We start from the raw sequence: 134,983 nt of genomic DNA, 5'->3' as shown, positions 1-134,983 counted from the left end.
GCACTGTAAGCATTTTGAAAGATAATACTGACACGTGTGGTCTCGAAGATGTAGGCGCCTTGCAAGCGGCAAGGAATGATTTGCGATATACACACTTTCAAGCTTCGTCATATTCTCGATTGGATCGCATCTATGTATCAGTCGACATTATACAGCAAGCACATGGCTACCGTGTGCAGCCAGTTTTTTTCACTGATCACTGTCTTGTAACTATTAAAATTGGAAAGAAGGAAAAGACAAATTCGAAGTTCAATTGGAGGCTCTGGAAAATGAACAGAAAATTGCTAAAAGATGAACAGTTTGTTGCCACCGTAACCGAGCTTCTAAGTAGTCTGCATGAAAAAGACAACGGTCGAAGTGAGGCATGGGAGGTCTTCAAGGAGGAGGTTAAATTGGCCGCGATTGAAAGATCAAGCAACATTCAGTTTCAGCTTCGAGCCCGCGAAACGCAACTGCAAAAGGATCTGAAATACTTGTATAAAGTAGAGAGTGAAAACCCAGGTACTTGCTTTGAGGATATACAGTATATCAAGACGGAACTAAGCAAGACCTATCATGACAGGTATAGCGGGGCGGTTGTACGCTCCCGGTCAGAAAAGTTTCTTTTGGGGGAGCAGCCTACAAGCGAGCTTTGGCTGACGAAAAAAGGTATGCTTTGACCAAAGAAATTTATGAAATAGACTATAAAGGCGCAACAAGCAGTGATAAAAATGTGATTGAGGGTGCTTTTGTTGAATATTATGAGCATCTTCTTGGCAAAAGGCCCACGCCTAAAGGATTTTCCAAACTAAATGATTTTTTATCGCTAATGCCTCAACTAGACCAAGATGTAAAGAAATGGCTCGAAGGAGATATAACTGTAGGGGAAGTCGAGCAAGCAATTGACTCCTTAGCAAGGCAGAAAACACCTGGTCCTGATGGCATTTGCGCCGAGTTCTACCAAATGTTCAAGAAAGATATCTGTCCTTATCTGCTTTCCATTTCTCATAAGTCATATGAAAAACAGCAACTGCCGCGGTCATTTGCTGATGCCCACACCATTTTAATTCCAAAGTCAGACGACTCGATTAAAAGACGCAGTGTCACAGGCTACAGACCGATCACTTTAACAAACATTGACTATAAAATTTTTGCGAAAGTCCTCACACGTAGACTACAAAATGTTATTAGTAGTCTCATCGGTGAGCATCAAAGTTGCGGCATTAAAGGGCGCTCAATACAAACAAACATACACGTCGCGAGAAGCATATTAGAAACTTCAGAGGAGAACGGTCAAGTGGCTTTGATTCAGCTCGACTTTGAGAAAGCCTTTGATCGAGTACGACACGACGTCCTTGAAAGAATTTTATCGCATGTTAATGTCGGGCAGATTATTTTAAACGGGGTAATAATGGCATACAAAGGATGTGCTACTAGGCTTGTGGTCAATAATAATGTATCTAAAAGTATAGCGGTGGTAACATCAGTGCGACAAGGGTGTCCCTTGTCACCGCTATTGTTCTGTTTATATTTAGAGCCTTACTGCCTAAAAGTGCTAGCCAGTAAAAATATTCAAGGTTACACTTTAAACACGGCGGAAATCAAAATTTCAGCGTATGCTGACGACGTTGCCGTTTTTTGCACGGACAATTAAAGTGTAACCAACGCTGTAGAGCTTACAAAAATGTACTGTGAAGCGACCGGCGCTGCTGTAAACTGGGAAAAAAGCTGCGGGTTCTGGCATGGCAGTTGGGCCTCGAAGCCTCTTTCATTTGCAGGTTTTAGCTGGAGTAGTACACCATGTACTTATTTAGGAGTCCCTTTGCAGCACTGCAGGGTTAGCACACCATACTGGAATGAGGTGACGCAAGACTTAACGGCAAAAACGGACTCCTGGGCCAATCGTGATCTTTAAATATTTGCACGAGCCACTGTTTGTAATGTCTTTCTGGCAGCGAAACTATGGTATTTGCTGCAAATGCTTGCCTGCGGGAGAACTAACATCCAAAAATTTCACAGGGGTTTTGCGACTTTCGTCTGGAAATCGTGCTGGGAAAGAATGAGGAGAGACAACCTTTTTCGACGTGTCAAGTTTGGGGGTCTCGGGCTCACGCATCTTTTTGTGAGGCAACTTGTATCGCGCTTTATGTTTCTACGTGACCAGAATCACCCATTTCTCCGTGCCATAGTCCAGATGAAACTAGCAAACTCCCTCACCAGTGTCTTGGTCACAAGTGACTGCACAGAGCCCCGAAGTCTTTTTGGGTTTCTGAAGGAGGTCAAGGACGCCGCATTGTTTCTACAAACACGTTTTTCAATGGACTACCTGGGCACTGTCACGAAAAAGAAGCTAGCTCGCGACCTGGCTGAGTTACTTTTCCCCGCGCCCATGTATCGTTCTCTTTACAATCAGTGTCCTGGACAAGATGTTCTTTGCCGCGTAAAGAAAATGTGTATCCCGCCTGTCGTTAAGTCCTTTTTTTTAAACTACATAGTGAAACATTGCCTGTTAAGCCTTGGCTCCAGGAAAAAAATGAAAGCCGTTTACAACTCCCTGTGACACCGAATTAGAGCGCAGCTCTTGAGGAGGAGGACGGAAGGGTACTGGGGGGTGAAGTGACCTGGGGGGGGTCACGTGACCTTGGGGAGTCACGTGACCATGCCGATGATGTAATCAGTGACGTCACTGCTGACGTCATCAGTGACGATGACGATGCGGACTCCGATGACGTCATCAGCGATGATGACGATGACGATGCGGATGTAGGTGACGTCATCAGTGACGTCACTGATGACGTCATCTGTGATGATGACGATGACGATGCGGATGCCCCCCCCCCGAAGTCACGTGACACCCCAGGTCACGTGACCCCCGCCGAGGTCATGTGACCTCCCCGACGACGTCATCGTCACTGATGACGTCACCGGCATCCGCATCGTCATCGTCATCATCACTGATGACGTCATTAGTGACGTCACTGATGACCTCACCGGCATCCGCATCGTCATCGTCATCATCACTGATGACGTCACCGGCATTCGCATCGTCATCGTCATCATCACTGATGACGTCATCAGTGATGATGACGATGCGAATGCCGGTGACGTCATCGATGACGTCATCGGGGAGGTCACGTGACGTCGGCGGGGTTCACGTGACCCTGGGGTGGTCACGTGACCTGGGGGTGTCACGTGACTTCGGGGGGGTCACGTGACTTTGAGTGTCACGTGACTTTGGGGTGACCTTAGGGGTCACGTGACCTTGGGATGACCTTGGGGGCCACGTGACCTTGGGATGACCTTGGTGACGCCGACGCCGACGGCGACGGCGACGCCGACGCCGCTCAAGCTGGGAACGGGCCCCTAAGAGCTGCGCTCTAAAAGGAATTTTCGTACCACGGTCTGTCGATTGCTTGCTATGCAAAAAACCCGAGACTATTGAGCACGTCTTCATTGATTGTTGGGACGCGCTGTTTTTTTGGGATGTTATCCAAAGAACATTGAAAAAAGACCTATGTATCACGAGAGAAACGATTTGATTTCTACCAGTCGATGCGTGCGAAGCGGTTCCTTATGATATGTTCATGGTGCTCGGTTTATTTAGCATCTGGAAAACTCGCATGGAATTCCGGCATGCAGACCCTCATATTAAACCTGTGTATAGGCACTTTATTGATGTTACCCAAGTACAATCTGTGTACTGTCGGTCTGCAGACGCTGCGCCCTACTGGGCAAATCTGTATGATGCAATCAAAAATATGAAAGAATTTTAGTGGCCCACAAGCGCCTGGGTGATGTGTGTTTATTTTGACATCGCATTCTGTGCTACACTTGTGTTCAATAAAGAAAAAAAACAAAATCCTCGGTGGCTCCGAGCCAAATTGCCGGCCTACGGGTCCCCAGGTGGCGGGTTCGAAACCCGGAGTGTAACCGAGTTTTTGGTTGCGCGTCAAAAGATCCCCAGGTGGTCCAAAATTAATCCTCAGCCCTCCGCTGTAACGTGCAGATGCCCGTCGTTGGTTTGGCACGTAAATCTTCCAAATTTACTTTACTTATTTTGTTTTGCTTATCGGACTACTTTGGGCCCTTACCTGGCGTGATACCAAGACTTACAATGACACCGCCGCGTCAACGTGCTGGAATGTTTTACTTAGATCAAGAGTGTCGTTCCCGTTGCTCAATTTACTAAAAATTACTCAATCTCAACAAATGTCTCAAAAAAATCCCTTCGTATGATAGTTCTTGCTTTCCTTTCGCTTCAAAGTTTCAGAAAATATTTTCTGAATGCGAGAATCCTGAACTCATAGCTTTATCTTTGGCAGTTGTTCCTGCTGAGCGAGAGTTCGTGCTGCCAAGGTGCGTCCTTAAGCGAAGAGCTCGCGCTTAGAGCCAGTAGTGAAATCGCTGAACAGGTAATTAGCATGACAAAAAACTGGGAAGCAACAATAAAACGAAGCACAAGGCAAATTAAAACAGGCTAGCATAAGCTATACGCTGTTCAACGCTAAAAGGGCACTGAAAGGTCAAAATATTTTTTTTGTTTACCCCAAAGAATTGAAAACGATGCCTATTACCCTCAACATTCCAAACTTGGGAGCTCAGCCTTTGTGAAGTAAAAAAAGAAAGAAAAGAAAGCAGTTTATAATTCTCTGTAATGCGAAATTAGAGCGCAGCTCTTGAGGAGGAGGAGGGGAGGGTACGGAGGGGAGGGTATGCCCCTTCTCCTCATCCGTACACTCCCCTACCCCTCTCCTGCTCCCCTCCCATTTAGAAGTAAATTTAGCGAAAGCTTTGCAGCTAAATTTAGCGGGAAAATTTTCTCATTAAATTTAACGGGTTAAGTTTCCTCGCTAAATTTAGCGGGGAAACTGTGACGCCCCATAATGCGATGCGCGCGGTTACGCCGATGCCGACGGCGACGCCACTCAACCCGGAAACGGGCGCCCAAGAGCTGAGCTCTAAAACAGTTTCCCAAAGTCGAATTTGAACTTCCCGCGCGATCCGCGCGAGTGCAATGACGTCAAAGATCGAGTCGTCCTGCAACTTGAGTTTCACGCCTCCGAACCGTCCCGACCCGAAGTGTCGTGTTCGCCCGCGTCCCGCGACCAACCTTTCCCCCGTGCGTGCCGCCTATCGCTGTGAGCAGACGACGCTTCACTTTCGAGTTTGATGTTATTTTAGGGCTCTTTCAGCGGTCTCAAATTCTTTGAAACGGCGTGAGGTCCAAGAGAGCGCGTATTGGACTTTTGTGAACGACGTAAGAGGCCACGTCGCGCCGATTCTGCGTGAAAGCCTGCCTCGGCGGAGTTGCAACCGAAACTACGGTACAGACACAAAACACAGTTGTTTTGACCGTTTGGCGATTTCCTTTTCAAAGTCTGAGAGGTCGTTGGGCAACTAAAAAAAAAAAAAGAGAACTTCGTCCGATTCCCCGACTCAACAATCATCCTCACTGCTACATGTGTTTAGCGCCGCCATGTTTTCCGAGGGAGGATGAAAAGCCAGGAGGCGGCATCACTACAGACTCCAATTTTCGGTATTTCAAAAAGGAGGGCCGTAGTGCGTTCGCAATGGCGTTAAAAGACATACTTTACGAATGCCGTTGTTAAATATCATAGAAATGTCGCGTACAAGGTTTCTAAACTTTATAATCGATTACGTCACAAATAGAAAGAAGCGAGGGGGTGAGGAGCGATAGAGAAGAACGTCAAAAATAAAAAGGCGCGCGCGTGCGTTGGAAAATTTATTTTCGCGTTCTAGATTTTTTTTTCCCGTGTATATGACTATACTCCGTTTCACCTTATGTTGTACCGCAGTGAAGGCTAGAAGCGCAAGCTCATAGCGTTGGCAGCTTCCCTTAATGCACGAGAGATTGTGCCGCCGAGGCGTGCCTCAGAGCAAGGAGCTCGCGCTTGTAGCCTTTCCTGCGGTACACCCTAAGGTGAAATAGACTATACAACATTTATCGTTTTAGACAAAAAAACAACAAAAAAAAAAGCTTCCGCAGCGTTTAGAGCCCATTTAAGCTGAGACTGCAGCCAATGCCACCAGCGCGAGAGCACGAGGTCTCTGCTTTGAAGCGTTCTTCCGCAGAACGAGCTCTCGCGCTAGAAACGCACGTCTCGAAGCGAGGAGCGCGGGCTAGCTCGCGCTTAGAAGATCAGAGCATAGCCTCCTTTGTACTGACAAAGCCTGGCAGATCGCCACGAACGCGGCTGCCGAAAGTGAAAAGTAGAGCGGCAGAGAACGGATGAGAGGAACCGTTAGGGTGCCTGCATGTCTGTCTGTCTGAGGGTGAAGACATCCATTGTTGCCCTGAATGCCCAGCGCGTGACGCTCTCGCGCACTCGGTACGTGACTTGAGCGGTAAAATGGCGTCTATGCATTAGCCAAAGCTACGCGCTCGAGCTGAGTGACACCGGATGGCGCGCACTTCAAAATGCATGAAAAAACGATTGGGCGGTAAAATGGCTGAGATGTCACCACTCAAGCAAAAGCGCGCGTGTGTATGAAGGCACCCTAGGAGTCGTGTAACGGGGGCGCCCCGCTGCGGCGAGACGCCGAAACACACTTCTCCCAAGCGATGGAATGTCTCGTGCTCCTCGCGTCCCTCGCGCTACCGCTTCTTTCCTCGTCGGACTCGAAAACCATGTTTCGGGTCCTCGCCGCTGCAAAAGCTGTGCGCTGAATACCAGAAATGCCCAGATCCTCGCGCTCCAAATTTCCGACCGGGCACACTATGACTCCGTCATAGAACTGACAGGCTTTGTGAGTATAGCGGAGGCTACAATCAGAGCTACATTTTGAGCGGGAATGAATCGCCGACAAGAGATCATTATGGCAAATGCCATTTCTAGCTCTCGCAACGTGGGAACGGGGGCTCGCAGCCTGTTGCCTACTAACCGCGTGTTCAAGAACCCTGGACTGCTTGGAGTATGCAGAGCACCAAGGAACTGAAAAAAAAATGACAGCAGCGCTTGGGGGGCACGACTATCACCCAAGAAGGCCGCGTGTGAGTTTGCCAGAATCAAGGTGGAGAATAAAAATCGAGACGATTTGATTTAAATGGCACCAGTCCCCAAATAATTTCCAATATATTTTTTTTCTCACAGACTGTTTCTTATTTTACGCTTTCTATGGGTATTTTTTTATCTAAATCAAATAACCATCAAGCAATAATGATTCCAGAAGACTGAACATGAGCAAAAGGTAGTGATCTTTTGATCAAATCGGAACGTTGAGCTGCCTTTCTACCTTACACTACGTCAGTTTCGTGGCGTATTATTATGACCAATTTATAACGCGAAGCAAAACAAGAAAAGTAATGCCAGAATGCAAGCAAATGAAACCGTAAAAAATAATATTAAAGCGTTTTTACTAACTATGTGACATTACGCTGCTTTAGTTCTAGTACAGCTGGACATTCGTAAAAACAAAGATGTTGATTAAAGCGTAGATTAGACGAATTTTAACTCTTTCGTCCGCATGGTTTACAATAATCTAAAAAAATTCTCAGTCAGTCTGCCATGTTTAAACATACGTCTAATGATAGATATTTATATTTAGCTACAATGATCTGAAACAAATTATTCCCACCAATATTTTTAAAAAGAGACCTGATTTAAAACAATTAAATCTGATTTCAACCAAATAAAACTTAATTATTTTATGTTTCTTAATCGGGATTTTTTTTCCTCCCTGGCCAGAATTCATCATTATCATAAATCGCCGGTTCGGGAGGTTATGGTAGCGAACGCGCGCGAGCCTCCCGCTTGAAAGCCTGTCATGGCTAGAGCCATTACATGAGCTGCGCTTAGAGTATCGGCACTCTGTTCTCCTACATTGTTGTGGGCGCCGCCATTTCGGTTCGTATGCAGAGCAGACGCAACTGCCGATCGTCATGATTCAAAAGTGCGACTTCCTCAACATTAGATTCGGTGTTAGGAAGGTCATGTAATATTGCTTCGCTCTGTCGCGAACAGTTTAAACATTTCTAGAGGGCGAAAAAGCGTTTCCTGTGATTTCAGATAAAGCTTCAGATAATCGGCAACCATGGCTTTAAGACACAATATGGCCAAGTGTCGTTACTCTGAAGCGTAGCTTATTTAGTGGCACTAGTCATGGCATCAGTGCGCGGAAGAAGCGCTTGTGATGAAGTGGGAGACGTGCCCAAGCAGCATGCATCCATAGGCGTAGACTATTGGGGGGCATCGGGGTTCGTGCCCCCCCTGGTGACATCCGGGAGAGGGGGGGGGGGGGCAGAGCCCCCCCCCCCCCCCCCCCGGGTTATGATCCTTACCCTTACCGAGACGCTGTTTGCGCGCCATGTAACGAGCTTCTAGTAGTGGCATGTAAACAAAATAAAGCACACAGCGACGGCCACATGGCGATATACATACGCTGTAAAATGTACCCCCTAAAATAAACTACTGAGAATTGCCGGTGTAAAAAAATTGAGCGGAAAAGCATGCCCCACCCCCCTCCCCCCGGGAAAATGGAAAGTCTACGCCGCTGCATGCATCCATTCATAAACTGTCATCTATGGGACTGAACTACCTTCGTTAAAGCGCTCAGTCAGAAAAAAAAAAAAAAAAAGATCCTTCTACTCTCGACGCAAAGAGTGGGAGAAGGAAACTCTCCCAATCCTCGAACGTCTGGAATAAGTCGAAGGAGGGAGGTGGCTTCATCGCCGTCTTAGAAAAGGTTTGTGCACGAGTAGCCGGACACAAGCGCTAAGACCGTCAGCACGTACTGCTTCCAATGGTCGCAAACCAGCAGAGCGTGCGTGCCGGCAACTTCAAGCACTCCAACTGCGAACAACGTGGCTCGTATGAGCCGTGCCGGAACTAACGTAGAGTCACGTCGAAACTGTCATGCAATGTGGTGTCTTCGAATAATGTGCCATATATATCTTCGTGTGTGTGTGTGTGTGTGTTGTTTTATGGTTTATCTGTCCTCACCTTCGCGTATTTAAAAGAAAAAAAACCAAGGCAAAAAAATTATAATTCTTTTAAAAAAACAATATTTTAAAGCTTTATATGATTCAAAAGATATTTATTTTATTTTAATCAGGTTAATTTTATTTAAATCACTGTAGCTTAAAACTAGTGATTCTTAATCATCGGGTGTATTCTTAAACACGGTGGATGCATCGGTCAATCTGACCGATCATTGAAAACAATGCCGAAGAAAGAATTACTGCCGAATTTTAAGTACAGTTTAATTCGCAACTTTGTACTGAGAAAACCCACCATACAGTAAAAGACAAAAAAAAAAAGGAACACCTTGATATTTTTAGGTTAGTGAAGAAGCTTTATTTGCTTTTTCTTTAGTGTTCAAATTTTTTTTTTAAGACAGGGCATTAGTTTTCTAATTATTTCCTTTGTTTCGCATCCTTATTTACTTCCGATAGGGCGTCGCGTAGCTGTCGAACAAAGTGAAAGGTCGAAATCTCAACGTTCCGATTTGCTCAGAAGACCACTACATTCTGCTCGTGTTCAACCTGATAGAAATCTTTCTTGCTTGATCATCCTTCGAGTTAAATACAAAACAAATGCAAATAGAGAGCATCAAATAATAGACAAACGTTAAATAAAATAAATAATTTGGAGATTGTTTTTTTGGAAAAGGTTTGATTTAAATCATCGCAGTAAAACCGGTCTGATTTAAGACGCAATTTAAATCTTAATTTTTACTCATCACCCCGCGAAGAACTGCGTCGTCAAAAGTAGGCGACCTAAGTGCGATGTCTGGTGTACAAATCCCGGCGCGATGCTTCGGGAGAAAGAGTATATACGATTTTGAGAATGAGCTACTCTTCAATTGTTTTCTCAATGTGATAGGTAAGTAATCGCTGGTCATGCCCGTGTACTCTCAGTGTTCTATAAATCGGAAAAATACACCTGTAGTTTTCGAGGCCTGCTCATTTGTTTAGATGTGTTGCTCTGTATTTTGCACTGCGCTAATGCGGTATTCCGCTTATACCAAAAGTAAAATTAATAAATATCACAAGGTTGATCTTTAGGTTTTTTTTTTTTCAAACCATAAACAAAGCTAAGAAAATTGATCATAAAGTTTTTTGTTCTGTTTTTTTTTTTTTTCAAAACTAACGATATTGAGGCTTAAATACGGGCCATGATGTACACCATACAAACTTTTTTTCAGTTGTTTGCTGATAGCCGACTAACCTCAAACAAAACACACACACACAATCTTGTGCAGAAAATTTTTGTTCGTATTTTGTGTAAACATTTGTGTAGATAACTTGAGTAGAAAACATTGTAGAAGAATTTTTTGTGCTTTTTCCGAAGTACAGAAAAAAGAACTTTTTAAAATTTCTTGATAAAAACCGCCGAATTGGATGTTTCTGGGGACTCTCCACAACTTTATGATTAAAGCTTTTTTGTTCTAGATTGAATATTTCAGAAGTTATTTATTTAATCTCAATATTTAGTTAACTGGGCACTGTACGAAAATAGGCTGACTTGCTCCAAACAATGAACACACTTACTTTTTTTGGTATCGTCTGCCTGAAATACACCAAAATATTTTTAAAGCTTGGCTAAATTTACATGGAACACCCTATATTTCTAGAATTGTCGCAAAAAACATATATATTTTATAAGCAAAAATCAAAATGCAATTCTTCATGCCCGAGCGATTTGAGATAAAATCACAAAGTATATTCGTGTGCAGCTACAAAAACTCAATGCATAGTTTAAAAAAAAGTGACAGTCAGATGATTTTTTACAAACTGCCCTTCGACAAGATACCCTATTACAAGTTGACATATCCGACAAGATGTCCTTCGAGGAGTTACCTCTCGACGAGTTGGCCTTCTTTTGGTACGCTACTGCGCATGGCAAAGCGACTAAAATAAAAAAAAAATGAAAACACGAAGCGGCGCCCGTTGGCTGCAGTATCACAATTTTTTCCAAATCATATAACGCAATACATACAACGTTATATTTTTTTGTGTACATTTTTTAAATGTCTTGAAGCGAATGCATCGCGTGCAACATCTTTTGTGACGAGGTACAGTGATTAAGCGTGCAAAAAAAAAGCTCTTTGCAATTAATGTAATGAATGGTATGTTAATACTCGCTCGACATTGTGTATTGGCGACCGCGCCCGCATGTTCCGCAGAGCTGTTCTCATTACCGTATCCACGATGACAAGGAGGGGATAAGACGTCTACAGAGTAGAAGAGCGACAAAAGCCCAGTTTCGTTCCTGTCACACGTCCATAATCCAGACTGTTTCACACTCTAGGTTGTGTTTTTGACAAGCCGCTAGATGCGCAGGAGCACTGGAGCCCTCGGCGGGTGGAGATTTAGTGTCCGGTTGTATTTCAGATTCACGAACCGGGGTCTGCGGCGAGCCTGCGCTTCCAGGCGCCTGCTCTGACTTTTCGATAATGGCCGACCTCTTCCGTTGCCGCCGCTTGTAGCGTCCGGAGCGGGACACGGACATCTGGTTACCCGAACGCTCAAACCCCGGCGACACTGCGCGCTCGTCGTCGTCACCGGATTCAGAGTGCAGCACTGTTTCCGGCGAAGGCTCCGTGCGCTTGGAATCCAGGCGCCCCGCGCTGTTCCTCTCTTCTTTAGCTTGTCTGCACGTCCAGACTCTCCACAGGTTCATAGCGCAGTAGTCCCAGCAACAGAGAACGCAATCTGTATAGGTATGCAATCACTCTTCGAGTTGCACGTGGCGTCAAATCGACGGGCCTGTCGTTCCCGGCTCATGCTATAAAGGTGTCCACGTTCCGAGCGCTCGGAGAGAAAACGGACCAGTACGGGCGCTCACAAACCCTGGGGGAGACGTTCTGATGCCGGGCAAGACGTCGTGACCGTGGAAAGTCGGCCGTTCGTCTGGCTCCTTCACCTGCCATTTGCTTCACCGTCCGTGCACGGCTGTCGGCTCTGCTCGATCAGTTGTTGCACGCTGAACGAGACCGCGCACCTAGGGGCAGTCACTTTCCGTCGCATTCAGAAGCGCCGACGTCCAGCGTGTAGGATTCCCGCTGCAATGCGATTGGAAACGCGACTAAACGGGACCGGCGTTTTGAAAAGCGGGCGGCCCGGTCGACAGAGGACGCATCGCTGCGCTGTCCAGCACCGCGTCCAGCGCTCATTCAGGCGACCGGACACGGGCTCAGTTGTGGCCCGCCTTTCCGGCCGCCTTTCAAACGCGTCGGTCACCCTTTCGCCGCCAGGGAAATCGGCGGCTGCCGCGTCGTGCGCATTGTTGTTGGCAGTCGCGAATCGCGCTGTACATTCCTTTTTATTTGTCTCCGCTTTAGGAAATCACACAATACGAGCAGCGGTGGGCACGAAGGCGATGAATGAAAAAAAGCGGTTTTTGACGTCTCCGCATCAGTTGACTCATCGGGGCGTCACCTTTGGAGGACGCCTGGTCGGAGTAGGGAAGTATGACTAGATCCTGTTGTGCGTCGTAAAGGGACCCCCGGACTTAAACCCCATTCACACAATCATAAAGGTATACTTTTAACTAAGGTACCTCGATGATCGGCGGCGAATCGCGGTTCACAATCCTCCGCGCATGGTTCGTACTCGAGGTCTTGCAGGTTGCCGATTGCGAAGGGCCCCATGTTGAAGGTACAGGCTGCATGTATGAATAGGGTAGCGGAAAGAGCGTCTATGGCACAATGGATCGTGGGGAGGAGGGTTGCGCCAATCAAAGGGTAATACATAAAGAATACGCAAGGAATGCTCGATGATGAGGTATAGTCAAGCGCGCACCGTCATTGCATGGTACAGGTCGGGGCGAATCAAAAACACAAGGGCGCATCTAAAGGGCAAACAAACGCACAATGTGTGCAAGAAGGAGACGAACTTGCAAGCCGTATTATATCCAACACTACCCAGATTAATCGAAGGCCCTGGAATTTTGACGTCATCACGGCGAGAGGGAGAGAAGAGAGAGATTGGATAGGACGTCAGTGCTCGGCTCTGCCTCGTGTCCAATGAACGCTTTGAAGGGCGCTCGACACTGTGCCTAATAGCTGGATGGCCGCATTTGACTGTGATGACGTTCTATGGAGTAAGAGGGGTGTTCGGAGGCCTTCATTACTCTAGATGGTGTTGGAGCGCTTATGCTAGCCTTTGCAAAAATCTGTAGTTAAATTATATTGAACTTCTGTTGAAAATTTTCTGGAATCGTATTGAAACTTTTTTAAAAATCTTTTTGGGATTTCCCTGAGTTTATTTTGACAACCTAACTCCTAGTTAAAATTGGCCACTTAAATATTTTCAGAATTCCTTCTAGCATAATTTTATTTAAATTCTTTTTGACGGAACCACAGAATAACGTTAAAAAAGAGACACTCGACTTTTTTTTTAAATATACTGAATTGTGTTAGGAAATAGTGTGCCCGTGGTATTATACCCACACATATTCCACAAATACACATTAGAAACGATCACAAACACAAACAACATGAAGCACTCAACACCAGAATCACAGTCCCATTAACTGCACCAGAGCCTTACACAGCTTACATATCGAAGGTAATCATTTAGCCGGTGGCCACCTCAGCACTTAAGTTTCCAAGTGTGCGATCTCCTCCCCGGAAGTCTGTCAAGGGGAAAACGGTGTTTTGAAGTTCGCGGACTCTATATCTTACAAATGGTATTAGTACAAGTAATGATAATTCGGCGCAACCGCCTTAAACAAAATCCACAAAAAAAAACTCCTATACTCGGCGACAACTTTTCTTGGCAATGCAGTGGAGGGTACAGGCACGTGTTTTCTATCCAATTTTGAGCGCTGGATAAGGCTGTGCGTGGGCTATCGTCAACTTCCTCTGCATTGCCAAGAAAAGTTGTCGCCGAGTATAGAAGAAATGTTATCGCTTTTCACTCTTTACAAGCGAGAAAGAGGGGGGGGGGGGGGGGGGGGTTAGGTTGTCGCGTTTCAGGGGTCCGTCTGGACGTAATTCTACGCTGGGCACAGCGAACGTTTATGTTACGTCGGACATAACTTTAATTTTATTTTTGCTACATCGAACGTAACGCTAGACTCTGCCAAAAAAATTTTTTTTTTCCCACTTGACAGATGTCGAGTTGAAGCCATTCTTCAGTGTAAGTTAGGAGTGTTGTGTTATCAGAATGTCTTATTAAATAGAAAGTGGAAAGGGAATGGAAAAAGTCTTTTTTAATTTGCCTTTGACCTTTGATTTTAAAAAAAGAATACTAGATTAAAAGAAAAAGTAGTACAAAGCAACTTACGACAGGGGTCTGCCTCGGACCGGTCAGTTTGCTGAGAATAGATGTGAGCGAAATGGGGCGCACGTCGTTCGCGTAGTCCGGCTTCTTCCCTGGTTTGGGTATGGGGCACACCCAGGACACTTTTCACTTGTCCGGTATGTTTCCCTCGTCGTTGATCGATTTTTAGCCGGTTTCGTTTGCACGGAGTTGGTAATCCCGATGTTGAGGAATATGCTTCGCCCCCAGCTCGGCGATCGTTGTCATCCACCGGGCTTTGGTTTCTAGTTTAACGAACTGTGAGCAAAGGCCTAAAGCTCGCTCTCGAGGCGGAGCAACTACTCGGCTTTTAACACATCACTGATCATGCGCACCAAGAAACTGAGGGAGAGGAGGAGACGAGAGCGCGCGGGGGCGTCAGAACGCCGAGCTGTGGTTCGAATGATTAGTGGGTAGACCTGAAGCCAGCTGCATTTGTCTCCCCTTCAGTCGCCGAAGGCGTTCGAATGCGAGAGCTAAACGCCTGACGCCGGTGTTTTGCGTCCTAAAGCGTTCGATGAGTGCAGTGGAGGCAAAGGCTGCCCTCGTCTCCACTGCCATAGCCTCCCCTATACTCACAAAGCCTGGCAGTTCAACGAGGCAGCCATAGAGTGCCCGGTCGCAGATTTGGAGCGCCAAGATCTGGTAGCACAAAGCATCAAAGAGTCATTTCTCGGGGAACCTGGACGTCAGCGCACAGCTTTTGCAGCGGCGAGGAGCCGAAACACACTTGTTCGCCCGGGAGAAGCGTGTTTCGGCGTCTCGCCGCAGCGGGGCGCCAGTCACGTGGTTCTCCTCTCATCCGTTGTGTGCCGCTCCAGTTTTTCCGTTTCGGCGGTCGCTTCCCGTGGCGATCTGCCAGGCTTTGTCGGTATATAGGAGGCTATTCCATTGCACTCGTTGAACGCTTTCAAATCCCCGAGGCCATAAGCCGGACGCCGGCGTTCTGCGTTCTGACGCGTTCAACGGGTGCAGTGGAGACCAAGGTCTACCCACTAACCATTCGAACCAGAGCTCGGTGTTTTGGCATCTCCGCGCTCTCTCGTCTCCTCTTCTCCCTCAGTTTCTTGGTGCATAGTCTCGAGAAGCTGCGTGCGTGCAGAGGTGTTACTAATTCATGCAGTCGTCTTTTCATTTGTTTCATTACATTTAGCTTCTTTACCTTCTGACAATGTCAGAAGCTTGTTCGGTTCATCGTAAGAAGCTTCCGACAAAGATTCTGACAAGGAACGTGGGGGAAATAGACAGGAGACAATACTTGCGAAATTGAACTCGAATACAAACACAACAATGACATATAAAGACAACAAGAGGAATAGAGCAGCTTCTCGATCAAAAACGGTCGCGAGACAATTGTGGTATATATTGGAGTTTTTAAAACTGTACAAAATGGCGATAAATGTAAACAGCATAAACAGGATGGTAACCTTTCAGACTGTGGCGGAACGGAAAAAAGAAACAGCATGCAATAAACGCGCACAAGCTGAAAGGAAACCCCTAAAATATTTTTTTGTGTGTGTGTGAAGAGCAATAGATTAATGTCTCAAAACAACACCCGTTAAGTTTTTTTTCTTCTTTTTTGTTAGATATGTCACTCCGTGCTGCGTCACGCTGAAGATTTATTTTATTTAAAATCAGCTCGTTTGAGGTGATAAAAAAAACGAGGCTTAATTATTTTCCTTTTTTTTAAAATAAATAACGGGTTGGATGCTATAATATATTCTGAGCTCTGTGTCGTCCTTACAACTAACCGAGGGAAGCTCTCGATGGTCAAGTTTTGCGCAAAACAAAAGCACCGTTTTGTTTTGCTGCAAACTCGGGACTATTGTCCTCTCGATGGCTGCGTCGCATAGGTCGTGTTTTGGTTAACAACCTATGCATATGTAAGTAACTAAGGTTGATAAGTGGTTAACAAGTGGTTGATAAGTGGTTAACGTGTTTTGGTTAACAATCCACGCCAGCGAATTCACTGCGAAAGACGAGGACAAACGCCGTGATTGTGGTGCTTTCTTGACCACGCCTTCTGCGCTTAATTTACTGTCGTGCAATATTGTCTTACATGAAGAGCTACAACTTTTCTTTTGTTAGCGTGAGATAAACGAGAGCAGATTCATCATTCCTTCGCAGTGTTATCAAATCAACTGCACTCAGACTGGAAAGCTTTCCAGATGGTGCCGGCAAGTCTGGAGGACTCCCCGCAGTCACACTTATCGGAAAAAGAGCCGCGTAAGTACCTGGAATTTCTCTTCCCAGTTTCAATCGATTATTCTTCCCTCGGTACAAAGGAAACGACGCCCAGATCTCCTCTCCGATGATTTACCGAGTAGTACAACACTCTCAAGAAATAAGGGTGTAAAAGGGTGTATCGTTACACCCTTTGTCCCATATAATACACCCCCAAACTTCATTTCGACATATAGCGCCCTACAGTCGAACAGACGGCCCCAACGTTTACGAGGGGCTTGATAGCCGTGTGGTACAACTTATTGAAATAGCTAATGTACGTTTTACTGACTACAAAAAAAAAATAATCGGGGTTTGCTTGGCCCTACTGTAAAAACTCGGTGTTTTCTTTATGTGGTCTTTGATACGTACTTTAGCTATTTAAAATGTTGTACCACACGGCTATCAAGCCCCTCGTAAAATTTGGGGCCGTCTGTTTGACTATAGGGCTCAGTATGGTCGAAATGAAGTTTTGGGGTGTATTATATAAGACGAAAGGGTGTAAGGTTTTACACCCTTATATATATTTTTTGAGAGTGAAACGTATCCACGCTTTATAAGACATTTACTGACTTTGTTTTGAGCTTTTCTTTATACCAACACGTCACATTTCCCACGCGCCTAGACTCTAAAAGTGACAGCACGCTGGACCTGATCTCTGGCAATGGACGTTCCATTATGTCAACTATTTCCGCTCTCCTTGGTATCGGCGATCTCAAGGTAGTTGTTGGGAAAATAAAATGCACAAAAAAAGTAACCGTATCAAAAACGTAGAAAAATTGTATTTCTACGATCAAGGTAACTTCTCGGCGGTGGCAGACGAAGTCTTTGATTATTGCCCTTATTTTAAAGAATCCAGCTATCAGTTCGATGTAAAAACACTATGGGATATGTTAAAAAATAAACTGGAAGCTCGAATGGATATTCATATTCCCTGAAAAATTATAACCGGCAGATGACGAAATGACAAGCCATGGATGAATGGGGAATCTCGAACAATCATTGAGAAGAAAAGGCGTGTCTACGCTAAATATAGGCGAAATGAAAAGCAGAGCATCCCGGTCCGCTTAAAGGAACTAACAGCGCTTTTAAAAAGTAAAGCATCACACCCTCAAAATAAGTTTCTTGCTTCTCTTAATGTCAAGTTAAAACGTAAGCCGAAGGAAGTTTGGAAATGCGTAAGCAGCTCGAACGAAGTTGGGACAGGTATTCCATTCAGGACGGTTAGTAGTTGATAATGAAGCTAAGAAAGCAAGCCTCTTCAATAGCAATTTTGAATCCGTATTTTCGCCACCAATAGTGGGTGGCCTTCCTCCCAACCCCGCACGTCTAAACGACAGTATGTTGGATATTGAACTTTGTCAATATGGGATTCTTAATTTGCTAATTCAAGTCAATACACACAATACTACTGGGCCTGATGGCAAACCTTGCCGCATATTAAAAAAGTGTTCCGACTTTTTTTTTTGTTGTTTTATTTGAGAGTTTGTTTTCCTGTGGAAAACTGCCAAATGAATAGAAAACAATGCATAATACTCCTGCCCATAAAAGTGTAAAAAAATGTAGGGCAGAAAACTACAGGCCAATATCTCTGAACGAAAAAATAGTCAGAGTGCAGGCGAGCTGGTGTAAGTTGCCTCCTCTTTTTCTACCTTCTGTTGTGTACTCTTTTCTGCCCCAGTCTCAGGTTTACAATCATGTTCAATATCTCTTCTTTTTAGTGGTCGAAGTCTTTGGAACATGGAACATGCAATGCAACACTAATGCATTTTTGTATTCATTCATACCGCGCACTTCTGTAGAATGGAACCACCTTCCTCATGACATTGCCACCATTGATGACATGCATTTTTAAAGGTGCTCTATCTTACTTTTTTTTTTATATATGACTGTGCTTATTGTGCCTCTTGTTATTTCTTTGTATTCCCCACTCCCCTCTGTAATGTCTTCGGACCTTGAGGGTAAATAAATAAATAAATAAATAAATAATCTGCAGTCAGCTGATAAAGCATCTCGACAGAAACATCTTTTGTATTCTTTATCATCATGTGCCTTTCGAAATGGTTTATCGTGCGATACTCAGTTGGCGTACTGCTATCACAATATTTCTACTTCTTTCGATAAAGGAGTATAAGTAGACTGTGTTTTCTTAAACTTCCAAAAGAATTTTATTCGGTCCCACACAAACTGATTCTATGCAAGTTAAAGTTTTTGAATATCCCTGAAAATATTATCACTTGACTTACTGACTACCTGACTAATAGAAAACAGGCTACTGTAGTTAATGGAAAAACATCGTCGCACTTAGAAGGAACATTAGGTGTCCTGCAGGAATCGCTGCTAGGTCCGCTTTTACTTTTAATTCATATAAATGACATTTCGACAGAAATTAGGTGAAGTATTCGCCTTTATTCGGACGATTGTGTTTTATACAGCAGCATAAAGTCAGATTCAGACTGTCTCGTGTTGCAGGGAACTATTGATCGTTTATTGAGATGGTGCGAAATATAGAAAATGGAATTATATATTCCGAAATCTAATCAGGTAAAGTTCACCCAAAAGCGACAACCAGTTTCCTTTACTTATACGATTGACGACGTCCTACTACAAAGGATAGAGGAGGTAAAATATTTGGGCGTTCATTTTCCCCAAAATTGATCTTGGAGCGCGTATGTAGATTTCATAACGGTTAAAGCCAACAGCGTGGTAAATGTTTTTAAGGAGAAACTTTCGAGACTGTCCTTCTACTGTAAAAAAAGCACCCTGTCTTTTTCTAATGTGGGGCAGATTCTAGAATATGCCTGCGTGCTCTGGGACCTTAAAGAAAGCTACTTAGAACAAAAACAAAACAATTACAAGCAAAGCTTTAGTGCCCTTAAACGTCAATTAGACTGGGAACAATTAAACTCTAGAAGATGCCGTTTTCGCCTAACATTTTCACATATGATATACTATGATCAAACAGGACTGGATAAACCTAAATTCATCGAACCACCGCCCTTTGTATCACGCAGACTAGATCATTCTAAGAAACTTAGAGAGTTTTGAGGAAGGACCAATCTATTCAAATTTAAATTTTTCCCCAATACTATTAAACACTGGTACGAATTGCATGACAGTATTCTGATTCCGTCTACTGTTTTTTTAGATAAACTATTACGTAGGAATTAGGAGGAACAAAAGTAATTTTTTTCTGTTAATGGTTTTAGAGTGCTTGGCCTGCAACACTGTGTTTGGGTCTGCTCTGTTTTTTAAGGTCCCTGTAAATGTGGTGATTGATAAAATCAGCATAAAGTACAAGTATTGTTTTTTTTTAGTTTTCTGTGATATATATGTCTTTATAATTTCACCTGTACCAATTTTATTTTCTTGATGGTTTTATTTGAATACCAATGTAGAATCCATTTGTTAAAGTCTTAAAATTTTGTAGCACAATTCTGATCTGTGAACTTGCTTTCTCCCGTGTGATTTTAATCGAGTGCATTTATCGTACAAATGTACCCTCACGCTCCCCCCCCCCCCCCGCCCCCCCCCCCCCCCCCCTCTCCCCGCAGGGTGCACATGTGAAAGCAGGTGTTTGGTGAGTGGCGTCACCACGGACCCCGAGCTAGCGGGTTCGCCCGCTCACGTCTGGTTGAGCGTTGCTTTCCCGTGTCCTGGTAAAAGGGCATCTTGGTGGTTGAGCCAAGCCCGGGGTAGGTTTGAACCATTCGGGGCCCCTCGGGCGAGGCAATACACCACTTAGGCCTCTGCTTCTCGTAGACGAGTGTCCTGGCCTGGACCGATTGGGATGATTCAGACAGTCGCCTTTCTTCTCCTCTCCTGTCTTTAACTTCCTTCTTCTTCTCCTCTTCTTTCCTACTTCACCTTTCTTGGTGGCAAGGGCTACTAACCTTGGGTGGCTTCAGGACTCTCTCTTGATCCACACTTTGGTTATAGCACCCTGGTAGCGCTGGTAGAGTAACATACGCAGACAAGCCAGACCTGTTATGAGATGTTACCTATCCCCTTGTTGGACTGCGTAGTGGGTGGTGCGCTACAGATGCCGAAGTTTCTGCCCTTCATATGGGTTCCAAACAAAAAACATTCCTCGATCGGCCCCCGAAAAGGGTCCGCATCGAAGCATAAGACTCAATCAGGACGTCATCTGCCCTTGCTAGGTTTCCAAAGTTTTTGGTCCTTGACTCTAAAAGTGACAAACATCTCTTGAAACTGTCTCCTTTCCTTGTCGCAAAAGCCTTCGAAGGTGTTTTCGGTAAGGAATTCAAAGCCAAGAAAATGTCATCTGGATACCTACTTGTAGAAATCGAATCGACCCAGCAGTGTGCTGCACTCCTTGCTCTGAATGAATACTGTAGGCGACCATGAAGTCACGGTCACACCTTACCGCACCTTGAACTCCATCCAAGGCGTTATCTCCGAGGATGACCTTCTTGAGACCTCTGACAGTGAAATAGTTGAGGGCCTTTCTGACCAAGGACTACTTGTGTCGTGACGGCCAGGACCTAAAGATAAGCACATAGTTTTAACTCTCCAATCCACCACACTTCCCGACGCGATGAAGGCTGGGTACCTACCGGTACAGCAGGGTTCGGTCCTATGTGCCTAACTCTCGGAGATGTTTACACTGCCAGAGATTTGGCCACAGCTCTCAGAACTGCCGTGGTAAGGCCAGTTGTGCCATGTGGTAGAAATGACCATTCTACTGATTCTTGCTCCAATGAAGAACATTGTGAGAACTGTAGGGATACACAGCCCGCGTATTCCCGATCTTGCAAGACGTAAAAAGAAGAGAAAGAGGTACTTACCTTTTAGGTCAAAGAAAACATTTCCTACCCAGAAGCGTGCCGTCTTTTCGCGTTCTTCCGCAAGGGTGTCTATGCAAAGGTGGTGCAGCGGGGACCTGCACCACTGAAGGTTGCAGTGGCAGCCTAGACGTCCTTTCTAGACTATGGGAAGCCGCGACAGTCCCCACGCCCCATCTTAAGATTTAGCTTCCAGGGCGTGCAATCTCAGCTGCTCGGCCTACTGACCCTCCCAGCCAGAGCGCAAACATTCTCGCTCTTGCGGGACAACAGCCTCTGTCTTCTCATGAAGAGGGTACACAGGCTGCTTCCCAAGCTCAGGATGGGCCGGCGGCTACGGCAGCCGTCCCTCTTCCGCGATCTCCTTCCAGGGTGAAGGGTCGACACTTTCGCCCAAACTCCATGAATAGAGCATCATCGAATGAGCGGCTTGGCTCTGGTGTTGCACCTGCAGCGCCTAAGGGGCAGCAAAAGGTGAACTTGGGCGATGCCTACCCAGCACCTCCTCCGCCCCTTTGGCTGGGGCTGTTCGTGGAGAGGGCATGGTGCCCCGTTCCCGAAACCTACGTCTCACCAAGACGACATGGAGTACCAGACTCTTAAGTGTAAACGGAAGAACAAAAAACCTGCGATCCCCCAAAGTGACGTTGTTGATAATTATTGCCATGAGCGGCAGATTTGTGACTTTTTTATGCATTCTCTTTTAGTTTTACAGGCTTAGCAACGTTTTAATTTTTTTTTTTAGAGGAATTGCTGAGTTTCACTTTATGCAGTGGAACTGCCGCTGTCTTTTACGTAATATTGATGATGTAAATTTTCTTGTGGACGCTTTACGTCCTATTGCTTTCTTTTTACAAAAGACGCACCTCAATGATCATCATAAGTCAGTGTTGCGCCGCCATCACGTTTTTAGAAAAGATCGCCGTGCATCAAATTCATCTGGTGGGGTAGCTGTTGTTGTCCAGAATGGCGTTGCCTGCTTTCAGGTTCCTCTTACTACGCCTCTTGAGGCTGTGGTTGTAAGTCTTCTTTTGGACCGCTTTACACCGTTAATTGTTTATGTTTATATTCCGCCAAACGCTCCATTGCATCTTCACAATCTTCAACGACTGGTTACACAGCTTCCTCGGCCATTTTTACTTTTAGGAGATTTTAATGCTCACCACCCCTTGTGGGGTAGCGCTTGTCAGGACACACGTGGTGGGGTACTTGAGCGGTCTTTATTATCATCTGAGCTATGCCTTATGAATACGAGAAAGCCAGCCTTTCAACGAGTTGTGCAGCTCGCAACTCATTTACATCTATTGACCTTTCGATTCCATCCCCCTCACTGTTGTCTTTATTTACTTTGAAATTTTTAAGCAATTCCTTTGGGAGCGCCCACTTTCCAATCGTTGTAGAGAGTCAGGTTTCGATCCCAAGCCTCATGAAACGCAGTCCTCGTTGGAAACTGGAAAGGGCAGACTGGGATATTTTTAGTCTAAACTCGGAGCTCAAACCTTGCATGTTCTTGCCATTAACAGATCATGAAGCCACCACATACATTACAGGTCAGATCATAAATGCTGCCTTTCGCTACATCCCTCATATTTCCTGTCACATTGCCGAAAAATGCAAGCCATGGTGGAATAATGAACGTTCCCCCGCTAAGAAAAAACAGGATAAGGTTTGGGCTATATTTGGGAGAAATCCGACATCTGTGAATTTTATAGAGTTTTTGAGAAATAGGGCTCACGCTCGTCCAACCAGGAAGCTTCATGCTCTAAAAAAAAAGGGTGTAGCTTTTAACACCCCTTGTCACACATTTGACACCCCAAAACTTCGGTTCGACTTACATCGCGAAAACGTCGAACTGACATCACCAACGTTAATGAGAGGCTTGGTGACGTTGGGATATAACATATGAAACAGCTAAAGTACTTATCAAAGACTACAAAAGAAAATCACTGAGGTTTTGCAGTAGGGCCAAGAGAACCCCGATTATTTTTTTATTTTTTTTGCAGTGAGTCATACGCACATTAGATATTTTAATATGTTGTACAACTCGGCTATCAAGCCGCTCTTGAAAGTATGTACTTTCGGTTCAGCCTCAGTGCGCTGTACGTCGAACTGAAGTTTTGGGGTGTCAAATATGTGACAAGGAGTTTGAAAGCTACACCTTTTTTTTTCGAGGTGAAAGAGGAGGTATTGAAAAGGTTATCTGACCTCTACCAGCAGCTACGTCTCAGCAAATGAAGCGTGGGAACGAATTCGCGAAGTCGAAGGTAGATACAAAGCCTCGTTTTTCCTCAGTGGACTAGTTGTGTGACGAGGCTAATGTGTTAAGCGAACATTTTGCAGCCATTTCTAGCTCCTCCCATTACTCTTCGGCGTTTTTGAAGTTCAAGAGGTACGCGGAAGGAACTAAAGTCAGCTTGGCAGGAGGAGCCTCTGAATCCTACAATCAACCGTTTGCGATGGTTTAGCTCCAAATGTCTCTTAATGTCCGGAAGCACTTGTCCCCAGGACCTGACCGAGTACATTATAAGATGATCTGGCACTAGTCGAAGGAATCACTTGCTGCACTTCTCACTTACGCGATCTTTTTTATGTATAGAGTACACGGCAGATTGCTTCATTGCATAAAGGACTTCCTGTGTTAACGTACTTTCCATGTCAGGCTAAGCACATTATCTGATTTGTTTGTTCAAGAGAACGGTGGTCACCAGGGCGGAGTCCTGAGAGTCACCCTCTTCGCCGTAGAAAAATAATTCCCTCTGTCAGGTTATACCTTCTTCCGTATCGTACTCCCTATATGTGGATGATATTCAAATTTCTGTGCCATCGTGTTACATGCCTAGCTGTTAAAGGCAGCTACAGCTAACCATAAATAAAATGAATACATGGACGAATGAAAATGGTTTTAAGTTCTCTTCAGAAAAAAAAAAACAATGTGTCTCCCTTTAATAGTGACAGATGGGCCAGTTGGTACATTACTACTTTTTCACAAAATGCGCCGCAAGACAAGGACAGAGTAAGTGACACAACACGAAGCGCTTCGTGTTGTGTCACTTACTCTGTCCTTGTCTTGCGGCGCATTTTGTAAAAAAGTGTCTCTCTTTCTTTGTGGCGCAAGCTTTGGTTAGATCCGATTATCATTTTAAATGGAAATAACATTGCGGTTAGACCAGAACATAAGTTCCTTGGGGTGATTTTCGACCGCAAACTTAGCTTTGATCTCACCTCAAGTGGCCGAAGCAAAAGTGTATGAAGACGATGAACATCTTAAAGGTTATTTCTCAGAAGTCTTGAGGCTCCGATAAGAGGTGTCTGCTTCGTCTCTTCTTCTTCTCTTCTGCTTTTTTTGTACTCTTCAAAGTTCTTTCTCAGAAATCTTGAAGCTCCGATAAGAAGTGTCCGTATCTCCTCTACTCTTCTCTCGTACTGTCACGTCTTGATTATGGGGCTATTCTGTATGCATCTGCTCGGCCCTCTGCCTTGAAGATGCTTTTCGAATTGAAGGTGCCTTTCGAACATCTCCTATCCTAAGCTTGCATGTTGACTCTTATGAAATGTCACTCGAGAAAAGATGGCGGCTCCTAAGTCTAGTCTATGTTTACAAAGTTTTATCGGATTATAATCTTCCAGACCACAGTTATATTTGACAGTCTAGATTTTGTCGTACCTTCGACCATAAACCAACTGCTCCTCGACCTTCGAGTCTTCGTTTTGTTAGCCTTCATCTTTCCCTTGGCCTGCCTCGTGAAAATGTCTACCTCCTAGAAATTGCATGTCATACTGCCCCACGTGATATCAAGCCTATAGCTTGTGATAAGGATTTCACAAAATTTAATAAACATAACGTCTCCCCACTCGTTTTACAACAAAAATTTCCGGCACTGCAAGAAACGTACAAGGACTATCACCTATTTTACACTGATGGGGCCAAGTTCTCAATGTATGTAGGCTCTGCTGTTCATTCGAATTATTTTACACATCTGACACGGTTAAATAGTGTTGCCAGAATTTTTACTGCCGAGCTATGTAACGTGCTGTCAGCACCTGACTCTATTATCCGGAGCAAAGTGATGAAAGCTGCTCTTTTTGTAGACTCTCGGAGCGTTATTACTGCTACATGTTCACTTAATCCAACCAAAAAAGTTGACCCAACTTGTACGTGCTAAAGTTCAGCTGGGTCTCGGCGTGGGAAGGATATTAAGTTTTGTTGGATCCGGAGACATGTGGGCGTTGTAGGCCACGAGGCCGCAGATAGACTTGTCGCCTCCTCGCGTAACCTTTTGCCATCAGACGCCCGTACACCGTACCGAAACCTTACAATGCCCATACGGCCTGCACTTCTAAACCTGCGGCAGTCCGAGTGGGATTTTGCCGATAACAACAAGGGAGCTTCATGACATTAAGCCAGGCCTCGGTACCTGGGAAACCATCTATGGCCGGGATCGACCGTTTCTGTGGGGTTTTTCTGTGCCGCTTGAGGATCAGCCACATCTTCTTCACCCATCGATACCTGTTTGTTGGTGAGGAACCACCGGTGTGGGACCACTGTGTAGGCAATTTGCTCTACACATTTTCCTTTGCCCTGGTCTTCTACAGCAACACAAGTTCTTCTTTCCTGAGCTGCTCAAGTAGTGTATTCCTTTCGATCCTACCCTGTTCCTAGGGGTAGGATCTAGTACTTTCCTCTAGTACTTTCCTGGCGCAATATGGTCATTGTCGCTTTGCGCCATTAAATCCCAATCATTATCAACCCTAATATCAATTCCGTCTCTTAGCTTTTTTGGAAAATATGGGAATTTTACACAAACTATAGAGGGAATTATTCCTTGGTGAACATTTTCTAGTTGATTTTAGTTTATCTAGTTTGGTGCAGTATGGCCATCGGAGCTCTTGCGCCAAAAAACCCGCAAACAAGAACAACCCCCCCCCCCCCCCCCTCCCTGCAATAATGCCTCTTGGCGCTGCGGGGTAACATGTAATAAAGAAATAAATCAACATCCTGATAGAGTTAAAGAGAGTTGAGCTGAACCAGTGTTGTACGGAACGGCGTTCCTGGAACGCGTTCCTTTTAGGTGGAACGGAAGAACGCCGGCGTTCGATCTTGCGTCGGTGGAACTTGTACAAGAACTCGTTACATTTTTACGGAAAAAAAAAAAAAACGCGTCCCTTTTTTTTTTTTTTTTTTGTCCAGTGGTGGGGTAATTTTTGTTTTGTTTCTAAGGAGGAAACTCTAAAAATTCATAAGACAATATATTTACTAAGAGCAGGACCACAATAACTTTTTTCTTGCTTATTCTAGGGTTTATTTTGTGGGGTCCTTCCTCGGTAACAGTCGAGTGCAGGCGAGCTACAACAAAGAACGAGCGCGAAAGGTTCATTTCGAATGTGGCAGCTGTGTACATGCAAAAGACGAGCAGCGCGCGTTTACCCCACAGAGCTATTATAATGTACGCTAGAGGTTCAACTGGCGCTAGTGTCTATGCAATTTCCGGGATGCAAATTGAAGCAGACAGCAACCAGACTACTTTTGCGGTGCTCCTGTGCATTCCTATGGAAACGCCCGTGCATTTTGTATCTTCGCCGGAGAATCATATTGAACGCTTTTGTTATTTTGGTTTTTACGGAATAGTATTTACCTTTATTAACACTGTAAAAGTGTAATTGCATTAGTTAGCGCATTTTTCTTCATCAGTGAACGATGTTTAACTTCGCTATATATCAGGCCCAAACCTGTGTTTCGCAGCCGGTGTGTAAAAACAAGCGACGATTCTAAGCAAAATAACAATCGAAGGGAATATAGAATTTGTTCAAGGTTCCTCAGCATTCCGGCGACGCTTATATAATGCTGATATGTCAGTCCTAGGCACGTAATGACATGTTTACGGTTTTTTCCCTAGATTAATTGAAGATTTGAATCTGCTACCCGGTAACATACATTCCTTCATTACCTCCAGTCGAGTTTGTGTGTGCGGTTGGCAGTGAATGATCATATTTTACGGTATTTTATGTTTTTTTCTGTCTTATCTATTATTGAACTGTAATTCCCCCCTCCTTTCCTAATATAGTCCCGACGGGGCTGCAATATGAAAAAAATAAATGATAATAAAAATATGAAAATGACCCTGTCCTGCATCTTTACAAGCGGTTAAAAAACTCAAAACGTAAAGAATAAAGTACACGTGCTGTGAAAGGTGTCTCCCTTTATTATTTTTTATGCCGGGCTGCTTCTATCAGGTACGTCTTCTCAAAGATTTCGAGCGTATGGGTGATGTTTCGAACGTAGAACAAGCATCTTCGCATCAAGCAGATGGCATAAATCCGTACTTACTTATTGAAAATCGGACTATATTACGTGGCCTTAAATTTGTTTTTGATCGTGCATGCACAGGGAGTTATTGATCCAGTCTTACTACCTAGTTCTTGCCATCTTTCTTCGTTTTCCAGATTTCCTTCGTTCGTTTGGCACGTATATCCTCAGACTGAAAAGCGCTGACGTCGTGTTCGCGCGAAGTGTTTGACAGTGCACATAGATACATGTACGAAGCCGTTTTAGCGCCGTTTTAGTGCAATAAATTTTAAAGAAAAATCCCCGTAACTGACCAATTACCTTGTCTGCGTGACTGAGAAATGTTCCAAGCTACCTAATTATTCGGGATATTTGCTCTTATAATCTAGCGCAGGGAGAAAATCCCCTGGCTTTTCTCCCATAGAAATCCATTACCGGAGATCAATTTTCGACTGGTTGCTGTCTGCTTCAATTTGCGACAGCACACTGGCACCAGTTGAACCTCTAGCGTGCATTATAATAACTCTATGGTTATTGAATGATAACTACCACAATGAATGCCGACGCCCAAGTGTACTGTCCTTGGCCATGACTGTCAACAATGTTCGAACCTGTCCAAGACAAAGGCAATGGCAACATAACATACCAATGCTTGACTTGTGTATCGTCAAGCAAGATGATCGGATCCTCCAGGACATCTGCTGCCAACTTAAAGAAACATGTGCAGGTAAGGCTTATTTATATTTCTTTTATGCTCGGCAACTCTAGGGAGTTCTGCACTCTGTATCTAGGTTAATGGTTTGTTATTTTGCATTCATGTCACGTATCGTTTTCGCCAGTTTTAGCTTTTCAAACGAAGTGCGTTTTTAACGTTGCTCTTGCGGGAGTGGTGTTGCCTGGACTGTGTATACTTTCCTTTCACTTTTGAAGCGGCAGGTTCTTCTGAATAACGTCAGTTGTTACCGAATTAATTTACTTACTACCAAATCTACTCAAATATGGGGAATACGAAGCGTAGCAGAGAACATCCGTGCACCGAAAAGTTTGCACGAAATAACGAGATTAACATTTTGCTAAAATGAAGTGATATTGCCTTTGTCAATGGTTCAGAGGAAGTGTCTGATTGAAACTTGCTGATCCCGAGCGGTATTTATTTTATGAATAGTTAATTTCGCAGAAACCGGTACATTAATTTTTATTTTGTGCGGTGCGTCATTTTGACCGGTGTTCAATAATAAATAGCCTGTATAAGTAGAGCAGTCATCCTGTAACAACATTTCTTACTGTTCTTTCAAAGAGCTCATCTTCACAAGCTTGAGGAGTATGAAAACCCAATGAAAAGAAGAGGAGGGTGGGGGGTGGGGGGGGAGGGGGGGGAAGGGAGCGTCTCGGTGAGGAGACATCCTCAGCTAAAGAACCTCAAAAACAGCCGCACTTGTAGTTCTCAGGAAAGCAGCCTGTCTCTGAACAGAAGCTGGACCAACTCGTCACGACGTTCGTTGTGGAGGGCCTGCACGCATTCTCCATTGTCGAAGAAAATGCCCTTAAAGATCTTGTGAAATGTCTCGCACCAGGCAGGAAAACTCTCTCTCAGCGAATGTTTACCGCTGGCATTGACGCACGTTTTGAAGACATGATGCAGAATCTTTCGCTGGAATTGATCAGCATGGATCACGTCGCTGTTTCTGCCGACCTTTGGTCAACCTTTTATAGGTGCGTTTTATTTCATAGTGTATTATTATTGCAGCGAGTGTATGACGCATATAATCTGTTATTGATATGTTGTTACAGGAGCTTCATTGGCGTTGTCGCCTTGTTGTTGAATCCATGCACTACTGAGAGAAAAACAGCTGCGCTCGCACTCCGGCGTGTAGTCTTTCGCGCGACGTACGACAAGCTGGCGGAGGTACTGTCTTCGGTGTTTGAAGAGTACAACATCCAGGGCAAAGTAACCCTTGTGGTTACGGCCAATGGTTCGAACTTCGTAAAGACATTCAGGCGAATCTTTAAAAGCTGATCGCCTGATAATAGAAAGTTATGCTATTCCTTACTTTGTTTACATTGGTATTCGCATTTTAACTTCTTTTTTCTGTTTTACATTTCAGGGTCTTTGGCAAAAATGACACCAACGAAACAAGACGAAAGTGAGGCGCGACCATTAGAACTCACAAACATCCTTGACGCTTCTGATGAATTTGACTGTGTACATCCTCCGCATGTTAGGTGCGCTGTGCACACATCGAACTTGGTGGCGACCGCGGATGCCGCTGCTGCTGAGTTTGACGCCCAGTACCCTCGTATTGAGAAATCCGCGTTTAAAAAGTGCGCAGCGTTATGGAGCAAGCAGGGGCAATCGAACGTCGCAGCTGACTTAATCAAGAGCCATTGTTCAACGACTGAACACAAAATGGACCTCCCTCCACGACGCCAGGAAACACCTCCTCAAGTGGCACGAGAAAGGAAAGGACCTGGACCGGCTGCTCTGCAACCTTAAACGGCAGTTTTTGAATCGGCAAGCAGAGTACAAGCTTATGAAATAATACTGCAATGTAAGTGATGCATCTTTCATGGATCACTAAATTCTGAGGAATGTGCGTGATAAGGGAAGCATATCGCTGGTATTACAATTTGTTTTCATTTTGGTCACTTATTTTAAAATACACTTTAGTACCTCTGAAAATAGACGCTGAGGAACTTTACCTAGATATCAAGGGATCTGAATTAATTGCATCTTCTTCGACATCCATTTTGATCAAGGTCGTTGCGCAGATTAGAAACAAAGGTAACGTCAGCGTTCGCGTAGGACTCTTGTTTAGCAAGTGAATCACCTATCGAACTCGGATTTCCATCCGAACTTGCCAGAAACGTATAATCTGAGCCCCGTTCGCGACCGAGCTAGATGACGTAGAAACGCAGTGCCCGAGCCTTGCTGTTTAGGTGATGCTGCGCAAACATCCTAAAAACTTCTTTCTTTCTTCCTTTTTTTTTTGTGCCAGGCGTTTTTTTTTTTTTAGAATATGGTGTCAATACTAAACCCACAATAGCCATAAAGCATTGCGTTTCATAGAGCGTGTTACTTTTATTTGTCAATATGTGCCTTATATGTCCTAGAAATTCGGAAATATCGAAAGTGGTAGCACTCCTGAAAACTCGATCGTCGACTTGCGGTTTTACGGCCGAAAAAACCCTCTTCCGAGCAGAAAGTGTATTGTCTAGGTAGTTGGTCTCACTATACTGCATCTTTGCTAATGTTGGTATTTTATTAGCATTTTGTATATCTTCCTCAGTTGGGAAATAATACATTCCTCCACTATTCATCACAGAAAATGTAAGGAAGCCCCTCTCCTGTGCGCTGGACGTCCTTCAGCGACAGGAGTTCATAGGTTATCTGCTTCCTACCCTCGCCATCCTTGAAAAACGGAGCATGTACGAGGCCATGAAAGAACTTGCGTATTGCGGTCCCCTCGCAAATATGGCTCTCGCCGGCACTGAGAAGAGGTAAGCAAGACCAAAATTTGCGTTTCAAAATGTTTAATATCTAATTAATTGTCCGGAATTATAGGTTTGGACACCTGAAACGAAAAAGAGAGCTGGTGATCAGCAGTGACTTAATTCCAAGGTTCAACCTCTCACGCATTGAATATGGGTCTGTGCTTGACCAAGCTACAACTACCTCAAGACAGAGCTAGCTTCGGTGACCCCAACAGCCGTGACAGATGTTGCCGTCTCCTCAACACCAGAAGATTTCTTCTCATACGGAAAGCAAACCATTCAGCCCGAAGCAGAGGACGAATTGTCGCGGTACCTGCTGGTACCAGTCGACCACCCTCTGTCGAAGATGAGGAGCTTCGAGAGATTGCATCGCCTTTTTCTCAAGTACAACACGGCAGTATATACCTTCAAGTGCTTCGGTGGAAAGATTGTTTAGCGATGCCAACGAGAGAAAGAAATGACTTTATTTGAGTCAAATAAAGACCTTAGAAATGCTTCTCCGCTAAGCCGACAATAACCAGCTGATCGACGTGAGCCGCCGAGGTCAGCCACACCCGCCAGCGTGGAGGAGGGTTGGGGCAGTGGGTAGATCGGATGGCTGTGGGGCAAGAACGGGAGGTGCTCAAAGTTTGCGTAGGGATAGGGGCAATCTGGGCAGGGGGCATCTGATCTGAAATGATAGAGACAAAGTCGGGCGGGGGTAATGAGTATGTTAAACTGGATGGCTCTCAGTCTGTGTGTTTTTGTGAGGTAGTAGGCTGGGGGTTTGGTGTAGACAATGTCCGCATGGAGTGTCGGAGCTGTGCGTAGTGTTGTTTCAGGGTCTTCTTGTAGAAATGTGTCCCGTCCGCCGTGGGCGGGAAAGACCATGGGATTACCGGCGCCTGTATAAGAGTCTCGCAGGCAAGTTGATGAGCCAACTCATTACCAGCAATCCATGTGTGGCCTGGCACCCGCACCACCACGACCGAGGCAGGGGGAAAGTTGTGAAGGGGCGGAGGAGAGGTTGTGCGCCAATCCTCGGGAAGGCGGCACACGCGAATCGCTCGAATCGCTTCCATGGAATCAGTGCAAATGCGGTACCGGGGAGCAGGCGGAAGGGAGGTAAGTTCTTGAGTCGGTAAGCAGAAGATCACAAAAAAACATGCCTGAGGTGGTTGCTGCGAACGCGATAGAACAGCACACGACAAAACAGCACGCGTCAAAACAGCACAGTCAAAACAGCACGCGTCAAAGCAGCACCGCGTCAAAACAGCACAGCGACAAAACAGAACGCGTCAAAACAGCACGAGGCAAAACAACACGCGACAAAATAGCACGCGTCAGAACAGCGCAGTCAAAACAGCACGCGTCAAAGCAGCACCGCGTCAAAACAGCACTGCGACAAAACAGAACGCGTCAAAACAGCACGAGGCAAAACAGCACGCCGCAAAACAGCACGACGTCAAAAGAGCGGAGTGACAGAGGAGTACGCCGCCAAAACAGCACACCAACGAAACAGCACGCACGTAAACGTAGGCTGATTTTTTTTTTTTCTTTTTCGCTGTAGGACACATTATTAGCAGTACGCGGCTAAATGAAGCACTTGCGGCTAACGTTTTGAGCATAACATGTGCATTGACGTTACATTTTATTATTTACCGTTTAGAGGAGTTCATATTATTACCTTCACCTTTATAGACGCTTTCAGGCAGCTGTGCATGGGCGCCGCCATAACTGACTTTCGGTTTTTGTTTCCTCTTATTGCGTTCGTTTCACTTCATTTCCCCAGCAGGGCAGGTTATAGCCACTTTAGGTGCTATTCTGTCCTTCTCCCCAGCATAGGCCCTTGTGGAGGCTCGTGAACGCCCACTTTAGTGGCTCGGCATCTCGGTAAGACAAGAGAAGCTCTGCAATGGCGGCTCAATTTGGCGCGTGTTTAAAGCGTCTATATGTTATAACCTACTTCTAGGCCAACGCGCTGCCTACAAACATACAAACACACGAGGTGTGGGCACTGCGCGTGTGCAGGAACGCGTGAAGCATCTGCGCATACGCCCTGCTAATAGCACCGCAGCGGCGTGACGTCACGGCTGCGAGTGGGTGTATAGCTTTTCGTGCATCTTCAATAATAGAAAACCTTTCCCCCGCTAGCCAATTAAGCTAAATTTGCTGCGGTCTTTTAGAGCGCAGCTCTTAGGGGCCCGTTTCCGGCTTGAGCGCCGTCGGCGTCGGCGTAACCGCGAGGTCACGTGACCCCCCGTGACCCTCCCAGGTCACGTGACCCCCTGAGGTCACGTGACCCCCTGAAGTCACGTGACCCCCTAAGGTCACGTGACCCCCTCAGGTCACGTGTCCCCCCCTCAGGTCACGTGTCCCCCCTCAGGTCGCTTGACCCACCTCAGATAACGTAACCTCCTGAGGCCACGTGACCCCCTCAGGCCACGTGACCCCACTGGGGCCACGTGACCCCCCCGAGGTCACGTGACCCCCACAGGTCACGTGACCCCTCAGGCCACGTGACCCCCTGAAGTCACGTGACCCCCTAAAGTCACGTGACCCCCTCAGGTCACGTGTCCCCCTTCAGGTCACTTGACCCTCTTCAGATCACGTAACCCCCTGAGGCCACGTGACCCCTCAGGCCACGTGACCCCACTGAGGCCACATAACCCCCTGAGGTCATGTGACCCCCTGAGGTCACGTGACCCCCTTGGGGACACGTGACCCCCGAGTTCACGTGACCCCCCTGACGTCACGCGAGTCCCCTTAGGTCACGTGACCTCAAGGAGTCACCTATCCCTCAGTATGCTTCCATCTTCCTCCTCAAGAGCTGCGCTCTAACCGGCGTTACAGGGAATTGTAAACGACTTCCATATTTTAATGACGGATTGATTGTTAATCCGTTAACGTTTTATATCGATATATAAATACGGCACCTTATTTACCCAACGAAAAAATTAAGTTTAAAAAAAAATCATGAGCCCTTCCAGCCTGTGAAGGTGAATGACCAGCGAACCTGTTTTAGGACACGACACAGACGTGACACGGGATTTTGAACAAAGGTATACGAACACATTTATTGTCTCGACCAACGGTCATCGTGACGAAGGGTACCCACACACATGTCGAGGACTAACGCCGCCCCGAGGAGCCGGAGGATACTAGATGCACGCGACGGGACCGCCACTCGGCGGAAGGAAAAGAAACTAGGCACGCAAGAACTTGGAACGACGACAGAGAGAAGGCGGTGCGCTTTCCTCCTCCTTCCCGCTAATTTTTCCGCTAAATTCGTCGGGGAAATTTTTGCGATGAATTCGGCGGGAAAATTTTTCTGCTCGATTTGATGGGGAAATGTTTCTTCTAAATATGGCGGGGAAATTTTCCCCCTAAATTTGGCGGGAAAACGTTTCCGCTAAATTTGGCCGAGAAATGTTTCCGCTAAGTTTGGCGGGAAGATGTTCCCGCTAATTTTGGGAGGGGGATTTTTTCGCTAAATTTGGCGGGGAAGTTTTTCCGCTAAATTTAGGGGGGAGAATTGAGTTTTTGTTGACGCACACGAAAAATCCATGGAACCCTAGCTATAAACAGCTTCGCTGTAAAATGGGCCTTTTTTAGAGTCTGGTCACGATCGTGGCGCGCCCTCGCGGGAATCGCTCGAAACAGTTTTGGGGGCTCCGGGACCGTTGCTCCGTCGTCCGCGCCAGCGCCCGCGTGTCTCCCGCTCCGTGTGTTTACGTGTGTTCCCTCGTTCACTATTTCGTCTTTCTGAACGTGTTTTTCTGTCATCTATTGGTGTGCATATTTTATTCGAAATGACTGAGGACGAGCCTGGAGGACAAACGGAAGCTACTTTCTACGATATGGACGCTGTCGAAGCCGCTGTCTGTAGCCTGTCTTAGTTTAGCGTCTGATTTACACGCGCTCTCATGGAAATGATAGGTGAGGTGAAGGTATGCGATACAGTCGCGATCGTTGACAGCGTTGTGCTCGCGTTAGCGCCGGCTTCCATATCATGAATAACGTAATCCGGCCGTGAGACGGTCAAGTTCGTATAAATGCTTAGCAGACGCGCCAGATTACACCCGGAATTACCGACCTTCTGTTGTCTTACCGAGATATCAAGCCACTGAAGCGGGTTTTGACGAGCCTTTACAAAGGTCAATGTTGGGGAGAAGGACACAGTCGGATCTAAAATGGCAGTAACCTGTCCTGCTGTGGTAATGATGGAGCGAAGTGGTCAAAATAAGAGGAAACAAAAACTGAAGGTCGGTTATGGAGGCCCCCATACACAGCTGCTGCAAAGTGTCTGTATGAAGCAAGATACAGTTATGGGACTGTGACAGTCCATCGGTTCAGCATCGGCACCAAGGAAGACGGCAAAGATACTTGTAGGAAGGAACTCGACGGCACGAGAACAAACAGAACCTTCACCAAAGCTTGGAGCCGATCGCACTATCTCTTCCGATGATCGACTCTAAGCACTCCTCCGTGTTGTGTATACATACACTGCATCCGTGCGACCCTGTTTAGTCTCGGGCCAGCTGTTTCAGCCACACGCGCGTTCTATCGCCTGCTCAACAAACGATTGTATACTTGTCGCGAATGTCACCTCCTTATCGCTTTACATCGACTGTGTTGTATCACACATACCGTTTTTCGTTTGCTACTCGGTGGGCGACCCTGCGGCTCCCTTTAGATAAAACACGCCAGTCCCGGGAACGACACGGTGTGCGATATTCAGCTCCTTGAGTGTTCAGGCCGGGTGCTAATCCCCGACCGCAGACGACGAGCGATTGGCGCGCCAAGCTAATCACTGTCCTTGCGTTTCGATGTCGACGACCTGCGCTTCTTATCGCGGTGAGCATCAAACACACACCCCGACTCCCGTAAAGACGCTGACAAAAGGTGCACACGAAGATGCTCGCTGCAGCGTGCGATGCGGCGGTATGTGAAGGGTTCGATAAGTCCTTTTATCGACTCCCTCTCGTCATAAGAAGGCTGTACCAGGGCTCGCGGCTTATTGAAGGCGTTATCACATGCAATATACTAACGTAAGACAGTCTCACCTACGGACACCATCCGAGCGAATGCGGAAAGGCTGGAGCCTGGATTTTCCTTCTTGCTTCACGGAACAGAACTTTCCTTCGGTACGTATAAATCATTCTAATGTTTTCAATGCGCCGCCTAGAGCACACGGTGTATAGGGGGTATTCACTGGACGCCATATTTGAGGGCGATGTTTAGAGCGCATGGCCAGAACGAGCTCTCATTCATAGGCTGCTAAGACCAGCCATCTTGATGGTGCGGAATGCCAATTGCAGAAGAACTGAGAAAGCTCGCCGTCAGCGCGCGCTCAGCAGTCGGGAACACAGCTATGGCCACCAGCGAATACTCTCTATAGACCTTTCAAAAAAAAGAGCGTGCGGCCGTTGCCACTTTGAGTGTTCGTGCGTATGGCGCGTACTTTCACGGCCGTTCGATTATGACTCTTTGCTCGCTTTCCGAAATGACGAAAACGCGCGTGCTGTGCTGTGCAGATCGCACGCTGGACTGTGCCATTTCGTAAACATCGGAAAGGTCTATAAGCGCGCAACAGACGCACCCTCGACCCTGTACATTTTTGGGTTGCCCACAGACACAGGGTATGCAACCGCCAAGGGCATGGGCGAAAAGGTTTAGAGACGGACGTCGTGCGTGAGTTTGTTCCGAATGTTTATCTTCACCGTGTTACAGTTTCCGAAAATCTACGGTTGTCGGACTATCACTGCGTCGTCGACGGGTACACAGATAATTTTAATAATCATATACACGAACTCAATTCATTTTATTTGCTCCCATAATACAAAATGGGCGATGGGGGCAGGAGAAAAAGCTGCCGAATTGCAGCTTGACGAAGCCCCTGCCCCCTACAGGGAGATCGGTCAGCGGGATACAATTACATCATTTGAAACAAAACAAAAAAGAGCACTTATGCACCACCCCGAAAACTATGTTATTAGGAGGATAATATTTCACGCAATTTATTCTTATTTAAATTTTCGATGCAGACACCTTCTCTTTGAAAAAATTCAATGCTATTGGAAGTGTGTGCTGAATCATCTGAAGACCGTAATTAATACTTGGACGTGGTACTCTCAAGGTTCCGGCGCTGCGCATATCGTATGCAATATTTTTGTTAGTTAATTTGGAAATTTGCCGTAGTAGATGATAAGAAAATTTAAGTGATGCCATGTACATAGTTGCTAGCTTATATTTAAAATATTTTTTGATTTTCATTACTTTATGTTTAGAAAAAAGAGGTTCAGTATGTGCGCAATAAGACTCATTAGTTACGATGCGAATTGCTTTTTACTGCAGCAAAAACAATCTATTAACGTTAGTACTTGTCGTAGTTCCCCAAACTAGATGACAGTATGACATAAGATGATTAAATAATGCATTATAAATTAAAAGTTTTACACGAGCTGGTAATATATAGCGGTGCTTATATAGAATACCTACGATTTTGAACATGCAAGTCTCATAATATATATTCGTGAAAAATCACTCCTAATCTTTTAACACTAATTACAAACTTAACCTCCGAGGAATTCATCATTAATTTTTGTGGTGGCCTTACACACTGTACATTCCGGTTTGAAGGTAATTGCATTTGTTTTACTTTCATTAATTTTCAGAAAACTGGAGACAGTCCACCAACTAAGTTTTTCAAGGCATATATTTGCATCGGTAATTAAACTATTAATGACTTTTCCAGAAAAAACTCCTCTCTGTTACGTCACGGCGCGTTTGGTGGCGCGTCGGGCGCACTTCCAGTCTGGGGCTGTGGGCGGAAGTCACCATGCGGGACGTGCATTTCTGTGTTGTTTTGAAAGAAACCAGACAAAAACCTGCACTGTCGTCCAAACGCCGCGACGGGGGCTGTATTAAATGTGTCGGAAAAGGTTTGAAGGTAAATTTTCATGTGCCCGGTTCGTAAGAGAACGTGGATAGGTGCCGCGAAAAAGGGAAACCAGACTCCGTCGGACCACGACTGCTTGAGCGGGAAGCATTTGGGGTTGACTTCACGGATACTTGTGGTCGTCATATTTATTTTTGCTCCCAGATAAACGTGGGAAAACCGCAAAGTTATACGGGCCACCTGCGGACTATGTTCAGTGCGCGCGTCGTCAAGTTCAAATGGCCGCCTAATCGTTCGAACTCCCTGCAGGGGGCACCTGTGAAAGCAGGTGTTTGGAGAGTGGCGTCTCCACGGACCCCGAGCTCCGCAGGGGGCGCCTGCACCTTAGGTGCTAGGTGCTTGGTGAGTAGCGTCGCCACGGACCCTAGCCACGTGGGCCACCATACCCGCACGCAGGGGGCGCACCTACTTGAGTAGGTGCTTGGTGAGTGGCGTCACTACGAACCCCGAGCCATGTGGGTTCGCCCACCCACGTCTGGCTGTGCGTGGCTTAACCCGTGTCCGGGGAAAAGGGGATCCTGGTGGTTGAGCTGAGCCCGGGGTATGTTTGGACCCTTCGAAGCCCCCCGGACGAGGCAATACACCGCCTCGGCCCCTGCTTCTCGTAGACGGGAGTCCTGGCTTGGTGTAACCAGGATGTTTCAGTCAGTCGCCTCTTCTACCCTCTTCTTCCTTCTTCTACTTTTTCTTTCATCTCTTTCTGTTTTTTTCTACACTCTCTTCCTCCCTTTTTCACGTTCTTAGGCGGCAAGGGCCAACCTTGAGTGGAAACAGGCCCTGTCCCTGCAACCTCACTATGGTATAGTGCCCAGGCAGCACTGGTCGAGTAATTGTGTCAGCCAAGCATTTCTTGTTATGGCACATTACCTACCCACTTGTTGGACTCCATGGTAGGCGGTGCACCCGGGCACTGAACTTTCTTTCCCTTCTTTATGAGTCTGCAAAACAAATTCTTCTTTGATCGGGCTTCGAAAAGAGTCCGCACCGAAGCACGTACACTTGATGTTCCAGTAGTAGTTACTCCGCAGTATCCAAAGTTTTTGGTGATGCACTCAGAAACTGAGAAACCACTAAGTAAATTGTCCCCTTTTCTTGTCGCGAAAACTCTAGAGGGTGTTGTGGGAAAGACTTTTCAGGCTAAGAAGATGACATCAGGCGACCTCCTCGTAGAGGTTCACACAAAGATCCAGAGTGATGCACTACTAGCATTGAACTCAGTTTCCGATTGCAAAGTCACCGTAACCCCCTACCGCACACTAAATTCAGTACAAGGCGTAATTTCTGAAAATGACTTGTTAGTAACTCCAGAAATGAAAATTGTAGAAGGCCTCTCCAGCCAGGGTGTGATCGGCGCACGGCGCATCACATTTCGACGTGACGGCGTGGAACACAAAACGAAACACATCGCACTGACCTTTGCAATGACCGCCCTTCCACAAGCTGTCAAGGCAGGTTACCTGCATTGCCGCGTTCGGCCATACGTACCGAACCCGCTGCGCTGCTTCAAGTGCCAGCGGTTCGGCCACGGCTCGCGGAGCTGTCCCGGATCTGACACGTGTGCGAGGTGCTCTAGCAAAGACCATCTCGCAGATCACTGTGAGAACGATCCAAAGTGCACTAATTGCAAAGGGAAGCACGCTGCACACTCTCGGTCTTGTTCTCTCTGGAAGCAAAAAAAAAAATACTTACATTCAAGGTCCAAGAGAACATTCCATACCACGAGGCAAAGAAGCGTGTCTTGCTTGCCTAACGTGGTTCATATGCAGAGGCTGTGCACAGGGGACCTGCACGGCCGATGGTGTCCATGGGGACGCGGACATCAGCGGATGACGTGCGTGTCTCGTCGGGGTCCCCCTCCACCTCGGGAGTGGTGCGGCAAGCACCACCTCCGAGCTCTAAGAAAGATGTGGGCGTGCCCACACCCAGTAAGGAGCAGGGCTTGGCAACCCTTGCTCCTCCCACTGCCCTGTTCCCCAAAGGACGGGGCCTGGCACCCCCCCTTCTGGTACCCAGAGGAACCCTGGCCTGCCAACCAAGCCAGTGGCATCCAAGGGTCAGCCATTGGCGACAACCACCGACGAGCCAATGGATCAAAGTGGGATCACGTCTGACGAAGACAGGCCCACGTCGGGGTCGGAGTGTTCCCTTCCTGGCACTGGTGGATCCACCAGTGAGCTGACGGGTGCCCACTAAAAAGAAAAACACTCCTCGTATGAAGATTGATTTTAAGACCTGAAAATATATTTCTTGTTTGTATTTAGGCTTGCCTTCATTATTACCCTTTTACCTTTTCATACTTCACTCTTTTAAATTATGGCCTGCATTATGCAGTGGAAGTGCAGAGGTCTTTTCTGTAATTTAGATGACGTGAGGCTCTTGTTGCAGAAGCATGAACCTTCTGCATTTCCTGCAAAAAACTTACCTCAAACCTCCCAACAGAAATTTTCTTAGTTCATATCAAGTCTACAAGAAGGACCACGTGACTACCTCTGGCGCTTCCGGTGGAGTTGCTATTGTTGTAGACAGTGGCACTCCTGCCTGTGTGGTCCCCCTAGACACGCCTCTGGGGGCCGTTTAGGTGAGGTTGCTACAGCAACGCTTCATTACAATTTGCTCCATTTACATTCCCTCTTCATTTGCCCTGGAACTCGCCCAACTTGAAACTTTAGTTGATCAGCTACCTGAACCTTTTATTTTAATAGGTGATTTTAATGCACACAGCCCCGTCTGGGGCACTGTCCGAACTGACACTCAAGGTTCTGTTGTGGCGCGGTTTTTATCTGTCAGAGAAGTGTGTGTACTAAATACAAGAGAGCCAACATATTTTAGTTATGATATATCACTCTTTTTCATGCATTGACCTCACTATTTGTTCCACTGCACTTTTTACAGATTTTATTTGGAATGCATTGGATAACCCTTACGGAAGCGACCATTCTCCGGTGTATCTTACTCCCTTAGAAGTCCTGCCCAGGCTGCCTTGCCGTTCCCCCCGTTGGAAGATCTCTTTAGCATATTGGGACTTTTTTCAGTCAAATATTCCTTCTTCCATAGATCTTTCGCAAGCGACCTCCATGGACGAAGGAAATGATCTCATAACAACAGCAATAGTTGAGGCAGCCCGTCTGTTCATCCCACAGGCATCCGGCAAGCTTCCGAGACGTCCAAAATCATGGTGGGATAATGAGTGTAAAGAATCCCGAAGCCGCTAAAAACTGTTTTTGGGCAAGATTTAGGAGGTATCCTACTTCCAGAAACCTCTTAGCATTTAAGCAATTACGTGCAAAAGTCCGCTATATTAGGAAACGGGAAAAAAAGAGATTTTTTTGCTCGTATGCGTCTTCCATTAATAGTTTCACGCCAGCGAAGGTTTTCTGGGATAGAGTAGGTAGAATAAATGGCGACTACCATCCTTTCTCAATCCCCTTGCTGTTAGATGAGAAGGGAGAAACATTTTCATCATTATATGAACAAGCCAACGCACTGTGTAGGCACTTTGCACGAGTCCAAGTGGGAGAGAATTCCAATTCGTAGGTCAGAGGATTGCACTGAAGAATATAATTGTCCTTTTTCCCTTGTCGAGCTTCGTCGAGCTCTTGCTGCTGCAAAGCCTACATCCCCTGGGCTTGATGCAATTCACCCTAGCATGCTTTCTCATTTACCTGAAAAATTTCTAGTCATTCTCCTCCAGTTTTTTAACATCATCTAGGTAAAAGGGAAATTTCCTAGCACCTGGAAACATGCTATTGTCATCCCCATCTTAAAACAAGGAAAGGAAAGAAGTAAAGCCACGAGCTACATTCCAATTTCCCTTACTATGTAGCTGTTTAGGGAAGACTTTTGAGCGGCTGGTTAACGACAGGCTAATCTACATACTAGAAAAAAAGAATCTAGTAAGCAATTTCCAGTATGGTTTCCGCACTTCCAGGTCTACAGTTGACCATCTTGTACGTCTTGAGACGTAGGTCCGCAAGGAGCAATTTTGTCTGTCTGTATTTTTCGACCTTGAGAAAGCTTACGACACCGCCTGGCGTACGGCATACTCCAGGACCTTATCTCGATGGACATAAAAGGGAGAATGTTGAACTGCATTGCTGACTTTCTGCAGGATCGTAGCCTTCAGGTGTGCCCGGGAGCTACAATCTCCGACCCTTTCCCCCAGGAGAATAGCGTGCCGCAGGGATGTGTCTTAAGCGTCACTTTGTTCATTATAAAGATAAATTCTTTATCTCAAGTAATTCCGCCCACGATCTCTCATTCTCTTTACGTCGACGATGTCCATGTTTGTTTTTCTTCGTGTAACTTAGCTACCTGTGAGCGTCAAGTTCAACCTACGGTAAACAGGATGAGTAGGTGGGCTGACTAGAATGGCTTTCGGTTTTCTGCCGAGAAGACTGTGGCTGTTTGTTTCTCTCGGAAACGAGGAATGTCTCCCGAGCCATCATTGTATATTAAAGGTACACCCATTCCTGTTAAATCGGAGCATACGTTTTTAGGCCTCGTATTTGATAGTAAATTAACTTTTGGCCCTCATATAAAGGAACTAAGACTAAAATGTCAGCGGAAGTCAAATCTTCTTAAGGTCCTCGCACACCGTTCTTGGGGCTCCCACCGTGTCTGCCTTTTGCGAATCTACAGCGCCTGTGTTCGCTCAGTTTTGGATTATGGAAGCATTGTTTACGGTTCTGCCAAACCCTCTACACTTAAAATGTTAGACCCAATCCATCACCAGGGGATCCGACTGGCAACCGGAGCCTTTCCAACGTCCCCCGTGCCCAGCTTGTATGCCTAGTCAAATGAGTGGTCGCTTGATAAACGAAGGTTTTATCTTAGCACGCAGTACTTTTTTAAGACTCCATACTCTTCCCCAGCATCCAAATTTTTCTTTGATTGAAAGCATGAAATATGAGCAGGCCTTTCGAAACAAGCCATCCGTAACGCGTCCCTTTGCACTTCGTGTGAAGGATGCTGCAGCGACTTACAGTTTTGACATGTCCTGTTCTGTCATGGAAACTGAACAAAGACTTGCTCCTTGGGATGACCTAGCTATGCCTAGCTATAACATTCGACCTCTCTTTGACAAAATACCACAAGAAAGTGGCCGCCGCTAGTGTTATAAAAGAAGGATTTTTTTTAGATTGCTAGTCGTTAGGAGACGGACAAAAGTTTTTTTTACTGATGGGACGAAAGGTGCTGGTTATGCTGGCTGCGCTCCGGTTGGACAGTATTTCCAACGTGTTAGACGAATTAATGTCAATGCGTCTGTGCTTACTGCTGAGCTTCATTGACTCTTATTGATGATAGGCGAAATAATCAAACAAAAAGACAGATTATTTGTGATATTTACAGACTCGCTCAGTTCCCTCCTTGCCCTTAACTCTGCAACATCCTGGAAACATCCCCAGGTTTCTCTGCTTCGTGCTAAAGTAACAAACTCTATACAGCAAAACATCACTATTCAATTTTGCTGGGTTCCTAGCCATATAAGAATACACGGCAATGAGGAGGCCGACCGAGCTGGAGGTGCATATGTAAACAGGACCATTGAAATTCACACCCTCCCAGTTACAGACTATAGAACTACACTACGAAATAAAATAAAAGATTCCTGGCAAGTAGAATGGGACTCTGATCCTCACAATAAGCTACATAGAGTTAAACCTGTTTTAAGTGAATGGCGCAGCGCCAGACATCGGGAAAGGTTCTATGAGGTCATCTAATGTCGACGGAGGATAGGCCACACACACTTGACTCACCTTTTAAGAAACGACGACCCACCGATGTGCGACTACTGCTCAGAAACCCTAAGAGTGCTTCACATCCTTTTAGTATGCCCACAACTTAAAAATGAACGCCGCTCCTACTTTTCTATCCTTTTCAGAAAACAAATACCTTTCCACTTGGCACTCTCGCTTGGAGACGAGCCTGTTACTACGTACACACCAGTTTTCTAGCTTTTCAGAAAACATTAATATTTTACATCGACTTTAAACTACAATATTTTTAAGTGATATTTGATATTTTGATCCACTGCAATTATAAACCTTTGGTCTTGTGATATTTACTCACCCTGTGTTTGGCGCACTGTGGCTAGTGTTGCTGCTGCGCCAGAAAACTCCAAATTCATCATAATCGTCCGAACTGTCGTCTGATCTTTCAAACGACAGCGGCATAAACCAAACGTTGGTCCGGTCATTGCGATAAGAAGTAAGTCGACTTTTAAGTTTGAAGGTTGGTTGGGGTAAGTAGGCTTGGTGTACACAGTAGATACAAGGAGACCTTGATCATTGTTACCAGTGGCCATCAACGACTTGTTACGCCAGATTCACTTGGTGCGATTTTGCTTGTGATTTTCAGTATCGACGTTGACCATCTCAGCTACGGTTCACGCTTTTGCAGCCCCAGCGATGTCGCGACTGAAAATTGCGAGCGGAATCTCAGCATGAGAATCGGGCTTTAGCGTCCATTTTACGGCGTCCACGTGGAATGAATCGCCGCATGTAACATTATTCACGCGAAGTTTTGCGGTGTAACGATCCCGGGTAATTTCGCTGAGGCCGCTCAAGTAGTCAGACATTGCCAGGAAGACGAAGAATCAACAATTTCAACGCGAAAAGAGCACGGGGACACACACGGCCGCCGACAACATCGCATTTGAATGGTTCGTTTATGGGCGACGGTGATCTTCTTGCCCACACTCCATCGCGCATGCGCGGCGCCGGTGGCGTCACTAAAGGCGCTCCGGTTTGTTTGTAAACATGATTTTGTCCATGAACAATCGCGGAAAGTGTGCGATAAGCACGAGTAGCTGCAGCGCAAGTGTGGCTTCAATGTTTCTGAGCTTCACATGTTCCCCAAGGATTCTTATTTACGAAGTTAGTCGATTGCGAACGTGAATCGCGAGGGCCTTAGAGTCATCGTCAGATTTATGCTCAAGACTACTTGGTCTAAGGTAAGCGGACTGCACAGTTCCGACCCGGTGGCGGTACAACTGTCAAATGCCAAGAGCGTACCTGCATAGACTGCATGAAACTGCTCACAGGTTCCTTTGTTGTGGAAACTCAATCAAACATCCCACCGTCTTCGTCCTCATTCTTTCGCGGAGGCAAGGTAGCATTGAAGCAAGGTGATGGCCTGTGATTAGCCACCTCGATGTAACCGGCCAAAATCCAGCTAAGTTAATGTAGCCCACAATAGCCAAGTTTAGCCAAGCTCCCCCCATACCCACGTTGCCTACCCAGATAGCTGTACTGCCACAAACAGCCGATATTTCAAGGTTTAAGCCGCTAGACGGCGTCGTCGGCACCGCAATTACCAAGATGGTGGCGCCCTTAACGGAAGGTTATAGACCCTATAGACCTTTCTCGCATAACCTCATACCAGCGCGCAACTGACGTACCCTCGACCCGATGCATTTTTATATTGCCCGCTGACACAGGGCATGCAACCGCCAAGGGAATGGTCAAAAAGGCTTAGAAACGGACGTCGTGCGTCATTTAGTTCCGAGCGCTTCTTTTTTAGCGTGTTACAATTTCCCAAAATCTACAGTTGTCTGGTTATCACTGCGTCGTCGCCGTGTGCACAAATAATTTTAATGAGCAGAAAAACAATCGCGGGAAATGTGCGATTAGCACAAGAAGCGGCAGCGGGAGTGTGACTGCATGCAATGTTATTGAGCTTCACACGTTCCCCAAGGATCCTCTTTTTTCGTGTCGATTGCGAGTGGAAATCGTGAGGGCTGTGTCAGACTCATCTTCACATTTATGCTCACCCAGGGATCCTGGTTCTGGAACTCAGGGATCCTAGATTCGAGCCCCACCCCTGCCCGTTTTGATCGGATGTGCATCGTACCGGCGTGCGGTCGTGTATCACTACTGCGTGATGCACGTTAAAAACTCCAGGATAGCAGTCGTACTGCACTGGCAAAATTGCTCATCTACAGTGTAAACCAGCGCGGCCCCATCCTGGCAAACCGACCTTACGCTGTATACATCACTAAACATCCAATTTGACTTTTGACTTTTGACTGCTTCGTCTACGGCAAGAGGACCGATTCAAAGCCGGTTCAGGTGCTCCGATTACGTTATCACTGCAAGGTATGCTATTTCTCCATGGCAACGTCTACGTGCCACCACTCAGGATGCAGCTACCAAGTGCCGAGTTTACCTGCATATACTACATTAAACTTCGTTTTGGAAGCACAGTCAAAACACCCCACCGTCGTCGTCCTCGTTCTTTCGAGGAGGCTATAGGTGATCGGCTGCCCACGAACTACTGTAATCCTGATTTGTCCACAAAAGACTGTGCCAGCGCACAACTTGTAGTACAGCCCGCGGCCGCTGCGTTTCGTCAAGCTATGACTTCGCGGCGCTACACAAAGGTTGTTTTGTTTCATATGGTGTCCGCATATCAAACGAAGGCACCAAAGGCGCGCGCCACGGCTTTATCTGGTCCTGACCTGCTCTCCTCGCGGGCATCGCGGCATTTCGTCAGGCTCGTCAGTCTCGTCAGTCAGTGGGTCCGTGACAGATTCGGCGCCGGCTGGCAGCACAGCGGCTGTTCATCGGTGATCCGTGAACGCACCTTATTACGGTGATGGCACTAGAGCGGAGCTAAAAACGCCTTTGCGCTTCCGTGCCTGAGAAACGCGCTCTTTCGATTCAAGCAAACATAAACGTGATACGTACTGTTAAGGCCGGTTTACACAGTTGCGTTTGACTGCGTTGCGGCAGCGAGACACCAGGACATCCTTGCTGCTTATATCGCGTGCCAAGATGATTCCTTGAATTGGATTCCACGCTTCATACGAAGCACAGGTGTGCCGGTGACTCGCTTTCGGTTCTTGCCGCAACGCAGTCAAACGAACTCAAACGCAAGTGTCTGAACCGGCCTTTACAGTGCTTCTACGTGCTACTGCAGCCTGCTGGTGCTACGCTATGGTATACGATCGTAGGTGTTCCCGACCAATAGGTGTCACCAGTCGCGCGCCGTGCGGACCGTGCGCTAGACATGCCGTGAACCGCATCTGTGTAGCAGAAGAGCTTTTGCCGAGCGCCCTCGACGGCAAAGCGAGGCACTTCATCGGCGACAGCGGTTCTCATCGGGAGCCATTTTGTGGGCAGGTCGGGATTACAGTAGGCCGTGTGCCTGTCCTTAGCCAGCTCGATTCAACCGGTCAAGTTCTGGCAAAGTTATTGTAGCCCACCATAGCCGGCGCCCCCAACTGCAGTTGGAAACGAAGCAGTTCTTTTCTATCCTTATAGCATGGGTTCTTTTCCTTCGGGTTAAGGCTCACCTTCATGCACAATGGTGGCACCTGTGATCGACACAGCACCAAAGAAAACACGAGGCCAGCCACTGGTCACACACCACCACCACACAACGCCACGAAAAAGGTGAGCACGCTACGCCGCCAACACCTTGGCCGCCGAGGAGGGACCCCATACCGCAGCGCCCTCCGCGGCGGCGCTCAACAAACTACTCCTAGTTCGAGGCTAGCTCCGAACACGATCTGTTCGCTCGCTCCCCGCGGGAAGGGTGGCGAGTGGCATCACCTAAATGTGTTTCTTCCACCGTGCAATTTGGTCACGTTGCCCACTAGAGTGACTGCAGATACGGCGACTTCGCTTGTCTGTGTTACGAATATAGAAAAAAAAAACATCGTTTCAGACGTTTTCATTTAGCATATTAGCGACCATCTCTCCAGTTATTGATTGTGCTCTAATTCTAAAGGAAAACAAAAAAACATAAACGAATAATACTCTTATAGGGCAATAAATACGGAGTCATTAGCAAATTTTTCTAGTCTTATCGAAAGAGCGGACTGGAATGCTGTGTACTCAAAGGAGAGTGCAGATGTAGCCTTTTCATTGTTCTTGGAAAAGTTCAAAAAGTATTATTAAAAGGTTTTTCTATTTAAACAATAAACCTCAGGAAAAAATCAAACAAAACCATGGGTCACTTCTGATCTGTATAAAAAAAAATAAAAAATAAGGGATAAAACAAAATGTATCATGCGTTCATCCAGAGTTGAAATATAAACCTACTTCATAAATTTAAAAAGAAAAAAAAAACTGAACTTAGAGTTAAAAAGTCAAGCGCATGTGTTATTTGAGTAAATTTTCAAGGGAAGGATATGGGAAACGATAAATGACATGTCGAATAGAAAGAAAAAAGACAGCCTTGTCGAATAATTTTTGTTGGAAGACGAGATTATAACAGGGAAAGAAGCCACGGATATGATGGCCCAACACTTCGTTGATGTGGGCAAGTACACACTAGAACATGTAAACCGAAGTGGCGAAAACAGGTGTATAAAAGGCATTATCGGTTCTATAATGTTGGTCCCGGTGTAACCACCAGAAATTTATGAAATTATAAAAATATAAAAAAACGAGACGGCAGCCGGTGATGATGAAATTAAGACCCAACCTATTAAATATGTGGCGTCTCCAATATGTTCACTTCTTTCTAACTTAGAAAATAAAATGGTACAAAGCGGAATTTTTACAAATTAACTTAAAATAGCCAGAGTTCATCCTGTGTATAAAAGAGGAAGTGAAAAAAAAAGCATACACCATTATAGACCGATTTCTGTTTTATCGGCAAATTTTCTTTACTATTAAAAAGGATAGGCTGGAAAGTTTTTTTAAATAAATACAAAGTAATAACGCCTTCTCCATATGGCTTCCAAAAACAAAAGTCTACGGAGCAAGCTCTTCTAACCATCAAAGACAAATTAATTGCAAACATTAAAAGTAAATTATACACTCATGGGATTTTTTTTTACTTAAAAATGCATTCGATGTTGTGCAGCACGAAATATTCTTACATAAAGTTGATAAATACGGCATTCGTGGAATAGCACAAAAATTAGTAAAAAGATATTTGACCGAACAATATCAGTATGTAACTATCAACAAAATATCTTCTTCGTACTTAAATTACAGCTTGGTGTTTCCCAGGGATCACTTTAGGCCCCTTATTGTTTTTAATTTAATATATAAATGATCTTATCAAAATATCAGACCCCCCGGAAGTAGTTGTATATGTTGATAATTCCACCATATCCTTTAGTGGTAGCAGAAAACAAAATATTGAACAAGCAGCAAACTCTAATCTATTAAAACTGTCTCAGTGACTAAAAGAAAATAGATTGCAACTAAACTAAAACAAAAAAAATAGATAATTTTTAAACAAGTAAGTAAACAAGATGCAGATAGCACCTCTATAAAATTTGAAGGCACTGAACTAGAGCAAGTATGTGAGCAAATATTTCTCGGTATTTGGTTCAGTGAAGAACTGTCATGGAGTAGTCATGTCACCAAACTAAAAGGTGGCACACTGTATAAAATCAAGGATTGTATCTTAAGTTCGCCGGCTAAAAATATATATCTCTCGTTATTTCTTTCAAAACCAATAAGCTACGCAATTTAGGTTGAGGGAACGACAACTTTCTCAAATGATAATAAATTATTAGTACTTTTTAAAAAATAATTACGCGTGATCGAGGCCTACAAAGGGGATTTTATGAATCTGCGTACTGGACCTCTGTTTTTTTTTAAACTCGACGTGCTTAAGGCAATTCAATTTTATTACTTTAAACTACTTCAATTAATCCGCAGGAATAAAACCTACTCAACGCCCGAAAGTGAACTAGCACCAGTGTACAATATTCGACGATCTATACGTAAAGTACCTACGATAAGAACGATTCGCGGACGACATTCTTTAGCTAAATTCAGACAGCAACAATTTTAAATCATGAAAAACTCGAATTAGTTTTTGATGTACCAACATTCAAGTTTAAACGAGATTGTAAAACAAATCTTTCTTCAAGTGTTCTCCCATCGTGATAGCACATGTTCACCTTTTAAAAAAAAAAAAAAATTGGGTTGTGTGTATGTTTATATAGCCTACAGAACTTGGTCTGCCTTAACGGGCGTCGAGTGTCTGAGCTGTAGATGAGAAATTTAGCAAGTGCAGTACAACCGCTAGCCTGGAGTCTTTAACGTGCATCACGCAGTAGTGATACACGACCGCACGCCGGTATGATGCTCATCCAGATCGAAACGGGATTGAACCCAGGTTGTTGGGTTCTGCAGCGCGAGCTTTGGCTCCACGGGTTTCGAGCTGGTGTGCGTTAACCGGCCACCGATCCCCCTTCACCTTTTATATGCACATGATTAGAGTTTATATACACCGTTATTGCGCAAAAGAGTGTAATTGTATTCTTTCTCATTTTAGCGAAATGCATTGTACAATTTTTTGACCACCGACCTCAGTATAAACTTCCGCATAATTCTCGCGTTTTAGACTATTGAACTATTCCGTGACAATTGATAACATTGTATATTTTTAGCGTGTCTAGGTTATTGATATCTGATTGTGAATTATCTAGGTTGTTATTATTTGTGATTCGATTTGGCTATTGAACCTATTTGAAATCTCTGTATGTTGTGTTTCTATATTTGTCATTTTTCCTTTGAGACTTTTATCTGTATGACCATTTCTGTGTCATACCAGAGGGCAAGGCTAGAGCCACTGAATGAGCTGCGCTTAGAGTATCGGAACTCCATTCCCCTACATTGCTGTGGGCGCTGCCATTTTGGTTCGTATGCAGAGCGGACGCAACTGCCGATCGTCATGATCCAAAAGTGCGACTTCCTCAGCATTAGATTCGGTGTTAGGAGGTTCATGTAATATTGCTTTGCACTGTCACGAACTGTTTAAACATTTCTAGAGGGCGGAAAAGCGTTTCTCGTGATTTCAAATAAAGGTTCAGATAACTGGCAACCATGATTGTAAGCCACAATATGGCCAAGTGTCGTTACTCTGAAGCGTAGCTTATTTAGTGGCACTAGGTAAGTCCTTGTAAAGCACTTGCGTCTTTTGCCTTAGGCCCCCTCTGCGGAACAAGCATCCGAAGACACAAATAAAAGAGAAATAGTAACGTAATATACAGAAATTTCAACATTTCCGCGATTTTCCTCAAGCCTTACACGATCAATTTAAAGCGCTATACACGTTTATCAAAAGCGGCACGCGCAACGCAGGTTGAACATCTGAGTATGACGTCAAAATCAGCATTTTTCTTCCGGGTTTTCTCGCGTCTATTGTTACGTTCAAATTAAATGTTCGCGATATTCAAAGTCACGGGACAAAACCACGCATTAATTCCACCTCTAACTCGTTTTCTCTTATAAATCAAAAACCTCTCTAGCTTTTTCTTTTAAAGGAGTACGAAAACAAAATGACGAGACCGCGAGCTCTTTACCCCTCACTTCGACAGCGAGAAGCACAGTGCGTATCGCGCTCGCGACGTCAATAGCTCCTGCACTGCCAATGGTATTGTAGTTACGAGCGTCGCCGCTTGGTGGCGTTAACGCGTGACAATGTCGCCTATAGTAGTCATATCTGAGGACAGTACGCTCTATGGCCTATACATAGCTTGCCCGTTACGTCCTTCGCGGCCATGCCGGTATTTTACGTGCTACGAGCGGTCAGTTCGCCGTGTTAGTTTCACACCGCCGCTCGACGGAACCAGTAACTGTACTCCGTTCACCCTTACGCTGAGCCAGAGCCGTATATAAAGAGAGTGTAGCCATTTATTGGGAAGTATAGGGCGCAAATGAGGAGGCACCATTGATCGAAAGCGGGCTGGGCGTGTTCCAGGGCGTCTTTACAAAGTCGAATGTGGCCAACCAGAAGCAGGAAATTATATCCTGGTGGTGGTCGCGAGAAACGAAATAATAAGTGCGTCGGAGTAACTCAAGATGACTGAAAATAAGGTACACAAGATGTTTCAATCACGGTCATCCAAAATCATGGTGGAAGAGTGCGACTATCGGAACGATCGACATAATCCGTACGCCAGGCGCCAAAGGCCGGGAATCTGCCGTCCGAGCGGTCACACTCTGTCCGAGCAAAACAGAGCTCAAGCGGCACATTCGTTTCTTACATCTTTTTGCATGATCGTAATCGAAACATCACGTGCACAATGTTTTCAACCATGAAGAGTTACTATTTTTAATTCTTACGCTCTTATTAAGACTGTTTCTCGCTACCACCGCTAGGGGATTCTTATCGGCTCCTGGTCGGCCAAGAGAGCATGCCAAGCCCTCTATCTGCGTCTGGTGCACGCCCTGGCTCTTCCCGCTCCTGCCATTGACCAAATTCTCTATATACACGACACTGGCTGAGACTGGAAGCTCCGCCCTCACCGCGAGCTTTCTGCCCTTGCTAACACAAGTGTGAACGCGCAGGCAGGCGCAACCAAAGCATTGCGGAAGCCAGCGAGCTCGCGCTGAAGGCGGAGCTTCTAGTCTCAGCTTAAGGGTGAACGGAGCATAGAAAAAACCGTCCGTACCTAGCAATGGCGACACCTGCAGGCCATACATATAAGAAATTCATCGGGTGCCATATTTGAGTGCGTTGTTCACAGCGCATCCCCAGAAAGGGGGGGTGGCATGGTTGGCCTGGCAGAGGTCCTCGTATCCTCAGATCAAGCTCCTACCTAACGTCTGCGAAGAACGGCGATCTCTAAGGTGTGGAATGCACGTTGTGGAAGTACTGTGGAAGATAACATATAGAACGTAGTAGACTCGTTAGCGTTCTCCGCCAAGTCACATTCAGGACTAGGTAAACTCCACGACAGAGCCATACTGCCGCGAACTGGCTCTGCGTTTTAGAGGCCGATGACGTGGCGGCATTCTAACTGAGCTTCACAGACCGTCAGTAGGCGCAATCTTGAAATATGTTTATTCATTTTAATATTAGTTTTCTTGATTTTTCTACCGGCAGCCCAGAAACAATAGTCTAGACTAGTGTTTCTGGGCTGCCGCCAAGACATAGTCCATATACAAACAGAGAAATAAGAGCAACAATTTCGTTTCCGTACCCCTTTAATATATATTTATACAAAACATATATTGTTGTCGGACGCGTTGTTTTTGTTGCGCTTTAAACTGCTTTAGTATAATGTTGAGCTCTATGGTCCCCAGTTTTAGCAACTGGTCGCTGCTGACTGCCGATTTTCTAAATAATTTTCCATAGTTCGTTTAATTCACAGACGTAGCATGTTGAGGCCGGAGTATGCTTCGTTTATTTATGGGTCCGGGTGAACTAGTCCGTGTCAAAATAATCCTGGGCTGAATGCGTTTCTACACGGTGCGCAGTTGTTGCAGCTGATCAGAAGACAGTTTCCACTACAGGTTGCAGGCGGTGTGACACAATACGGAGCTATGATGGCGACGAAGGTATTACAGCGGTATGGAAAACAAAACACAGGGCCAGCACGCTCAAATTAAAATCACTCAATTTTATTTAAAGAGACACTGAAGCGAATTGTCAATATAAAAATGACGGTGAACATTTGTTTGTGAGAAATTTCCAGAGATTTTGCTATAGCTATACTATTGAGACTGGCTTCAGAGCTTCAGAAACCGATGAAGCAAGTCCAACAACTCTGTCTACCGGTGGCGACGTCGCTTAGAAGTGAAAAGGGGATGGCAACGGCAATGACGCCGCAGTTCATTAAGATTGAAAATGAAGAAAGAATTTGGGCGCAATACTCTTCGAGGCAAACACGCACCTGCAGCTTTGAAAAGGGCTTTGACCGCGGGCACAGACACGGTGAAAGCACTCGATGACCGGCGCTCCCTGCTGACGCCAGGACGGTCTACATCACCCAGACAGTATAAACGTCTATTTGAATAGAGCGAGGACAACCAGCGCTCTGTTCCGGCTTGCTACGCAGTAAAAAAAAAATAATATAGGTGTATATAGAAATGTTTCAGATATAAAAAATGTAGACAGAGGTAGAGTATATAAAAAGAATAAACAAAAACAACAAACGCGCACGTTTATATATACAGGCACTGATAGGAGTGTTACATTGACATGTGTCATCTCTAGAAGGGTATGTACTTGGGCTAGTTGCTGATTCATTGTATAAGATAAAAACGCTCAACAAAGGACGGACATGTTGAAGGACGACGAACATCACAGAGAACAAAACAAGTGTCATCTCGCTTTGCAGCGCCCTGCTCTGCACTAAAGCCGCTGTCCCACTGCTCATACATCAGACAAATGACGGATTGCAAAACACGAGTCACCGCAATATTCGTAATTCGAATGTCACGTGCCAAATGTTCCCCTTGAACTCATGGCCATGCGGCATTCGAAGCTCATACCTGGGAGTGATTCGCGTCCGAATCTGTGTGCAGACTGTCTTTTGTGTGCGACCCGGCTTTAGGTGTTCGTTGAAGATGTGTCGTCTTTAGGAAGTGTAAAAGCCGGTTCTCAGATGCAGCGAAGCGCTGATGTAGCGCTGCTCACGTGCCGTCAGCAACTTATTGTCTGCCATGAGCAACAGTTTTGACGGTGCGATACAAAGCTGGTGAACGCTCCCGTCAGCAAGCGCCTAGCGCGAGGTCAGCGCTATGCTTGTAGCGCTGCGCTGCATCTGTGAACAGGCCTTTAAAGAGCTTTTGTGGCCTTGTAATCATCTTTGGAGAAGACTAATGTGCAAACAGAGCTTTCAAGCCCGCTTGGTCAACTTCTTTTCTCTTTGTCCGGGTCTTCGGCGCGGTCCTTTCCATGTACTTCCTGCAGTACCAGAGCATATGTGGGCTGCCCAAGTATAGGGTATACCCCCGCACTCTTAGAAAAAAGGGTACGGATAGTCCTCCCTTACGGGAGGAACGGTCTTGTAACCTATGTTCCTTTAGAAAGGGAGAAACCTTCGTCCCTGAAGCAGGGGAGCAAAGTTCCACCGTCGCTTGCATCTCAATATGGCGGCCCCGAATCGAGAAAATCGAGCCCAATAAGGCTTAACGAGGACGCTACGTCTCTTGTACGGGACGAGAGCAGCAGCAAATAAAAGCGTAACACCAGCTTTCCGCAAACTGTGTTTATTTCCGAAGCCAGACTCCCCCCACAGGTACAGACACCTGCGTTTCGAAAGCAGTTACTCAGTCTTCTCGTCGACAGCACTGCGATGTTAAACGGAGACAACCGATACGTAGTTACTTCGCGCACTTAGCGTCTTACCTTTGGTGTTCCTCGAGTCACAATTCCTTCGTCAACCGCACATCACGGAGAAGGGCAAACTCACTCCGCGAAACCAGAAGTCGCTCTCGAAAGAACGAACTCGAAGCCGCTGTTTATCGCGTAGCCGCGTAGCGTGATAGAAGGTTAAATCGCTAGCCACCAGATGGCGGGGTCAAGCAGAGTAATTGCAAGTAGCTAGGCTAGGTGGCGCTAGGTACCGCCCAATTCATGTTCTACAAAAAATAATTTGCTTCTCTCAGGCCACTACTGTGCTTGAGGACCCTCTACTATACACACATGACACCCATACACTTATTACAAGCATCAGGTGAACATACATTAAGCACATGCACTGCACACACAAATTTCAATTCAACGGAACACCACACTAACCCGAACACTACACCCGTGCTCTGCGTTTCCGTCTTTTATACTGGTCGTTTTGAACGTGCGGAACTTTTCGGTGACTCCCTAAGCAATAAAAAATATTCCCAGCATGTTGATTTTTTCCCTGCAATGTCATACCTCTGAGAGTATTTTGAATGGCTCAGGGGTTGAATCTCTTATTAAAAAGTAAACGCTCAATCATGCCGTAATTATTTGAAAGCCAATAAATCAAGCCGCTCCAATGCGGTTCGAAGTCATGAGTTTGTTTCCCCACACGGCAAGTCGTGGCTTGTATTTCTATTTGTTTTTCTATTTGTGCTGTTCGCGCGAAGCTGCAATTGCCGTTTGAATTAATCTCTGTAGAGTGGATATTCAGTCAGCTGGAAGTGATGCTTCACGGACTGAGAAATTGCTTTTCGATCAACTTGAATGCAGTCAAAGCCGCGACTTGCGGCAGGTGTTAAGTGTACGGAACTACGCCGTGGCGAGCCCGAAAACTTCTAGCGCTCATCCCAGCGCGCCACGGAGGGCAGTTTCTCCAGCAACCGTAGTATAATTAAACAGCAAAATAAAGGGTAGCTTTTTTTTCGATTTTACCTACTATTGTTTTTAATGCCGAAATTCCATACTGTAAATATACGCACTTTACGTCACGCTTTCGTACTGTTCAGTCCTTGCCCCTGAGCGCAATCGCTGTCGGGGACGAGACAATTCCGACAGTCACATTGGCCACTGTACGGTAGGAGCTTCTACTGTTCAGACCAGCGTTCCAACATGACTATCCGCACGTTGATCGATTGCACGTAATCCCTCAAGTGGTATTAAACTTTTTAATGTAAAGCGGAATGTCAACCTGCGACACCCCGCCCCCTCCGATCACAACCCGACCAGCGGCATTAATGCCCAACAGTTTACGATCTCATCTTCTTGTTACACCACTGATACGCGAACACATGGTCACATCGGCGATAATTCCAGTCTTCTGTTCACAACCCAACACTGTCATCACGATGTTGCAGCTATGTTGCTGACACGCACAAACACAAAACCACGTTGAACGCCGGTTGCACTCGGCATCGGAAAACAGAACCGAACTCAGGGGGGAAGGCACCCAGGCAGCCGGCAGCAAAGCCTGCCTGTCTTGGACGCAGTTCCTGCAGTTTCCATAACGTCGAAAACGTCGACACAGTTCCGCGTGCTTTCGCTACTGTAGTCTGTAGTGCTGCAACCTGCAGTGGCTGTAGTTCCGTCGTTCCGTGCCGCGCGAGTCACGCAATCCGGAGACGGCCATCCCCCAGTGTACGCGGCGCTGCTGGCACTGCTCTGAACCATCTGAACTTCGCTGTTTCTAGCGGCTTCGTTTGCTCGTTTGATAAAATTAGTGATAAAAACGTCAATGCAACCGAAATGTTCTGGACGTTTAAACTAGAAGATGGAATTACAGGCGGCCTTCGCTGCCGCTGAAGCTCAATCAACTCAACAGCTATTTATTAAGCAACGCGCGCGACCTGCTCGAAAAACGAAACCGAAAGACGATGAGTCGGGAGGGCGAAAGCTTTCTCCCGTCTGCCTGGAGAAGGAGAAAAACATTTCGTTCCTCCCCTTTTCTCGTGTCCGCTTGGGGGCGCGTCGGTAGAAGGGAGGAAGGCGCGCCGTTGCTACTTTTTTCCTCCATTTTTTCTTAGAGTGCGGGGCAACCCAGGTGGGCTGCCCAAGCGGGCACCACTTGGGCCCGACTTGCGAAACCGACGTGGGACCACGTCAGCCCCCGTTTTAAACCCCACTTTGAGCTACTTGGGTACTTCGAAAAAGTGACTCCGATCCGTACTCGAGAACCGAACTAAAGGCGATCGCAACGCCGCCATTTCTCCCGCAGCGACCACTCCGGGAACTGCATCGCCGCACGTATTGGTTCAGGTCGAGTCGCGCAAAGGCCAATGACGCAATCTTGCAGTGCCATTTCGCTGTAGCTATATGAATAAACTTTCATGTTTCGAGTCATCGCTAAAAGGCGGCGCTGTTATCGTATCCAGTTTAAAGCCCCTTCGTGTTTTAAAAGAAGCAAAAGGTACGTCGATGCACGAGGCACGTGCAACGTGCAGCCCTGGGGAATATCATGGCGACACAGCGAACCACTCAGCAAGATTTCAAAAGCCATGTCCTTCCCAGAAGTGGGGCGCGGCACGGGTATCGAGCATTTCCATAACACTATATGGCGCCACTTTTCCTGGAATAGAGGGGCTTTAATCCAGTTTGGTCTCGGTGGACACGATTGGTCCGGGTTTCAAGGGCGAGTTTCCGAACTGAGGGATTTAGTAACGTTGCAGATAAATTAATGGGAATGAATGGAAATCAGATTAAACCTTTACGTGCGGCGGGGGAATTCGGCTCTTGATCCTTCTCGCGTTGGAAAAAAAAAAGAACACGTTGATAGCAAAAAAAGTTGAAATTCTCCTCAGCTTTATTTTTTGACGGTCTCAAATAAAAGTACTGCCGAGGCTGGGGCACGGGGTCGCATGAGACGTGATAGAGAGACAGAGTACTTCGTCGGATTTGGTGTATTTATTTGGGTGCTTTTCAATATTTATAGGGAAACACCCAACAACCTACGCCAAACTAGCATTAAAACGAAAAGTAGCAACGCGGATTGAAACGCTTAGAACTCCATGGTTACCATGGTGTTCCGAGCGCCTCTAAATTTTGAGGGGCAATCCAATCAAAAGGCAACACACAGAACGCGCACGAAACGAACGTTAACGAGACAGCCAAGCGCGTGTCGCAATTGGTTCAAGTCACGGGGGGTGGGGGGGAAACGAAATCACGGGGACGCGTTGAGGGAGAAAACAAACGCACGAGTTGCGCAAGGAGCAAACGAACTTGCAGGCCGTATAGACCGTTCCCGAAATTTAGTCTGGCCACTTTGATAACTGTCATCATCTATGTGCACATAATATATATATATATGCAAATATACCCTTTCCCAAATTTAGTGCCATCTAGTGGCTGAAATAGCCTGACAACAGTCGAGCGCGGCTCATAGATTGCACACGAGAACTGCGTGAGCACTCGACGTCGGTTCGTAACCACCAATGCGTCGGCGGAGACTTGGGTAGTTTACTCGTGTCCAGGCACTGCGGTGATGAGAATAGGCGAACTCTAGCAATGCCTAGAGCTCAGGTCGCGTCTTCTACTTTGCCAACCCCCAGCTCGCGGGTATGACTAACGTTGGCGGCATAGGATAGGCACCAGGCCACGTGGCCGCTTGTTCTGGCTCCGAGTTGAGAGGATGAACGATGCTTATATTTCTCGAAGTTTTTCGGCGACTGCCGTTGCCTAGAAAGAATGACTAAGGCAAGTTTATTCAGTTATCAACGTTAGGGAGTGATCCTAAGTAGTATTTACCGAAAGTAAAAAATATCGCTTCATGTCTCCTTTAATTTATTTTTGAAACGCTTGAAAGTTGAAGCTAACAAAAAAAAAAAAAAAGGATTTTTATTTTCTTGGAGTTTGAGGCCCCGTAGAACAATATTGAACGCAAAATATAAAAATGTAATCCCGCGAATCTGTTAAGCCTTTCAATATCTTTCGAATACAACCACTCCGACGCCATTAGGTTAAGTAGTTCTGAGAATAAGGACCAAAATTTTGTCATCGGAAATGCAAGGGCCCTTCTGGTGTGCCTCCTCTCAGCGCCCATCGTTCCTGCGTGATAATTATGTGACTAACAATATGCCAGCCTATCTCAAACGTAACTTGTATCTTGCTCCTTTGGCATTAAAACTATTTTTCTATAACACACTAGTGCGGCCTAAAATCTATAGTATCCAGCCTCAATCCAGGGATTTCTTTAGTAATTATATCATTGACTCGCATGAAACTGTTCAGAGCAGGTCCGCGCATTGCGAGTGGCATACATCGATGAAAAATACTTCACTACCTCAAAGTCTTGCCCATCGTTGCACAACATATATACCCGGTCATAACACTTACGGCCATATTCCCCAGCTCAAAGCGCAGCCGAGAATCCCGCCATCGTTTGTTTCAGCACGCTTTGATGATCGTCACGAAAACGGTGCCCCGTTCTGCTGCTCTGATACATTTTATGCGTCATTCGGTACTAAAACTGTGAATGACAGGAATCGTTTACCTGTACTGCCATCGTCAATTGTTGATTGCCCTGTTTTCTACACAACTAGTGCTACCTTCCAGTTCCCTACTGTTTGAGTAATGTGTATGTTGTTCCTATTGTTTTTCTCTTTCATCACCCCCCCCCCCCCCCCTCCCCCACCCCTCCCCTGAGTCCCGACAATGCTTTTGGGTTCTGAGGCCTGTAAAATAAATAAATGTATACATAAAATAGCGAAAGAACCAAATAAGTAAATGCAATACTAGGAAAAATAAGTAAATAAATGAGTTCTTATGAGTATAAACAGATGAGTAATAAATATAGATAAATAAATAAAATAATAAATGAATAAATAAATAAAAATAAATGAATAAATAACAATTGGTCGCGAAATTACCTTCAAAGTCCTATTACTGCATGAAATACATTATAGAGACTTGATGAAGGACTCTGCGTGTCACGTGACGTATATTTTTCCTCCAAATTTAGCGGGCAAACTGAATGGTCGTTTAGGTCACGTGACGTCAAGTCACGTGACGTCGATTTCCCCCGCTACATTTAGCGGGGAAACTAGACTGGTGTCTAGGTCACGAGTCGTAAATTTCCACGCTAAATTTAGCGGGTGACTCAGTTGTTGTATACGTACGTCACGTGACGTCAGTTGCCCGCTAAATTTAGCAGGGAATCTGAAGGGATGTTTTGGTCGCAAGACGTGAATTTTCCCGCTAAACTTAGCGGGGAAACTGAGTTGACGTACATAGGTCACCTGTCGTCAATATTCCCAGTGTGTATAGGTCACGAGAAGCCATGTGACATCACGTGGCGCCACTTTCTCCGCTAAATTTAGCGGAAAATGCACGGACAGACAGACGGAGGGACGGACACAATTTTGGGATTGGGTGTAGCGTTATTAAGCATTTCACGCAAATAAATAAATACATTCACTTCAAGGTTTAGACTAGTTTTGCATTCTTGTCATTTGCCCGGCATCTCACCGCAGATGAGAATAATTGGCCTTGCGATCTATACTGGAACACAGACTTATATTTCTTTGAAATAAAATCAGCGACGCATCTAATCAAAAAGAATCGAACCATGCAAACTCTGTAGATCCACACTATAACGTCCTCAAATAGTAGCCATGAAAACCGCTTCAATTCAGCTAACATACACTTCAGACATTTGCTTCAATTTTAAACGTTTCTTGATCTGAACGATGATACAGAAAAAAATAAGATATAGTAAACAACAGTAAGCGACGGCTGCTTGCAGTAAGATCACGACGTGTTTTTTTATTTTTTTTTATTTTGTAAACTTGGTTCAGATGACTGCAGACGCTTGAAGCAGCGCAATGTGTTGTTCTTGTCATGTTTGTATCTACGTGCGCTAAAGGAATGTTTCTACGTAAATCTAGGACCATAAGACAGCAAGCAGTTCAAAGCCCTTTCTTGAGGTAGACATTTTTTTTAATTTTTGTATTGTTTGTTGTAGCTGGCAAAACAGTATTACCACGGACCTTTCAAGGTATTCGTCGAACAAATTTTTGCCTTGAAAATATATTGTTTGGATACAATTTGGTAGTACTTCTATATAAATGTGCTCTAAAGTTGCTGATCTTTTTTTTTTATTCTTTTTATTTTTTGTCAGTGAAATAAAGTTACGAACCTTACAGCTTCAGTTGTCATTGACAAGTTCAATATTGAATAAAAGCTGTATAAACCAGAAAGTTCTGCGAGCGATACTTGTGGTTAACGCACCTTGCCTCTTTTGACAAACGAGATACACTTATACTACGTATCAGTGGAATTATTCCAGGGGTGGTCTTATAGCTGAACGGTTCTATAACCTCCAGCAACCTGCCAAGTAGAAGCAAAACAGGAAAATATTGAGTGTTCCTTCTGATACGATGTAAAGTGGCTACGCTTTTACCATGTTTGAGATCAACGCCTATTAAAATTGTATTAGACTTTATTAAGTGACCAGTGTATAATACAAATATAACGAATAACGCACCTGATCATGAAAGATGCCGTGTAACGTGTACATTCAGAAGCTCTATAGGGTGCGTAATGCCCCACACGATACACGGAACCCCGATAATTGGCCCTTTCTTGTAACCAGCTTATTCAAAGAAAAGAGAGGTCGGTATCATTATCCAACGGGTAAAACAGTGGTTGATGCTGATTCAAGAAGGAATATTGAGCGATGTTTTCGATTCTATAGTGTATATAAGTTCAGGGACTTCTGAGAGTGCGAAAACAAATGAGATGGCCGATTTGCTCTCAATTTCACTATTTGGGAGTTTCAATTCACGCGTTAGTTCGATAAAATTGAACGAGAGAAAAACACGTTATATCGAGATATAATCTGTTTTTCTCGAAATGGTCACACACACGCACATATAAGAAAAAAGATAGCCAACAAAGTAGCGCGCCTTTGTTACGTAAAAATGCTTTCAGCCCCGAGAGCTCCCCCTTCAGGCCACTTCCGCCGACCGCCACTTTCGATATTTGAAAGAGTTTAAGGTGAGATATACGGCGGCGAGATAACCCGTAAAAACACTTGGATGTGGGCTCGAACAAACAGCTTGGAGGACAAGCCAACAAACAAACACGCTTCCTTCCTTCCAGCGGAGTTGCTCGGAGAAGGTTCGAGGCGGCCGTTATCGGTGTGAGAATGCGCCGGCGGAGTCTCGGCACCCCCCGCAGCAGACGGCAAAACACTCCATCCAGTTAATGGAACGCCGTGCGACGCTAACCTCCGGCACGCGAGCGGATGCACGCCTGGTGCGGACAACAGGCAAGGGCGTCGACGAGTGTCCTCCAGAGATTGAGAGGCCGATCGCTGTTTGTTCGGCTATAGGCGGAGTTTACGAGTTGGCGCTGGATATCTGTGGGCATTTAAGTGTCTGCTGTTTTCAGTCGGTCCCTGAGCTGACGAAGTTCGAGGAACGAAAGCTTCATAATAACGATCTCATTCCACAGTTTTGGAAGCTAATTTGTGAATTCTGCACGTCGACGGACTTGTAACAGTAATATAATTGACTTTGTTTCAATCAGTGTAGCCATTAAGGAGCAGAGGTATGCCGTCTTAGTGGAAGTGAAGCAAACTCCCTTTGCCGCTGATTGAAGCGCGATACCGCTCGTCATTCGCATTGGTTAAAACATCACGAGGAAGCAGATGATTGGTCTTCAAAGTGCATAGCTGGCAGTATAATATTCTCGTATACGAGCAGGGACTTCTACAATGCGGTATTCTAGGACGTTTCTCGCACGTTACAGCTCCCCAATAACTTGCGTAGGTATACAGGTTGTTCTCGGAATCCTCCCCAACTGTTTCTCAGAGGAGCCTACCGGCAGCCTCGAGCCGTAGGACAGCCGGTGCTTTGCTAATAGCCTCTTTGTGAAACGCTGGTTGCCAGGTTTTCCCTTTCAACATCGACCAACCTTTTTATTTGGTGGCATTTATAGTTGCATCTTATTTTTCTTAACGTAACCGCGAACCGGAACCGTGCTCGTAAAGGCCCGTTTACACTCTTGCGACCGAGTTGGACCGAGAGAGACCAGACCGGTTTTTAAGCCTCTTGCGATCTCTTACGGCCAGCTCCGCTGCATCGCATCCGGTCCTGAGAAGTCGCAAAAGGCTTAAAAACCGGTCTGGTTTCTCTCGGTCGGAGTCGGTCGCAAAAGTGTGAACGGGCCTTAACTCTCCCTCATTGTATACATTTTTTTTTTATTTTTACGTTTTAACCTGGATGTTTAATCGTAGGAAGAATATAGCGTATCTGTATATTTATTTTTGCAGAAACGAAAAATTAAGCTTAATCAATTCACGTATTAACGACACCCTTTGATTTCATTATCGCATTGCTTTAGATATTTCTGTAGACCATAGTACGTACATCTGCATGCGGGTATTCCTGACATGAAACTGGCACATGAACTTTAGAAAATAAGTCTGCGGATCTCATGGAGTGTCGCATTGTAAGCACTGAAGGATGTAATACGTTCCACGCTGCACGCTTGAAAGGTAGCACAGTGCTTGTGTGACTTTTTGAATTTTTTTAAGCACAATGAAGATTGGCGATCCACAATCCCGCACGGTTCTTGATTAAAATGTCGTGCAAGTTCGTCTGCTTTGTGCGCACCTCGTGCGTTTGTTTACTCCCAAATACGTCCGCATGCCTTTGTTTTCCCCCAACCACAATCAATGAAGAGTGATATTCGATCCCCGCAATGCCGTCGAGTACAATATTGCATCGAGAGAGAGATAATGGATGTTGTAGTTGGGAGAGAAATTTCAATCAGAAAATGTAGCATTTTTACGACTATCCGCTTTTTGTCAACGCTTCCCCTCGTGAAATAATATCCATCTGTCATTTGTTTCTAACGTGCATCGAAATAGCGGTTGTATTATGAACACCGTCAGTTCTTGCTATACCGCTTTCAATATAGCGATAGTGAAGCCATCTTTCGAGTCTTGTTGCAATCATTGCATCGCAAAAGCAGACCTTTCGCGAAATTACCCAAGCACCAAGGAGCAAGCTGTGAATGTAGTTAGGCGCCCTGCTCGTGATGTCGTCTGCATAAGAAATCGCCCTAGAGCAAAAATTTAAAAAACAAATTACTCTTTGTACGTGCCTTCTTCAAAACCTTATTATTATGTTTTGAGATAAGGCGAGCAGGTGCAGCACGTGTACTCCGAAATTTTTCTTGGCGCTCGATTAATAAAAAGAAAGGGCGAAGAAAACGGCTTTATTCAACTCTGAAAGAGCATGCACACTTTGAGACATGGGGCGTGTCTCCGAACAATGCACTCGGGTAAAGCGCGGTTCACACACTTGCAATTGTGTAGGACCGAGAGAGACAATACCGGTTCTTAAGCATCTTCCGACGGCGTAGGACAGAATGCGCTGCCGCGGAGCGGGTCCTTCGCCGTCGCAAGAGGCTTAAAAACCGGTATTGTCTATCTCGGTGCTTCACGGTTTCGAGTGTGTGAACGGCGCTGAAGCCAATCTCTGAAGGTTTCTGGAGGCTGAATAATGAGGCTCGAAATATCTTTAGTCATAAGAAAACAAACACTGAGCATTGTGTTTCGTGTGCTTCCATCAGTGCTGCAGCGTACATTGTTTCGTGTCTAAAGGTAGCCTCGTCAATGGCAGAGCTCCCCGAGTAAATTGCAGCGATTGGCCGTCCTAAGTGCTTTACGGGAAAGTAGACGCACCAGACATTTTAGAGTGCGCCAAATCATCGTCGCGCAGAGCCGTAGTTTGGATATCTGCTAACAAAGACATTTGATGCTGTCGAAGGAGCCTTCACTACGACTATAAAACGGGACCCACATACAAATGGGCCGGCCCCACATTTCTGCCCCGACCCGCAGCTTGGCAGCCGCTCGTCCAAATCTCGGTTCTATCACGACGAGCTCCCTGGGCGCGCTCGGCACAGAACTCGCGTTGGGCTCGATGGTCGAGGATCTTTTAGCACCCGGCACGTTCGCAGCGGCCGACGACGATTTCGCGCCGGTCGCATCTATTGCCGGGGAGTCGCTATTTCGGGAGCTCAAAACAGACGTAAAAAAAGAAACGACGATGTAAACAATGAGCGACATGCCGAGGCGCTTTCAGCGCGCAATCAGTCCGAGAAGCAGGCAGCACTGCCGTGAGAACGCCAGCAAGTGTTGTTGCCTTGCACCGCAGTGCAGCGGCGCTGATGAGAAGCGCCCGCGGCGTCGGCGGAGGCACGGCGCGTCACATTTATGAGCCGCCACGGAGACGCGAGAGAGCCTCCCATGGGACCGAGATAAAAGATGCGGCGACGTCACCAGGTGCTTCGGCTCCGTGACGTAGCAGCTTATATAACGGACGACTGCCGGAACTGGACCCCAGTGAACGTGCCCCTGGGGACACTGTGCGCAGGAACGGCACTGACAGACGCCGCCGACGTGGATCGACGCCGCCAATCTCGGAGACGTGACACTTCGCCGCTCGGACTTGCGTCGCGGGACCGTCGACCATGTCTGCCCACGGGTTTCCGTGGACCCTCTTACTCTTCCTGGCTGTCGTTGGAGAGGTGGCCATTACCAGGTAATTGTCCGAGCAACCCCGTCATAGCTTTTCTTTTTTTTCTTTTTTTTTTTGTGTGCTTTGGGAGTATTTAGCACGTCTTCCCTCACAACTTGACGCCACCTCAGGACCACGACACCAGACGCCCAGCGGTCATTTGCCAACCGACTACTGACCACGAGGTTGAACAGTAACCGTGCAGTTAGAGCGGCTACCCCTACAAATAGCCGAATTAAATAATTAAAAAAAAGGAATCTGGTGTAATTCCCTGCTTTCACTAACTCTGTAACGCCATTGTGATATTAACCCGAGGCTCGATAAAAGAAAGAAAACGCATACAGTGACACTTGACCGCTCGAACTTTGCAGTGCATAACTGTCGACCATGTCTGCAACACAGGGTTTCATGGGCCGCCTTAGTCTAACGCTTTGCCTTGGGGTCTTGAGCTAAGGGATCTTTAACTTAATTGTTTAACCCTGGAGTGTGAGAAAACAGAAGGACAAGGCAACACGAATCTCTTTCTGAAGATTCGTGTTCTCTTGTCCTTTTGTTTCCCCACTCTCTAGGGTTAAGGAATGTCAGTTCTTAACCAGCTTGTCTGCCCCCATCCTTGCATTAACTTCATATAACTTCATCTCATGATTCTGCGCTCCAACGAAATTGAGCGCACAAATATAGCTCGCAGAAATAACAAAGCTGATTTACCAGATTCACTCAACTAAGCCGGGGTTTCCCTTTTTGTTTATATTTATTTTTATTTCGTTCTATTTTCGCCTGTCCATAAATTTAACAACGCGCGAGTCTCTTACGTTATGCCGTCTCGAGTATAATATTGAAAAAAATGTAAACACAGCGTCACACGTCCATTGACAAATCATGAATGCAGTAAAAAAAAAACATGAAAAAACAGTAACGTGAAAAAAACAAGCATCGCAAAGGAAGGCCCCAGCTGAAAGGTCGACGTCCCGATGAACGTTCGTCGTGTTAAAAAGAAGGTGCAGCCAACCCATGTACACACGGCGCACTTCACTTGAGCCGTTGTTTCCTCGGAAGGTACGAGCATGCAAGCGAAACGTCCACTTTGGTGGATGTTTTGACTCGCCTGAGGTTGTCAACCCTAACAAAAGACGCTACTCAAACGGGTCTTTTAATTTTATTTCTTTTTTTTTCCACATTTTTATTATTCATCTTACAAAACAACATTGCTGGTTAAGGCACGGGCGCGAACGCGTCGCATTTCGCAGTGTCTTCCGCGCAAGCTCTCGCAGAAGCAAAGCATTCCGTGTATCTACGCCGTACGTAGGCACTTGTCAGACACGTGTAAAGCCTGCATCAGACAGTTGCGTTTGACTGCGTTTGAGTGCGTTTGACTGCGTTGCGTCGAGAACCGAAAGCGAGTCACCGGCTCATCTGTGCTTCGTATAAAGCGTGGACACCAATTCAAAGAATTATCTTGTCACGCGATATAAGCAGCAGGGATGTCCTGGTTTCTCGCAGCCGCAACGCAGTCAGACGCACTCAAACGCAAGTGTCTGAACCGGCCTTTAGTGTCAAGTTAGCATGAACTGCTACAAAGGCTACTAGCGCGACCTCGTTGCTTCGAATGCTTTTGACCATGTCAAGACTGCGCTAACGCTCGTGCAGCGTGAGCAACGAACGGATCTCAGCTCGGGCTCCTTGCCTTTGCGGCAGTAGAAATTTTGACAAAATGGATCGCAATAACACTATGAAGGTACTGGAAGTTCGCGCTTCTGACGGCAGGTTTTATTGTATGTCACTTGGTCCTAACTTGGTCATATATTGGCGCGTACTTTGCCACCTTTACTAAAGGTTATTTTTGCCTCGAGAGATATTCACCTCGCAGGACTTTGTTCTCCTACTTTTCGGAGCATGACGGGCTCGTCCTTCGATCGCAAAAATGTAATGCTAATTTTCTTTTTCCTTACTGTTTTATATACATATAAATCGGAGCTTTAATCTTATTCAAATTCAAATTTTGTTTTTGAATACGTTCATAAATTTTTGTCCAAACTTAAGAAACATGCCCGGCAAAGCTCTATGATAGGGTTTAAGTACATAGTTATAGTAGATTGTTTTCGAAGGCCCGCAACTGCGGGCACGCGCTTTCAGAGTGTGCATCAAGTGTCAGCGCGAGTTTCCGCTACCAATAGCGTTTCGCGAAAACACGATCTTTCAAAACTATCGTACGCTGCGGAGAGCGTGTTCGCCGGGCGCGTGCTCCATACACATGCTTCGAGGTGAGGGGGGCACGAGCTCCCTCTAGCAAAGCAAAGCTCTAGCGTACGGTCTATTAAAAGCCCCTATTTATTCAGTTTCTAATTACCGACACTCACCTAAAAACGGCTCGAGGGATTTATTTGTTCTGCTCATAATTTCGCGCGCCCAGCCCTTCGGGCAAAAAACGTTGCACCATAAAGACCTATTTGTACAAACGTTAGTCGCACGACAGACGAATGTCACGATGCCGCTGACCCCCCTTTGATCTTACGCGAGAACCATGGCTTCCTTCATCGCAAGCGACCTCCGAAAGTATCTCCCCCCAATATTTAGGATACTCAGGCTCTTGAACAATAGAAGATGGCCACATGGCGCAATAGCGATAGGTGAAAGTCAAAGCCAACAATCGGTTTGAAGGATATTAAATCCTGACGACTCCAATATACTCGTCTAACATTAATCCTGACACTGGATCAAATTTAGATCCGTATCCTGAAGAGCCATGCAGTGCATAGATTTTTCGCTTCATGATTTCATGATACATAGAAAGAAACAATTTCTCGCTTATTAAGCGTCTTTAGAATGGAATATGTTCTCGGCCAATAATACCAATCCGGCTATTTTCATGGGTAAACGTATAAGCACGAATTCTTAAGCCCCGTGATTAAGCGCTTCCACCCAGTGGAAACGATGGTGTCCATACACTGAGCATTTGAGATTGCTTCGTTTGGTTCTTCAGGGTTTGACACCAAATGTAATCACCTGAGAGGAAGCAAGCTCTGGTGCCGTGTAATTGACAGCGAGGAACGTAAACGTTGCGATCCACCAGGCTGCTACGAGATGTTACGAGCATCGACATTTTGTAGGAAATATCAAAATCGCACGAGTCTCCCAGGCAGACGTCACTCGGCGAAAGCGTGGCTCGAGCCCGCTTATGGAGCCCGAGTTCTGTAGGACGTCCGCCATTGAGGGACACGGCCCGTGTTTCGAAAGGCGTGCGCAATGCACCGTTCGTGAGAGATTAGCCATCCTTGCCTCGCGACTGGATTTCGGAGTCCGAGGCTCGGCAGTGAAACCTGACAAAGGCGAAAGGGATTGCCGCCGAGAGAACTAATACACCGCGCTGGCTGACGAGATAACAGAGATGGTCTAGTCGTGACAGCATCTCCAGCCCCGTTCCCTCGCCGGTATCCGGGATCGGGGAAAAGAGAAAGAAACAGGCACACATCGCTTTCTCGCTGCTTCGCGTCGTTCAATATTTTGCGAGAGATGGCCTTTACGTCGCCTCTGGGCATCGCGTCGTTGTACGCAACCCCATGGCCGGGTCTCGGCAGCGGATCTTTAGATTTCATGTTTAACCCCAAAGCGAGCCTTTTTTTTTTTTTTTTTTTGTCCTCGCCTGCGTAAGAAACGGAGAGCTTAGGATCGCTTCGCGATTGGTGCTTTGGTCTAAGGCCGCAGTCTGATTGGCTAAGGAGTGAGAATGAGATGCACGGGGCTCAGCGGCCATCTCGTGGAGAGCCGGTCGCGATACGCATTTTGAACCAGATTCAACGACCGAACCTCCAGAAACCGGAGGAATAGAATCAAACTTCTCATCTGCTATTAAAGTGAAACCAATTTGAACTCCTAATTGCTTTCTCGTAATTACTGTATTGCTGCCCGCTCTAAAAGAAAAAAAAAAAAAAACTCTTTTATAAAGTTGGTTTTCTTTTTTTTTTTTTTTTTTTTTGCTCGATTAGTTTTTTTTTTTTTAGCTGAAAAAGGCGGGGGGGGGGGGGGGGGGGCAGGCTTTTACCGGAAGGTCGCCTCATGGGCTCGCGCAGTAAAGTGTTAAGAAATAATGAAAAGGTGGCCCGAGTGATGTAATCCCACACAAACACTCGATTTCAAATCGGTGCTTGTTTTGTTGAGATATATGGACGCCGAAACGAGAGACAAGTGGCCCTCTATTTGACGCGTCCGCGATCACGGTTTGTTTCCTGTCGCTTTAATAGCCCCTAACGAGAGCCAAACAGGGAATGGTTGTTGTCTCGGCTGTTCCAGGTGCGATTAATTATGCTTCCTGATTTTGAAGAGCCCGCGCGTATTGACGTTGTAGTGAATTAGGAAAAAAACGCATTCCAGGGGTTGCGTTTCTTTTCACCTATATGGGCTTTTGATGAATGAAAGTGTACGCTCCTCAATGATTCTAATTTCCTCGGTAGAGAGACTGGGAAATGTATAGTCATAAACCTTACGCTTGTTTCTATGACACTGTGATTAAAAACTGGAGTCTACATAACCTTGTTTTGAACTCTCAGTACATAACGCTTGTGTCTAAAATGTTGGATGTTGGTATCTCTAGAGTTGGTAGTAGGTGTTGGTTGGGCATGGTTGGATTTGGTGGTTTTTGTTACCGACCTCGCCCTTTTGCCCCTCCCTCATTTCAGAGATATCGCCATTTACCTTAAAACTCACCGTGCCTCCATATTTTCGTGACGGTTAGGGCTCTTATTTGTTTCACCATTTTTACGAGTTCTATTGGTCGGAGCATGTGGAGGGCTCGGACGTTTACTGAAGTTTTCCCTACTCACTCGGGTCCTTAGAGTCGAAAGGGAACTTTTCCTCTCTAAGGATTGTTTCAATCAAACGTATTGCTATAAAAAAAAAAAAAAAATCTCAATACAGGCATGTAAAACAAAAAAAAAAGAAAAAAAGAAGACTTCATTCACAATAACGAAACACTGAAACCTTAGCGAATCGTTTTCTGCGGAAACCGCATTTAAGGAAAGGGCAGGAAAAATACGCTCTACCAAAAACAGAAGTGCTGAAAGAAATTCCTGGTTTGCAATTGGCGACGCGTCTTTATTGAAAGTATCCTCGCAGAGCTGTCGACATCTTTACCAGATATACGTGCAGCACAACTTCGAAAACCCGATTAAACGAGCCCAATAATTAGAGCACCAGTGGCGCAACTCGTAACAATCAAGCGTTCGTTAGAAAGATCTGCCTGTCACTTTGGAAAGTAAGAAGCCAAGAGAGTATAAAAGCACCCCAATTACCCCTAAAACGGAGGTCACAAGAAAAAAAGGCTGTTCTCTTACACCCTTTGGTGCCAAATAAAACACCCCAAAACTTCAGTTCGACGTACAGCGCACTGACGTTGTGAACCGATGGTACCAACTTTCACGAGCGGCCTGATATCCCAGTTGTAGAACTTATTAAAAGAGTCAATGCACGTGTGACTGACTGCAAAAAATCATCGGGGTTTTCTTGGCCCCACTGCAAAACATCAGTGCTATTTTTTTTTTTGTAGTTTTTGATATTAACTTTAGCTACTTATTAAGTTATATATCGCACCGTTATCAAGCCCCTCGTAAAAGTTGGGGCCGTCTGTTCGATCGACGTTAGTGTGCTGTACGTTGAACTGAAGTTTCGGGGTGTATTATGTGTAACACAAAATGTAAAACCACACCGTTTTTGGTTGGTTTTTTTTTTTTTTTTTTTTTTTTTAGAGTATACATCATACAAAAGACAGCCTTCAAACATAAGTCACAACACCATCCGTGGTTCGAATGCCGCGTGCCAAATGTTCCTCTTTGAACTCATTGCCTCGCGGCATTCAAAGCACGGATCTTGTGGTGACTCGCGTTCGAATCTGTATGCAGACTGTCTTTGTATGATGTACGAGCAGTGTTAGCCGGGCTTTACAAGAGCCACAAGAGCCAGTTCTGGGCTTTCACCTTTCTTGCCAGGTACCCTAGTCCTGCAGTGCAAACACCGTCGAGGACTACATGCTCGTGCTTGTAGCTCCAACTTCAAGCACAGATAAAGGGAACAAACATGTTTGTACCGTTCCAATCAGTGTTTGCACACTCACGGTCCAACACGCACATGTTTGTTGCTTCAGAAAGCGAGCGAAGCAGGCGTCACACTCACAAATTATGGAAATGACACAGACCAAAAGCACGTCTTAAGTTGCGTTTTTTTTTTTTTCGTAAAGGGCAAGCGAACTAGAAGCCGCAAAAGCAAGTAACACGTTTTTTTAGCAAGTTTGCCGAGCACACGTGCTCGTGCAGCGAAAGTGCCGTTCAAGGCGACATGAAGTATAATAGATATGTTGTACTGGCTCGTGCTCCTCTGCGGCCAAAGCGTTCTACTACGATCTCTCGACTGCGGATCGTCACCGACACGGGACTCTTGCTTTATCTTCAACATTCGAGGCTTGTCAAAAACATACTTAATAAATACAAAAAATAGAACATGTTTTCAATCACTTGAGGTTGGCAGAAAAACGTTGCGGACAATTTTATTTTTTTATTTTTTTAATAATTAGGTTTTTCCAAGAACAAAAATCACTCGAATCATGCATAAAGAAAAACTATATTTCTAAGCCTTCCATCAGTCGTGAAACCATACAAAAAATTTTAAATTTTCTTTAGCGTCTTTTTGGAAGTGTGTTGAACGTCGAACATGAGGGGTAAGTGTGAATGAGTCATATACCTTACACCGTAGGAGGAATCCACATTCCGAGGGCCAGCCTAAAGGAACCTTAGGTCCCTTTGCCATCGGCGAATCAGGCCACGCTCGGAGGACAGCGAACTTCTTCGTCGACGACCATAAAATTTGCTTCCTCCATCTGGAGGCAGCTTTAGGATCGTGTCAATGGAATACGGTGGTACAGACAGGAGTGTGTCCCCAGTTAGAAGCTCCTCTGGTAGTAGTCCAGGGGCCCTAATGTGCATGACGGGGCCAAGGAATTGGGACATCGCCACCTGCTGATATTGGTCAGCTGTGCGATGGCGATGTCCTCGAGGCATGTAGATTAGGGCCACAAGTGGCTCTGCGGACGTCCTCACGATCGTTCTAGGAATGTCCCACGGACGTTCACGTGAAATCTCTACGGCCGGGGAATCGCGGATACGCACTTCCCCCTCTATTCAATTCAACGCTGTTTTCTTCTTTTTTTTCTTTCGTGCTTACCAACATTTCAAAAGTCTTTTCGGTAAAGCACCACGCAACACACATACACATGATAAAATGTATACAACTGCCTAAATTCATAGACGTGCCTAAATTCATACTCATATTTAAATTCACACGTGCTTAAATTTCGTTGTTGTTTTTTTACACGACAGAATTGTGCAAAAAATATCAAAACCGGCGACCTTCGTATTTAAAACATGTCATATTCGCGAGCAAAGCGTTTTCAAAATCTGAAGTAATCGAAAAAGTAGCAATTACTTTTTTCAAGTAACAGTCACTTACGTTTCGTCTCAAGTAATCAAGTAATCTGATTGAATACGTTTTAACTAAGACTAACAGTAATTATTTCATTTCATTTATTATGTCTCTCAGGGCCCGAAGACATTACAGAGAGCAGTGGGGCATAGTAAATAGAACAAAGCAAATAACAACGAAAAGGCAAAAAATGGACAAAATAACTACTAAACATCACTTAACACGTTAGTAATGGCACTGGACATGGAATCAAACAAATTATAATGAAAAGGCCCAAAATACAAAAAAAAATTACTACTGAACATCATGTAACAGATTAGTAATGGCAATCTTAAATTTATCTGAGGCAGTGATTGTGACAATGGCTGCGGGAAGGCGGTTCCAGTCAATCGAGGTTTGAAGCTAAAAAGAGGCATTAAAGGTAGATGTGCTGCAATCAGGGATCTCAACTTTTAATTGATGATCGGTGCGTGATGATATGTAAAATGGTTCAGAAAATAGTGCTTGGCGGAGAGTAGGGTTAGAGTGATATATCTTATGGAACAAGCATAGACGGGATATCTTTCGACGAAGAGAAAGAGTGGGCAAGGATAGAGATGCTTTCATTAAAGTGGTGCTAGCTGTACGATGATAGTTAGAAAGTATAAAACGGACAGAGCGGCTTTGAATTTATTCTACGGCATATGCAGGGGTGATACCAGGGTTCCAGATTGAGGCGGCATATTCAAGTTTAGGGCGAATTAAGGTTTTATAAATTAGAAGCTTTAATGAAAGAGGGGCAAGGAAAACGTTTATTTTGATGTATCCTAATAATTGATTAGCGTTTTTCGTGGCATAGTCAACATGAATATTCCAGGAAAGATCATTTGAAATGTGAACACCGAGGTATTTATAGGAGGACACAGGAAGGAGGGTAGAGCTATTGATGGAGTAGGAAGGGCAAACGTTAATTTGACGAGAGACACACATAGATTTACATTTCGAGATATTAAGTTCCATAAGCCAGTTTTTGCACCATTGGGTTACATTGTTAATATTAGTCTGAAGAGCAGAAATGTCGGAGTCGTTAAGGATTTCTTTGTAAATAACACAGTTGTAAATAACACAGTCGTCAGCAAGAAGGCTAATAGAAGAGGAGACACGGGTGGGGAGATCATTAATATAAATAAGAAATAATAGTGAACCAAGCACAGAACCTTGTGGCACACCGGAGTTGACAGGCGAGTATGGAGAATTAGTTCCGTTGACGTGGACAAACTGAAGACGGTTTGTCAGAAAGGCGCCTTGCCAAGCGAGAATGTATGGGCAGATGTTAAGGCTACTAAGTTTATGGAGAAGAAGGGCGTGAGGAACTTTGTCAAAAGCTTTGGAAAATCAAGGAATGTGCAGTCAGTTCTGGAACCCTGGTCAAGTGTGACATAGGGATTATGAGTAAAGGTAAGAAGTTGGGTTTCGCATGAGTAAAACTTCCGAAAACCATTTAAGGAAAGCGTTAGAATCCAGAAAGTTAGCAAGTTGAGAGTAGAGTACGTGTTCAAGAATTTTGCATGGTATACTCGTTATGGAAATGGGATGATAGTTAGATGGATTTTGTTTATCGCCACCTTTGTGTACAGGAACCACCTTCCCCATCGTCCAATCCAATGGCGAGACACCATGTTGAAGTGACTGAGAAAAATCTTGGACAGGATAATGCTAAATGTATTTTAGTGTTTTTCAAAAATTTTGTGTTAATGTTATCAGTACCTACCGCAGAAGACATTTTTAGGTTATCAATAGTCTTAGCGATTCCTTCACTATCTACAACAGGATACATAGGCAAAAAATCACAGGCGGTAAATACAGGGAAAGAACTAACTGGAATAGAGAAAGATTTAGTAAACACTTCGCTTAAAACGAAAGAACACTGATCATTGGATAATTCATCTCCATCAGCATCCCTAAGCGTTATATTGGAAGAAAAAGAGGGATTAATAACCGTAAATAATAGTCTATTACTTCTTTCTTGAAAAATGTGTGCGAGACCATCCACGACTATGATATCATAACCCAGTGATCATGCTAAAAGTTAATACTGGGTGTCCCAAGGAGCGTAGGCTCTTCAAATCGACCGCGAAATTCGGTTACGGCTTTGTGCAGCATTGCCCACAGTTGGTGCTTTTTTTTTTCTTTCTTTTTTTTGTAAGATTTGCAAAGAGCGAGCTTACCTGAGGAAGAAGTAAATAAAGAAGAAGGCTTAGCTCCTACGGAAACGCAGCGAAGCCACTGGTCTTTAAACAAAACGGCGCCGCTTCGCCAACTGACGCCAACGAACGAGCACACGGCTCCGAGAGCCGGCGTCTTTAGCAGACAATCTTCTCGGACTTAAAAGCGGCGCGAGCTTTTCTGATATCAGTTGCGAACGCATTATTTTATCATCCTTACTAATCAAACATATTGAATGGACACATAATCAAATAAAAAAATTTTTTTTTTTTTTTTTTTTTTTTTGGGGGGGGGGGGGGGGTATTTACGTTGTCTGTTTTGCAGTTCCTTCTTATTACCGCGCCTGTTTTTGTTTCTGCGACTGTCGCCGCCTGCGGAACGCACGCCGTTTTTGAGTCGAAACGATCGCCTGCTAAAGACGCCGGCTCTCGGCGCCGTATGCTGGTTCGTTGGCGGCAGCTGGCGTCGCGACCGCTTGCGCCATCTCTTGACTCGCGTGCGAAACGGCGCCGTACTGTTTGAAGACCGGTGAGGTGGCTTCGCTGCGTTTCTATAGAAGCTAAGTCTTTTTATTTCTTTACTTTTTCCTCGGGTAAATTTTCTCTTTGCGAATTTTACAAAAAAAAAGCACCATCTGTGGGCAAGGCTGCACAAAATCGTAGCGCGATAGGTTAAGAAACCGAATTTTGCGGTCGATTTAAAGAGCCTGGCCGCTCCTTGGAACACCCAGTATATAATTTAGAAGAAAAGTTTTAATACATTTTCGGCCGCTTCGGAACGGCGGGGCATAGATGCGTACATCGGTGATCTCATCGATGGTCCCGATGGGTCCATGTTGCTGGTGACGCTTTAATATACAAGAAGCAAGAAAATATCACTTTCAAACTCTTTATTTATTGCTTTTATAGCTTTAGTTTGTCCTTGATTGGTAGAAACACCGGCGTCGCCCATTGTATGAAAAAAAGTGAAGTTGACAAGCGCTCGAATGACTTCATGTCGTCGCGTCAAAACGAACACGCCCAATCGTCTGCTTTCTTTTTCCGATCTTCTGTAGCTCTCTTTTCTTTTTTTCTCCTACGACTACTTATGCCAGAGCCCAGGTTTTGCCGCGTTCTGCTCTCGTCGTTAGCCTCCTGGACCATGCATAGGGACTATACTCACAAAGTGTCAGTGGTAAAACGGACGGGCGCCTTTGCGAGGTTCCGGTGGTCATCGAAGTCTATTTTATGGATTCATTTTTTTTTTCTTTCTCAGCGATGATGTGCCGCTGCAAATGACATAAAATTCCTCAGTTATTTTGAGTTGTGCCTGAAAAAAATAATGAGTAGGGGTAGCTCTGGGTGGCCAATTCTTGAGCGGGCTCATGAACGTGAGTTTTTTCTCTGTCCGACAGGTACGGCGTGGATGCACTCATCGAAGCTCAGGACATCGTCTTCACGAACCTGACGGATAAGGCGGTGTACAACAAACGGGTCCGGCCCGCCTACTCCACCAGTAAGCACTTGCCCGCAATACTGGCCTATACTCTATTCTCTTCCACACGTATCCTGACAAGCAATGAACAGAAACCCAACCGTTAACCCTGAATATTCGATGACAGGTTCAAAACTCTCTTCAGCCATCTCCTGATGTCGTTAACAACAATCATCTCCTCTTTAAGGCCTATTATCGCCTCGATGGATGCCGAGCGTGGGACAGCGCCTTTGAAAAATAAAAAAAAATAAAAAACGGTCCCTTGCTTTAGAAGTTGTTATCGGCGGTCGTGAATCTGAAGCGTAGTTAATTACATACCCAATTAGAAGAAACGAGCCGTCTTTAAAAGCCTTTCAACAACTCGAAGAGCAGCTCAAACTGGCGCGCGTGCATCTCATGACGAAATGAGACACTCGAAGCGTTGTGCTCGCTCTCGTATCTTCGCTCACACGTATGGTGAAACAGATTGGAAGCGTAAAAGTATAGCAATGCGAGGCTCTTGCGAACGACCTAAGAAAGCTCCCCTACTAATTTCGGTGCATGCGCCGTATGCGTCAGCAGATTTGCAGCCTGTGGCAACGCGTGACACTCAAGGGAGAGGCTCCACACCCGACTTGCAAGAGAGCGTTACTCGCCACTCAGTTCGAACGCGCCACTTTCATGACGTCACAAAAAAAGAAGAGCCTGATTTTGTGGCGATTAGCGATCACGAAAACAAAAGCAAGCTCCGCTTAATTCGCAACTTTCAGCGATGGTGGTACCGTGGTGTGAGAATCCCGCTCCCTAACTTCTGGGTGATCGGCTTCACAGTAAAGGTGCTTGCTAAGAAAAGCCCGTGAGTCTGCTTTCCCGCACAACGCTTGGAGAGCCAATCAGCGCAACTTACGGAGGCAGTTCAGCGAATGACAATGCGGAAACATATGTTTAGACCAAAAAACGCAGTCAGAGTTGTGACATTAAGCAATGCAAGCGTGACGTTTTGCATTGCTTAATGTCATAACTCAGACTGCGTTTTTCGGTCTAAACATATGTTTCCGCATCGTCATTCGCTGAACTGCCTTCGTAAGTTGCGCTGATTGGCTCTCCAAGTGTTGTGCGGGAAAGTAGACGCACGGGATTTTTTTAGAGTGTAGTACAACTAGAATTACTTACGCGTCGCAGACCCCGCCTCGTACTGCTGTTCTACGACGATCATTCAGATAACAGCCATTTTGATAGGTCGTCTTCCCATAGGTTGTGCAAGTTGCGAATACGCAAAGCGCCTCGGTGAAACGGAGATTAAACGAAGCGGACCTTCTTTTTTTTTTTCGGAAAAAGAGGGAGGGGGCGCAACTCCCTCCCCCCTTCCCCCTTCCCCCTCCCCGAACCTTTGACTTGTACCACAGGGAAGGCTACGAGCGCGAGTTTTTTGCTCGAAGATGCACCCCGGCTGCATGAACTCTCGCGCAGCATGAGCCACTGTCAGAGCAACGTGCCCGGGCCTTCGCTGGACCGAGTGAATGCTCGTGCTGTTTTTAAATGTCCGCAAAGGGCGGCCTTGAGTAAAGGGCCCTTCGAAAGAGCACGCACTGCAGCCTGAAATCTTGTTATCAAGGGAGCGCTCGAGGACGAGGGGTTTAATTTATCTGGCTTAACGAGGCACTAATAATGATAAAAACATGCTCATTATCAGCCACTAATGGGAGTTCGACTTACGCCGCGAAGTGAGGGTGGCGACTGAGACTAAGTGATTGGTCCATTTGTGCACTTGTTTCCGTTCATTCTTGCTAATATTTGTCAATGCGGTACGCTACTTACAAAAAAATGCAAAAAGATGAAACGCGTCGCCGATGAGTCGACTAGCAAGCAGAAGCCGCATCGACTTTAATCCTGCCCTCGTTATCTCGAGCAAACAACCCAATACGGATGAGGGGGCCGTAAAGCGAACTCCCCATTTGGCTCTTCCGATGATGCCCTTTAGTTTATTGCTTGGATTAACTCAGGTTTACCGAGAGGCGACCGGGCCAGTTGTAGGGCGGGATTTAAACAACTCCCTGCAGAGTGATGCGTGCAAGTCACCTCAAATTTCGGGCCGTCTATTTACGTATGCAGTGTGCACGCTGGACCTTCAGCACGAAGGCGCCGCAGACACCATTTTCATCATCGTCCTCTTCTGCAAACGCCAGGGATGATGACCGCGTATGTGCGCAGCCGGAGCAGCGTCACACAGGCTGAAAGATTGTTCTACGGGAACCGGAGTTCAAACCAGACAAAGCAATACTACCTAGAAGACAAGGCCTGCCCAATGACGTCATCAATAGTGGATCCCAAGCGGAAAACACGCTGAAGCTCGACAAGCGCCAGACGCGTCCGTCTTGACGTCGCCACATGTCGTTCTCGTTGTGAGTCGCTGCGAGATGCGTTGTTGACGACACTGACGCAAGCTAGGCGGTGGATCCACATTAATGACGTTTGGGAAAGGGGGAGAGCTCAAACCTTGTCCTCTAGGTAGTGTTGGACAAAGCGGTCGACCTTTGCGTGCCAGCAACATCTTCCGTCATTTCACAAATCGGGTGGTAACAAAATCGCCTCCCCACGAAGTCACCCCTATCGTGGAACTTTACTGCTGGAGGCACCATGCAGAGCAGTTGTTCGTTCCATTCCAAAGACATATTTGTTTTGTTCGAATCTTAGGTGCGTTTCTAAATTTCCGCAACTCTGTGCATCTACAATCCCGAATCTTCAGGTTGAAACTGCTGTAGGTATAATTTGACGGTCGCAACAGGGTTCATGAACAGGGGTCTCAAGACCATTCCAATAATCATGCGCACTGCAATCTTTCTATACTGGGCTGTGGAAGACGTTCTGAGCATCCGGGCAGACTGTGGAATACCACTGACTCGACATGTTTCGCTCGCGGGAAAGTCACTAGTATATGCGTTTCTTTTCAGACCTACCAGTGGTCGTCAACACCAGCATCGTGTTGTACAGCATGGCGTCTACGAATGACTTACATACGGTAAGCTATCACTCATAGCCGGTGCTTTCCGGAGCTGCCACCTTTGCTCTTATTAAATTTGTTCGTATACTGTTAGCGCCCCGAGGCATTATCAAAGAGAGTTGAAGTAACCAACTTAGGTAATAAGAAAAAAAGATCGCATTTCCAACTATAGTTTTGATAAAGCATTTTTAAAATCAGTAGTACTACTATTTGTGGCGCTGGATACGGATACTGAGAAGGCGATTTCAGTCGGGAGTCGTACCATAGTACCAGGTTATGGCCCATAGCATGCAGCGGTGCTGACATGGATTGAATTTGAATATAGGAATCTGACCGTGCCCTGATGACGTATGGGATAACTCCAGCTGCAGTATCGTGCTCACAACGGTGGGGATATTGGAAGTGTATATTGTGAACGGGACGTAAACGAGAAAACTCTCGGTGCAAGAAGAGAGAAGGCAATGACCCGCTTCAGATGCGATGGTAACTGCGAAGAATAAAACGCAGGAATCTATTTTTGGACGGTCTTCAAAGGAAGAACTTATGGCTTTTGCTCGCATCATTAAAAACAAAAACAAAAATAATTTCGCAATAATAAAACAAGGCACCGTTTAATTTTTTATTTGTATTTTTCCCGTAACATGAAGCCTCGAGAAATGCGGTCGTTCTGGCCACCGTGTAACTTTGCGCGAACACTCGCTCATTCAAGATCCTCTTGCAGGGATCTGCGCCTTTACGAACTACTACGACTGAGGACAACTCATACCCATTACTTCAGCTTTTGTCCTTTCTACACTCTATCCTTGGATGGAAATACAGATTGATTAGTCTAAGAAAACTACGCGCCTTCTTGGCGATGTGACTGCCGCTATACAGCTAAGGTAACCTTGCGTCTATACCCACTTATCATTTCAACCAGAGCTCGGTGTTCCCACGTAAACACGCGCCCTCGCCTCCTTCTTTCTCTCAGTTTCTCGCCGTATTGAACCAAGAATGAACCGCGAGGGGGTATTCAACTGAAAGCTCAGTTTCAAGAATTTAAAAAGCCGAATTACTGAAGTGAGTATGCGAAGGCAATTAAGCAAGGAAACACCCAAGAGAAAAACGGCGCAACTTCCGGCGACATTTCGCTAACACACTCTAATATTCTTTTAGCAGTGCGTATACACGTTTCGCACGGCTAAACCAAAACTGCCTCCACCAAGGTTTGTACAATGATGTCGCACGTAGCCACCAGCACGTGCAAACTTTGAGACTGTCGCATCAGCGTGAAAACGTGTCCGTGAGACTGGAGGTACTGCGGACAATTGCACAGGTGGCCCAAATAGCTATTTCATTTTTTTTTAGTCGGTGACCATAAGCGGTCATTCGCCGCGCTAATTCAACGAAAGTAACTGGATCCCGCAAAAGTAGCGCCATCTTGGTTCGTGGAAAGAGAAGTTTCTCTTTCACCTCTTCCTTCAAGGTGAGCCGATTCAAATTCCCGGCGACAGGTTTCTTTATGAAGACATTTCTTGCACATCGAGGTTTTGTTATTCACACACCGGCCAAACAAACGCATATCTTCAAACTGCGACCACATGCGGCGACGGTGCTTGGCGGAATCGAAAAATAATTTCGTTGTCTCAAAATAAGCAAGAAGAACAATATCATTGTAAGCGATCTGGATAGATAAGCACGCCTGATAAACTGATTGCATTCAGAGTGCCAAAGACGCTTATATTGGCGAGGAACGCTTTCAGTACAATGACGCTCCATGGCGATCTTGGCGCGACCGGTAAAGAACAACCCTTTCGAAGCTTGGAAGATTTCAAAGAACCGAAATGGCGATGGCCATGGCAACAGAGACCGATCAGCCAATCGCCTTGCGAGGTTTTGGTCACCCGTTATGTGTTAGTATCTGTTTGCGTCCGGCTAGCAGGAAAGGAAGGCAATGGCACTACTTGCACTATCCAGTGTCTTTTAACGAAACTAAACAATCGAAGGCTTCCCCGCACACAACAACCGAAACCGAGGTGCGGAGTCTCGTTGTTACCGCTTCCTCCGTTTCGCGAGGTCAGGTCAGCGACAAAGACCTCGGAGACTGCAGTCCGCGCATTGTTGCCTTACAGCCGCCAAGAACCCGACGAATCTAGCTCCTGTCGGAGATCGCCCCCGACTGCGTGCCGAACTGCCTCAAGGGGTAAAGACGACAGAGAGAGAGAGAGCTTCTGCTCATTTTGAACTGGCCACCATAAAAGGGAAGAGCCGAGGTGGGCAGCAGAAGGGGGCTCGCCGAAGGCTGGGTGGCGGGGGACGGGGCGAGGGCGTAAGCAAGCAGTCGCACGTGCGGGCAATTTGCACTGGACAAACACGAAGCTGCCAGCTTTCCAACCGCGATACGGAATCGGCGGCGGAGATACTCGAGGCCACGTACGTTCGGGCCGCTAAGAAAACAACGCCGGCGCTTTGTTGGCCAGTCAGTGAGCCGCTCTGCTGCAGTCCAGCGGAGGCGGCCTTTTTTTGGAGAAAGCCACCAGTCTGCCGCGCCGGTGAAAATGAACGAACAGCGGAGTTCGAGAAGAACCTGAAACTCTCCATGTGCACAAAAAAACGCATCGTTAAAAAAAAAAATCATAAAAACAAATAGCGCAATATTTACGTGGGAACGCCCAATTTAGGTTGAGGTACGCCCCTCCTTGCCCCGCTACAGGCCCAGTCCACTTGTACTAAATTGGCTCGGCTGCTTGACCACACACTCCACGCAAGCCTGATGCCTCCCTGTCTCCCCCTCTAAAACGCACTTACGGTGCACTTAGTATGCCGTTTTTCACCGTCTAGTACTCCTGCGAGCAACTGCAGCGCTCATCTCGGTGGTAAATCGAGCAAATCGCTGTAATTTAATTACTTTTTCGACTAATTTCTAATTGCAATTCGATTTCGTTCGCTTAAAAGTAATAATAATAATAATAATAATAATAATGTTATTTATTCACTTTATAAATACATATAAATAATGCTGGCCTACAAAAGCAGTATCCTGCTTGTGCGTAGGACCAGACAATCCAGCGAAATACATACCAATGCAGCATAATACAAAGAATTAAACGAATGTGTAATGTGGCCATCAATACCAACATTATTACAAAACAGAGACCAAATTCGGCACACAACAAAATGAACACAATCATTAAAATCATTATGAGGCAAGATTTCAGGGATGAGAGGAAAGCAGTGTTTATGCAGGTAATGAGAAAAACCAATTTTTTATTTCTGTTTTCAGTACTTTTCTCGAATTTATTTTCATTAAAAACTCAGTGAGCTCATTAAATCAAGTGGGAATAAAATGATTGCTGCACCTTTTTTGGTATCGCGTTTAAATTCTGGGGATTTCAAAACCTTTCTTTACGCTTAGGTCCCCAGGCTTGTCCACTGGAACCTTGAATGTAGAATCGTAGAAATAATTTATCAACGTAACATATCTATGAAATTTTTAAAAAAAATGTGGAGCTTTTATGCTTTATCTTTCATATCTAATGTTCCGAACGGAGTTCCGTATGTAATGTTTTTCACCATATGTTTTAAAATACTGTCTATTTCATTTGTCTTGTATGGAGAACAGTGCCCATATAAAGTGATTCCATATCGTAGAATTGACTCAGATAGCGACCTGTACACCAGTAATCTTATCTTTACGCTGCACAAGCTTCTTATTCTCTACAAATATGCTGAAACGGCACGTAGTCTTTTAGTCACGAATTCCACATGTTGATTCCATGATAAATGTTCGTCCACGTATAATCCTAGATATTTTACACAATTATCGTATGGCAAAGGTTTACAAGTACAATTATTACACGGTGTCGAATGAAGTAAAAATCTAGGTGACATATCAACACGTTTATGAGAATTTCGGAAACACAGTAACTTAGTTTTGGCAAAATTTACTGAAATGGCATTTGAATTAAACCAACCTATTAGTGCATCTATATCTCTTTGGAAAACTAAAACAGCATCATCATAGTTTTCATAGGATAAAACCAGGGATGGGTAGTATTTCAAATACAAGTATTTGAAATACGTATTTCAAATACTTTATTTTGCATTTGTATTTAATTACAAATTGGGCAATGTATTTGACGTGTGTATTTAAATACTAAAACATGGGTATTTCAAATACACTTGTAATTAAATACAATTCTGTGGGTGAAAATACATTCCTCAAATTTATTGTCACTGTCCAGAGCAGGAAGAAAACTATGTTCTGCACCAAATGCAGTGTCTCAATCAAGCACAAGCGTTTAGTGACTTTGTGATCACGGTGCTAGTCCAGGGCAAGAATAGTGACGAAATCGACGTTCACAGGCAGGCTGGCTAAATAAGTGCCGGTGACAACTTGTGACGCTTTCCAGCCTGATTCCCATCCATATTCTTACCTGGAAGATTCTAAATGCGCGGGTCGTCCAGATTTTCATAACTGGTGCGATTTGCAATAATAAAGAATTCTCTAGCTAGTGCTGCGCGTCTTGGTTCTTTGTTGTTCTATACCAAAATGTAATCGACAAAAAAAGCTGCTTGAAGCTCTGTACTTTTTTCACCTATTACGTCCAAGCGGATTACATTTTTTTGTGATTATATTTCTATCACATTATTAGAGCCTCGCACACTAACTCCCAAGCGTGTGACGCAAAATTAAAATGAAATAACCAGAAACCCGTTGCAGGTGCCCTGAAGTCGCTGACGCAAATTTTGAGGAATGTATTTGGAAAAGTATTTGGAGGAGACCAAATACATTTGGTTGTATTTGTATCTTGTACTTAAGTGCTCTTTTTTTTTGGAAATGTAATTAGATTTGTAATTAAATACATTTTTGACGAAGTATTTTGTATTTGTATTTCAATACATATTTACATGTATTTTGCCCATCCCTGGGTAAAACTAGCACCGTATCGTCAGCATACTGAAATAGCTTAGCTTGTAGTGGTAGAATACCCAAATCGTTTATGTGAACGTTAAATAAAATTTGTCCCTGCTACCTTGTGGTACACCACATTCAACTTTAGCTGTACTACTTTTAGTATTAATAATTTTAACCACTTGTTGTCTGACGTTAATGTAGTTCTGAAAAAAGTTATAAAACTGTCCCCTGAAACCTAATCTGTAAAGCTTTTCAAGTAACAGAGAATGATCGATGGTATCAAAATCCTTTGATAGATCTATAAAAAGTGCTAGGGCAATCTTGTTATTCATTCATTCATTCATTTGTTTATTTTCTGTGCTCATGAACAGCTTGACGCCTTGGCAATGATGCACAACAAAATGTTCACAGGTTAGTTACAAAAGTCTTAAAAGCTACGAAATTTGGGTTAAAAACATCAATATCTGCTCTCCTGAGGGTATTGTAAAAGTGTTGAATACGGGTCATGGGACTGGTTTGGATGATGTGATTAACATGGAAAGTTGGAGAAACCCGCAAAACTCGACTCGGAACGTGAATATTAATAGCAGATGTGAGATCTGGGCAATCAATTAATCCATAAATACATTTATACAGGAAAACAAAATCACGCTCACGCCGTCTGGAACTCAAAGTAGGGCATTTGCATCGTTCCAAAAGTCTCGCATAAGAATAATAAACAGTACGACCAATGTAACGTAAACAATTCGAAAAAAACGCTTTTGAGCATTTTCAATCATCTCTTGGCTCGTACAACTAATACAATTCCAGACTACAGAGGAAAACTCCAACTTGGTCCGGATTAACGATAAATATAACCGAAGAATACTGGTTGATGGGGAGAACTCACTCGTGATTCTAGAAATAACACCCAGCTTACGCAAAGAGCCATTTATAAGGTTGTTAACATGTACAGTAAAGTATAACGAAGAGTCTATGTATACACCCAGATCACGCGTGCACTCGACTCTTCGCAGAGGATCAATGCCAATCTGGTAACAAAAGTTAATTTTTTCTACCTTTCTAGACAAAGACATATTAACGGTTTTAGAAGGATTGAGGGTTAGCATGTTCAGACGACACCAATTGCACACATGCCTAACATCCTATATAAGTTTTTCACAGTCCTCCAATGATATGATCTGCCTAAACAACTTGACATCATCTGCATATTGCAAGACGACCGAATTGCGAACAATCGAGCTCAAATCATAAATAAAAACATTGAAAAAGATCGGCCCAAGTATGGAGCCTTGCGGCACACCCGAAGAAGAAACATAAGGCCGGGAGTGATGTCCAAGAACACGAACAAAATTGTGTCTATTAGACAAATAATCTAGGAAAAGGGAACAAAGGGAGGTACTCACGCCGTAGGATTCTAGTTATTGTCTAGTGCTTCGTTAACACAGTCGAAAAAATATTCTAAGAGTGTAATAGTACTTTTTTGCTGCCTAAAACTATAGTGAGTGCTTTAAAATAAATTAAATTTATCACAAAAACTGGTCATTGTTAGCTGCACCCACTTTTCGATTATATGAGCTTATGCAGGTAGAATGGAAATGGGTCTGTAGCTCTCCAATTCCTGTTTTTTGCCCTTTTTATACACTGAACGTATAATAGATATTTTCAAGCCCTTAGGAATTCTTGCGGTATGAAAGGTGTCATTAATTATTTTCATTAAAACGTGTTTTAATTTATCAAAGTTATACCGAATATCTCGTATTGTAATATTATCAAATCCTGTTGTTTTAGTTATTGGCATAGCATTTATAATCCTCAAAAGTTCGCTCTCCGTCAATTTAGGTAAGTACGCCGAACTAGAACATCTGACCTGTGGAGTGACAGGATTGGAACCAATCAGTGAAATGTTACTTTTTACACTTCTTACGGAGCCAACAAAACACTTATTAAATGATTCTGATAACGTTGAATAAGAATCTAATCCAGGAAAGTTTTTTCTGAATTGTATCATCCACGCTGTTTTTAGACTTTCTACCCGTTAATTGGTTTACTAAGTTCCATGTCTTTTTTTATGTTTCTTGTCGACGACGTGAACTGATTTAAATAATGTTTCCCTTTTTCTAAACGTATTTTGCTGTCACTGCACGAAATTCATTTCTTAGTTCTGTGTTCTCGGGATTTTGCTTATAACTGCTCCAAAACCTTTCCTTTTGGTCACTCAATTCTAATATTTCCTCGTTTATCCAAACATTCTCAGGTCTCCGTTTTTTCAACTTCATTTTTCTGGTACTTTTCGAATCAATATCCTGAAACGTGTCCACTAGTTTATCATAGGCTACAATGTGATCGAACTCGCATAAAGAATTCCAATTGAACGATTGTATTAAGTTATCGATTTTTTTAGTATCTAGTATGACTTTGTACCCATTTTCTGAATCTACATTTTCAGCAGTATTTTTGCCTAATATTGAGAGTGCAGTAATGGTCTGCTAACTTTTGCTTAATGACTCCAGACAGTGTTTTCAAATTGCTAGTTCTTATAACTATGTGGTCAATACATGATTTTGTAATTTTATTACCATAATATTCCTCCCTCGCATAATTTTGAATGACATTTTCTAGACCAAAAGAACCGAGGGTATCAAAATAACGCGGTACTCCCTGTTTATTTGTTTATTCTTATTCAGAACATCAATATTGAAGTCTCCTGTCAGAACTAGGTATTTAGTGTTATTAAATTTTTGAAAGAATTGTTCCAATTCATCACAAAATGTAGGTATACTTGAACTGGGTGGCCTGTATACAGCACACACAACGTAATAAAAATTCATTTTGTGAACAATAGCAGCACCCACTTCATCTTGTACAAATGTAACATCTACTTTTTCTGACAAGCATATGTCATTTATGTACATCATAAATCCGCCACCTTTTCTTTGTTCTCTGCACAAGCAGACAAAATGAAAGCCTGGCAAGGAAAATGTAGTGCAACCTGCCTCATCAGCACTGACCTCACTCAAGATAAGTATATCCAAACTTGGCAGGCGCGTATTTAAAATTAACATTAACTGATCCCAATGTCTGTAAACACCCCTAACATTTACATGAATTAAGCTTAGTTTAGTGTCAGTGTTACTTACTTCTGCCCTAGGACTTTCTGTATATGCGTCCCACTCACGGAACGATTCAAAAGGCGATTCCATTATTACCTGGTTTTGATTAAGTCCCGTTCGCTCTCAATCTGAAGCACAGTTGCTCCCTCCTTCTGCCTTACGAATACTTTTCCGGTCTTCATCCAAGTATACATGTACCCTTTTTCCTTCGCACGTGCCTTGGTGAACCACAACAAACTTTTCAGCGCTCGAGTCAAGTTTTCATTTATATAACTGTTCTTATTTCTAAGAGTAGTTCTTTTTCTCACCCACAAATCCCTTGTACGCCTGTCGGTGAATCTCACCAAGATAGGTGTGATTCTTCCTTCTTTAGCTTTTAGCCTGCGGGCAGCCTCGATGTCATTCGGAGACACTGGAGCTAGGTCCAGCTTCGTTGCCACTCTGTTAATTACGCTCATTATGTCTTCATTTGGTTGTTGGACCATATAATGGATTTCAATATTGTGGCGTCGAGAGTACAGCTCTGCATTGTCGATAGCCTTTCTTAGCTCGCCAACCTCTTCACCCCTTTGTGAAATCCTTCAATCTAGTTGAAAGATTTTCCGCTGTAGTTCATTTTTTGTTTTGTCTTGGTTCTCCAAATGAACAATCAATTCCTCATACCTTGCTGTCTGATCATTCATGGCTGCCTCGATTCCTGCTATTGTTTTAGCTCTTAATTATTTACCTTAATTAACTTTATTTAGCTCTTAATTAATCACCTTTCGTCTCGAAACTGCCAAATTTGAATTACAAGTGCAATTAGTTATTTGGTCAACTTTTCCCCTTTATAATCGATTCATAATGTCACCGAGAGGCGAGAAAACAGATGGAGCGTTTGCCTCATTGTCCTATGCCGAATCCCGGGCTCTGAGAGCGCCGAGGCTGCGTCAGGGCGATACCACCTAAAAGACAAGGCCTGCGGATGACGTCATCGTATGTGGAATCCAGATCTGCCCCAAGCGGCAAACATAGCTCGGCGAGAGTCGCCTCAAAACGGCAGAAGCGTCCGCCTTCGCGACGCCATGTGATAGCGTCGCACTCGTTGCAAGACGCTTCAAAACGCGATGATGACGTCAGCTAGGCGGCACATTTCGGGGAAGGCTCAAGTCGCGCGCCTTGTTTTCTACGGGGTAAGAGCACCGACCATGGGCGCTGACATCTGAGCCAACTGCCAAGACAAGGCACCTTTGGCACAGAAGGTGCGGGTTCACATAAAGCGAAACGGTAGCGCCTCCCGTTGCCAGGATGCAGATAAACAAAGCTGTCGAAACGGTTATTATCAGGGCTCGGCTTCAGTAGCTTCGCATTTTTTTTTTCTTTCAGTTCAGTGATACATTCAAAATATCGGTTCTGTTAGCGGTTTCGCCAAGAGCGAACCGGTTCAAACCGGTTAACCCTACGTTAATCAGCGGCCACCTGTGCACTTCCTGCGCGAAACAAAAGGGAATTTCGCAGCTTCCAGCCGTTAAGCTCCCAGTCGCCACAACATGCATTGGAAGATGCTGAACCTTTTTTTTTTTCTATATTTGTTCTGTCACCGCCTGCCATTGCGCCAGCCCATGCCACCCTTTGCAGTCGTGCGGTGGTTACAGCGTCTGCAAGACGCAACAATGAAAGCTGCGCTGCTCTTTGAATTCCATCATACATGAGCCACGGTCGAATAAAACGACGGTCAGTATTTCTCCGTGATCGCAAGTAAGCGCCTAGAAGGACTAAGAAGAAAAGAAAAAAAAAAGAAATCAACGCAAGGAATATGCAGCTCCTCTGTGGGGATTAACGTTGGTGGGGCTCGCGTCCTCTGCGCCTTCAATATGCGGGAATGAATTCTTTTCAGAATTTTCGTTTTCCTTTTTGTTTCCATTGCGTACGTGATCAGTGCTGCGGAGAGATCAGTGCTGTAGCCGGCCTGTGACTCTACCTATACTATAAAGAGTTTTAATATTGCATATAGAAGCAAACGCAAGTGCCGTGCGCTTGCGTTAGAGTTGCGTGCTCCACGCTACACATGCACGTCGTTGCCATGCGCCTATCCAGGATCGCTTTTTGGTTCTCCGCGCACGTGCAATATGGAACACGCAACGCTAACGCAAACACGCAGTCCTTGCGTTCGCTCGTATACGCAATACAAAAAATCATTACTCTTTCACCGGTTTTTCAAAGCCAACAAACGAAAGCTACTGCTGCGAGCAGACGTGCACGCTGGAGGCTTTTTCGTGCGTGAAAGGCTGAGATTAGCAAAACGGCGGCACGTAAATATGAAAGAAAAGGAAGGTTCTGGGTAGTTGTTTTAATTACAACAACAACAACAACGGAATCCTTAATTTTTCCGTATTTCGGGGCATTTGTTCCAGAAGGATTGGCGGCGAGTGTGGACTTTTTTGCTGTTACATTGCCAAACGTCGCGACTTTGATATTACGATATGCTTTACACACTAGTGGTGTCATTTTACGTGAATTTTTCACACTAGCTAGAATGTTTGGACTGTTTTATTTTATAACTTGTTAATTAAGAATGCTGTCATTGTCACCAGTGATGATAATTTGCCAACTTTGGATTGCCATAGTTGTTCGCGCGTTTGAAATTGGATCATAAGCAACAAATTATATTAGTTTGAAAACTATGTATTAAAACAATTTAATGAATATCTTAATTGCATTATTGTTAATATAAATTGCCGTAATGTGGGCAAAAAAAAAAACGCCACAATCCCCAAAACACGCCATTTAACCATAATAGCCTTTACAGAAAGGTCTCATTTTGATTTCTTTTTAGCACATGGAAACCTCTAACATCGTTATCGACATAGACGTAAATACTTGATGTAATATAACGTCCTTTGAGTCATGCATTGCCTTAAAAAGGCACACACTTCTGTTGACTCGGATTTTGTTTTGGGGCTTTTGTAGTGAAAACAACGTTTCTTAATTTCTACGTTTTGTGAATCTATTCTAAACTAATCACCTGTAGCGATATTTTGTAAAATTTTGATTGATTTTATTATCTTTGTGTTGGAAATAATGCTAAAACAATTCCTCATCTAAATACCCCCCCCCCCCCCCCAAAAAAAACATTAAAGGGCCGGCAGGTCATTATTTCAGATGACCATTATTCGAGTAAATAAAGTATCCAAGAACACACAAATACTAGCGCTGATTTTTTTTAACAAATATAACATTCTGTTACCTTTAAGGTGTAAGGAGATGGTGTTTTTAAAGGAAAAGTGAACTCTTCAAAATATTTTTTTTAAGTTGCTGGATTGGACATGTATGTCACAAAATAAAGTTTCCGCGAACCATTTTTTTTTAGCATAATAATTACGCTGTGAGGCACATTCTGAGGTAGGAGGGAAACCGAAATGAACAACTATATCGAAAAATTAAATCAGAAATTGAAGCTAGTTTCGGTTTCGTTCCTGAATTAAAACGTTCCTCCCGGTGCCAATATTACGCCAAACACCGTTTTTGTTTTCAGAATAAAGAGGTTACCTACGCGCACAACACTCCAGCTTCCTCGTATAAGCGGGAATAATTTCTGTCCATCAGTGAAGCCAGGACTAGACCCCCAGGGCTCATCTCCAACCCTCACTATAAACGCCATCTTGGAAAACGAGTGGCGCCACCTATAGACGGTTGGATTCGCGAATACCCCAGCCCCGCTACGAAAACATGCACCAGCGTAAGGCTTCGTAAAGCCTACTTGTTTACTGCAAACTACTTTAATGGATTAGAGTTTCCTATAAAAATCTCATGAACCTGAAACAACCTGTACTCATAAAAATAGGTGAGTCACGCTAGGTATGAACTCGCAGATGTCGGCAGCCATGTTCGTTAAGGTTCGAAATTAACGCAGGAGTGGGGGCCTCGTGATATTTTCGCTTCAGCAGTTTGGTTGCCTACAGTCACCGTGTGGTCGCCAGTTTCCAGCCACCGTGCCCAACGAAAAACGCAGAAGGCGAAGCCATTCGGTCGCAGTTCGCGACAGAGAAAGACGATATTGCCGGAGCCTCCGAGCTAACTCGATATCCAAAACTAAACAGCGTACACCTTTGCGGTTCTAGACAACAGATCGGCAGCACCCACGATTCGATGGTGGGGAAACGGATGTCACGTGACCGGAACGGGCGAGTTACCACCGTGGCGTCCTAGCACAACTGGGGGAAAAGGAGCGTCACTGCTCGGCTCTCGAGTGACCCGAGGTGACTCGCGTTTTCCCCGTCGCGGACTCACCCGGCTTGCCTCTGCACGCGCAGGAGTACACGGCACAGATGCGTCTGCGGCAGACCTGGTTCGACCAGCGGCTGCGGTACGACGCGGCCTTCCTGCACCCGGAAGCCAAGATCCAGGGCGACCACTGGCACGCCGAGCGGATCTGGCTGCCCAGCGTCCAGGTGACCAACATGCGCAACTTCGACTCGGTGACGGGCATCACGCCGGCCTCCGTCCTCATCGTCATCCTGGCAGACGGACAGGTGCACGTCAACAGGAGGTGAGCGACTCGAGCTCTGGCGCCAGCTTCCGGGCATTCTCGAGATACCGATGCTGGTTTGAGCCTCTGGGCGCCGCCGTTTTCCGCTCCACTCAACAGCCACACTGTAGAGTGCAGTCATACAAGGGACACGGTGTTCGCTGAAGGCATGATGACATCTGCGGACACGCTTCAGGCATATCTTAAGCATGTTTGCTTCATGTCTGCTTCGAACATGTTTGCAGACAGTTTTTTGCTGACCAGTGTGACCGACCTAAAAAGAAGAAACACTCTGAAGACTGTCTTTTGTGTGATGGCTTGACCGCGGCTTTATAAAGACAGTCCGCAGACAAGGCATGTATCTTCCTTGTATGATGGTCACATTGGTCATACAAAAACTCTCTGCACATGCGTGAGACGTATCCCCAGATGCCACCATGTCTCCAGCTGACACTGTGCCTCTTGTGCGAGCAGTGTGTCTGCGGGATGTGGTGCGACCGAACTTCTTCGAGCCTCGCTAGACGCAGCAAAAAGCCAGACGTGGCTGGCAAGAGGAACTTGGAAAGGAATCTTCCCGAGGACTCAGAGTGGCAGCTGGCGCCCGGGAGGTTAACGAAACGCAAGTTCTGCCCGGAAGGTTCCTTTTCGAACCCCTGCACAGCCCTGTTGAGGCATGCCCGTGGTTGCCGGACGGGTGCACCTGCAGAGCGTCAGAGCACTTTCCCACCCACCGAAGCTAGAATAACTTTTGAATCGCGGTTGAAAGCAAGCGTCCGTTGGGCTTTCCGAGTTTCAGGAGCATGAAGATGTCTGCCATTGAACGCCGAGACGCTTGAGCAGACATGGGAAGCAGATCAACGCGCTAGACATAGAAAAGCTTATTCAAAATGGATCCTGTATTCCACGCTCCGTTCACTCCCTTAGATCTGCGCTACTTTTTTTTTTTTTTTGTGGCAAAATATGTATTTTTTGGCGATATGAGCCATATTCAAACTGCCACATTGATAGGCGTAAGTATTGAGGAACGGTCGGGGATTATTAACTTTTATATATATTGCTCGTGAAATAAACCAGACACCGCACTCAACCCGGCATACTATCTATCGTTTTCAGGTTGCACCTTAAGCTCAAGTGCGAAATGGAATTCCACAAGTATCCCCTAGACAAGCAGAAATGCAGCCTCAAGATTGAAAGCAGTAAGTCCATCTGCCGTGTGAATCAAGTGCAGTCATGAAGAACCATCGTCGGGGATAGAAACGAAGGAAACTGAGGGCTCCCGGTATCTCTCACCTGCACACGTAATTTCTACAAAAAGGGGGGAAAAAAAAAGATGGGAACAGATTGTAAGTAAAGCAAGGTAAAATAAGCACACACTAAAAAAAGGCACAAAGGAGCGTGCAATTTATACACCGTACGGATATGTTAGTTTATTGCGAGGATCAGGTAAGTGTACCGACTATTTATACGCATAAATAAATGAAGACTTCCTAACGCTCGTTCAGTCGCAATAAAAATAAGGCGGGAGTTCGCCGGTCGACTTCGACTTAGTTCTTGATAGACTCTCGCAACTGCCTCCGTTGATGCTGCCTTACAAAGCACCGTGAACACCAAATCGTCGACCTCCTTCTAACCAGTTTAGCCAATGGAAAGAGCGAACGATATCAGGCCCAATGTTCACGAAGGGCAATGCCAAATGGGCGCAACCGAGACCGCGATGTGCGTCGTCCTCACTGGCAACCGCTTCGGAACCGCAGGGTTATTAGTCTTTGACATTTTTATCGACAATGGCTAGATAATATTAGATGTTCGCTACACGTTCCTTTGGCTGCCAGTGACCATGGAACTGATCGACGAGAGGCCGATGATTCGGGTCGAGCTGCATTCGGCGAGATGCCGTCAGTCTCTATTTCTGTCACGCCGCAGCCGACGATCCAACGCGTGGAGCCAGTCAAGCAACCCCAAAAGTGCATCGTCACGGCGCTCTTTGTTGTTTTGGGTTCGCTGTTCCCTGCGAAAGCAATCCCGCTCAGCATAGGATCGCAGAACCATAGCCTCCTCCATACTCACAAAGCACGGCAGTTCGACAGCAGAGCCCTATCCCTGGTCGCAGATTTGGAGCGCGACGATCTGGTAGCACAGAGCATCAAAGAGCCATAACTCGGGGAACCTGGACGTCAGCGCACAACTTTTGCAGCGGCGAGGACCCGAAACACACTTGTTCGCTCGGGAGAAGTGTGTTTCGGCGTCTCGCCGCAGCGGGGCGCCAGTTACGTGGCTCTCCTCTCATCCGTTGTCTGCCGCTCCATTTTTTCCATTTCGGCGGCCGCTTCTCTTGGCGATCTGCCAGGCTTTGAGGGTTTATAGGAGGACCAAACCAATCAAGCAAAGCGAGTGTTCTAGAACACTCGCTTTGCTTGATTGGTTTGGTCGGTGACGTACAAGGACGATGAGCGCCATGACGGTCCGCTTTGGTGCTGCTCGATGTGCTTCATCGCATGGTGGAAGGGGGCGGGTGGCTTTCCCTGATGTTCGGGACTTCGTCGCCATCTCGAACAGGCATGCTGTCCACCAAGAACATGCTGCTCCAGTGGGAAAAGGAGCAGCCCCTGCAATTCAGCAACACGTTCGACATCAAAGGCTTCCAGATGGTGGACTTCAACTGCAGCAGCGGGGTCGAAGACTACGACCACACCGGTGAGAACCCCCAGAATTGCGTCTCGAAAAGACAATCAAATTCGTGAAATCAGGATGTAACACAAAATGGAATTAGCCAGATTTAGCCTAGAATCCGCAAAATGTTTGTATAACACATTACCGATGTGACGAACCGTGCATCAAAATAAAAACCCAACAAGTTTAGTGGAGATTCTGGTAAAACGGCTTCCGCAGTTATAGAGTATTTCCGATCGTTTCACATTTTCGTCACATGCCGAAAACTTCGTCGTTTGTGCGCCGATTTAGTAAATTCTAACACCAATAGATTCGTCTCGTTGGACTGCATCTGGTGAACCAGATAGATGCGAAACCATATTAATTTCTTCTTGGATGTACTGAAACATGCATGAAAGGCCCAAATAACATCACATAGAACGTTTTCTCGACGTTCTTCGCAACATTTATCGCGGACATTTAACCTTCCCATACATGCTAAAAAAAATTTACGTACATACTTTTGAAGCCTAACCACGGGCACGTCATGACGTTTTCGACGATCAGTCGACGTCGGTTCAACGTTCATGTGCAGCCTGGGTATAAAAAAAGAAACACGCCGAAGAAACTTAAGACTGCTTACGTGTAGGAATGTGAAAGCATTCCTACACGGCAGCGCATTCCCACAAGCAGCGCGCCACGTCTTCCTTATGTACACGGCGCTCCGGCGGTGACATCATGTTCCCCCACTGCGCAGGCGAGGCGCCCCGCCGGTTCCACGGCTTCCGGGACGAAGCATCTGCGTTGCTGTGCTTTTCTTTGTGTTTTATTTCTGAGGCGCGTCCGCTTTGGCCTTGAGTGGCGCGTGCTTGATGACGTATTGGTATGACCATCTTTCGGGAACAAAGCCGCCGCCTTTTCTGGTAATAAAACATATAGGGCTTGCGCCTTAAAAAAAAAATCATTCCCGCTCAAAATTGCTTATTATGTATATCAAAGCGTCCATGGCAGACCAAACCGCCAATACTGCGTCACATAGCATCTGTTGAGAGTACATAAGTACCCATACGTTGTTTTTTTGTTTTTTTTGCTCGGAATCATATGGTTATATGTTGCAAGGGTGTCGCTGAAGGCCTGTCTCTCCTTGTTGATTCCCTAAGATAAACAATAAAGTCACTAATAGGCTTGGCCTTTTCAGAGTGCGTTTCTTCATGTCTCTTCGAACGAAGTGTCTTGGAGAAATATCGTTTTGGCTTGTATACGCTTCCCTGGTGTTTCTTTCAAAGTTTCTCTTATCCACGAATATCTTCACAATTTGTCGGCACTAGTTGCAAGCATTCCCGAGCGATTGCAACACAGTCGGTGATGCTCCAACGTAAATGTTTTGTCCGCGTGGACGGGACGGGGAGCACAGCCACGCGCCCTGACGGCTGTGGCGCCACGCACTCTTCGGGGGCGCAGGCAACTTCTCAATGATCATGTGCGAGTTCAACCTGAAGCGGGACTTCGGACCCTTCCTGCTGGAGATCTACATCCCGGGCATCACGTTCGTCATCACGTCATGGTTCTCGCTGTGGATAGACATCCCGGCCGCCCCGGCCAGGGTCACCCTGGCCATGACCACCTTCCTCACCCTCGTCACCGGAGGAAAGTCCATCCGCGAGAAGCTGCCCAAGGTTCCCTACGTCCACGCTCTCGATGTCTGGTACCTCGCCTGCACCGGTACGCGCCCTCCCTACCCCTCCGCGCCTGGTGATCACACTGCTCAGGCATCAGAAAAAAGACATGTTGTTCGCTGAAGACATGATGGCAGAAGTACCTACAAACGCACCTCAAGTATTGCCTCTTTGCTTCAAACATATCTATATTTCGAACGTGTCTAAAGAAAGAAGGTCGCCCCAGACAGTGTCTGCGCGGACGCTCTTTTGTATGATGTAATCTTAGCAGTGGTGAGCGCGGCTTTAAGAACGCTCTAGAGCCGCCTAACGAAATCTGAGTTCACCGCGTTTGAGTGACTAATCCTTGTGCAGTCACAGCTCGTTTCTCACGCTGGCTAGAATGGGCAAATAAAGAGCAGTGGTCGGTTCCGAGTGCATGAATATGTAGAACTCTTTTCATTATGCCAGCTGCGTAATTCTGATTTAACGAAGTATTGTGGATAGCCCTAGATTAAGGTTTTCAGTTTTTTTTGTTTTTTTTTTAGATTTCCCTTTTATGATTGTACGTCGAACTTTAATACTCGTAACTTCATTGTAGAACATATATCGTACATCCTGTGTAATTTTTTATTTGAAGTAAACAATCCGGGACCACATTTTTTACTTCACTAAATAATTACTGAATTGAAGAAAGCATTTTGGGGAACAACCGGGTCACGAAGTTTTTTGTACGGAAAGATGCGAGCGCGGGCTCAAGCGAGCGCGCTCACCTCTAGAGCAAGAAAGCTACATCGATCCAATATAGGGTCCGTAGAGGTCACCGTAGTAGAGTTGCAGTGATCTCGAAGGACCAACACAAACGTCGCTTTCACTGCGGCTTCATTTTGGTTTTTCCCTTCTCCTTCCTAATGGTGCTCATGGCTTCCCTTTTTTCTGAGAGGTGGCGCCAGTTTTCGAAAAATGAGGATATAAATGACGATTGAACAATTCCCTGTCGTTGTTTATGTTAAGGATGTTATTATGGATGCTATTCAATATCGTTTCCTTTGCGCAGCTTTCGTGTTCTTCATCCTGCTGGAATACGCGATGGTGAACTACATTTACCACAAGGACAACAGGCGACGCCAGGGCGGCATCCGACGGATCGACAGCCAGGCGTCCATGGGCTCCTCCGCAAACAGCCTGAAGAACAGCAGCTCCTACCTCAACATACTTGCGGCACTCGAGGTAAGACCGGCAAACTCATTCGTTCTTGCCGTTTATTGGTTATTCGTCCCTCGTTGAACGTACTCCACGATCGAACGAATTTTCTAGGAAACCAGGCGGATTAGTCAGGACAGTTATCAACAGACAGTTCTATCCAGCAGTACATTTCAGGAAACAAAGATTTTTGAAATACTCATACAAGTACTAAAGTGCAATAATTGTGTTTTTGTTGTCACCGACGGCTTAAGAAAACCAATGGCGTGGCCTAATATGGGCTGTGTCCCAAATCTTATTCGAATGGATCCGAGTTACTCCGGCGGATTTTGTCACGTGACAGATAGGGCAACGCTGGACGCGGGTAGGTTTTCGAACGCGAAGGTACAGAACCTTTACTTTAGAGTGAGATCAAGTAAATTATGGAACACGGCCATGGTATGATTCGGCAATCGACAAGATAGCTTGGGACGCCTTCCTTCATGAATGATCAGGCGTGGCATAAAATACACAACTGTCCTTCCTGTAACTTGTCTCAGCAACCGGGCTCTTATACGGATACAGCCTCGTTCATACAAGCTCACACTCAACGCCAAATCCAACGCGCAGAATTTGCACGAAAACGGTACGCGTGCTTACCTACTGAATCGCTGATTCATTAACGTTTAGTCTATATTCTAGGTTTCTCGTTGTCACGCGTTACTTCAGCGAATGTGATAATAAAGAAACTAAAATCCTGCCAGAGTCAGATATATGAAGCCTGGTTTGCCACGGCTTGTGATTAGAGGCGACCAGAGTGGACCGAAAGCGCTTCATTCTAGCCCGAGGTGATGTTTGGGGGGCTATTCCTCGAATTGTGGGAAAGTTACAACAATACCTTACAAGAAGACAATGTTTTTTGTTTTCTTTTTGTTTTTTTGCAAGTTTTGTTATTTTTCTGTTTATTAATAACGTTGCCGTGGAGTCAGCACTCTTTAGCTGAAAATTGAGAGCCAAGTCAATATTTGGCTAGTTTTAAGGGCTGTCCAGAAATTCAATAAATAGACTTCCACCAATATTTATAACGGGGATGCTCAGCTTTATGAGAGCACTACAAAAGCTTCAAAGGTTTTTTTTTTCTTGTTCTAGAATAGGCATCAAATAACCTAAAAAGTTGTTTTAAAAGGTATTGAGTAAGTTAGTTCGTATAAATTTCTCCAAACTAAAAAAGGTTACTCAATATTTATATTATGTGCGTCTCAACATTCTGATCAATTAAAAACCAAAAAAAATTAAAATTATTTTTGTAAGAATATTAGCGTTAAAGTTCAAAATGTTGAGTTCCTAGCAAGTTTGTAGTAAGACTATATTGTTTTTCATAAATATTAGTACCAACAAGACCAATGCCAACGTTACTAGAACACTCAGTTGGGAAACTCACCGTCGAAACTTGGGCCGCTGGCGTCCACCGAGACCGAGCTAAATACGACAACAGCGCCACTCTTTATCATTTGTCTGTACTGTGGTCACCTTGAGCTTTTAAGGGTCAAGTTTTTGCGTAAAAACAAACGGAAAAGACTCTTTTTGTATGCAATTTATTGGAGTTTAGTACAAAATCAAGGACACGTGGTGTTTTTATAATTTTTGGTTTGCAAGGTTTTGCGGCACAATTAATATTGTTTTTATACAACCATGCCTCACCGGTCCTTTCAGGTAGCGCGTCCCGACCTAGGTGCATTTTAACTTCGGTAGATATTCGCGGCGCGTCCGCTGGGGAGACGGGGGTGGCACCTCTGTAACCTCTTCCGCTCGGCTCCAAAATGGCCGCTTAAAGCCAAAATAGAAGTAATGTAAAGTTCCTCGAGTGGCCGCTGCGGGAGAAGTGGCGGCGTTGTGTTCGTCATTAGCTCGGTTCTCGAGGACAGATCGGGGCCACTTTTTCATATAAGTCTCGATGGCAGTTTTCCAACTGAGTGTTTTAGTAACGTTGACCAATGCATACCATCAGATAGACAGTGTTCATATCGACGCGCCGATAGTTGTTCTATTTCATAGCTTTAATGGGTTCATTTTTGAACCTCAATATGAATTACTGAAGCATTGCTCAGCACGTCTGCGTATTTGAAAAAGAAATATAATAAAGGCTAAAAAAATCTTATAGGACTGGTTTGTGATAATTCTTGGAATCTTATACAATATTAGCTAAATTAATGAAGTGAACAGTTTGTAAAAATCGACCAAAGTTACGAAAAAATAACAAACTGAGTTCTTTACGTACTTCAGCACGTGGCAATTGACTTTTTTTTTTCATACTTCATACATTCGAAGTTTTAATATTGTTGAGGGGAGTTTTGTTCATCACTGTAATTGAGCTGCTACATGTATTTTTAAGAACATCTTACCCCCTCCTTTCCACCTCCCTTTTTGTGAACAAATTTGGTTGAATGCAAATTAACTCTCCCATTTAAAATTATTTCATCGACAGACGTCGAAATAGTCGCTAGCTGTTTTCACCCTATCACGTACTAATGTTTGAAGGGAGGTTACGCGTCAGCCCTCCCCCGCCTCGTGAGTAAACGTTCCATTCTTGCTCCCCCCCCTTGCAGCAGGGCCAGACCAGCACGCCGTCGAGCCCGACCCACAAGAGCCAGTGCACGGTGCAGATCAGCAAGTACAAGAAGAACCACAAGCTGACGCCCGTGTTCAAGATCTCCGACCTCGAGGCCCACACGCTGTCCGACCTGCCGGACTCGCCGCCGAGGTCGCCCATCTCTCTGCGTTCCTTCACCGGGGGCGACGAGCCGTACGTGTGCACGCTGGTCACGCCGCTCACGCCGCGGGACATCGCCAACGGCATCGACCGCCACTCGCGCTACCTCTTCCCCCTGGCCTTCATCATCTTCAACTGCATCTACTGGTACGTCCTGACGTCGTCGTGAAGACGCATCCTGACCGCACACGCCATTGCGCCGCCGGTGCCATCGGGTGCTCAAGACTCCCAACTCGAGTGCCGGACGACCGCGCCACGTGCCCGCCCGCAAGCACAAAACCCCGTGCCCTACACAGAGCCACCGATTGTGTTCCGAAGTGCCGCAGAAATGTCGCTCGTTGTTCCGGTGCTCACGGCCACGTGGATGAGTGTTGCATCTACCGAGTGGCGAAGATTCGTATATCGGCGGGCTTTTCATGAACATCGTCAGTGTTAAGTACAATGTAAAGCGTCATCTCTCGTCGTCTTAGGAGACTGCTTTTAATGTTGCGGATGGGCTGACGTCGTTCACATCTTCATAATCTTGAGCACAAACTCTTGACGAGACAAATGTGAAAGCGTGAAGCATTACACTAAGGAGCTTCGCGTCACGGGATCTTCGCTACTTCAGTACCGACGCTTTCGGCGCCGGATGACGCCACTCGGGCATTTCGGTGCTCTGCGAATCCCCGCTAACTCTGGTGCCGCTTTGTTTTTGCCTACGTTTTATTTCGTAGAAGCTCGGCGAACTCGAGGCCGAAAAGGACAGTGTACGTTACATTGCCTGGAACGCGTCTCCACCTGATATGTTTGGTGTTCTTAACCCTCCCGGGTGTCCAAGTGTACCCCACATGGCAATCAAATGCTTCGAAGGATCCGGCGGTTGGAAGTGACGGCTAAGAGCGGACTCGGGTGTCGGTGCCTTTACAGAAAATTTATATCTGGCCAGATCTGATGTTTTCAGATATGGCACATATCAAAAATTGGCCAGATATAACCTGGTATGGTATATCTGCCAGATATAGCCTCATAGCGCCAGATATGGTCTGAAATCCCTGGCTAGGTATCGAAATCCCAGATCTGGCTAAGTATGTAAATTCCAGATCTGGCCAAACATATCAAAAGAAGCACACAAGCCTGGAATTATATCTTTTTATTATCTACAATTCTTTCAAAATGGGTTTCCTTAGGGAGCCTTCATGTGCGCTTTGCTAGGGTGATGCCACCCTTTGTAATACCACTCGCCGACAAACCAGCAGCCATTTTGTTCCTCGGCGATAATCCGTGGGGCTTATAACCCTCCCGGAAACAAGCACCTTATCTCAGAAGTTCGGAGCAGCGTTGTGGAACCCCCGGAGGGAGGATTAGCATTTTCCCCCTCGGATGGGATTACCGATGGACACAAAGGCCACTTTCCGGCACACGGGGAACAATGAGGGGAACAAAATGGCGGTGGAAGAGGGTGTGGGAAAGGGAAACAGGCAGTTGGCATCACTCTATGCGAAGCGCACATGAAGGCACTCTAGGTTTCCTTCAAGTGCCCGGATCCGCACTCGAGGAATCATGGGAACGGTGGTCCGTTAGCTGCCCAGTGATCGGCCATTTCGACAAATCCCATGGTTATACAGTTTTGAGTTTAATTCAGAGTCACCTTGAACAAGCGTCCTACAGAGCCCAAAGACTTGTCATATCACTTTTAAAATCTCTCGTCAATGTCAGCGTTTATGACACTATGCATGCGATCAACCTTTTAACCTGACTGAGCCGCAGAAATCTCTTACAATATTTTCATTTTCGTGATTGCTGTTTTAGCATATGAATTGATTAAAAAGCCTAGAAATCACAACAACCAAACCTAGGATTTAGCTCGGAATCAGTGGGGCTGTTTATAGCATTTTTAGTGTTTCTAACATTATATCAGCGTCTTTGAAGCTGTACGAGAATAATATTAATGTAAGAGATGTCTGGGCAGCTCATCCAGCTTGAAGGGCGGACAGCATGCACAGTATTGAAACGCTGAGATTGATAAGAAATTTTAAAACTGATATGACAGGTCCTTGGGTTCTATAGGACGCTTGTTCAGGGTGACTGAATTACACTCAGAATGTGTAACCATGGAATTGGGCGAAGCTACCGATCACTATAGGAAGCTGAAGGAACATCGTTCCCATGATTCCTCAAGTACGGGCCGGGGCGGTTGGGGGTTTAGCAAATGGTCTATTCGGACTTCACGTTAACAATTATAAATAATTAAGCTACGTTGAAATTCTCGGGAAATTTAGCACGAATATTCCCAAACTTAAGCTTGTCAAAGCTGAAGTTTGGGATTATTTGTGCTAATATTTAGCTCACGAACAATGAGTCATTTACAGTTTTCCAACAAAGCACTTTTTTTACCTGTGCTGTAAACTTGTTTATATATTAAACACCGGGCGCCAGATAAGGCTGTATATATGCCAGATAAGGCTGTATATACGCCAGATTAGGCTGTATATATTCCAGATAAAACTTTATATTCGCTAGATAAGGCTGTGTATACGCTAGATAAGGCTGTAATAGGCTGTAAATAATCATATAATGTTTGATATGGCATTGCCAGATATGCCCCAGATATAAGATTTCCCAACGGATGGCTACGCAGCGAGCTATACCCCGTGCCGACTGCGTCTACCGTATCCATCTCAGCTGCTCCACTGCCAGGATCGCGAGGATCCGTAGCGTTACCAATTCTCTAGGGGACGCCTTCCAGGTATCCTGGTGGACACTGGGCACGTTTTACAAGGAGGGACTAATGAACCTAATCTACACTAAATAAGCTTCCAAATTCAACGTTGCGAGCTCTAGCGCCACAACCTCTGATCAGGTGGTGCATTTATTACCTGAAAACATCGAAGTAAACGTTTACCTTAATCAAAAGTTACAACTAAAACACAGGTCTTGCTATGGTTCAGTACCAAGTTTAAACGTAGTCAATTAAATGAAAAAACACGTATTCTTCTGGTTTATTGGAGCGTTTTTTTTTATTTTTAAAACAGGAAACGAGTGAAGTCAAAACTGTTTAATTTACTCTGTTCACTTCTTGTTGCTTTTTTAAACATTCTGAACGCTCGCCAGACGTTTTCTTTTTTTTTTTACATCGACACACACAAAAGAGGCCTAACTCCTTGTTGGCCCTTAAAAGTTGTGGTTTTTAGTTGTAAATTTTATTTAAAAAAGGCTTGCCCTTTAATGTTAAAAAGAAATAACTGCACCACGCAGCCGCATTTACGTGCGACACTACAGTGGGGGAGCAGGATAGATTGATTTTTTTAAATATATTTATTTAAAACAGATTAAACTAACTTCGCCTTCGGTGTGCAGGCTTGTAATGTATACGCGCAGGTATTCAGCATCGTACAAATATCTGAGAGGAGTTAGGAGGTTTAACGACATTAAAAAAAAGCGCCACAGTTTTTTTTTTTTTTTTACATTCTTATGCGGTCTTTGGGATTCAGTACTGCTTAGTCTCTAAGATTCAGTAAGAAAACGATCTAGTCAGCCACCAGGTGGTTCGTAACAAGACCGGTGTGATGTACGAAAGCAAGCCACGCCTGTACAATGATGTCGCTCGAAATACAGCCAAAGATGGGTCCCCACTTGAACGCCCAACAACATTGGTGCTGTCTTAAGTAAAACAATAAAAAAAAAGAATAAAAAAAAACTATCGCAAGGTAGCGTTAGTGTTCGGTAGGAAAGCTGCCGATGAGGCCAGCGCTGGTTAGTCCCGAGGAAAAATATTTCGATTCCGCGAGATTTCGATTTCGACATTCGAAGGCGCACATCACAAATCCGGAGTTTGCACGCGCAGTCTCAGATTTGTATATTCCTATATCACGGGCCATCGTGCAATTATACGTATAAAAAGCTTCGTTTTAGAAAACGACTAGCTTGAATATTACTCCGGTAATATTTCTCCGTGAATATCGTTTCCTCCTACCATTTTATCAACCTCTTAGGGGACCGTTGATGATGCTCAGCATTCAGGGTCAATGTTTATTAGCTCTTATTCATTTCTATGGTACACAATCACATCGTCACATACAATTTCAAGCGCATCCTTGTTATCAACGTCGACTGGATAGCCAGAATATTAAGTGCTCTATAAAGATTTAGCGCTGATATATTTTATTCCAAAACACCGCGCAATACACTCAATGTTTTCTTACAGAAGCGTGTGTTTATCTTATATCGCAACATGCGCATGCGTTCGCAAAAAAAATGAAATACGTGCAATGACGCAAAAGGTGTGTTCCGTTTGATTGAACCTTCGTACGTGTTTGTCCGAGCCGCTCAATTAAGTGACATGTTGGTGGAACTACGAAGAAAGAGTATATTTTGGGTTATGCGCATGAGGAATCGAACCCATGCTGCGGTAGTCAGAGGGACGTCGCAGGGGCATACTTTCGCCAAGACTCACTGTGAACTTTGCTCAAACGGTTCGGAGTTTTTCTACTAGTTATACTGTTCTGCGTGTTGACATATTGCCGGACTTATTTGTAGATTTCTAATAAAGTCAATTTATGCACCGTTCGCGTGGGATAATTTGCTGCAATGGACTTCGTCATGGTCACCCCTCACACTAAGCCCGGTAGCGGATACACACAAAATTGATCCGCATCTTCAGAAAGGTAAGGTGCAATCATCACCCGACTTCTGGAATCGCATTTTCGAAAGTAGCAAGGTGGATCGAAGCAGGGTGAAATGATTAGCGGCAGCATATTTTCATACCTGACCAAATCGCCATACTTTGGATATGTTTCTTATGCCGGTGAATTTCGATGCAAAATATCATGTACCGAGGCTCAGGGCGCGATTTTCGACGATAATTCAATTAGTTGTCATTATGGACAAATGGTATCGCTTACTCCAGCCAGTGGGAGTTCGTGCCCCTCGCGAGCGCATAGTTCAACAAAAGTCACCCAGGGTAATGTTCTAGGCACCTAAATGTCTTAATTTACATAAACACTGGTCTATGCTCTGTTACTTCTCAAAAGCGCACCATCATGGCGTGCGTCATGTTTTTGTACGTGTTCTATTATAGGTGAACCAATCTTAAACAGAAAAGGGTCGGTGACTTTCGCTTTCCACGCTGCTTGGTTGGTCCCATTAGGTCGGATACGTCGACTGCACAAAGTATAGGGACTATCGCTTATGAGGCATTTACACCTCGTTCGAATGCGCTGCACTATTGAATCAATTATATTTATATCGTGTATAAAGGGTCTTTATTTTAGGCTTTTCACGTCGTTTTTAAAAATCCGTTAAGGCTGCCCTAATGCAGTACAACCACGTACGTTTTACGGCCCGGGGGGGGGGGGGGGGGGGGGGGCATTATATAGGTGGCTCGTCGTCACGATAGCTTAAATTAATTAAAAGTTGTCGAATAATTTTCAGTTAGTAAACATAAACATAGTTCAGATTATAAGATTGCCGAGCATCAACAAAAACCACAAAATCAGTAACATTTAGAAAGAATCGCCGCACATCGGCAACCCGGTGCTCCGTAAAAGTTGCTCGTTGAACGGGCGCAAGGCTGGCAGTGCAAGAACGCGGATGATAGCTTTCTCATCCGTGTCCATCATGCCACATCATCAAAAACCAACGCACTCCGAGTAGCGTCGTTTCAAAGTGGTTCGGCCGTTTATGCGCATTCGATTATCTCTTGAAATTCGGACACCCACACCTCGCGAGGGAACGTTTTGAAAACAACCCACTCCCCAATTAAAGGCGGAATATAAAATGCAGAGCCCTTGAGCCCACCCTGGTACTATGGCAAAGACTCAAAAACGAATCTTTTTTTGAGAAAATCGGTCTTAAAGTGGGAATGGTTCGGCTCTTTTTACACATTTGTTCATCTTTTGAAATTTGTGCACCGTGCCTTGCTAGGGAACTTTTTCAGGACAACCTAGTCCCGAACTAAGGGCGGAATATAATATGTAGAGCCCTCGACCACATTCAGATACTATGGCAAATACTGCAAAACAAGTCCTTGTTTAGAAAACCGGTCACAGAATGAGGATGATTCGGATGTTTTTGCGCATTCGTTAACTTTCTTTTTTTTCAGTTGGGCATTTGCGTTTTGTAGGGAACTTTTTGAGGACAAATCAGTCCGCCAGTAAAGGCGGAATATAAACTGTGAAGTCCTCGAGCACGTCCCGGTACAATGCAAAATACGTACAAACAAGTCCTTTTTGAGAAAATCGGCCTCAAATTGGGAATGGTTCGGCCGTTTTCACGTGTTCCCTCAACTTTTAAAATTCGGGCACACGCGCCTCATTCAGGAGCGTTTTTAAGTGGGCCGAGTTCTTAACTGGTGACGAAATAGACATTTTAGTGCTTTTGTCTACAAGCTGCTGGTGCGAAAAATCCTAAAATTACTGATCTTGGAGAAAGTCTCTCTCGAAGTGGGCATAGTTCGACTGTTTTCAGGCATTCATTCATCATTTGAAATTTGGGTCGCCGGACCTTGTCCGGGGACGTTTTGAGGACGACCTAGTTCTCAACTGGCGACGAAACCTAAAAATTAAGGCCGCTGACTACAAGTCGGTAGTATTGCAAACTTTTGGGCTTTTGCTGACATTTTTGGAATGTGATATGAAGTCGGATGTTTCAATTCGCTCTCCTCCCGATTTTTGTTTTGCTGTCTGTGCAGGGTTATTTGGATACTTAGTTTAATGTAATTATCTAGTACCTGCTTAAATATTACTTTAGACCAGGGTGTCGAACCGGAACCGAACCGAACCGAAAACCGGAACAGAACCGTTATTTTTAGCCGAACCGGAACTGAACCGAACCGAAATCTTCGACGCCATCTTGAAACTGAACCGGAACCAAACCGAAAAAAAATATAACGGTAACCGCTTCAAAACGGTTCGAGGTAATTTATTTATTTTTTGTTAGTATCACAAAATGAACATATGGGAATAAAAAATTGGCGGCTGTATTTCTATCTATTGATCAAATCGTCATATACAGAATTGCAACGTGTGGTAAATAGTGGGTTTTCGTGGCACCTTTGTATTGGCACTATGATTAACCAAGTGTCACGTTGTCACGTGACGTCATGCTGTCAATACATGTTGTCAAGTAATGTCACGTGGCCTCGTAACGTCACGTTACTCACTGCATCAAATCGATTTAATTTGAGGAAGTCATTGTTGACAGCATGACGTAACATGACATCACGATTTCGCACCGAGAGTCACGTGACAGCGTGACGTAGGCGATTTTCATAACCTCGAGTCGAATGCTCGGGTTCATGACAATCAGCATTGCCATACATTCCGGTAACGGCTCATGTCAATTAAATAGGATAATTAATAGCCCAACTGTAACAATATCTGAAGCTCTGCCCATGCTTTTGCTTTCCAAACCCTAGCCGCCGAGGGCATGACTGTGACAAACACTGGTGGTACATAATTAGCGTCAGATCACGTGGCCGCTTGTTCAAATTGCGAGTTGAGGAGGTATCGACAGCTGCCTCTGTCCTTTATTTTTCTGCATCTGTTATTCAGGGAAAACTAATGGATGTTTCCGCAAGCTATCAACGTCAGGGGTTATTTCTTAACACTATTTATTGAAAGTACAAGAAAAAAATGTTGCAAGACCAATTTTACATTATTGAGGCACCGAAACATTTTTTGGTTGTTGCTGAACTGCATCCGAGAAATGTCCTTGAGAATAGAAGTTCTGAAATGACTAAATGCGACTTATTAATATGACGTTACATAGAACTACACGTGTGCACGGAAGGAATACCTAAAAAAATAAGATATTTTAGCGAACTCAGAGGAACAGCCGAAGGTTGGCAGTCGCGGTCAAATCTCACACGAGCGTTGTTCTCAAGATATTGCCAAAGTTTCGACCCCCTCTGTATTTTGCTTATATGAGCCATAAAAATATTTCTATACATTGCTAAATACTACTCAGGATCACTCCCTAACGCTAATAACTGATTGAACTTGGCTTTGCTTATTTGTCTTGGCAATGGCAGTCGCCAAACAGTTAGAGAAATATGAGCATCGTTCATCCCCTCAACTCGGAGCCAGAAGCGGCCACGTGGCCTGGTGCCTATCTTATGCCGCCAGCGTTGATCATACCGCCGCGCTGGGGTTTTAAAGGACGAAAACGCGTGCTGAGCTCCAGGCATTGTTAGAGCACGGCCGGACTGGAAGCGCGCGCTCTCTTTCTCTTCTTACAGCCTTTGCAATCGCCCGGGAGTCAAGGGCATTTTTTCTCCGTATGTAGTTCACTTGCTTGCCGCCAGTGGCGCAACCACCTCACCCCACTTCACCCCACTCAGAGAGTCCCTTTGAGCTGCTTTGCGCTGGTGTTCGAGCTTCAAAGGTTGTTGTTTTGGAAACGGTTTATTGAACTTCGCTTCGATTTAAGTCACTCTACCGACAGGCAGTGTCGTCAGCAAACTGCGTTCCCTAAGACATGGACGGTACTTCTGTACTTCTCTGACCCCTCGCACGCCGTTGTTCGGAAAGCGCGGTCATGGTCTAAAGAAAAGTCCCCTTCTAAGCAAATACAGATGTCAGACACTGATTCTGAGCAGTTGGCAGTGGCTGTGCCCGACTCGGTTACCACTGACCTGAAAAAACTGAAAGAGCCTTTCATTTCATTTATTATCCCTTAAAGGCCCCGTCAGGGGCATTACATAAGGTCCTTGCGCCTTGCGCTTCATCTCCATCCGTGACATAATCTGGTCTGGTGTACGTCGGTGGCTATCTGGTGAAACTCATTAGTGAGTTTGGGCGCGACTTCTGTGTTATGCTGTTGACTACGAGTAACAGAGGTGATCCTCTGTTCGTCTTATTGCAAGGCCAGCATAAACGCAGACTTCATTATCCAAATCCTAGGTTCTTCGTACTTCTGGACAACATTGTTGCTTTTTCTTTTAAGGCTGTTATGCACCTCCGCGTAGAAATGTGCGCGAAGTTCTGCAACTACTCATTGCACCCTATCTTGAAGACGCGCCAATCCTACGTTGCCCAGGAGGCACTGACAACAGTCACTCAAAGCGCTTGGTTGGTTTAATTTGCAAGAAGTTGCTCAGACTACTTCTGATTAACCATGCAAAGACGGTCATGGACAGAAACGAAAAATCAGCTGGATATGTGCACAATCCCTCGAGGAAGCACTTTAGGCTGTAGTGTGCACTGTGCGAAAATTGTACAGACTACTACACCCTCGTCTAGAGCAGCTGACCGACTTCATGTGCGGCCTATGAAACGATAAGACCACGGCATTAGATAGATTAGGCCTGCTTACATTTCACGAGAGTGTACGAATTATTTATCATTTAAAGTTCCTCTCCGTAGAAGGGGTCCGTCTCCTCCTGTTCTTGAGTTGCAACAGAAGTCCTGGAGGTAAAGACGAGTATAGTTTTTCCGCAATTGCATTCGCTGCCCCTACTTACAACTTTTTACTCCCGAATCTCTCGGAGATGTGCATCAAATATTTACCGCTTTGGGCTCATCAGAAACGCATTAGATAGTGGCTGAGGGTCTAAACGTAAGGATCAGGTGTCAAAGGCTATAAAAATTTCGGCCGGAAGTTGCGACAGCGCTGAGATACACTGCATGTCAGACGCGCTCTGTGCAAACGGCAAAGGGTAGGCCAGGGGTGAAGTGACAGCGCCCCCCACGAATTCCGGCGGGAGGTGGCGATTGCCCCAATTGCAAAGGCCATAAGAAGAGGAAGAGAGCGCGCGCTTCTAGAGTGCCTTCATGTTCATGGGACATGAAGGCACCCTACGCGCTTCCAGTCCGGCCGTGGTTAGAGTTGGGCTATTCTCATCAGCGCTGTGGTTGGAACACGAGCCACTGCCCGAGTGTCCACCGAGGCATTGATTGTTACGAGCCGATGTCCAGTGCTGACGCAGTTCTCGTGTCCAATCCATGAGCCGTGCTCGACTGTCGACAGGCGGGTGGATTCAATCCCACAATTACGTCATCAATCTTCAGGACGGCAAGACTAAAAGAAATAATCTCGTTTAATCTTCGCAATTTCATCAAGACGAAGAAGCTTCTGAATCAGTGGCGGCCTGTGCGAGTACACTTGGGCCAGAGGACCAGTACGCCTCGGAAAGGTCATGAACATTCCAACCCGATATCGTTTCATGACCCCTTGGAACTTCACAGGGTGCAAAATAAAAGCAATGAAAGGTTGCGGTTAACAAGTGTCAAATAAAATTGTCAAATTAACAGACACAAACGAAGGAGGCAATTCCTCAGGAATACTTTCAGTCTTTCCACTCTGGTGACGACCAATAAAGCTCTACTATGGTGGGAATGAAGTAATGGCCGGCCGCAAGTCGGTAAGCCAGAGTGGAAAGGCCGGAGGGGCTGCCACCCTCTACGAACAACGGCGGCAACCAGACAACCGGCAAGCCGCTTGTCTGGTTGTCGTCGTCATTTATAGATGGCGGAGTTTAGTGTCATCATTTGTTTGTTGATGGACACGACACTGGGAAACTAGCCCTTAACAGCACCGCTGTATAAAGAAGTGCGTCTGTGTGTATGTGCGTGTGTGTGGGGGGGGGGGGGGTTTAAAAGCATACTGTGTTGTAAAGGTTCCTCTTCCCTGCATCTTTGGCGCAGACCAAAAAGCGTGACCCCGGAAACTACTTTGTTTGCAAAAGCGCTCTTGCCAAAAAACACGTTTTTGTCGTGCCGGACGCTCGCGCCGTTCCTCACGACGATGCACTACGAATAATAAATAATACGTGCCTTTCAAATACGTGGCTTTCACTGAGCTTGAACCTCCTGCAGCGTGCCTTTTGCACCGTCGAATTCGATTTTCTCAGCAAGAAGAAATCAGAATGACCACCAGCCTATAGTGTGATGAAGTCACGTACATATCATACTAAATGGTTCAGCTTTCTGGTGAAATGTGATGCTCGCAACGCTAGCAATAAATGTCCTAATTGTAAAGTTGTGCAGTATTTATAGACCTTTCCAGAAAAGGGCTGCTGGCCGGTTTCATTTTCAGTGTTCGTGCGCATCGCGCGTGATTTGCTCGCTTTCCGAAGCGACGCACACGCGCGTGCTGAGCTGTGGAGATCACACGCTGAGCTGTGGATTTGTAAACATTGGAAAGGTCTATAGCAGTTCACGATGATATACGGCAGCCTAGAAAAATGCTAGAGCGCATGACTACTCTAGCATAGTGTTGTAAAGTGAGGGCCCAAACAAATGCAGGTAAAACCAAATATAACATTAGCCTCTCGAGGCAGTATTTCGCGAAGTTTCGAGCTCATGCAAGCTGATCAGATGTGATTTATACTAAGATTTTAAGAATCTTTGTCTGTCCTTCGTGATATTTATGCAAAATCATGAATTTCATTGCGCTCATCTTTACGCATCTCTTTTTGCAGTGAGGCGTTCTGCAAGGAATTATTTGAAAAAAAATAAAATTAATTATCTCTCCCTTTTTGAGCATTTCGTGTATTTGACTTCCAATCCATTATGTGAGCACAGAGTCCTTTTTAGCGAATCCTGCAATCCGATATTTCACAACTGCCAATCAGCCAAGCAGAAAAACACTTTTACGCAGACTGCACAGCTCGCGTAGTTTCGAGTATCGTCCTTCAGCGCCGGTCTCAAGCGGTTATGAGAACTTTATAAAGTAAAATTTATTGATCAATATAAAATATATTTAATTACTAACTTAATATTTCACAACATAAGCCAACCACTCTAAAGCAATGCCCCCCAAATTATTTGAAAGGTGTTCCGCCAATCTTTTCCGGCGTTTTTATCCTCAACAGGCACGTCGTAAGTGATATGGGGCGGCCTTACATACATTTCTGATTTTGAAGCTAATTTAAATAACTATGTGTTCCTCACACATCTAACTTCTCAAACATATAGAAGTCTGTTATTTCCTCTTTTATGTGGTGAACATTACTTTTATGGGTCTGTGGGCTGGACAAAAACAAAGTAAACTGGGGCGCGCATCGGAACTATGACGATTACGCACGCAAACCGTCAGAAAGTGTCCAATTAAGTAGCTGCCACGTCGAGTAGAACGGGATATACTACTTCGTTTTACGCATCAAAAAAGAATCTTAAAGACGAAGCTTAAGCTTCGTCTTTAAAAGTGGAACGCGATAGCGTCAACGGGCCTCGTCTGCACCGCATTCTCATTTGCCGCGCAAGCGTGCCTCGCGTGGCGTCTGACTCGCAACTAAAGGGTCGTGGGTTTGAATCCCGCCTAAAATTCTTACTTTTTTTTCTTTAAAGCAAAGGAATTCCTTTAAAAAGTAAAATCATTTGAAACATACGGCGACGTTTAATTCACATTACATGTCATGTTTTAATCACTCATTCTACGCGTGATGTCACGTTTCACATAAGCATTGTGGGTTGTTTGAAAATCTTGCGCGAGGATATGTAGCTCTGACGTCATGAACCTATCGACCAATATAGATTTTCTAGTCACGCCACCGGCATCGGATTTCCTGCGACATGAGCTCCTTAACGCTATCGTGTAAAAATCATCAATTACCAAGGGTGATGCTCATTTGCAAATTAAATTGTCCGGCATCTTGTCAAGAACAATTGTTCTTGACAAGATGCCGGCCTGCCTGTAGAGGCTTAAGCCTCAACAGGCAGGATATGCCAGTTTATTTTGTATAAGAAAATGTTCACTAGGGGCAAGCGCTATTTTGGGCCAGCTTTGATCTGAGTTCGAAGGTGCGTATAGATTAGAGTGAACAATTGCGATTACTTCTTACTGCATGATTAGTCGCATGCATGCGGTGCTGAGTGTAAGCAATGTTTGGTTAGAACAACAGGCATTTGGATTGCCGCTCGGTATTTCTATAAAAAGTAGACTGAAAGGAATTATCCTAAAACTTTTGTTACATTTTGAAAATTTCATTGCTTTTAGCTCAGTAGGGTCGTCATCATATACATATATATTGTGAAGTGTATTTCGTAAACCTTATTTCATGATATATGGCCACGAGGTGCATGCTCATTTCATATTTTTATGTGATGTAATTAATTCCTTAGTTCAATGAGACGATTTCACTTTTAATACTGCTACAGAAAGTTAAATTGTACAAATCACGGGTATTTTAGACAACCTACCACACTTCGCGACAACATTTTATACCGTGTAAATAGATCAGCTTGAACTTTAGAATTTTACTTAAACACAAAGAAAGGACAAGAAAATACAGTATAGTTCTAAATTAGAAGCTGATCTATTTACAGGTGTGTACCAACAAGCTCGACTCTTTACTCTTGTACTTAAAAATTTTGATTCAGGCAAAATATATTTTACTCGTAAACAAAGGGATGTATGAACACGACGTTATGTATTTTAATGTAGATTTTCTTCTACTCTTACGTGCAAATTAAATAACTGAAATTAGTATTTTTGGTACCCAAAAACAAAAGTAATTTGCACAGACGATCGAAGAAACTATATAGTTAATCGCTTCACGGCATAATTAGTGTATATTGCCAGTACAACGCGGAAATATATTCGCAATTTAGTGGTTCAAACCGGTGCGAACCGGTTTGAACCGTTATTTTTTGCTCCCCGGAACTGAACCGGAACCGAACCGAAAGCCGTGAACCCGAACCGGAACCGAACCGATAAAAATTTCGGTTCGACACCCCGCTTTAGACATGAGAATGTAAAGTTCACCAGAACAATCACTCTCGTAAATCTTTTATTCACCGCAGTGCTCCCATTCCTTACAATAAAAATCACTTTGTTGTAATCACATATCACTAATCATTAGGAAGAATATCTTGAAGTTTTTAAAATAATATTAGATCATAGTATTATAAAACAACTGTTTTTGTGTGCTAGTTTATTGATGTCATAAGCAGAATACTGGAAATGATCGTAAACGCCTAGACGAGAATGAATCCACCTTATTTGGAAAACTGACTTCAGGAACACAGGAAAATAATTTTGAAAAAAAGCAAAATGTACCAAGCTCATTATCGATTCTTCTGGTTTACTGCGATTGTATGGCAAATCTTGTATTTTGTTGCATTTTATATTGTGCTTTTTTGAACTTCGCTCTTTCCACAGATAGAATACACATCTTAGACAATACAAAATTTGACCGAATATTCTGGTGGAATTCTATTTATTTATACAATATCATAACGAGTTTGTTATACGTAAGAATAAACTGTACACTTCGATTAACTTGGATACTACCCTTGGCGGCAATACATCAAAAAGTTTATTCGAATGAGGGACCTGCAGTTTGCACGTCATATTTTCGAAATTTTGGCGTTGGCATGACGGTATTTGTCAGGAGCGATGCCCACATGACTAGACACCCAGAAAAATTTAGTGTCCTGTCCGAATAAAAAAAACCTCCATATTTTTATGACGTATACGGTGCATGCATCACAACAGCATTGACCATGTCGAATAAACCTGAGACTGGGGCAGAAGTGAACATATAAGTCGAAGGAACAGAAAAGGACAGGACTATGTCTCAAACTTAGCTACCAGGTTTATTTAGTCCGCCTCCTTATATAGCCCACAATCAGTCACCACCAACATGAAGGGGCAACCGCTAACCAGTTCAAACGCCGAACTTTCCAATCAGCTACCACCCACACAAAGGGACAACCTCTAAGCAGTCCGAACGCCAAACCCTCCAATACATAAAGTAGTACTATATGGACGACCTTGATGCCGATTCACAAAGGTAAGTCTACAAACTCCCCCAAAATTTAACAAAAGAATCACTATCTATTCTATCCTAACAAAGGTTCACAAAAAGAAAAAAACAAGACCCTCTCGATCCCAAAAAAAAGAAAGAAAAACTTTATGCTAGCGATAAAGGGATTACACACACTGAACTTGAAACGGGGCAAAGGTGTTCAGTACACACACCCCAATCACAATAAAAAAATATATATATTTAAAAAAGTTTTTGGAATTTTTATTGGTCTCAGGTTTATTCAACATGGTTAACATTCACAGGCTCGCCTGCACCCTTACTATATTACAACAGCATTGTTCGTATCGAGTATAGATGCAACTGCCAGTAAAACATTTTGCGAATTTACGAAGATTATAGCTTTCTGTATATTGTTGTTCGTTTTATGTTCAACGGCTAGTAAGATACCATAAAGTTCTGTAAAAATGCTTGAGAGAGTTCCAATTCGTACAGGTTTACAGTAAGAACTAGAATTGACCGCGGAGCCTACAAAAGATGGTGACTTTGGGACATCAGGATAGAACTATTAGTGGTTGCAATATGTCTGTTGCAAAGAGAGAAACTCTTGTTGGATGACCTGCGAAGAAACAGCCCGCTTACTATAGTAGGTATAAGGTTTAAAAGCGCAAACAGACAGGGACAACAGAAAATAACACAAACGACAGGGACAAGGCCTCATACCTACCATGGACCAACTAGCCCAAACCAAAGTTTTAATGACGCTTACTACACTTTGCAAGTCAGTGGCGTAGCCAGAAAATATTTTCGGGGGGTGTTCCAAGGTGCTTGTGCGATCACACACAATAAAAATGTATTTATATATATTACTAGTGTTCAAATATAAGGTGGGGTCCAACACCAGTCCTTGTCGCAGGGAAAAAGAAACGCAGACAATTTTTTGTGGAAAAAACTTAAAACCATTATCGTCTGCCCATTTACTTATTTTGTTTATTGCGAGTTGTAGTGTTTGTTCACAGGTAGAAGGATTACAAGAAGCGAATGATATCTGAACATCATCTACAAAGAGTGAGTAAAATATGGATGGAGGTATTATCTTAGCTAGACTGTTGATTTTGACTGCGAAAAGGGTAGCGGCAGCACTCCCCCCGGGGGGACATCATTTTCTTTGACAAAATTATCAGAAAGGTTGCCACCTATACGAACTTGGAAAATGCGCTCAGTTAAGAAATTTCAAAGGCAACGCAACATGCTGCCACGAATCCCATAAGTGTAAAGGTCCCGAAGGATCCCGTACCGCCATGTTGTGTTGTAGACGTCCTGTATGTAAACAAAACAACACAAAAACACAATGCTGGCGATGTACGAAAGCCTCCCTAATAAACGCCTTCAGACGAACCATGTGATTTAAAGTGGAACGATTAGCTAGGAAGCCAAAGTGATTATTGTCAAAGACATTTGAAGCTTCTAAGAAGGAAACTAGACGTCGATTGGTGAGTCGATCGTTCCTATGTTTTTCGCAAGCAGCTCCTCTGGTAGCTCGTTGGAGAAGGGTATTTACCATGCTTCTAGACAAGAATGATAAAACGCGCCTCCAACAGTGGGGAAACGACGAAGCTTTCCATAAGAGCTTGAAGAAGCCCAACAAGCTATGAAGAGATTCCTGCATCAAGCGTTTTAACATTTCGTAAGGATTTTTGTCAGGTCCAGGTGCCCACTTCTTTTCACATTTAGGGCAACTTTGAGCTCATTAAATATAAATGACTTATTGTAAGTTTCGCTACCTCCACCAGAAATGGAAATCAATTGTCTTTCTGCAGCTGTTTTCTACTTTTGAAACCTTGTATTATAATTCGAAGATCTAGAGACTTGTTGAAAATGCTCCCCAAGTATGTTGGCCTGATCTTTCAAGGATATCAAAGATGGGGAAAGAAGGAAGACTAAAAAAGTGGTAATTGCCTCTAATTTTCTGAAGACGATCCCACACTTCCTTGGCAGTAACAAAGCTATTCAAAGTGGAGACATACTTCTGCCATGTGCAGGGGTTCCGGAAGTGTATCTGATATGTGGGGGCGACGTTCTGGGGGCTCATATCGCATCGTGTAGTTCATTTCTCTCTCTCTCTCACTTATATATATATATATATATATATATATATATATATATATATATATATATCGAAGAGGGGTGAGAAGAGAGGGGGGGCGGTCGGGACATCCTTGAGTGTGGAGGCGCCCCTCCCCCCCCCCCCCCCCACCCTCCGGTTCTGGAGCCCCTGGCCATGTGCTCCTCTAAATTTGTTTTCTTGTCCAGCGAGATTTAGGGTGCTTCTTTTTTTTTTTTAATCCAAGGAGGTTATGGAAGAATGGTAGCGAAGAAATATACCCGAAATATACCCAAGGCTTTGTTCTAAGACCTCAGTGTTTAGGCGCAATCGCCCTTTCACCATACTTCGCATTTTCTTGGAAGACTGACGTTTGGGGAATAGAGCATGAAGCAGCATGTAATATTCCTTCAGCAACATAAGCAGGTGCTTCGTCGGGGTGCATTGATGAAGGCACACTGGAATCAATCACGGCGTGTAAATAAAAAATGGACCGGTCAATCGTCTCTATTTTACACCTAGGGGAGGCACGTTGGAATAGGAGAAAGTTGCTCTAAACTCTCTAAAACGTCAAAAAAATGGTCACTACGAAACGGGGTACTTAAAACATTTCACGAGAAACATGGAAGTAAAATAGGAGATGCAATAGAAAAATTTATGGATGTAAAAGAGTTGCGTGCTGCACTATAAAAAGTTGGCTCTCCTTCATCCAGGAGGCAAAGGGCATATGATAACAAAACACTTTCAGCCTTTCCACTCTGGTGAAGAAGGAAGAGCAGCGGAGTTGCAGCTTCTGCTCTCGGCGGTGGCTTTCCAGGCGAGCGATCTGCTCTTCTTTCGCAAGGGAATCTGAAGCGCTCGACACAGTGAAACTTTAGACGATAGCGGCCTCGCGGCGGTCGCGGAACCATTGGCGCTGCTGCGCACATAGCCGCTCGTTCCGTTCACGCTATTCTTCCTCCGAAGAAATGTTGCCGCCATCTATGAGCGACGGCAGCAACCAGTAGTCTGACTGCCGAGCAGTGTTCCCAACTATTTTTTGCAGAAGTCCCTACAGACGTCTCTGAAAAACACTACATGTCCCTACATCAGCCCCGAAAGTCCCTACGCCCGTCCCCAAGCAAAAAACAAACAAACTAACAAACAAAAAAACAAAAACAGCTGCACACACGGCATATGCACCACAGTAGGGCCCTTCACGCTGTAGTCTTCCTTGAAATTTAATTAATTAGAAATGGGGAATATTATTTTCTTCCTGTTTTAGTGAGTAAATTAAGCTTCGTTCGCCTAGTCCTTTCATTCTCTTCCAAATTCTTTTTGTGGCGGAAAATGTAACGAAAACAGACATCTTACGTGAACTGCGCGTATCCAACTAGCGCAGGTATCCAACTAGCGCACAAACCTGTGTCTACCCTTGGACGACTCATGCCACGCCCAAAAGATCGCCCTGGCAAAGAAAGGGCCCAAGGCGATGTATATAAGATTCCGTGCGGGGTTTGCGCGGCCTCATACATCGGCGAGACGAAGAACTTTCGAGAGAGAATCCGTCAACACAAAAACGACGTGCGCAAGTTCGATCACGAGCGTAGCGCGGTCGCTGAGCACTGCGACGTCAAGGACCATCGCATCGACTTCGACAACGCATGCATCGTTGACGTTGAGACAAATGCGCGAAAAAGACTGTTCCTAGAATCATGGCATATTCAAACAACGCCACAGAACATCAACAGATCTCTAGGGGCTTTACCATCCGCCTATGTGAACGGGCTTCGTCACATTATTGAAAAAGGCAGAGCCGTAGAAGAAGAAGACCAGACACACGCCGTAGAAGAAAAAGAAAAGGACACTGCTCCTCAACGGCTATAGCCGTAGTCGCCCCTGAAGAAAAGGCCGAATTGGCCTTGAAACGTTGGGTCCTTACAGAAGGGCTTGGTTGGTGTTCAAATTTTTTTAATATTAAAAAAACATGTATGTACAGATGTTGAAAAGGAAAAAAAACTTCTTAGTTGTACATTTTCTTGTTAAAGAGCTTCATATGTCCTTCTTTCACAGTCAAGTTGACACACGTCTCTCCCCGGGTAGCCATGGCTGACTTGACCAAAAGCAGGGCGTTGACACTTTCCGGCCCAAGCCTGTTTCTTTTAAGGGTCTTCATGTCACTCAACATTGAAAAGATGCGCTCTGTTTCTGCATTGGAGTGAGGAAGAGTGAGGACCAGCTTTGCCAGGGTAGCGATGTTAGGAAGTACTCATTTGTCATCGAACGTCTTCGTCTTGCTCACCTGACCCCAGAACGCGTCTGGCGACTTGGTTTGCAGCTCAATCTTCTCACTCTCTGTGAAGAACGAGGGAAGCATTCGCCACTCTTGCTCAACATCGCCGACACTGGGTAGGAGGTGCTTGTAGCGATCTTGAAGCACGGGCAACGACGGCAGACGTTTCCGGGCCTCGTAGCTCAATGCCGTTGAGGGCTGCACAAACCGCACTTCGTGGAAGAAGGGTCCGGAGATCGGAAGCCTTTTCTGGACTTCGAGCACTGCGGTTTGATAAAAAGACATGCAGCGCAGCTTGAAGTCACGAACTTCGGATGGATCCTCCTTCCATGGTGATCTTGTCCAGGACTCCCTGGCAGCTTGCTCCAACGTACAGCTTCTCCAAGGCCAGCAGACTTCTGGGGTCGAGTGGATTGAGTTTAGAAGGGTCCTCAATAGAAGACGGCTTCATGAAATTCTGGCATAGGCACCTAGTAGTCTTTGGCTTTTCCTCTTGAATGACTGCGATTAGGCTGTCCTTGCTCTGAAACATTGCGTTAAGCTTGTTGAAGAAGCCAAGCATATATTGCATGAACTTGAGATACGCCTCCGTGATGGGGTTCATGTCCTTCAAGATCAGCTCAGCGGCCACAATGCGGTCCTCTGTAACTGCCTGTAAAAGAGCAATTTCAAGGTCGCCCATTCCTGGAGGACGCGCTCTACACACTGGTGCAGCACAAGCCCTCGCGCCTCACTTGGTCTCAGTATCTTGTTCTTCTCGTTGTGGAGGTACTCTTGGAGTTCAGCGAGCTGAGCCTGACGCTTACAGCCATGGCTGAAGTAGTTGGCGACGTTTCTCAAAAGGTCGATTCTCAACGTTCCTGGGAAGCTTTGGTGCTGCCTTGCTTGCTGCTGTATGCAGCGAGTGACAGATGCAGCGGATGGTTATAAAACTGTCATCCGCCTTTTCTCGCAGCCTTGTCATCAGGGAGTTACGCTCCCCCACCATCACACTAGCGTTGTCGCATGCGAGCGCGATTATGTTGGTTAGCGGGACCTTCTTCTCAGACAGGCATTTCTCCACAGCTGAGGCAAGCGACTCTGATGAGCACGACCTGGCGTCAAGTGGGATGACTTCCAACAGCTGTGAGATTACTTGGTCTTGCTCTTCTGAAAAATAGCGGACGAAACAGCAGAGGAGTTTGGTGCTCGTTATGTCCGTGCCCTCATCTACAAATATCGAAAACTTCGAAGCTCCCAGCCTATGCGCGAGAACTTCAGTCTCCGCTTTTGCCAACACGTTTTTTACGATAGATTCACACTTCGTTCTGTGAAGACTCACACCTTTGGAAATGGCTGAGTCATGAAAGACCACCTTAGCGAGCTCGCCCAGATGATCCATTGCCTTGAAGGATAAGGCGTGCTCAGCCACAAAAGCCGACATTTTGATCTCAGCAGTCTTCACGTTCTGTTCGAGCGGGTTTGACTTCTGTACGAATGCTGTCATCAAGTTCTGCTTTCTCAGCCACCCGGTTGCCTTTATGTGGGCATCTTTTCTTGAATGTTTGGTCAACTCACTGTGTCCGGCGACCAGGCTTCCGTTGCAGGCCTTACATGATGCACGAAATGGGTTTCTTGGGTCCGGTGCGAGCCATCCCTTGAACTCCGGAAGCTCCAACCATGCCTCGCGGAAGCGCTGCTTCCTTGAAAGTTCAGCTTCATCCTTTGCCAGTTCCCCTCGGACTTTTCGTTTCTTTTTCGGTGTCGTCACTGACGACGGTCCAGCGTGTTGGTCTGCCATCGTTTTGTTCTATACAGGGCTGATCAAACTGTAAACTAGTCACCGGTCGGAATCGGAATGGTTTTTGAAATGAAAGGAGAAAGGGCGAAGAGAGGGAGAACTATTGAAGGGAGGACTGAACAAGCGAAACCGCGAGGAAAAAGACCGCGGTCGTGCGTGTAGTCTGCTACTTCCGTTAAGGCAGCTGGTCATGTGCTTCGGTGCGGCCAATCAGAAACCCACAATTGCTCCACGCTTCAGGATCGAGGTGCACAAGAGAAACGATGTTACATCTTTATCAAAAAGCGCGCCGCGGTGTGTTTAACGCGTTTAACATAACGTCTGTGTCGATCTGTGGCGCCACCTGGTGTTTCCAGACGTAACTTTGTTGAAGCAAGAAATATACAAAAATGCCTAAAGTCCAGACAACACAATTAAGTTTTTACATGAACATTAAAAAATTTCCGTAAATTAAAAAAAAAAAGATGGCAGCGATTGTGGAAGTCCCCACGTTTTCCTGTAAAAGTGGCAGGGCGTCCCTACGTCCCTACTGGACCAAAAAATCGCCAAAAGTCCCTACGTGTAGGGACATGTCCCTACAGTTGGTAACACTGCTGCCGAGGCTGGAATGATTGCCGCGATCTATGAGCGACGGCGGCAAGCAGTCAACCGGCAAACACAACTCTGGACATCTACCGCCATCTATGAGCGACGGCGGCAAGCAGTGTTGTGTCGACCACGGGTGTTGACATTTGTTTGGTACCGGACACGATCCTGGAAAAACTAGCCCTTAACAACTCCGCTGTAAAAAAAGAAGAAAAAAAAACGTTATATAAGTCATCCGCGTGAGTCCGGACGAGAACTACCACATAACGGGTTGTGGGCGTTAAAATGTCTCAGTATTAAAAGAAGGTTCGGGAGCTGTTGTACGAGTGCTTCAAGGTCATGGAGATGAAGGGGCACATTTAGCGGAAAGTATACCGAAACAAAAATAACGAAGCGGTCAAAAAGAATACGCACAGCCAGAGCCTTGAGTTGTGTGGCGTGGTACCTTGGAGTGTATACACTCTGCACTACCACGGCTGCTCCACCAGATGAGTGTGAGGAATGACAATTCCTAAAAACGTGATATCTACGTAAACCTTGCCGATAAGCATCATTAAGATGATCTTCTTGCACGGACAGTGCGATAGGTCTAAGTGCCTCAAGCATCATCACTATTACTCAAGAAGCCTCGGCAGTTCTAGTGCATAAAAAGGCAGCTTTTATTGCTCTATAGATGTATATTATATATATTTTTTCTCTCTCTCTCTACATGTGTTTGTGCGTGTGTACGTGCGTGTGTGCGTGCACGTATGTGTATGTGTGCGAGAGAGATGTGTGTGTGTCTGTGTGTGTGTCTCTGTGTGTGTGTGAAGAACTAAAAGATGAGGAAAAGCCCGTGAAACATTAGGGGAATGACAGGTTTTTCTGTTTCTTCTTTTTTTTTTTTTTTTTGTGGGCCTGCCACTCGATGTCCTTCTGGTCAGACGACAACGGGGCCAATGGGTCGGCAACTTCCACGGTTGCCTCCTCCTCCGGAGCCTTGCCGACATGCTTGAGGCTTCGAGGGATCGGGGTTCCGGGACGCATGTTTGCGCCCGCGGCCAGCCACGGGAGGGGGGTGCACACACTGGATGCGGTACAACCCACCTCCGTGCCCTCCGTATCCTTCGGTGTATCAGGAGCTCGACGTAGAGCATGTAGCTCCTTGGACGAGGTCCTCTCCAGAGAGTTCAGTCGAGGTCTCCGCTCCTTGACCCCTGCGGGTCTTCCAGGTAACGGGGCCAGATCGACAACAGCCGGCTGGTCTTGGAGGGAGGGAGCAACCACTGCACTTCCACCAGTGGAGGGGAGACACTGCTGCCGCGCGACTGTGTTAGGGCCCGTAGGGCTGTCGCAATGCCTGAGGAGACCTGCGTAGCCCTAGACTCCGAACGCGGAGTCTAGGGCTACGCAGAGTTTAGGACTCTTCCGCACCGAGTCGACAAAGGAAGTTTGTGACTCAAAAAGCACACGCTTCTTTGCCTCTTGATAACTCAGGTTCTGTCTGACCTTCAAAGGAAAAAATTTCTTCTCCTGATTCCACCGTGGGCACATACGCGAGTATGCCGGGTGCGCACCGCTACAGTTTGCACACTTTGGGTCGCTCTCACAGGCGTCAACTACACGTCCCCTGTGTCCACATTTTGTGCAAGTCTCAACCGTGACAGCTCCTTGACCCATCATCCGAACTTCTGGCATTTGAAGCAGCGCTGCGGGTTAGGTTCGAAGGTTCGAACCTTTCAGTATGTGTAGCCTGCCTTGACATACTCCGGGAACGCGTGTCGATCAGAGGTTAAGATTATGTGCTTCGAAGGTGTCTCGCGGCAGTCCCGCCTACACATTATTATTTTCACAGCGACGGCTCCAAAAGGTCGGGGGCCTTTGAGGATTTCGTCTTCATTGCTGTCGAGAAGGTCAGTTTCCGACAGCACTCTTCGCGCAGTCGCACCGTGTTGACAGTACGGTACGAAATAACACTTCAATGTCAACAATGGCAGTCATGTTCAGGAGCGCTTCACTCTGCACTTTGGTGTTCACTTCCACCAGAAGATCTCCAGAATGCAGCTTCTTTGCTTTGTACGAAAACCATTCAAAGTTAACTTTTTGCAACGACAAAAGGAGAGATTATAGTGACTGGTCTATCCTTGTTTTCATAGTGCACCACAAACAATTTTAGTAAAGGTTCCCAATTCGGAGACTTTTTCGATGTCTATGGGTCCAGCGCACCGCCGCTTGAGCGGTTGCCCTGAAAGGGGTTTAAAAGAGCCCTGGAAGGGTTCAGTGGGGAAGCCACTCACCAAACACCTACGAGTACGTGTAGGTACCCCCAGCGGGGAGCACGTTGCTTACCCCATGTTACTGCGTATGCTCCGTTCATCCCCAGGCTGACAGTGCAATGGAAGCTGCACACCCTCCGGACGAATCAACCGCCTGCCTTTCATGACCCGCTCCCTGAGCATGGGTATGGGCGGATGACGTGGCGAAAGATTGAAGGATGATTGGACCAACGACCACGCAGCTTTAGGCAGCCTATCAGCTTATGGAGTTTAAACACTGGTTGCAAGATAAGCTTATTGGTGTAGCTTCCTCGAAATTTTTCTCCTCTTCGTAATGGAGTCGTTGTTTGGGTGTGGGTCGGGTTCCACTCTAAGCAGACTTGTACGCTACTCATTACAAGTAATAAAATTATTCTAATCGATTACTTTCTTGAGTAATTTTGTAACCATTCGATTACACTTACTAGGGAATAATTAGAAGAGTAAGCTTATTCCCTTCCGAAGTATTCAAGTTACTTGTAGCCGTTACTATTTTTCCCTCCCCACCCTAATCGCGCCCTTGTACAAGGTTCGTACCAAGGAATGCTCGAACCAAGTCTTAGCTTAGTTCGGTGATTCCAAACCAACAATGGACAGCACGAGCAACCCGTTTTCAAAACCTGCAGAAAATTTGCCTGACCAGCGATACCTTAATGCCTGACCAGCGATAAGGAAGCCCTGGTCGTTTATCGGAGTGCCTTGTCAAGAACACTATGGTCCGCCGTGACTTGCCATGCCCCAGCGTGGCGTGGCGCGGAGCGGCGCGCCCCACATGTTGTGGCAGCACGCGACCGTGCCAGGCCAGCACAACACCACACAGATGGGCACGACTGCCAGGGCGACACCAGCGACTGTGGAAGTGGTGGAAAAAGCCCAAGAACGTTGACTTGCCGAGCCGGCAGGGTGAGCGAGGTGGTCGCAGCCCGTTGCTGGAAGATGCCGGTGGCAGACGCGACGGGGCAGAGGCAGTGTCGGAGGCTCCGGATGCGGGGGCTGAGGGAGACGTGCTCTTGCATAATCGTCGAAATCCCAAGCCGTTGCCGTGTCCCGTGCCGCGGAGAACGTTCCCGTGGATGGCAGGTGCTCGGAGTCGATCATCACGTTCGGGTCACCAATTTGGACCGCGTTCGATGTTGAGGACGGAAGAGATGGTGCGACCGACTCCGAGCTTAAATGAAAACGTTCTGTTTATTCTCTCGTGCCGCCTAGAGCCACTGTTTATGGCTACGCTGCAACACTGTAGCTGCCACATAGAGTGGCTCTATACTTCACCTCACCTTAGCACGGACTAACTGCGAAGGCTGTGCAAGCGCGAGCGGCTAGCCTTGACTGCCTTGACTGGAGCACTCGCTGCACGAGCGCTCGTGCAGCCGCCGAGGTTTCATCCAAAGCAATTAGCTCAGGCTTTCGGCACGCGCGGCTAACAATAGTCCATGCTAAGGTGAGACGAAGTATAGTGCCGCCGGGCTCGTATCGACGACTCACGTCGTCGTCTTTTATCTGCGGCTTGGTAGGCCGATGGACCGCCACGAACTTCCCAGTGAATTGGGCGGGACATTGCCGGCCTAATCGGCCGCCCAAATATTTTAATAAAAAGCGTCACCTCTCTCTCTCTCTCTTCACAGTGAATTGTCAAAGACAATTTCCTTTCTTTTGTCCGGTTTTTCTGACCTGTATATTGTTAGAGCTGATTTTTCTTGCATTCCCCCCCCCCCCCTTTTTTCTTTCTGCCTCTTTCACTCCATTCTTTAAAGTAGTCTGCTCAGCCTTATCACTAGTGTGAAGGTATTTAAATCTAAGCTTTCAGGTTCGGTTTGTCCATTTTGTGTTTAAATTTTCATGTATAAATACCTGAATACCTTCCGCCGCGTATCATCCATTTTGGTCAGCCTTGGTTCAATTTTCAACTAACTAATTTCCTCCCTGCTCTCAAAAGACGACCAGCCCACGTCCCCCTGTACTCCCTCATTTGGTGTCTTTCCATGTGCTCCCAGTGTCAATGACACTTCTTTGTCGAATTGCTGATCCTGATTGAACCTCTGATTTCATGCACAGTACTGCATTGCCAAAAGGCAGTCCTGGTACCATCACTCTTTTCCATATACGTACCTGACCACATCATATCTATTATAATTCCACAGTTCCTCTAGCTTCATAAAATATTAATTTATTTTTTTCTTTTTTCTAATTATATTCTTCTAGTGTTCCTCTAGATATTTCCTTCCCTCATTGAGCCAATGAGCCAGACACCCAGATATTTGTATTCTCCTACATGGTCTATTACAATGTCTTGTATTTTCAAGGGTTCCTTCTTCTCGTCATTGAACACCATTACTCCAGACCTGTCACTAGTAAAACTCATACCGAAGGCGTCCCCTTCCTCTCCACAGATTCCAGCTAGTTGCTAGCTGTAACGTATCCTGGTTATCTGCAATGAGTACTATGTCGTCCGTACATATCAATCCTTGTATTACCTGTATTTTATTTCTCCCTCCTTTCATATAACTCACATCAAAACCTAAGTTGCTCTGCTCTAATTTCGGTTCTATTTAACTTAGATATATTATGAAGAGCAGAGGTGACAATGGACAGCCCTGCCTGAGGCCCCTTGTTATTGCTGCGGGTTTTGTAATTTCTGCTTCTCGTGTTATAACTACCTTCTTGCCATTGTACGCCTGCTGAAGAAACCTAACCAATTTTGCATCTAAGTTCTACTCCCTCAGCTGACCCCAAAGTTTTTCCTGGCTCACATTATCGTACGCTCCCTTGATATCCAGAAAATCGAACTATAAAGGAGTTAGGTTCTTCATTGCTATTTCTATACATTGAGTAGTGACGAATGAGTTATCTTCCAGTCTTCTATCTCTTCGGATTCCGCTTTGGATCTCATCCAGAATTTGCATATCTTCCGCCCATTCCTCCACTCTACGCTTTATTATCTGCATAGCTGATCTCTATAGAACTGAAGTTACCGTTATCGGGCGATGGACGTGTGTCGCGAAAAATTGGGCATCCAACTTTCAACAGCAGCTATCGAAAGAGCGCATCGTCTTGGCAGGTTCAGTCACCAAAAGCATCGCCCCATTATTGTAAAAATGGTCTATAAAGAAAAGGAGACGGTGCTTTCAAACGCTTTCAAGCTTAAGGGCACCCCTTTTTCCGTTGGTCAGGATTATATACCGTCTGTCCGCCTTGCTAGGCGGTTGATAGAGTTCGCCAGGTCGCATGGGAAGCCCATCAAATTGCGTTTCGACAAACTACTCGTTGACAACAAATGTTACATCTACGCGCCTGGCACAGACTCCGTTCGCGAACTAAACCTACCTGAGAGGAACTTGGAGCCAGACGGGACTCCTTCCGGACTTCATGACCCCGTCATGGTGCTCAGAAAAACCGGCAGTTCTAACCTAGCACCTGCTCTGTCATAGCGTTCGGATGACATTAGTGAGTCACCCCTTGTAAATATTTCTGTTATATTTACTAACATTAGAAGCGTTATACGTAACCGCGATTAGTTGTCGTACATTGTGGACTCATCAGACGCGGATGTTGTTGTTCTCACCGAGACCTGGTTGTCAAGCAAAATACGTAACGATGAAATACTAAACTGTCATAAACGTTTCAATTTTTACCGTCATGACAGAGGCGAAAAAAATGGCGGTGGCGTATTGGTCGCGGTGGCGGAAAACGTATTATCATTTCAAATCAGTATTGTTTCTGAACTGGAGCTTCTATGGGTTTGTCTTCAGTTAAAAACAAAAAAATATATTTTAGGCGTTTGTTATCGTCCTCCTTCAAAAAGTGCCACTTTTGTTACTAGCCTACACGACGCCATTAACGGAGTCATGATGCGTTTTCCCAATACGCCAATAATGCTGCTGGGTGATTTTAACTACCCCGCCATAGTATGGTCAGATATGGGTGCTAGCCTCAGTCCCTTTTCTTCAGAGAGTAGTGAGTTTTTGAACTTGTGCTTGGACTTTAGCTTTGCACAAATTGTTACGAAACCGACGCGTATTAAAACTACAACTGCCTTTGTTTTAGACCTTATATTAACAACATCGCCCGAGCTTATTACTTCATTGACTTACATGCCTGGTATTAGTGATCATTCCTTGTTGCATTTTATATTAAACATTCCCAGTTCCCGCAAATCAAAACAAATAAAGCAAATACACGATTATGCTAGAGCGGACTTTGATGTGATCAACAATGAAATGAGTCTCTTTTTGGATCGGTATATGCACTGTTTTGCCGAGCGCTCAGTCGCAGACAACTGGCGTTTATTCAAAGATAAGGTGGTATCACTGATGAAGGCACATGTACCTCTTCGCAACATAACGTCGTCACCTGAATCGCCATGGTATACCGTGACTCTGAAAAGGCTCTCAAATAAAAAGAAGCGTTTGTTTCGTGCTGCCAAGCTGAAGGATGACGTACAGCATTGGGCAGCGTACCATCTAGCTGCGGGCGTGTACAAAAATGCTGTTGTAGAGGCTAAAAGCTCATTTTTTAATATTCTGTTACCATCTATGCTAATAAACAACCCCCGTCAATTTTGGAAAGTTGTTAACCCCACTGAAAGCTCCGATGTTGCGCTTAGAATGGCTGACGGAGTAGATGTACCAAATGATCAGTGTTCTTTTGTTTTAAATGATGTTTTTGTCAAAGCGTTTTCGTGCCCTGTTACCTCCAACTTTACCGCAGCTCCAGTTTGTAACTTTTTGCCAATGTATCCTGTCATTATAGAATCTGAAGGGATTGCTAACATAATCGAAAATCTTAAAACCTCTTCGGCAGCCGGCATCGACAATGTAACTGTTAAGTTTCTAAAGAACACTAAAACGTATTCAAGCATTATTCTATCTTATCTTTTTTCCCAGTCTCTCGAACAAGGAATATTACCCAGTGACTGGAAGGTGGGGAAGGTGATTCCAATTCATAAAGGCGGCGATAAACATAATCCTATTAATTTCCGCCCGATCTCTCTAACGAGCATCCCTTGCAAAATTCTTGAACACGTAATATATTCACATCTTGTTAATTTTCTTGACTCTAACTCTTTTTTCAACACAGCTCAACACGGTTTTCGAAAGTTTTATTCCTGTGATACCCAACTGCTAACATTAACTCATCATCTTCACCTCACTCTAGACCGGGGTTCTACGACTGACTGCATATTCCTGGATTTCTCAAAAGCTTTTGACAAGGTTTCTCACCAGCTACTTCTTCATAAACTTAGTAACCTTAATATAGATCCCAATGTCCTCACATGGATAAAATCATTCCTAACGAATCGCTTCCAATTTGTTCGAACTAATGACACTAATTCTTCGCCCTCACCTGTTAACTCCGGTGTCCCTCAGGGCTCCGTACTCGGACCACTCTTATTTCTTATTTATATCAATGACCTTCCTGTGCATGTTTCTTCCTCTATTAGTTTGTTCGCTGACGATTGTGTAATTTATAAAGAGATAGTTAACGACTCTGACATTTCCGCCCTTCAGGTTGATATTAACAACATCTGCAAATGGTGCAAGGAATCGCTCATGGAGCTTAACATCACTAAATGTACATCTATGAGAGTATCTCGTCATAACAACACTTGTCCTTCCTACTCTATTAACAATTCTACTTTAGTTTCTGTGTCCTCCTATAAATATCTCGGCATTCACATAACCAACGACCTCTCCTGGAATATCCACGTCCAATATGTCACTAACAACGCAAATAGGCTTTTGGGCTATCTCAAACGTAACTTTTCGCTGGCTCCTCTTTCGTTAAAACTTCTCCTCTATAAAACCCTAGTTCGTCCTAAACTGGAATATGCAGCTTCTATCTGGAGCCCCGGTATCACCCTTGCATCAGCTGTCAAATCTATTCAGAATCGTTCTGCCCGTTTCATACTCTCGAACTATCATCGTACAGCCAGTGTAACTTCCATGAAATCGTCCCTCTCGTTACCTGATCTCTCTCTCCGAAGAAAAATATCTCGTCTATGTTTATTTCACAAGATTTATTACTCTAACCCCGCTCTCCGTCAAGCATTGTTTTTAGAACCATCGTACATATCATCACGTGTAGACCATGACCTAAAGGTAGGGATTCCCCATTGTAGCACATCCACTTTTAATGCTTCTTTTCTACCCCAAACCTCCATTGATTGGAATCGCCTTCCCGCACATATAGTCTCAATAACTAACACTGTTTATTTTAAAAATGCTATTACCAACTTTTTAACAGATGATGCGTAGCGCGTGTTTTTGCTGTGTGTGTGTGTGTGTTTTTTTTTTTTTTTCTATTTTTGCCTCGTTCAACTATGTTCTTTTTATCTGTCGACCGCCCACTCCCCTCTGTAATGCCTTCGGGCCCTGAGGGAATAATAAATGAAATGAAATGAAATATGACTTAATGTTGTCTTTGTTTCCTTTGCCTTTATATATTAGTCTCATTTTACTTAATTTCCAGTCATTAGGTACCTCTCCTCCGATAATCACTTGAATTATCACATGCCGTAACTTCAGTTTACTTCTTTTTCCTGGTGTGTTTAAAAGTTCCATGGGTTCGTCGTCTGAGGCTGTCGCTGTACCTGCTGGAACCTTACTTTCTGCCTTGTCTCATTCTTTTGTGGTCGACTCCTTTGTTACGCAATCATGCTCCCCCTCTGCATTGCTGCTAGTTCTATCCACTGTCCCCCTCTGCTCAACCTGGGAGAAAGCCTCTTCCATTGTCTGCCTCATATATTACCGTGTCTCTGCCCCATCTACTCTAAAAATCCCCGACTACTTCTTTTTTTTTTGTATTTAGTTACACGTACCTTAGCTATTTTAATAAGTTGTACCACTCGGCTATTAAGCCGCTCGGGAAAGTTGGTACCGTCGGTTCGACGTCAGCGCGACGGTACAGTGCGCTGCAATATGAAAGACCCACTCGGAGCGCGTGGCTGAGCGCTTCGAGTGGGTCTTTCATATTGCAGCGCACTGTACGTCGAACTGAAGTTTTGGGTGTCGTATATAGGACAAGGGGTGTAACAATATACCCTCTTTTTCTGAGAGTGTATGCATGGTGTAGACGCTTTGTGTGTCATGGGGCTTGAGCCGAATAAAATATGACGCATTGATTATAACGAGGTTCGTCAACAGTCCTCTTCCTGTCTTGTAAATGATACCTTGACTTTTGGAAATTTATTTCTAACCGTCCGCGCAGACCTCGTTGAGCGACGAAGACAAGCTCCTAAACATCGGCCTTTTTCACTCGAGGTTCCTGTTTCCCGCGATTTGGGTGTTTTTAGGGGCGAAGCTCCTCAGGGGCTAGCCATGTCCGTATGTCCGTCCGCCGTCGGGTGCACGTGCTCCTGCTCGTGAGCTCACGCGCTCACAAGCACGTGAGCACGTGCTCCCGTGCTCGTGTGGGGCGAAAAAAAAAACCGCATCTCTACGTGGTAAATGATGTTGATTGGGGCCAAGCTCTGGTGGTGCTTGTCTGCGTAGGCGGTGAGCCGCAGCGTGCCGAGCCTTTCGTTCGTTTTCATCCATGTCAGAAAGATAATGAGTGGTGTGGAACCTGGTTATATACGCATTTGAGCATTTGGCCGCAGCGTGACATGGATGAAAACAAACGAAAGGCTCGGCATGCTGCGGCTCAGCGTCTACACAGGCAAGCACCACCAGAGCTTCGCCCCAATCAACGTCATTCACCACGTGGAGATGCGGTTTTTATTTTTCCTATCACTTTTTTGCGAAAAATACTTATTTTTAGGTTGCTGCTGCAATGTAACGAGAAAGCACGTCCGCGACACAGCTGTTGCACGCTGAGGCAGCTGTTGCACGCTGTGGATAGATGACGTCAGAGCATTGCTTCGGCAGCGTTAGCGTGCAGTTTGGGAGCGTGTACAGGGGAAACTGCCGTCCGAAAATCGTCGGGCCCTCGGAAAAGCTGCGTGGTGTGCGAAGCGCCGAGCGCGATGCGGCCAGCCGAGCGGCCTGAGTCATCGCCCGGAGCGAGCCTTATCGCCCTCGTCAAAACACGGGCCTATGCCGTGCCATTGAGGAGTCGGAGTGCCAGGTGGGTCCGTACAACCGAATGGTCGCTCAAAAAAGATGAGTAGCCCGCGCTTGCCACTTGAGCACGCGAGGGAAGCACGCGCCAAGCGTACCGGGATCTTGCGAGGCAGCACTTAGAAACTTGAAGAGTGCACGAGCAGGTGTGGTAGGTGCACCGAGTGCGTGAGCGCCCGGGCGTCCATAGCTTTGACTTCATTGCCTCGGGAAGTTGTATATGTCGTAAAAACTAGACTGCTCCAGCCGGTGCATAGAGTTATTATAATGTACGCTAGAGGTTCAGCTGGCGTTAGTGTGATGTCGTAAATTGAAGCAGACAGCAACCAGTCGAATATTGACTTCCGGTAATGCATTTCTATGGAAAAAGCGAGTGCATTTTCTCCCAGCGCTTGACTATAAGAGGTAATAGGGTGCCTCAATGTCCTTCTGTTTAGGGTGATGCCACCCTTTGTAGTACCAGATGCCGACAGCACGCGCTCACGGGGAAAATACAAAGAAATCGACGAAAACAAAATGTCGCCATAGCACAGTCAGCGCCACAGACGCGTGCAGGGACACGCTCTTTCACGCGCTTCTGAACAAAAAATAAAAACAAACGTGTGTGACAAAATGGCGAGATGCCACCACCCTAAGCAAAGCGCACATGAAGGCACCCTAAAAGGTAATATCCCGAACAATTTGTATGTACAGGTAGATTTGAACATTTATTAGTCAAGCAGATGATATAATTGGTCAGTTACGGCGTTTTTATTTTCCAAATTCACAGCATTAAAACGGTGATAAAACGTCTTCGTACATGTATTTATGTGCACTGCCGGACACTGTTAGCGTGAACACGGCGTCGGCGCTTTCCAGAACGAAGAATATCTGGAAAACCAAGAAAGACGGCAAGAACTAGGCAGTAACACTAGATCAGTAACGCTCTGTGCATGTAGACGATCAGAATTAATTGCAGACCACGTAACACACTCCGATTTGCAATTAAAAAATACTGCTTTATTTTTTCTGTGTAAAAACTTCCACGTCGGTCTCAAGGACGATTAAGAAGAGAGCAGAAAAGACAGGGCACGAGCGGATCGATCGAGAATCACGAGCAGCGGGGGCAGCGGTGCAAGCCGGCTCCAACCGCATCGTCTGGATTCGATGTCCTTCCTTTGCTTGTAAATATTGTATATAAAGTTCGCCGTCGATTTAAGCCATCTTGAACAAGGCGTTAGTTCAACCAATAGATGGCGACACGCACCCGTGGGGTGGCCGAAACATTGGTTCACAGTGGGATGGCTCGAGCACCATCACGTTCCCCTCGTGGCCTTGCTCGCGCCGCTGCCACCTGTGCTCAGCTAGCTCAAGTAGCGTGGCCCAGCAAACGGATGTATGCGAGAATGCCAGGCTGGGTATAAATTGTTCTCTGATATTGGGAGATGCGGTTCGGCGGTTGTAACGGGCTTTCGCAATAAATCCTACCAAGAAGGAATCAAATGTTGATTGACGTGTCAATATTCTATCAATGAAAATTTCCTCTGCAGGAATGCACGCTCAGTAGACTCAACCAGTGGAAGCGGACGTCGAGTAAACTGCTTCGCGATTTACGGTACTTACCTCACCATTTTAATGACGACTAAAATAACGTCACGAAATATTGTGTTTCACGGGGTCCGGAAGATGTTGTAAAGGTTGTTACATTATAGTTCCCGGAAAACAAACGCCGTTGCAATATTTTCGGAAGTACCGACACACATTATGTTGTAAGTACAGCTTAGGGAAACCATCAGAAGAAATAGGAAGACGTTTATTTGCAACGAAGACGCTATGAATGAACGGCGTTTAGCGACGGCAAGTTATGAGCGTTCGGGAATTTATAAGTTTACGTGATTGCTAACCATGGACATGCGGACAATGAAGACCAGTTTTGTCGGGAGATGGTGTTGTGGTGATGACCGGATATCGGACGACTCATGGCAGACGAACAAGCAAGTTTCTTCTCAGCGATTGGTAAGTGTCCAGTTTCAAGCACAACACGTGGCTACCGACGTTGTCGACGTTTTGAACACTTACCGCTTTCGACAAAAGTCCTGGCACCTGGGCTAACTTTGTGGAAAGACTCGAACAGTAACTGAAAACGATCTACTATTCAGTCGGTGGGTGGCGAAACGTATCCAGATCTGTGGAGTCATGTACGATGCGTACTCTAAGTGGCTGGAAGTTTACACGATGTCTGCCACGACGTCCAAACACGTCATTGACGTTCTACGGTCTCTCTTACCTACTTTTGCCCTACCGAAAATACTTTTTTCTGAAAACGCGCCAAATCTTGCTTCAAATAAAATAAACAAGTTTTTGAAGAAAAAAAAAACGGCATCAGGCATCACATTAGTGCACCATACCATCCTGCAACTAACGGGCAAGGAGAACAGATGGTGTGCGAAACGAAAAAAAAAAAATTCCTTTTGAAGCTTTCGGAAGAAGCAGTTCAGTGAAGAATCGCCAGGTTCTTGTTCCGGCAGCACGCGTCGGTCTCATCTTACACGGAAAAAAACCCGCCGAAGCAATATCCGGCGGAAGAATAGCCACACCCCTCGATCTCATGATACTATCGCTTACGAACAAAGATCGAGAGATACCCACATCGGGAGTAATGGCAGTTTATTCGGTCGGACAACTCGCCTACGTGAGGAATTTCAGCGGAAGTC

At 45.3% G+C, this 134,983-nt stretch overlaps 1 protein-coding gene and 2 pseudogenes across 4 annotated transcripts; 1 reads left to right on the top strand and 2 right to left on the bottom strand.

The window, feature by feature from the left end:
• The first annotated feature begins 35,981 nt into the window (after positions 1–35,981).
• On the top strand, positions 35,982–105,057 carry LOC8054029 (glutamate-gated chloride channel). Of its 4 annotated transcripts, XM_029975388.3 has the most exons (11): positions 35,983–36,174; positions 37,705–37,756; positions 65,471–65,638; positions 76,677–76,777; positions 79,687–79,754; positions 92,039–92,274; positions 93,367–93,449; positions 94,810–94,947; positions 96,364–96,624; positions 97,615–97,787; positions 100,346–105,057. In XM_029975388.3, the coding sequence occupies exons 3-11, from the start codon at positions 65,568–65,570 to the stop codon at positions 100,676–100,678; spliced, it is 1,464 nt and encodes a 487-aa protein (XP_029831248.2). In that variant the 5' UTR covers positions 35,983–36,174; positions 37,705–37,756; positions 65,471–65,567; the 3' UTR covers positions 100,679–105,057. The 4 variants fall into 4 exon arrangements, with proteins under 4 accessions (XP_040062231.1, XP_029831252.2, XP_029831248.2 ...); XM_040206297.2 differs by lacking the exon at positions 37,705–37,756 and having other exon boundaries at positions 35,982–36,174; positions 100,349–101,751; XM_029975381.3 differs by lacking the exon at positions 37,705–37,756.
• A 14,247-nt stretch (positions 105,058–119,304) lies between these two features.
• On the bottom strand, positions 119,305–120,178 carry LOC115327115 (annotated as a pseudogene).
• Positions 120,179–120,189: 11 nt separating this feature from the next.
• On the bottom strand, positions 120,190–121,354 carry LOC115316199 (annotated as a pseudogene).
• Positions 121,355–134,983: the final 13,629 nt, after the last annotated feature.

The sequence above is a fragment of the Ixodes scapularis genome, unplaced genomic scaffold (assembly GCF_016920785.2).
Source record: "Ixodes scapularis isolate PalLabHiFi unplaced genomic scaffold, ASM1692078v2 PGA_scaffold0__279_contigs__length_252992795, whole genome shotgun sequence".
Taxonomy (NCBI): Eukaryota; Metazoa; Arthropoda; class Arachnida; order Ixodida; family Ixodidae; genus Ixodes; species Ixodes scapularis.
This window is presented reverse-complemented; position numbering and strand designations above follow the sequence as displayed.

Coding starts and splice junctions, on each gene's coding strand:
- LOC8054029 (XM_029975381.3), top strand. CDS start 65,568: ATGTCTGCCCACGGGTTTCCGTGGACCCTCTTACTCTTCCTGGCTGTC. Junction 79,755..92,038: donor CTACGAATGACTTACATACG/GTAAGCTATCAC, acceptor CTGCACGCGCAG/GAGTACACGGCACAGATGCG. Junction 92,275..93,366: donor CAGGTGCACGTCAACAGGAG/GTGAGCGACTCG, acceptor TATCGTTTTCAG/GTTGCACCTTAAGCTCAAGT.